General features: G+C 43.1%; 4 protein-coding genes and 1 long non-coding RNA gene across 8 annotated transcripts in view; 1 reads left to right on the top strand and 4 right to left on the bottom strand.

Moving 5' to 3' along the window:
• Positions 1-11,238: 11,238 nt before the first annotated feature.
• On the bottom strand, positions 11,239-14,556 carry lsm6 (LSM6 homolog, U6 small nuclear RNA and mRNA degradation associated). Its single transcript, XM_086156224.1, has 4 exons — positions 14,498-14,556; positions 13,389-13,494; positions 13,162-13,275; positions 11,239-11,921 (listed from the first exon to the last, which is right to left on the bottom strand). The coding sequence occupies exons 2-4, from the start codon at positions 13,480-13,482 to the stop codon at positions 11,887-11,889; spliced, it is 243 nt and encodes an 80-aa protein (XP_086012350.1). The 5' UTR covers positions 13,483-13,494; positions 14,498-14,556; the 3' UTR covers positions 11,239-11,886.
• An 11,289-nt stretch (positions 14,557-25,845) lies between these two features.
• Positions 25,846-95,070, top strand: znf827 (zinc finger protein 827). The gene is made up of 14 exons (XM_086157364.1): positions 25,846-26,215; positions 47,271-48,548; positions 53,796-53,968; positions 54,203-54,698; positions 62,795-63,067; positions 71,389-71,622; positions 75,156-75,210; positions 75,382-75,482; positions 81,660-81,797; positions 83,271-83,442; positions 84,674-84,840; positions 88,551-88,760; positions 90,028-90,205; positions 93,431-95,070. The coding sequence occupies exons 1-14, from the start codon at positions 26,173-26,175 to the stop codon at positions 94,563-94,565; spliced, it is 4,653 nt and encodes a 1,550-aa protein (XP_086013490.1). The 5' UTR covers positions 25,846-26,172; the 3' UTR covers positions 94,566-95,070.
• An 18,371-nt stretch (positions 95,071-113,441) lies between these two features.
• On the bottom strand, positions 113,442-120,615 carry mmaa (metabolism of cobalamin associated A). Of its 2 annotated transcripts, none has more exons than XM_086156219.1 (7): positions 120,515-120,615; positions 119,823-120,252; positions 118,205-118,327; positions 117,802-117,972; positions 117,296-117,381; positions 116,544-116,693; positions 113,442-114,369 (listed from the first exon to the last, which is right to left on the bottom strand). In XM_086156219.1, exons 2-7 carry the CDS (start codon positions 120,229-120,231, stop codon positions 114,079-114,081), a joined length of 1,230 nt encoding a protein of 409 aa, XP_086012345.1. In that variant the 5' UTR covers positions 120,232-120,252; positions 120,515-120,615; the 3' UTR covers positions 113,442-114,078. The 2 variants fall into 2 exon arrangements, with proteins under 2 accessions (XP_086012345.1, XP_086012346.1); XM_086156220.1 differs by having other exon boundaries at positions 119,823-120,133; positions 120,515-120,613.
• Positions 120,616-122,526: 1,911 nt separating this feature from the next.
• On the bottom strand, positions 122,527-138,305 carry smad1 (SMAD family member 1). The gene is made up of 7 exons (XM_086157363.1): positions 138,159-138,305; positions 130,585-131,105; positions 127,456-127,719; positions 127,250-127,366; positions 125,610-125,831; positions 125,108-125,364; positions 122,527-124,016 (listed from the first exon to the last, which is right to left on the bottom strand). The coding sequence occupies exons 2-7, from the start codon at positions 130,982-130,984 to the stop codon at positions 123,873-123,875; spliced, it is 1,404 nt and encodes a 467-aa protein (XP_086013489.1). The 5' UTR covers positions 130,985-131,105; positions 138,159-138,305; the 3' UTR covers positions 122,527-123,872.
• Positions 138,306-143,220: 4,915 nt separating this feature from the next.
• The window catches only part of LOC147228970 (uncharacterized), an 8,653-nt gene continuing 7,694 nt past the window's right edge, over positions 143,221-144,179 (bottom strand). For all 3 annotated transcript variants that reach the window (XR_015106971.1, XR_015106970.1, XR_015106969.1), the window contains exon 3: positions 143,221-144,179. This exon is cut by the window's right edge. This is a non-coding gene — a long non-coding RNA (uncharacterized LOC147228970).

Below are 144,179 nucleotides of genomic sequence, written 5' to 3'. Positions count from 1 at the left end.
TGATACGACATCCTCCGGAAAAAAAATAAAATTAAAATAATTCAATCGGAGTGAAAATTCTGAATTCAGGTGTGAAAAAGTTCAAATTAGAAATGAGCAAATCTGAAATCTAACAGGATTTTATCTGACCATGTGCAATCAACACGTCGCACGAGAAATGAGATCAGACCAATAGAATAACAATATTTACAAAAGGTTATGTTTAATAATGCAAATGAGAGATCCCGTGTTAGGATTAGCAAGGCTTTGAACGCGGCACCTTGTTCAGTTAAAAAATGAATAAAAATCCAATGAAACCCGTTCCTCGTTATGCCGGCTCACACCTAAACTATTTTTCTTTTGCACCGAGAGGACATTTATTTACAAAACAAGTCCGACAATATCGTGACATTCATTTCCTTCCATCTCGCCAAGTCCTATTGAACATATTGAGTGATGCAGCATTAAAAGTCTCCGCGGGGGGGAAGCGTGTATCTATAAATCACCGTATAATCCATTAATTACAAGATTTGATTCGCCATCCCCTCTTAAAGCTGATTTAATCTGGTTTTAATGTTTAATCCCGGCATGTTTTTATTCACTGACCTTGCTCAGGATGTAGGATATCGATTACCCCGTATTGATAAGATGAGCCTCTCAGCAGCGCGTTGACAAGCCAACGCAGACGGCATTAATATGTACACATATCAGACGAAATCTCTCATATTCTTTTAGCGTCGGACCCAAATGAGCACACGTCCCATTTGAACTGTTTTTTAAAAAGTGATCCGGCTCATCCTGGATGTTTAACATAGCAACAAACTCGGTAAGAAACATTTTACCCTCTCCAGACGCTGGGAAATAAGGATGCAAGACAATCGCGTGTACAAGGCCCACACAAATATATGCCAAAGTGTTTCTTCAATGAATTTACATCCAAATGTATTAAAATCCCCCTCTCCATTATCTGGAAATGCATATTTCTTAATTATTCATTGCGAGGCACCCAGGTCTTTTAAATTTTTTATTTCCGCTCAGCTTCAAACAGTGGATCTTGTAAAGGGGACCCAGTTTTTTTTGAGGTGTGGGAATTGCTTCGGGGCAAAGCTGACAGGATTTTCAGTCTCGAGGCACCTCCTAGCTTTTTCATTACAGAAAGCAAAGGAACAAATCCAGGTCAATTAAAATGAGGAACAGGAGGGCTGAGCGTCTGGGTGCGAATAAAAAATCGCCACCGACATCCACCACAAGATGGCACGAGGCTGTAAGAGTTTGTCTCTGCGGCGTTTCCCCCGACGCTCCGCGTTAAAAAATATAGCCGGCCTTCAGCTCTCAGTAAAACATCATGCATATTTAACTTGAGGTTATACAAGCTTTTCTTCACGAGACTGTCATCCTCACAAAAAAAAAAAAAAAAAAAAAAAAAAAAAATGATGTAAGAATATGTTTCAAGTTGTGTTTTCCGCGCCGTTAAAAGCGCCAGCCTTTTAGTTTAGGTGCCTCGTAAACGTCTGTCTGACATCCCTTCGCCCAGGTTGTACCTTTATAGGCATCTCCTCTGTAAAATCTGCCACCTACGCCGGCTCGTGCCGGGGGGTGTGGGGGTGGGGGTGGGGTGTCACCTGGAGCACGTTCCCTCTCCACTTTCCATGATGGCTGTTAAAAACTCTCAAAGTGACACTCCCACGTAAAAAGCATTGGTAGGTAACCTGGGGAGTGTCACATTGAATTTAATGGCCTCTTTGTTCCTGCAGAGCGTTGTACAAGAAATCATATCTTGATGTGAAAGGTGCTCTCCTTCGTCTACCTCATAATATGTTGCGACGCAGATGTTCGCATACATCCTCTCTCTGTGTTTGTTTCACGCGCACGCCAGCATGTAAACACACACACACACACACACAGAGCAGAATATTCCGGTTGAAGACAGACAAGCTTTATGAGAGTACCCTGCCTCTAACACTGGCCCACGTCCTGTGGGCAAGTGTGTGGGTGTGTTACTGCGTGTGTTTGTGATGAATAAGAGCGGTGTGTTTGGTAAATGAGTGTATGTGTGTGTGTGTGTGCGGGGGGTGTGTGTGTATGTGTGGCTGCAGCATCCTCATGACCTCCCGGATGGCCAGAGATGGGCTGAAGTCATAACTCTTCAGTCAGGCTTTATCCTTGAGCAATATCACGGGCGCTCTTGAGTGCAGGAACTCAAAACAACCGAGCCTCTCTCTTTAACTGTTGACACGCAAGCATAGAGAAACCGCGGTTGGACGCGCATCTGCGCACGTGAAGGTTTGGAGTTAATTAACCCTCGGAAGTCGGCCCGTGACGCGGGGCTGTCGAAACTGCCAAGAAACAGTCGCTGCCATTTATTGCAGCTTAATTTGTTATTATAAGGATTGCCTTGCGCTGGCGAGACGAAGAAAGTTAATCAAACAGGTTCGAGATGAATTATATAAAGCTTATATAAAGTTTTCACGGCTGAAGAAGATCTCCCTGGTGGGCTCTGAACACTTTTCAGAGGAGAATCAGCGAGAGGAGGTGAAGCATAAGAGCAGTTTGAACTTTAAGGCTGGGAAGTTCACAGAATATCCCCAGAGGAAAGATCTTGGAAGTGGAAAAAAAAAAAAAAGATTCTCCACATTTGGCTATGCAAAAAGATGGAATATAGCTGTTGATTTTTTTTTTTTTTATTTCTTATTTATTAAATTATTTGGAAATAACTTCACCCAGCTCCCTTTTTTGTGTTTTTGTTTTTCAAGCACCTTTCCTTTTAGATTATTTTATGTAGTTATTTTCAGATAACGGTTTCAATCTAATGATATAAATATATTTATTTTAATTTTTTGTTCAAAATCAATATGACCGTCTGATGAATATGATATGCAAAATAAATTGTAATGTTGTCTTAATGAACTGTCACAAAAACTGCAAAAATGTCTGGTAATCCTTCACATTATTATCATCATTATTATTAATAATAATAACAATATCCTTGACTAAATGCTGCTGTTTCCAACCTTCAAAGCTTTATAACGTGACTAAAATTACAAAAATCAATCATAATGAAGTAGTATTGTTACATAATATGATTACAAGGAGATAAACTTATACTACTAGCTTATTTACTACTAGCCTTGATGATGATAAGTATAATAGCACAAAATAAAAATCAGTATTAGACTACCAAGGGTTTGAATTTCCGCTTTAAACCAGCACAAACTGTCAAAAGTGTAGCCTTGGTATCTTTTCATCTGGGGAGAGCTTTTGTTTAAATCATTTGGAGTTTTTCCCACCTCTTGGGAAACGGAGAAACCGGTAATTGACTCACTTTGGATAGTTTTAAGTGTTCTGAGTGTCCTCAAACAATGTCAGGCAGCGCAAGTTCACAACCCAGAGATTTTTCAAACTGACATTTGAAGTGCACAAATCACATGTTCTGTGTTTTTTTCTCTCTAAATAAAATGATTAAAACTGTTTTTTTGATAATGAAAATAGTCAAGGAAGAATTTAATATCTGGTGACTGTTTGATTAATTGTTACAGCTCTAAAGTAAACCATGTGTGGAGCTTATTCCAAATATGTGTGGGGAGGGTCACTCAGTCACAGGCTTTTGAAATAAAGCATTTTGAAAGACATGCAAACATAAAATGCAAATCCTAAATAATTCCTTACTTCCCAAAAAAACACGCATTGTGGTTCATTGTGCCGAAGAGCCAGTCTTTATGCATCAGTGATGTTTACAGGGGCCGTGCTGGGTTGTTGATACTTTTTCAACTTCATTCTTTCAAATACGAGATTTTTGCTTGTCTGCTGGTCCATCAATGGAAACCTAAAAAACTGTTCCAATTGGAAGTAAACCCGTATTTCCATTTTTCTCGGTCTTAACCAATCTGTGGCTGGTTTGAAATAATTGTCCAGACATAGAGTGTGGCCAGAATGAGAAGACAACCTGAAAAACATCAGTCTAAAAGCCATTGGACTGTAGGATTTATTGGCAGAAGTTCATCTTTTGTCTCCCGACTGCCGCTGGTGCACACATTTCACTTCCTCTTAGTTTTATCCAGCAACACAACAGCCGCTTGTGGCGGTGATTTTGAGAGGAAACTACAACAAAAGACTCTCGCAATACCATTATTACAGTTTTGGGCGGCTGCCAGCAAACACTCCGGATTACCTTGCATGGCAGACAAATTGGCGATTCCAACGGCGGTGTAATGAAGGCTAATTGTCCAAGTGCGGGGTTAGTTTGCATGTCATGCAAATCTCATGTGTATCGTCGTGAGACTTGGCCAAAAATCGGTACACGTAACGCCCGCGTCGACTCAAAAAGGCCAGCGAATGTGGCTTTTTGCCTCAGACTCAATATCAGTCGGAAGCAGAGACTCTTTCTCGATTGTGATTTTACTTGTTTAGTCTCAAGAAAGTCATTGATTCTGAGACTTTCGTTCATTATTTGTACCGATGCGGTCGGGGCTGTGGATCGCACAATCTTTCACTTATTCATTCATTCACCCCTCATTTAGGGACATAAAATCATTCACGCATTCATTCATAGGTCATCTAGAGACATAGAACCATTGATTCGCACATCAAATAAAGACAAACGACATTCACTCACTCACACATCATATAGAAGCATAAACACATGCATCATTCATGCAAGGGTCATATATTCACTCACTCATTCATAGATCATTCAGACATAAAAACATTCACTCACTCATTCAAATATCATACAGCCACATTCAGTCATTCATTCACAGGTTATATAGAAACATAAAACAATTGATTCACTTATTCAAATGTCATATAAAGACAAATGACATGTGCTCATTCACAAGTCATATAGAAACATAAACCATGCATTTATTCATGCATGGGTCATATAGAGACATACAACTATTCACTCACTCATTCACATGTCGTTTAGAGACAAAAAATCATTCACTCACCCATTCAAATATCATACAGCGACATTCAGTCAGTTATTCATGTGTCATATAGAAACATAAAACCATTCACTCAGTCATTCACAGGTCATATAGAGACATAAAACCATTGATTCACTCATTCACACATCATATAGAAACATGAAAACATGCATTTATTTAGGCATGGGTCATATATTCACTCACTCATTCAAATGTAATTTAGAGACAAAAAATCATTCACTCCCTCATTCAAATATCATACAGCAACATTCAGTCAGTCGTTCATTCATGGGTCATATAGAAACATAAAACCATTCACTCATTCAAGCATGGGTTATATAGAGATATACATCTAACCACTCACTCATTCACATGTCATTTAGGGACATTCAGCCATTCACTCACATTCAGCCTTTCAATTAGTGACATAAAACTATTCAATCACCCATTCACTGGTCATAAAGAGACACATAACCATTGGTTCCCTCATTCACACTTCATTTAGTGACTTAAAACCATTCACTCATGCATGCATGAGTCAGAAAGAGACATATAAATAGTCACTCTTTCATTCAGAAGAAAGCAGAAGAACGCTTCACATGTCACATATAGACGTGCATAAGTTCACTTATTCACACATCATATAGAAACACAACCATTCACTCATTCACACGTCATTTAGACAAACAACCATTCACTCATTCATTCACATTTCATTTAGGGACATAAAACCATTCACACATTTATTCATATGTCATCTAGAAACATACAACCATTGATTCACTCATTCACACATCATATAAAGACAAAAAAATTCACACATCAGGTAAAAACATAAAACCATTAATTAATTCATGCATGGGTCATATATTCATTCACTCATTCATTCACAGTTAGATACAAACATTCACTCTTTCATTCAGAAGAATGCGGAGGAAAGTTTACATGTCACATAGACGTACGTCAGTTCACTTATTCATACATCATATAGACACACCGTCATATGAAGACCTACAACCATTCGCTGTTAGTAACCCTCTCATTTGCCTTTTTATTAATCTTGCTCGCCACAATCCACTTCAGCATTCAACAAATGATCTATCAGACACTTTGCAACATTAGCCAGCTTTGCTTTTAGCTGCTTCTTAATGACAAAATGGGGAAAACACTTAAAGTTACTCCCTCTCAACCGATTCAGGCCCTTTTTCATTTGTCGGTGAATATTTCACTGCCCGTTCTTGCCGTTTCATACGAAAAAGAAGAGAAGCGTTCTATTATAGATACATTTGACAGAACCCATCAAACGGGAATCTTGTGCAATAAATTACTACTAAAGTATAACTAATATTTCAGATCCCGTTCTGATATTTTGGAGTAAAAATTTCCTATATCCATAAATTGATATTTGAGTGGTGTTTAAACGGCGTCATGCCGGAGCTGGAGCTCAGCACGCGATGCGTTTGAAAAGTCCGTAACAACCAGCTGCAAAGGACTGGAAATATATGAGCCGATAAAATTGGCTCGCCAATATTTCAGTCAGACTCCAGTCACTACTTTAAAATATATTGTCACTGGAGCCGTTTCTCACTTTTTCACTGTACAAATTGGACAGCACAGTGATTCACTCGTGCCAAACGGACAGAAAGTTCCAGGTTTGAATCCTGCGGTCGACTCAACTCTTTCCATATGTGGGTGGGAGTTTGCACGTACCCCGGTGCCTCCGTGGGGTCTCTCCGGATGCAAACTGCTAATGTCCGTCGGAGAGAATGAGGGAGCGGGCGGTTTCGGGTCTCTGTATGTGAATCTGTGATCGGTTGGCCCGGGTGGAGCACGCCTCCGGCCCGAGTGGTGCAGAAAATGAATAAATAATTTGCGTGTAGAATTAGGCATTTTTTCCCGCGGACGCGGAACCCGAAACACGGTGTCCTTTCCTATTATTAGCTGCAAACAAACAGAATTTTAATTACATTTCGGCTAAAGCTCTTCTTTTACGGCTCAGGATGTAGAGGTTGATCACGATTTCTAGATTTTTTTTTATATTTCATCACGGGTACATGGCACAATCAATAAAAACAACTTTTTCCCCTGGTGGGGGAAAAACAGGATCGTGAAAAAGAATCAGCTCGGTGCTACACGGAATAGCAATGACGCGCTTTGTATTCACGTCTGTTTGGGTCGTAGGTGGGTCAGGCCATGGTCAGAAACGCAGGACGGGCGAGATCATGAGCGAGCGTGTTTCCAAAAAAAAAAAAAAGAGTCCTTTTGTTGTGGAAGCGCTTGCGAGTCTTTCGGGGTTACGGTTCAAAGCCTCGCACGGACCCCGTTACCGTAACGTCGGTGTTTTCCCGCCTGTGTTTTTGTACGTATCCATTCGGGCGTCGACGCGGCTCTCAGGCCTCCTACGGCGTCCCGTTTTACGCTGCCTTCGCCCGGCCGTCAGCGCCGAGCTGCCAGCTGGAGCCAAGATAATCACGGAGGGCCCTGTCCACGCTGAGAATAGCTCCTTCCAGATAAGGAGGTCAGGGGTCGCATTTCTGGCCAAGGTTGACTGTCCCCGAGGCTAAATAAAGAGCCTTGGGGTTACAGAGCAGCGCAGGCCCTCACACTCAATTAAGATCAAAATAACCATCAACGCTGGACTGAGTCCGGGTTACAGAGAGGCAGCAATTTGGAGCCAGAGACCTTTTTAAACATCAGCCCGGCTCACTCAAATTCAGTGTATCCTTATATATTTGTACCAAAATGGCAGTAAGTGCTCAGTGTGCCGAAACACAAACAGGAATATTTAGGCAGCAGCTGTTTTTTTTCTTGTTTTTCTTTAATATTTGCGTTCAGTTGACGCCAGAGACGGACTATAAACAAGAGTATTCACTCAAGCGCTGTACTTGAGGAGAAAATCTAAGAAACTAGTTCTTTCCTTGTTTCCCTTTCATGCTAACTTTTAGTTCTCAATCAACAAATTTGTCCACCGAGCTACCTCTCACTTTTCCGATGACATTGTTTATACCCTTCCGGTTCCTGTGAAAATCATTTTTTGTTGTTTTAGACAAATTGAATGTTTGGCTTACCTTCTGAATAAATAACATCTCATTCTAAAGCTAAATCCAAGATAAGAAACTTTCAATGAATGAGAAAAAACATTGTTGCAAACCTGAAAACAGAACCGGCTCCTTTCAGCGGTAGCGCGGTTGTTCCCAAGAGAGTATTCATTTTAGATTTAACTACAAAAGCATCTATAATGTTTAATATGTCCTTAACCTTGAACCTTTAAAGCAGTTAAATGCAACACATGCCCTTAATGCAGTATTAATATTGACCAAAACACATAGCTTATTGTTGACGTCTACGTCTACAAGGACTTTTACTTTTGACATGGACTTGGCTGAGAGTACTTACCTAGTATTCTTCAGTGAGGTTTAGAAAGGAGAAATTACTTTTGTAGTGGATTACCTTAAGGATACCTTAAGGATCTAAATACTTGATGCACCGCAGGTTCTGAGCTGTTTGTTTATGCCGTGCGATCCTAACAGGCTCCGCCGGGACGTGCGAGGCGACACAGTGCGGGAGGTCACCGCCATCATTTACATCCTCGACACATGACAGGCTGTCAAGGCGGAGGTTAAAGCTGGTCAAGTTCACGCAGGACGGCGCGGGTCCCCAAACACGGTGATGGAGGAGCTGCGCTCGCAAATGACAAAACTAATTGTGCCTTACAGAATAATACTTGTACTACTTTTGTGTTGCACTTGTGCAGTTATCTTTAAGCCGTAGGAAATTGTGGCACTATCTTCCCTCTAATCGCTTGGGTTCATTTGACTTTTGCATTTTTTAAAAGATTTTTTTATTATTTTACATTTTTTCCCCACATTAACCCTGTAATCTATTGCTCATTTTCAGGTAGATATTGTAAAATCTCCAGGCAAGTTTTTTTTCAAGCTTTCCTTCCTTTCCAGGTTTTTATTAACAGATTTTGGAGGTAATTTCCTGGTAATTTTCAGAGAATTTCTAATAATTCAGGGGCATTTCTTCCATTTCAAAGGAATTTCTCCCTCGATATCACTTATGACAGGTTCTGAGGAAAATTCATTTTAAGATAATCTTTTTCATTTAAATCAAAGCTTTGAATAACTTGGACTTTTGAGGAAGTCATTAGCTGTGGCTTTGTGTTGCGGTATAAAAGTCTCTCTTTGTTCACATCTGTGTATTCACCACTTCATCTAATATATGCGCACGCACACACACACACACACACACGGGGTGCAATCCATTTAGCATGTGGTGGTTCACCTTGGTACTGCTGAATATGTGCAACTAGAAAAAAAAAAGGTGGTGCGGTGGCGGGGGGGCGGGGGGAGAGGCAGACACTCCGTGAACCCTGGTAAAACCATTCCTAGGAACGGTTCGCAATGAATAGATTTGCATAGCCGAAGACAAAAACGTGTCCTTGTCCAAATAAGAACAAGGCACGGCAACACATTATGAAAACACCAATTCCAGGTTGTCCTTGTCATCCTTTGATCCCTTGTGAAAAGGCTAGACAGTCATGCTGCAGTGATCAGTCAGGGTCAAAGTCACACTCCGCTTTCCCTCTCTCCTCCCCCCGTGTGGTATTTACTGTAGTTTTATAGCTCTGGCAGCTGGTGGTGCTGTAAGACTTGACAGCCTCCTTCCTTTTCTGCTACATAACAAGGCTGTCACCTATTCCAGCCTCCTTTGTCCTCTCCCCTCCATCATTCACCTCTGAGCGTCAATGCCGAGCCTCTGCAGCATCTCCCGCCAGCCAATGAGCCCGCCTCGACGCCGCCTCGTCGAGGGGCACCGGCGCCCTAAACCGAGTGGCCTGAACCGAGGGGAGAGGCATCTTGGAAAAAAAACAAAACAGAAAAAAAAAAAAAAAACAAACGAGAACACCGTGACGCTATTTCCTAATATTTTCATGACTCAGATAGAGATGAGATTTGAGGCCAGCATGAAAAGAGCGAGCTGTTGACGTGCACATGAAATGTAAAAGCAGCAGCAGCAGCAGCAGCAGCATCAGTTTGTGATGCTTTAAGAGTGTCTACCGCCGGGGCATTTGAGTGAATAGTATTAATTGGGTTGCCTTTGAGGCCACACAGCCAGTGGCTCAGTTATGATTCCGACGATAAATATTTGCCTATCCCAACCCTCACTAGGTACCGTGATGATTCTCGGTGTATCGCGTACTGCGTTCAATGCATTTGTGTGTACACATCACTCACTGCCTATGTCATCCTGTGTCCGTGTTGCAGCCCCCCCACCCGCCTCACCGCCGCCCTCCTCCCCCACAGCATTCCCTTTCTACAGCTGCAGCTCAGCAGAGTTTGATCAATAACGCGTCCTTCATTCTCAAGTCGGGCCTGACCTTGGCAGCCTTTTGTCTCCTTCCAGGGGCCAGAGTGCGCATGTACGGGTTGAAAATAAGGTTCTCAAAAATCCACCCTTGGAAAGAAAAGAATTCCCCTCTCTGCCTCCACACTACAGCATTCTCATTAAAAGCCTAATGAATCATATTTATAGCTGCCTTATCTTAGTGTAATGAGGTGATGCCACTTTTGAACTAATTTGCAAAATTACCACAGGCCATACTAAAAAGGAATAAACTTCCGATCGCTTTCATACGCTCGTTTTCTCAGGGAATTGTCACCGGAGTCCAAAGAGACGCTCCACACCCAAATAATGAACAAAAACAACAACCTGTGTACAGTCAGGTGATTTTCAGACTCGCCCCTTTGCTCTCAGCCATTGTGAGGTATTGAATTGTGGAAGACTGCTGCAGAGGGCTGTGGGAGTTGATCTGCCAGATCTGTTTACATGTTAATGCAGCCTGACATAGCCTGCAGGTGGCACCATTTATGATTAGTCCTGCAGTCACACTCTTATTGTATTATTCTGTAATGGATGCCTGAATAGACTTGGAAGTTTTATTTTCTTACAATATATGCGATTTAAAATCGGATATACCCACGCAGCCTCATGGAAAACGGACGATAAGTACTTCTTGTATGCACGGGGGCTCTATCATGTGGATAGTCCGTGATGTATTTCAAAGATACTGCTTAAGCTAAAGATGTAACTGCATTACGGTGCGTCATAAAAAGTCGTTAAAGTGCAGTCATCTCTGTCTAATGCTTGCGACAGCCTCTTAAGACACAAACAAGCCAGAGAGAAATACATCAAGTTAGAATTAAAAGAAGTAGTATAAGGATATCAGTTTTAAATTCTTTACTCTTTTGGGACACTTTTCGCACGGTTGTGGACTTCATAAACAGCATCAGATTAATTTGTGAAACAAGGAACAAAGACGGACGCCGTGCACATTTGTACACACAAGCCATTCTGTAATGACTTTTCTGTGAGCCAGTCTGATCAAGATCAATTACAATATTAGCACATTAGCGCTGGGAAATTACAAAATGATGTATTAATCCTTTTGAAGCCTTGTGGTTACAAAGAAAAAAAAGAAAGAAAGAAGTAGAAACTGGCCTCATTCCACACTCCAGGGATAAACTTTGAGTGATTTAGGGAGAAAAAAAAAAAAGGAACCATCATTGTTTCATTATTTCAATGTGAAAATCCCACTGGCAGCAGAGAGGCCCGAAACAATTTAACCAAGAATATAATCCGAAAAATGTAAAGCGTATTAATTACAGCATCTCTCAAGAATAACATCAATCTCACAAGCGTCCCTGTTGTCATGAATTTACTTCAGACCTTCAGTTAACATTCTGACAAAATATAAAAGAGCATAATTGAAAACAAATTCTTATGCTGTGTATATTTTACATTTTCCAAGAAACATAGAACATTGCTGTTGTGCTGACTTAATTACCCAAATATCATTCACAACATTATGTATAAATCAAAACCTGGGATTTATTAGCTATTCCGCTTCTACAAAAACAAATGTTCTTTTGTATTCAGACTTTATCACACAAAACAAAATCACAAGGAATGATCATCACTAGACTTTCCTCTTCTGTGTACTGATGTACAAAACTGTGGAGAGACAAAAGAAAACAAGGTTGATGTTGATTTTAAAATCTGTACTGTTACCAAGTCATCTGTATGCTTTCTTTGTGAATGCATGAGATATCTTCAAACAATGTTCATTTTGGTAAACTTTTCAGATAAAGGAATGAGTCCTTTGTTTCCAGGGGAAAAACAAATTCTAACTCTAGTTAAAAGAAAAATAGCAGATTTTATTGTTAAAAAGAAGGTTCATCAAAAAAATGAATAAATACTGATGCCCAGGAATGGACCGGTGACCGGTCCGAGATGAACAGAGCCTCTCGGCCAACGACAGCTGGGATAGACTACAGCCACACTGCTAACCTTGACTGCGGTATAACCGATATAGAATACTCACAACTACTAATTCCTTATCAGAAAAATTGATATCCATCAAATCAGTAAAAAATTGGTGTATATGTGTTGTCTCTTGTTCGATGGATTTGTTTGTTTTTATGAACAAATGGAACTCTTATTTGCTTGGGTCATGCATTTCAAATATATCTGGGTCTTTGACAGATTAGAGATGTGTATTTCCAGCAGTTATTCCAGCCCACCTTCCATGAAAACAAGTAACCAAGCATCACATTCAGTCACATTTCAAAAGAACTATAGATCTTTTACTGAGGCTGAGCATTTTTATGGACATGAACTAATATCTGAAGCTCCACTGTAACGAGTTGATGATTTCCTGACAATGAGCCATTTGACTGCTACTTGAAACATTACTTCTAAGAATTCCAGCAGAGCTTGGCCAATCTTTGGGTTTGACTTAGGGAGCTGCAGAATACAATTCCTGGATGATATTTGGGAAAAATAACAACTCAAATGAAAACCAGAGCTATATGATGGGTTAAGAAAGAACAAGTGAAACTTTTTGGAGCAAACATGTTTTGAAGTACTCCCTGCATTTAGTCATGATTCATGTTCCATTACCTATTTATAGACTTACCTTATTTAGGAATAATGGCATGTTATTGTCCTGCAAATAAATGATGGCAACCTACAAGGTGCTGTTGAAACTGACAGTTCACAGTAGCAAAGCATTAACCAAATGATAATCATCATTATATTGGATTTTATGCTGCAAGCTTAGTGCTTTTTCAAGGACCTTGCCTGCAAAATGTATGCATTTGTTGTTGATTTTATCGGTGTGTGGTTGGATGTGTCCGTGACTGATCATTAGTCAGTGTGCAGATGTAATCAACTGTGGTCAGATGATACTCACCATTGTTTCCTCTTAGAAAAGCATCACCGTATTTGTTCTTGAGCTGCCCATTGACATACTCCTCTGTCTGTTCTATGGCAATGTTCATGTAGCCATCCAGGCAGGCAAGGACACCTGCATAAAGTGCCATGCAAGCGGTTACTTCATGCAACTGATCATTTATGAAAAAAAAAAAAATACTGTCATGAATGAACGCCAACTCGGCACCCCATCCTGACTGCCCATACCTCTGTAATCGACGCCAGAGTTGAGTTTGACGACCACGGGTCTTCCGATTATCTGCTTCAAGAAGTCACTGGGGGTCTGCTTTCTGAGACTCATCTTGAATCCTATCTAAAAGAAAGTGAAACCAAACATAGAGGGTTTTACTTGAGTTACAGGTTAACTGCATGCATTGTCAACATCACCTTTTCCTTTCAACTGCTCTCTCCATCGTTACTTCTTCCATCTAACCCTTCCATCTAACTTCATGTCCTCTTTCTCAACATCCATAAATATCCCGTCTTCCCCTGAGCACCCTGCCTGACAGATCCACCCTCAGCATCTTTCTACAAATATATTCAATATCCTTCATCTGCACAAGCCCAAACCGTCTCAGTGAAGGCTCTCTGACTCCAAAACATCTGGAATGTATGAGGATAGCTTTAAGAAATACTATTAAACTCCATGTTAGTGTTAATTGCTTCAACTAAACCTACCACTTATTGTAACAGCCACTAACAAGCTCATCTCTTTCTTCTTACAAAGTACGCCTTATGTCAGACCTGGGCATCTTACAGCCCATTTTGCTTTTTTGTTCAGTCCGCCAAACTATTTTCTTTGACTATTTTAATTCGTATTTTCAATCAATATTGAACTTAGAAACTCAATTTTTTTTCTTTTGTTTAATTTTGTATGTATGATTCGACACAGAATAATGTCGGTGCATTTATATGAAACAAAACGTAAGAAAATTTAAATTGCAATCTTCATTTTGATCAGTTTCAATGATACCTAGTTGGTCCAGGCATAAAAATTAAATAAGAAATATAGCCCACCAGCCAAAATAATTGCCCACCCCTGCCTTAAGTACATGTTTGGTTTAGTTTAGCAGCAAATGACCTGCTTAGCCAAAAAGTTAGCGGTATAAAAACAATGGGAACGGTTAGCAGTTAGCTGCTAGCATGTCCACACGCCTGACCGGCTAAATAGCAGCATTTTGTCAACCATGTTATCCGAGTACGTGTAAGAAAGTCGTTACTATTGCACTTCAACTATGGTGATAATTCCCTGTGCTACACGGGGAAAGTTACATATTTGGAATGAAATAAGCGACCGAGTAGAAGCTTTCACATACCTGTCGATGGACGTTGTCAGAACGCTAGCTGTTAGCATGGACGGCGGCTGCACCAATCAGCAGCGCTTGTAGTACCGCGGCCGGGCGGGACCAAAATATGTCGGTATTTGCGGAAACGTCCATTAAGAGACAGGCTGAGAGAAGAAGCGAAGTCAATGGTTTGTTATTGTGCGGTCATTGTGATTATTGCATGGTTTAGTCGCCACTTTGTTAACCCATAACACCATAGATCCATATCCTTCCTTTAATTACTTATTTCTCTTACTCATTGTTCTAGGTTTTGTTGTCAAATCCAGTAATCCGTTAACTACCTCTCAGCTGCAGCTGAATTTAAGGAGGTTAAAAATGAATGTTCAGTATCGCATCCTATTTTCCCCTGCCCGATTGAAAGAATGAAAAGCAAGAGGACCATTTTATTACTTAAAATAATAACTTGGTGTTTGTGTCCGTGTTTGCCAAAAGACCAGGGTTTCTCTGATATACGCATCATGTAAAGAGCTAACCCTCTTGACACAGTATCATCTTGACTAGATTTACACTTTCTAACACTAAATGTGCTAAGTGACCTTAACTAATCTTTTTTTTTATTACATAAAATTATTAATCCTTTATTTATGTTCCAAGGATATGGTTACATCACAGGACCTCTGTATTGGTGTGTAATTTTGAGATGGTTTATAGGTTTACTATAATTACTTTTTGTATCTGCAATTAAATTTAAGCACCATTGAGGGTTTTAATATCTATTCATTATTTTATTATACTTGATCATATTACGCTTGATATTTTATTATGTCTAGGCAGTGTTGGGAAAGATAAGAGAAAGTCTAACATCTGATAAAAGTGTGGTCGCCAGGGTGCACGACCCCAGCACTGCACAGCTTGGGAGGTACAAGAAAAATGATGTAGGGGGGAAATAAGGATGAAATGGTGAGGTGAAAGATAGAAGAGGATAGAAGGAGGGTGGATGTGCCAACGCATGTTAACAGAGACAGAGAGGTTGAGAGAAGGAGAGTGTGTGTGTGTGTGTGTGTGTGTGTGTGTGTGTGTGTGTGTGTGTGTGTGTGTGTGTGTGTGTGTGTGTGTGTGAGAGAGAGAGAGAGAGAGAGAGAGAGAGAGAGAGAGAGAGAGAGAGGTGGAATCATAAAGTACTTCTTGTGTGTCTAGACAGGTTGCTTGTTAGCAGGCCATGGCTAGCCCTGTGGAGGCTAGAGGTTAATTTGGTATCTGCTGCTGTGTTAAACTAAGGTCAGTACTACAAGTCCTTAAGTCATAAACAAGAGTGGTTAAGAGCCATGTATACACCTAGGCACCGGTTAATGAATATTCAATGAAGGTTGTTTTTTCCCCCTCATCCACTGTTCCCTTCATTGTTCCTTGTTTTGAGAAAAAAATTTTGGGCAAAAAAAACAAAAAAAAAACAGTTAATATCCTTGGCCTTCAAAAATGACCTCAGTGCACTTAAATGTCTCATCCTTTGTGTTCATAATATCCTGACATGGCTTTAGCCGTAATAGAAATTGTTATCTGAAATGTGTGTCTGTCCCTGAATGCAAAAAAAAAAAAAAAAAAAAAATTGAGCTAACTATCCTTAATTTGACTGCTCACCACAGCAAAAACCAATAATGCAATAATTATGTCACCTTTTTTTTTTTTGTTGTTGAAATGGAGTTTAACTTGTGACCGGGGCCTTTGTAATAAATGCTTTATGCAGCTAGGTAACAGCTGATGAGAAAATCCGCTTAGACGGTGCTCTCGCAGACAGATAGTGGTGTCCAGGGGCTCGGAGATAAGTGTGTTTTGCTTGTAACCTGCAGAAAACCCATGAACGGGAGATGATAATTCAGCGGAAATGCGGGTTAATTGTAAACACTGACACCATGGTCTAAAACGATTGTCAACATCACATGTCGTTACCACAGATTATATGTCAAAGACGGGAACATATTCCTCTGTTTTACCTTAGATTACCCTGTGACTACAAAAGAGTGCAGTTATGAAATACGCTTTTTTTTAATTTTCCTAAGAACCATCTAGTTTTATCAGCTCTATTTTCTGCTTCTATCCTGTAGTTTCCGACAAAATCTAATTGAAACATATGAAATTTACTTCTTTATAGTTACCACCAGAAATGATAACTTAGGTTTGGTATTGATGCTTCATCACTATTTACGAGTTAAGATTCATCGGGATTTTATGTCATGGAATTTTCTAGTTGAACAAAAATTAACATATCACTTATGACGTAGCTATTTCTGTGTTGTTCTTTCTTTTCCTCTTTTTTTTTGTTTGGGGCGGTCTGAATTAATGTGTTATCTTGAGGCCGTGGAGTTTCTCTTGTGAAAATCAAATACCTAATATTTCTCAAGAATGCCCCTTTATTGTGAGTAGTTTTATGGGATTTTCGGCATGTTGAACAAAAGCAGGAAAATACATTGGTATTTCGCTCGTGCTTTAAAATGACAGCTGTTGGATTTGCTTGAAGATATTTGGATTAATAATGTTTCACGAAATACTTTTCATGTTTCGTTTTTTTTGGGTGGGCATTCCAACTACCTCATATCTTAAATCATACAGTAAATGCATGTGTGAAATTAACAAGGCAAAAATTCTTATCTTGAATTTGCTTTCGACCATTCATTTTTAACTTGATCAAAAATGTTATTGACAAAACACACAATGTGCTGCTTTAAAAAAGATGATCTGACCTTGCAGTATAAGAAAGTACAACAGAGATGTCAATGGAGAGATAGATTCTGACTTTATCATCAGACCCCTTCACCCTGAGGGGTGGGTCAGTGAAATCGAAAGATTATGGTGGTTGGAGAATCTATTGTAGGTTGGAAATTGGGGACTTGTCCGCTGGAGGTGTGTGTTTGAGCTGAGCGGCAAACAGGGGGTGTTGGGGGATGGGGGGCATCCCTCTTGTATCCTAAAGCAATATGCAGGCCAAGGGCATAGGTGGGGGTTGGGGGTGCGGGATGAGCACAAAGTCTAGACCGCATTGACCCCTCCGAAGCCAGGTTTTCTCTTCGGGTCAAGCTCGATATGGAAAAAGATCACGGGAAAGCTTGGGGGAGTTTTCAAATAAAAATAGCCGCGCAGAGAGATAGGGTTCCTCTCTGCGCCTCGGTGTAATCCCTAACTGTGTGGAGGTAATAGCTTGGAAGTGATTGGAAACCTTTCTTCTATCAGAGAGAGGAGAGGAAACCTCGGAAGGCAGACGTCGCGGCCGAATTTCTGCCGCCGCAGCGCGGAGGCTTGTTTTGAATCCCTGCCTTGTTTACATCTCTGGTGACATTATTTGGCTCTTTGGAATATTTACAAACAGCAAAGGTTCTCATCACAACAGGTGGACCTCCTCATCCACTGCGCAGCTGCCGTAGGAATACTGAATCCCTGTATCATGCGGCGTAAAAATGTAAGATGCGGTGGCATACCTGCGTGCTCGACACGTATCCCTGTGCTTCGGGGTTTTGCTCCTTATTCGTACTGCGCCATGGAAACCTTGCATATTGTCTATTTAATCATTCAGCTATGAACGTTGACAGATGACAGCGGTTGGCTGGCCTGAGGCCCCCATGCAGGGGGCGGGGGGCACAAGGCAGACAAGGTGGGATGTAATCACTCCCTGTAATTTGGAGGAAATCCACTGAGCTGCTCGCAGCTGAGATGAAAGCTCTTCTTTTGTTCTGTCTTTCCACAGCCACCAATTTCCCACCGCCTGCAAAAAAAAAAAAAAAACCTGAAAAGAGGAGTTCACAGAACCAATTCTGCCTGGTTGGTGTCCCCCAGGGGTTAGTGCAGGGACCATCTCAACCCAGCTATAGCCCTGGAGCCATGCTCTTCCCTAAGGAGAAGCACAGCAGACAGTCAGACTGCCCATCCTGTGCTGTATGGCCCAGGCGCAGCCAGCCAGTACACAACTCTCTTGAGATTCTCCTCGGTGGAAAGGCAGCTCAGTGGAGCTTAAGTTGAACACTCTGCGTGTGTCTGCCTGCCTCTCTGCTCGTCTTTCTCTCCGACTCCCTTCCCATGTCACCGTGTCCTCCTCCGTTCTACTTCGGTTTCTACAGCTTCGCCGCCCGGGTTCCTCTTTGTCGCATTAGGGGACCACATTGTAAAATATTAACAAAATTCTACCGTGTCTAGATAAACTGCCGTCGCGGGAAACGAAAAGCGTGCTCGGCTAAGTGTTGCTTCCTGTCGTCAAAATAACCGCGTGCGCGGTTGCCATAATTACAATTTGTTAACAGCGGGAGAAATATATTTCTACACTTTTCAAATGAGCTGATTTCACAAGAAAATTTGGCCGCAGCCTTGAGTAGATCACCCGGTTTGAACACTTTGTCACTCGACACTATGCTACCAAGTTGTCAAAGAGACACTGTAGTGGTTTTGCTTGATAGATGGTGAATGGTGCTTATACAAGGAGCCACTCCAGTGCGCCCATAAATATGCATCGTGACATTTGGAACAAAGCCACTCGTCCTCTCTTTCCTGATGAGCTCTGCCTGCATACTATAACATATTGCCATACTGTCACACCTTGTGTTTCATAGCCAATCTCTCTGTTCATCAACTTGGCAGATAACCTCTAGACGCTGACAGATGATACGGGGGATATGGCATTACAGCTCCATTGTATGCTAAACCAGGAAGTGAATTTACAAAAGTGATGGTTATGCAAATAATTGATAATTATGATGTATGGTGCGGCGTGAATATTTAACAAAAAAAAAAAAAAAAGGTTTCGGTCGCTTTCGAGGAGATTCAAGAGCAATAGTCCGTGGCATTTTTGCATTGTTCCACACCAGGTCAGAGGTGAACTTCACACACCTCACTTTGTTAAGGCAAGAGCTGAAGAATGCTCCCCGCTCTCACTGTAGCATTAAGAACATAGCTGGCCTTTTTCTCCAAACACCTCATTGCTTTAGAAAGGAATAAATATCCAAGACAGCCAGGAGCAGTTCCTTTCAAATCCCACACACATGCATTTCTCTCCCCCCTCCACCTCTCTCTCTCTCTCTTTCTCTCTCTCTCCATCGCTCTCTCATTCTGTCATTTGACCAGCAGTGCTTCCTGCCACTGAGGAACTGTGACTCAACAGCCAGAATACAGTGATGTTCTCTTGCCCACCCTCTTGAATATTCATAAAAATAGGAGGACTGAAGCTCAGACTCATCCAACTCATATCCATCCAAATTTATTTAAAAGAAGGAAATGTGTCTGCGTGCTAGGCGCGTGTGTGTGTGTGTGTGTGTGTGTGTGTACACGTGTGTGTGTGTGTGTGTGTGTGTGTGTGTGTGTTCAGGGGGTGGTCAGCCTCGTACTACCACGTTTTGAAATGGGTGCTGTGGGAGAGGGGAGCGCGGGGGTCTGTTTTACACTAATTTCTTCATCCCTTTCACAGGAGTGCCATGTTACAAGAGAATTCCTGAAGCGAGCCAATGGCCCGATAAATCTGACGGAGCCTCTCTCTCAATTTGTCTCAGTGGAATGTTAGCTGGCAAACACCCAGACACCGAGAACCTCTTTTCACAATGCGCCAATCTAACAGACGAGATCCCATGTTGGAGCTACAGCGTGAGGACTGGCACGGATAAATTGCCACGTGCCTTATCTAGGTGTCTTTCTGTCTAACCGTCTTAGGTCTTCGCCCTCACGTGGCCCCCGAAGACCACATCCTACAAAAAACGGTGGATGCTTCTTGTCTGCAGATGACACAACGCAGGTGTCGCAAAAGAAGAACCTGTCATATGACACGACACGGATGCTGTCTCAACCCGGCTCCGACCACATTACTCAGAGTGTGAGCAGAAATCATCCTGTTTGGTGTCGCTCCTCACTGCATGGCGCGGTCTCCCACATAGCCCGGGCCAGGTGGTAGAATGGCAGAGTCGGAGAACAGACCATGTTTGTGTGAAGATGCAACAACTAGCTTTTTTTTTTTCGTCGTTCGGTCTCGATCGTCCCCTCCCTCCTGCTTCCTGTCCCTCCTCGAACAGGCGGCTGAAGCGCTCTTTGTGCTCAGTTTAAAGGTTGTAGGTTAGCGAACAAGATGCCCACGTATCCGTACCCCGAAATGAATTCATCCTTGTTTTTTTGAACTGTTTGAATATGTACATGTCTATAGAAAGTATCTTTTGCTTTTATCTATCCCGACGATTCGCCGCTTCCTTTTATTTTTATTTAATTTTTAACATTACCGTAGATATGACATCACTTTTGCGCATTTCTGGATCGAAATAATCATGAACTTTACAAAAAGATCTTCATCTAATCGGAGAATCCGGAACTGAAACTACTGAAATCAATAGCAGATCAATAACAGAAGAAAACAAGCCTTTCTCCTTCAACTAACAATCAAACGACACGGCCGAACGTACAAGCATATTCAAGGGGTTCATGTTACTGCATGACAGTTGGCATGACAGTAAAAAAAGACACGTGCCAAGTAGAGCTGCCAATGCTCAGCATGGCTGGTTTTAATATTTTAATGTGTTTCATTACAACAGTATGGGCCAGATAGCCTTTCTGACAGCCAGACAATTGTCTGCAAATGAACAAGATTACATGACAAGCCCTGAATGACAGAGCTACCCACTGCAGCCTACCCTAGCCACTTATCTGATGGTAGCCTAGCAACAGATCCCTGACCTGGCTTTGACCTCCACTGGATAAGGTCAACACCTGAAGGCTCTCCCATTGGAGGGCTGGCTGAGAGAGAGGTGGAGCTTGGGGATGTAGGGAGACAAAGGACTCACAGAGCAAGGGCAGCCTCCTCTGCATACAGTTCCCCGCTCCCTGCTGACAAAAAAATGTTCGTACAAAAGCATGCCAGACCTCTTTAGTAGGGTCTGTTATACCTGTGTGCGCGTGCGTGCGCATGTGCACGTGCGTGCGGAACCGAGAGAGACAGAGACAGAGAGGTGAGAGACAGAATAGAGAGCGAGAGTCGCGCCAATCATTAGAAATACAAATAAATGGAAGCGCTCGCTCATACAATATCTCCCTCGGCAAATTTAGAGAGATGTGCCTTATTTTACTTATTTTATACAGGGTCAAAAACGCCTGCCCTCCCGCAACACTGCAGCGGCGGCTCCACATGTTAATAAGAAAACCCATTGTGGTGACAAGTTGAAAAAAAAGGAGACACATTTTGAAGTAAGTGCTGAATTTGAAATTAATCAACCAGGAGCAGCCCTCTCCCCCTTCCTCCCCCCCGACAGACACTTCCGCCTCCACGTAGTCCTGTGCATACGCTTGTGGCTCCTTTTTACTGCGGCGGTACAGAAGTTAATCCATATTGTGATAGTGGCAATATCCTATTAGACCGTGACAATAAAATCAAGCTCAGATTGGTAACACGCTAGAGATATCAGGACGTGTCCATTTCTCCTCATTACAACATGAAGAGATATAACCTGGTTGCAGTCCACTTAAACACACGCGTGTACGCACTTCAGTCCCACATAGACATGCAGAGGTGACCGCATCGCGTAAAAGAGCATGCATATGAAGGATGGAGTATTCCTTTTGTTGACCGTAAAACGTATTTGGCTTTTACAAAATAAAAATCTCCTCTGCCAGAACGATGGAAATGCAGACCCATCAATGGCCCTTCATGAGTGTTCTTGTACTTGTTTTCGCTCTCCCGGCATCTTGAATAAAAACAATGACTTAATAGCAGATGGCATGACGCTTCTGTGCCGCGGTTTTGTGACTCGGAGGGAACAATGTACTGTAAACTTCGAATCGATATTACGGCGCACTTTATAAAGCTCCTGCACGCAGGTGTCTGCGAGTGATCGGCTCACTGAATAATTTTCAGCCTATAAAAAAAAAAAAAAAAAAACCCGCAGTAGTGACACTGCAAGGAGGATTATTCAGTTTGTCAGGTTTGGCACAGCAAGCTAAAACAACTCTTGTCCCTGAGTCGAAGGACCTTCACTTCCCACCAGGGCCTTTTGCAAGACCTCTGCCCCAGTTCACCCGGGGCAACCTAGGCTCCTCCTCTGTGTATGTGCGAGTGCAAAATGTGTTCATGCGTGTTTGTACTGTCTCCTTACTGCTGGGAAACTGTTGAAGGTCAAAGGGCAGGAAGTTGGCCACCTGCCTCTGTCACACTAAAAGTAACAGAGCAGAGAGAGGAAGTGGTAGCAGAAGTAAAACGTCACAACGAGATCATGTGAGTAAACGTATGTGCGCTGCAGACAAACACGAGCATCTCCCAAAGGAAGGTTCTCCTTCCCCAGTGCGGAACCCAGTTTGTCAGATACTTTGCGCTTGATTTAAGGAAATATCTTTTGTGCTCTTTCAGAGTCCCGCTGAATGACCCGGGACGGGCCTCTCTCTCTCTCCACACCAAAATATTTCCAAGGGGTGACAACCCTTCTCACTCCCTGCATAAATGTGCCAACCCAGGACGAGAGCATAGAAGGCCAGAGGGCAAAAAGGGAGTGAACCACCTGCTTCTGTCACACTGTCAGGATGAAGGCAGATGAGTGCAAATAGGGCGAGGTGCGTGTGTGTGGGGGCTCAGATTGGTTATATTGTGTAGGAGGGGTGGGGGGGGGGGGGACAGGTGGCACGCCGGGGAGAGCTGGCAAAAGCAACCTCAGGATTTATCACTCAGTGACAGTCACGGCTGGGCAGGGGACAGATGTTTTTGTTTACCCCAGGGAAACATCTGACTGGCCAACTGTAGCGTTAGATGAACCAGCGTCGCCGGCGCGGGATAGGCCTGGCGACAATGGAGGAAGAGGAGAAAGAGCGACAAAAATGGGAGAAGAAACGGGAGGATGCGCAGTTTGCCCCCCCCGAGGCACATGAGTAAGTTAGTTCATTTCACCGCAGCCCCTTCCTCCACCCAAACATTTGAAACTCATTTAGCCCGTGCTAACTGTTTTCATTTATATATGCAAAAAAACAACAACAGAGCTCTTACCGTGGGGTTATTGTAGGGCATTTCGGGGGTAATCATTTCCTTATCCGTATATATGTGTGTGTGTGTGTTTCAGTTGGAAATTTGAGAGCTGCCATTGGTAATATAGCCACTGCGCTCATCCCCAGAGCAATGGAAATGACCTTTAGGTTCAACCCTGAGTGAGGTCATGTCAGTGTTACCATGACTACTATCAGTGGACCGTACTGTTGCCAGCATTACCTCAGCTCCCTGGCATTGGTGGGGTCAGAAAACAGGCTGTGACCTCCACATGGTGACCAAACTCGACCGGGAACAAAAACACCACTGAGACAAACACCGCTATTGTGGTGTTGTTTATTTGCTGATAATGAAAAAACTTTAGCCGCTAAGAATAACACTCCAGGTAGATTTCTACGTTTATTTATAATCAAATTGTCGTCAGCGATTGCTACTGTGACAACGGTAGACGCGCAATAATGATTAGTTCTCAAGGCCATTTAAGTCGTGATTGAAGAATAATAAAACTGTGTTTTGCAAAGTAACCGAATTAGATATTGCAAAGCTGTCACATGCACGTTCTCTTCTTCAGTAGCGCATGCGAGTGTGTGCGCGTGTGTGCGCGTGTGTGAGAGCGGATCGAATACCTTTTGTAGTTTTTTGTAGTTCTCGTCCACCGTTCACTCGGAGCACTTGCCCATCTGCAGGTAAAAGAGAAGAAGGCAGATGTCTAGACACGGAGAATGACAAAGAAAACATGAACGGCGCCCCGTTAAAACCGCAATGTAAATCAGCGTAATACTTCAGAATCACAAGCCAGCAATACACTCTGCACAGATGAGAAACCTAATAGGGTGTCTTAATCACGTCAAGCTGAGATTCAATAATATATATCTCTTTACTATTTGTGGAATATGTTGGTCCACTCCCCTCCTGATAGGCCTCATTTAATAATGTTGTTCTGTTTCCTAATTAGCAGAAATGCAAAGTGTCTTTGTCACCTGTAGACAGCCAAGAGGGCTAATTTGGGCTTTTCACTAATTGCCACGGTAACGAGCCTCCTGCGCCTCCGCTGGGGGTGGGTGTGAGGCATGGCAGGAGGAGGACTGAAGTATGGAAGGATGGAGGGATGAAGACACAGCTCTCCTCGCCCGCGGCCGAGGTGTGAAAGAACACGGCAGGCCAACAGAACACAGCCTGGAGGAGTCCAACAGCAGGGAGTTGGGGACAGCCTGCGCTGTGAAAAAGCCCCAACACCCAGCTGAGTGGGAGGAGGATGCAGCTCTGGCCAGTTTTGGACTCTCAACTTTGATGAGGAGATGACTACATTGGACAGGATAATTACTGGACACTTTTCTGACACTGACACCTGTTATGTCCCCATCTGATTTAATGCTGGTTCACACACACACACACACAGTACACCTCAATGCTGCTCTTTCAGGGATAACACAACAGGCAATAACAGCCTGGCATGTATGAAAACTGTGTCTTAATGCATGTGTGTGTTTGTGTGTGTGTGTGTGTGTGTGCATTCAAATAACACTCAGATAACCCAAATTGAAATGTATATCATTATAATGAAGGTCTTTTATGTCACCGGGATACGGGATTACATTGGATTTCTTTTTCTTTGCCCGCTTTTGGGGATGGTATAGGCCACGTAAACTCTTCACGCGTGTGGCAATAAAAAGCTTTAATGGTGAAGAAAATGTGTATTCAAATTAATAAGCTGTCTAAATTGAATATATTGTGAGGCCTTCGGTTGTCTGTTACTACACAATATCATAGTAATTACTTCAGAGAACCCTCCCCTCCACAATGTGCCCTCAGTTGCGTGCTGAATTGGTTTACCTTGGACATTTTTGACAATCCTCAATGCACTGCATGTAAATATGTCCACGCAACCATTGGCATTTTTTCATCATGTTTAAATGATCGTCATTCAGGTGTGCTTGGTCGTCTTAAAAAAATAAACATTTCATTGTCAAAAGAGAGATGTACATTAATAACTGCATCATTTACATACGTTATTATTGTATTGTTATAAGGTTTTAAGGAGGATGGGGTTAGGTTAAAAAGAAAAAAAAATGCAAATGCATTGATAATAATTTCAAAAAGATTTTTTAATTTGCAGTATTTTTTTTATTTTTTATATTTCGCAGCAGATACAGTGTGGGAGCCGGAGGAGGAGGAGGTGAGGAGGGGGGGGGCACCTTGTCCGCACGCGGCTCTCGGGGGCGCGCTTTTTCGATGTGTACGTGCGTGAGAGAGAGAGAGAGAGAGAGAGAGAGAGAGAGAGAGAGAGAGAGAGAGAGTGTGAGCGAGTGTGTGTGTGAATGTGTGTGTGTGTGTGCGTGTGTGTGTGTGTGTGTGTGTGTGTGTGTGTGTGCCTGCTCTGCTGTTGCTGCCCTTTGATCCCTGCATTAGTGTTAGTTAGGGGCTCGGAGACACACTTGCACCGAGAGCGGCCATAGTCAAGACACGGCAACAACAACAGCGGCACCTCCTCCGCCCGGGTTCCCGTCTCTCTCTCCCCCCACCGCCGCCACCGCCACCGCCGCCACCACCACCACCACCACCACCACCACCACCACCACCAACCAACAATACACTTTAAACCGAGCGAAGCCAGGTGCACGACCGAGTCCCTGCCATCACCGGCGCCTCCGGTCTCAATGGGAAAAAACCTCTTCTACTCTTCTCCCCAAACGCGGACGAGAATGTGATTAAAAGCCGGGGGGGTAAAATGCCAAGGAGGAAGCAGGAGCAACCCAAGCGCCTGCCTTCACGTAAGTCGTCCGCTCGACGTGTGTGCGGGTTTTCACGGCTCTTCCCCCCCCCCTCCGCCCCCGGCCGCGTTTGGCGCAGTAGTTTCGGGGTTAAAGAGGTGAAAGAGACAAAAGACTCGGTGTAGGTTATTTCTCCCTTCTTCTTCTTCTTCTTCTTCTCTTCTTCTTCTTCTTCTTTTTTTTTTTTTTTTAGGTCCGACCGAGGCAGCCATGTTGTCGGCGGCGGGCAACGTTAGCGAGGCTGTGAGTGGGTAAACGATACGTGGCTTTTTATTAAGAGTACAATCGATAAAGGTCCGGTTCCGCTAACGGTCAGTTAGCGTATGTGTCGGTGGTGTGTATGTGTGTGTGAGTGTGTGTGTGTTAGCGCCATAACGTCCGACCGTTTTTCGCTAATATGTCCGCCTGCTTGGTCGCTTTTCGGGTAGAAAGGGGGAGGATCTGGGAGTCTGGCCGCAATAAAATGAAGGGTCAGTCGGATCAGACGAGCCAGAGTCTGGCTTCCCCCCCTAACCGTACACAAGTGTTCCTAGTTAGCAATAGCGCTATCTAGCAACGCTTGGTAAACTTCAATTTCCTCGGTTATGGACGTGTAAGTTTCGCCTAGGTAGTTTTTATTTATTATTTTGATTTTATTTTATTTTTTTTTATTTTCAGATGCGAATTCGTCTCTTCGTCGACTTAAAAAGAAAAAAAAAGTGCGGTGTGATTTTTTTTTTCTCCTCCTCTCCCTCTCTCTCGTTCTATGTGTCCCTCTCTCTCAAGCCCCAACGCATTCGTCCACCCCTCCCAGTCTACATGCGGGCTGTGTCAGAGCCATGGTCGGTCACCTGAAGTTCAGGGTTTTCACCCCCTTTTCGCAGTCATTCATTGCAGACGGACCGCGATCGATAACGCGGTCGGGGAGAGACGACGCGAACTTGATCGGAAATAACGTCGCGCAGAAGCACCCATCTGTGATATCTCAAAACCCTCCCACCTCAACGTGGTCGCCTTTGAGTCAAGATTCGTTGACTTAATGCATTTGACCCACCATATCTTTGGATGTGCGTTTTCTGCCTTATTCAGTCCTGATAATGAAGAGCTTGCAGTAACGCTCCTCGGCCTCCAGAGGGTTTGCTTGGATCCTTGCTGGCCAGTGACAATGATTAGTAAAGGAATTATCCAAGAGTGACATGCTGTCTTTCATGCTCTCCCTCCCCCCCAACACATGCATAGGCAAACTGCTCAATTAGTCATATTGGTATGCAGATGTACTGAATAATTGAGTGATTCATCTGTATATCAGCGATGGCTCGATGCATTTATCTTATGACACTATCCTTTTCATTTTCTTAAATGTCAGGCTGTGTCATCTGTTCAGCATAGCCAGATATGATCATAAGGCGCTCCGTGTTGTCGCTTGCTTGATTTAACGACATCTACTGTTCTCTGAAAGTCAAAGTGTTTGAGAGCTTCCTTCACCTGTCACAATGTGACATGTCAGGCTACATCATCCGGAGGCTTCATAGCTTAATACAATGGTTCTCTCGTTATTATTATTATTATTGTTATCATGATGGTGATTGTTTTTACCATTATTATTCGTTGGGATTCAGTGATCTATTCCTCTGGTGTTTGACCTAGGGTTGAACTTGGGAAATTGCAGTGGTTGTCTGGGAGGCACAGAGGTGCAGGCTAGGTGACGGTGGATGTAATGACTGAGTGCATCTGTGTGTGTGTGTGAGGGAGAGAGAGAGATTGAGAGATATTTGGACAGTGAGTTGACAGACTACATAAGAATGTCTGGGGAACCACTTTTTGATATTGTCCAGATTTAACATTTTTACACATGTGGAGCACAACAGGAACTGCCTGTGTCGGGTAGGTTCTGACTGAGGTGGTCAGAAATTTGGTCATACACAACAGTGATTGGATATGATTGCTTTAGGGTCAGATCTTATGTAAGCGGTTCCAGAATCATTTCATGGCTTCAGTTGGACAATGTGTCTGCATCCACGTAGTGGTTTGAAAAAACAAAACAATAGTTCACAATAGTTCTTGGGTTGGCATGATAAATGAACTCAATTTAGGAATTTTCAAAAAAAAAAAGGTTTGCATCAGGGTTAAATCAAAACATTTTTATACAAAGGTACCCCCATTTCAGCTAGACAGGAAAAACCCCGCTGCCTTCATTTAAGTGACCCTTCTTCTTCGCCCCCAGGTTAGTACATTCTTCCGGATACAGCCTTCACAGATTTAGTGTCAGGTCTGACTGATCCACTCTCACAGGTTTGAGCTAACAACTCCATAAGTTGTGGTTTGCCCTGCTTGTATGAGAAGTTAGACAGCAGACAGCAGATTAATGATCACACTTATGGAAGGATGCTTCTTTTATGAATTAATAAGTTGATTTTCCCCATTATTGTGCAAAATGGGTAGCTTGGAAAGAGTTGAGTGTCACATGAGATCCTTTATTGACACACCTGCAGAAAGTGGTGCATACCAGATATTTCATTTTGATACTGATTCTCTACATCTGTAACAACGCAATTTCTTAAATTTGAAGCATGGTCTGCTTATGGTTTAACAATAAAATACATTTGCTAAAAAAAATGAAAAATGCCATGTTTGCTATTTACTCACATGAACGTCAATGTGGGCTTGTTTGATGCCCGGAATGTATGTTAAGTGTTACATATATAAAATTCATACATACATACATACATATACAAAAGTAGTTACCGACATGTGGTATGCTAATATTCAAATTGTGACTTGGAGTTGAATGTTTTCTACCAGTCCTAAAATGTTTTAAGGGCTGTCTTCATGAGTTCGTAAGTGACAAAGACTGAAATACAACTTTCTTCAAACAAGACTTAAGCTGATGGAATGTAAGCGCTCAGATTTAAAGTGGGTGGTTTGCTTCTACGCTTCGGACAACTTGTGTTTCATAAAACTATCCAGTCAGGAGATAAAAGATGCATTTGGCTCAGCATCATCATTATGCTCCCTGGATCTGTCAAACAAGAACTCTCGTATTTTCCTTTTTCTGATTGTTTGGGCAAAGACACCAAAGCAAGATTGTGTCTACCTTTCATTTAATCCACTTGGTGATTGGGCGGCAGCAAAACTACACTTCATCCAAATTCTGTAATCATGCAGTCCTGTAGTGCTGAAGCACCGCTGTGCCTGTGTTCCTGGGTTTAAATGAAAGCCTTTTTTTTCTGATTTAAGAGTTGTTTCCCCCCACAGTCAACAAACTGTCACAGAAAAGTATAAATTTGTCAGAAGCTTTGCACGCTTTGTTTTGGATCTTCCCACTCTAGAGTGGAAGTGTCACCTCATGCCATTTGCTGTCAGTCTGTGTGTTTTCATTTTTCAGCCAACAACACTCTGGTGGTGTGCCAGCCAACAAGCACAATATCGAGCTTCAAATCTCTTCATGAAAAAGGGCAAACTCATACACTGGCTTTAAAGCTGGAGGTGCTTTATCTTAGCACAGACCTAGATATATGAGCTGTGGACGACGTTCGCTGTTCTATTGTTTGTGACACAGCTGGTTCGAGGAGACTATTCTCTAAGTGTGAGTGCAGGCCACCACTCACGTGTGAAAGTGAACATGCAACTAGTGTATTTGTGTGTGTGAGTTCACTAGCTGGTCATGGAGGTCACGCTACAGTATGGCGCCTTCGCTCTGACAAGTAAACATGACCTTTTGTTGCCACAATGAAAACCACCGGTCCTTATGACCTTGTGGTGTGTTTATATTTGGGTGATACAATTTATTTTTACTCCATATTAGAAATGGTGCTTCATTTGAATACTTAAAAAAAATGTAATTTCATAGATACTACATGAAAATCTGGTTTTTAAAATGTACATAAAAGTCTTTTTGTAAATGATCATCCTGAAACATTTAGCAAAACCGCCAGCACCCGTCCTGAAAATATTTCAATGTAAATGGCTGAAAATATTGAAAAAATATCGACCAAGTAAATGTCACTTTAGCCTTTATGGAGGAGCAATTTGAGTTGTGTTCCCTCTACATTTAAAAGAGTACAACTGTGAACATTTCCACTCAGAATTTAGCCATCCCGCCTCAGCCAATAGCCGACTGACTGGGTGGCTCTCTACCTAACTGTAATGGTGGGTCACTGGCTCTCTTCCACTTGCTATGATTATAATGACCTTGGTGGGTCTGGGGCTTGAAAACATTGGATTAGGGGGAAAGGAAAATGAGAGGAGGTTTCCATTTCGCTCTTGGCATAAAATTTATGGGGAACTTCTGCCAAGAATCCCCCACCCCACCACCGCTGCCACATCCCCCCCTCACGTTGATGGTCCTTGGGTGCTCTGGCTGTGTCGGCCGAGTGGAGCTCAAGCGAATAATGATACACAAGCTTTAACTTAGAAATGAATTAAAGGGCACGGAAAAGGTGCTGAATGCCGCACTCACCACACACTGTCACAGAGAGCATGGAAACCTGCTTTTAGTGAACATTCATATTCATTGGCAGAGCTGCGCTCGGCCCTTTGTGTTTTAATTTACAGTAACTAAAGACACGGAGTCTGATGTGAATTAGCAATGAAAAGTTAGTTGGGGACGGTTTAATGGGCCCTGTTTCAAATAAATATAGCCAGGCCTCTCGATGTGGATCAATACTTTAACATAAATGTTAACCTTATTTGCTAAATGGGAACGCACGCAGAGAGCAAGGTGGTTCATCATTTTAGCAGAATGTTTCTGTTTATATCGCTTTAATGACATCCCGCTAATGAATCTGTGCTCTGTGTTTAAATCTAAGTCTACAAAAACATGTGATAAAAAGATCTTCTCAAAGTTACTGGAATTGCTTACCACATTTCACACAGCATTTTTGTGACAAATGAGAACTTGGTGTAGAATTGTTAATTATGTTAAGTGATTGAAAACTAATGCAGTGTTTATAATTAAATTCCAGTCTCCCTTTGTTTTCCACAGTACTCCATTTTTATTCCTTTTGTTCTGTTTTTTTTCATGTTGATAAGGTGAAATTTTGGAACCAGCTGACTACAGGCACAGTAATGGAAAAGTACTTTCACGAAGACAACATTGGTGGCAGTCGAAGCACGCGAAAGTATTTTGCCTCAGATTTCTCTTGTCAGCAAAGTCATTTTTTTTAATGCCCCTTCACGAGCCATTAATGCTTCTAATAGATATGTAGCTCTTAATAACAAGCAATTTTCTTAATAGAAAGCTGATTTTTAATACAGTGCTATAAAGGTAAATAAATACAGCTGTAAGTGTTTAATTTTGTAGGTTTTTAAGGGGATTTTCATGGCAAGCAAATAGTTTGGTGGTATGAAAATGCATATGCTGTCCAGCCTGAGAGCTCACGAGTTTTTTGTTTAATGCAATGGTAGCACAGCGCGCCGTAGGTCATTGAATATTATGTCACAAATAATTATACAAAAATAAACAAATAATTTTTTGTTGTTTTTGAAAGGAATGCAAAAGAAACGAAAGATTAAGCTTGTAGTGGCTCTTTTGAAACAAAAACTAAAGGTAGGGGGAAAAAATAAAATCCAAGTAATTGCCATATGCTACTTTCTGCAGAAAAACGGCATTTGCAAACCAAAGTAGATTCTGTGGTTGAGATGGTAGTTACCTCCCAATTTGATACTATTAAAATTCTTGGGTGATTACTTGAAATACAAGAGATTTATTAGTGCAATTCATTGTGATTTCTGTCTTGCTTTTATAAAACTGAACCGTGGAAAAAGTTTGAAACATGAGCTGAAGGAGATTTTATTTGGCAAAAATGAATTGAAGAAAATTAAAGTTCTGATTTTTCTAGAGCCTTTTCACATAGGAATATGGAAACTGCCCTTGCAAAATTCAGGACTATGTGGAAAAGTGGTAAATTTGACCTAAAAAAAATTAAAGGGTACATGCTTTCCTATTTACGTCCCCGCAAGCGATAAGAAAAATTGCTGTTCATACAATAAACAAAATGCTCCAGTCAATAGTAGTTTTAAAGCAGTGTATTCATTTTTAATATGCGGCAGAATACTAACGATGTTAAATCGTAAATTTCAAATGTTTATAGTTTACCCAGTGTTTAAACTATAATTTCAGACAAAGCATTTTGTGCATTTATCTGAGAATTAGAAGAAATGAATGCGGTGCATCAATCCTTACGTGACTATTGCCAAGTTTAAAAAGTATCGGGAAAGCCCACACATGTAACGTTGTAAATAAGTGTTTACATTTCACCTCAAAATAAGTTCACTTTAATAAGCGGGGAGGGAGAAACTAACAGTTTTTTTCTCAGAAATGAAACGTATGTATTGGAAAGTAATAACGAATCATTGTCCTGAGGGCTAGTTCTTCCAGTCTGTGTTTCCCCCTGTTGTATGTGTCAGCTTTGTAAAACACATTTTAGTTCTTCACACCTTAATTTTGTTCCATGTGTACCAAAAATACTATGTAAATTAAATGGGGCAATATTACAAAGGTTGAATAATCCAGGTGAAAGGGTTAGAATTTAGCCATGCTTGATAATTTTAGTAGTTGCACGCTGTGGAAATGTAAAATTTCCTCATATGTCTGTGATCCAATTATTTCAAGGCGCCTTAGCCGATGATCGTCTGCAGCACGAAATCGGGCAACGGACGTTATCCCAATGTCCTCAGCACACTACCTGTCTGTCTGCCTGGTCTCAATCAGAACCCCTCTATGTGGAATGGAAGTGCCTCAGCCTTGGTAACGATTTTTTCCCGTGTTGACAAGTCACAACATGGAGATCTACAGCTCGGAGAGCAGCCCTTTGGCTACGCAAAGCCCTGCTTGCACTGAGTAATAGCAATCTCACAGGAGTAGCAGGCTTTCAGCTGGCAGCAGTTCATACGGAACGGCTTGCCGGTGCAGCTGGGAAAGACCGAGCAGAGTGGAGAGGGAGAGAAGAGCTGGTGGTGGTAGCAGTGGAGATGGAGGGAGGGAGGAAGTGGAGAGGAAGAGCTGTTAAGAGCTTTGGGCGGTTTCTCTGTTGTTGTACCACACAAGTGCATCCAGGCCCTGCAGGACAAGCCTTTAACAGGCATGAGGGATGGAGAGCATGAGAGAAGAGGAGGAGGCAGCAGCAGCAACAGCAGCAGCAGTGGAGGAGGTGGTCTAGGGAGATGAAACTGGCCAGTCGTGCCAGACGACTGCTCTAAACAAGAATGTGATTTAATATTTCAGTCTTGTCTCGCATTTTTTTTTACCCATAGAAAGAGATTGAAATGTCAATTTTGGAGAAATTAAACAAACTTTGCCGATCACATTGTGTTCGGTGCATGTGTAACTAGTGCATGTAAGTGCGCTGGAAAGCTTTTGGCTTTTGGATTGCACCTGATGTTACTCGTTTGCATCTGGATCCCGCTTTCATTAACTGTCCCCTGACCTACTGATTAAGCATATTGTACATATACTATCTACGGAAGTGTGTTTGAAATGAGATTATATATTGTAAGCAATCAGTACATGCATACATTTCTAGGGGGACTTAAAATGGCTGCTGGCCAATACGTTGATCTTTGTCACCCTCACTGAAAGCACTCTATTCCATGCAGTGCTATGAGATGACCTCACTTCCTGTGTGGGTAGAAGAGGGCAGAAGGCATCTTACACACACACACACACACACACACACACACACACACACACACAAACACACACACAGGGACTTTCTTTCCAATCCAGTCTGGCTCTAGTTAGACCTTAATGCACTAGTCAGGGTAACCTCTTTCTCCTCTTGGTGAGAAACAGTTTCCACATTTAGGCAGTCAAGGGCAAGGCAAAGGCTAATATCTTTAACTAGCCAGACTCACATCTGTGAGTCTGCAGCTTTTTGGTACGTAAGGTCAGTTTTACAGAGAGATTAGCAGTACAGCAGTATCGGTGGGATGGAGGGGGGAGCGGGCTTGTTACAGACACAGGGTTGTAGGACCATAAGGCTATGGCAGCTCTCTAGGGAAACGATATATCGCCTCCTAAAAAGAGGGAAAGTGTTTGGCTGCAAGACAAAAACCTAGCGATGTTAAGAACAGTGATGTGATGTCATCTGAGAGAAAGCCATCGGTTATTTATGACACTGAAAAGACATGGTGTGTGTCTTGACTCTTTCAGGGGTAAAGGCAAGGTGTTTTCATACATGCAATATTATTCCAAGCATCTCGCTCTGCATTAAAGGAACAATGCGATGCAGACCTCATCCTTTCATTGTTTACCAAGGGCACTTGGTCATTTGATTTGCCCTTGTGATGCTAATGAGATCAGATAATCACTGGATATTTAATTCTGAGCGAGAAACCCTATAGCCAAGGTAGAAACAAATGAAATCTGACGGATTAGCCAAGTCACATAATAGATGAATGAAGGTAGTGAGCCATTGTCAAAAGACCAGAATTGGATGGTTCAGCTCATGTTTTCCTGAATGTCCTTACTCCCCAGGAGTGTTTTGAATGGGGGCCATGTTGGTTCAGATTGTCATGTCATTAATTCCCTGTACCCTACAGGGGAGTGGTCAGTAGCAGATGTATTTGCGCTTCCTCCAGAAGGTTTTCTAGATTAGCACAAATCCTCCCTAGAAAAAAAATGTTTAAAAACCTCATTTGGCACGCACAACCGGACTTTGTGCAATAGCTGGCCAAAGACAGTCATCCCTCCCTCTACATCTCATTTTGTCTGACGCCCCTGATCCCCCCCCACCCCCCTCCCCACCCCCTCAGAGCTTAGCCCAGGCCCTATGTTGATTCGGACAGTGCAGTGTAATTGTTTGGAAACACGGTTCTTCCATTTGCATGTAGCACTAGCCACTTTTCCAGTTTCAGTGGTTTGACCTTGCTGTACCTGCCAGCCAGAAATGAGATCACCAGAAGAGTAGACGAGAAGCTGACATCGCTCCTCCACCTACCCGTGGCTTTAAGTGATGGTTGTCATAGCAATCATTATGCCATAGAACAAACTCAGTGGGTGAAGGATGGCTTTGAATGCAGCAGCCTCGGGTCACAACCTGGTTATGACAGAAAAGATAGACTGATGAGTGTTGGTTGCTATACATAACCTGCACAAAGTAAACAGCCACATATATCACATGTCAGGTTCATATAGATTCCAGGGCGAGATTGAAATTATCGAGGCAATGTCTCTTTATTCCTCAAAGAAAGCGCAGCCAATATTGGTGTAACGGAAAGGGAATGAGCAGCATGGGGTGAACAATGCTTCTCATTCCCATCAGCTGCCCTGGCCAGCATTTAACATGGAGATTGGAAACGGAATAAGCTTTCCCCCCCATTCTCTGGACCTGCATGTAAATGAGGTTAGCAGTTAGCATTTCCTGCTGTGCCACAGCAATTCTTCTCTCCCTCTTTCTCCTTCTTTTTCCTTTTTTTTTTTTCTATAATGGGCTGAAAGTGCTTCCCTTTCCTGAGGTAGGAACCGGGACCAATCCTGATTAGTGTCCCTTTCCTAAGTGACAGGCTAAAATCCAACCAGGCACTGCCTTTGGCGCGGCAGCCAAACAGACGTCAAACCAATACCACCACGAAAAAATGTCCTCCCAGTTGCCGAGACCCGCAGCCCCCCTGTATTCTTTGCTCCTCTGCTCGTGCTGTCCTCTCCGAGTGTTTAACAGATACCACCTGCATTGCGCTGGCACCGCGTTACCGCACGTACACATCCATCCATCCATCCATCCATCCATAGATACATGCACATTAAAAACTACCCCTACTACTGAGCAGACCGGCTGCTATAGTGCAGACTGGCCCTTTTGCCAGTCGGGTGATCTACCAACAATATAGAGACGCTATACACACTCCCACCTTCCACCCTCCTACTCTCTCACACTTCCCTCCCACAAAAACACAAGCACCTCTGTGAGGAGCCTCAGTATGCCAGAAAGCTGCTCAGCAGGGCGATAGCCTGTTCTTTTTTACACTTGTTCCAAAGAGTTGTGCCCTGTCTCCTTGAGAATATTGTGGAGACAGCCACGAATAAGGTCAATTTTTGAACTGCTAGAAATTATTGGACTATATGATTATTGTACCATTCTGGTCATAGTTAGCTGTATTCAAATCGATGTGCAACCGTCATCTGTGATTTATAGGGGAAGATTTAGTGCTATATAGAGTAAATATTTACTTATACTGTCGAGGGCATTTGGGTATTGAATAATGTGGAAAAAAAAATCGCAAACAAGGTTCTATGAGAGCACAAGGCCTTCCCCCGTTCTATTCCATATGTCTTGAAACACTTATTTCTACTACTGAGAAAATTGTCTGTGCATGTTTACTGTTCTTGAGGGAAAAAAACAACTCATCCGCTCTTGCTGTTGGACATATTTATGTATTTTTGTTGAGTATGTCTCGATTGAAAGTAGCATGGCATACTTGTACTACTAAGGAGATGGTTTAACGACGATCTGATTTAGAATGCAGTTTAAATTAATAGGTAAGAGTTTAAAAGGCAACAGTCCAGCCTGATCAGAAGCAACATGTAGGGTTCGAATTAAGTTTTATTTTACATCTTGCAGTTTGTTTGTTTGTGTTTTTGATTGTCTCCAACCACCGGAATGGGGACAAAGACTCTGACAAGAGACAGCTGTTTCATAAAAAGGCTTCCACATAAACCCTACTTCGGGCTGATCCAGAAAGGTGGCCAAGATGAAGACTCTATTTAGTTTATGAACTCGTGAAAGCCAGCAATTTAAATAGTCGTCCTGCACAGCTTGTTTAGCTTCTGGAGATGTATTCCTTTGCTTCGCTGTTCACAAGGAAAGGCTCTGTGCATGACCTCGCAATGAGGGGAGAGAAAATTGCTTGTCATGTGAAGCAACTGTTCTCTCCTCATTTCCTATACAGTAAGATAAAGCATGTTCTGCTGAATGGAGTCAATAGAGATGCACTCATTGCGGATTGAGGCCAATTTTTAAGCACAATAATCAATAGTGGAAATTGCCAAGTTATGCTTTTGTTTCTAAATCCTGCATTTTTGCCTGGGAAAACTGACATCTTTATCATGAGAATTTTTTTTTTTAGCTTTTCATCACTGTTTCTTTGAAATATTGCAAATTCAGTCACACTAAAATTTAATTTAATGTAGTTGGCAAAAATCAACTTCCATACAGAGTCGCTCATTGCAGAACATGGCAAATGTTATATGTTGTATCTTTATTGTTGATTCTCTAGTGCCATAAAACAAATCTCTCTGATGTCAAATCTGTTGGAAATGGAGTAAGCTAATAACCCCTTTTAAATATTTCCGTTCAAATTCGGGTGTAACTTAACATGTGAGTCTTTTGGATCAGAGTTTATTTCTGTGATGTTTGAAAAAACATGCGTGTAGACATTTGGCCTTGAGGATGAGTTGAAGAGAAATTAAAGCAATGGTTCGTCCTGTTCATCCACACCTGCCCTGTGGTACTGAAAGTCCTGAAAGTACCACAGAAAACATGTCAAACCGAGTTGAAAGCACCCTGTGTAAAGAAAACTCGCCAAATCCCATAAGATTATCAACATCATATCTCATATTTTAACTCCCTAGCTAGATTTAGAGTAAACAAATTTTGATAAATAAAAAGTTGTCCTGAATGAATCACACCTGGTTCCTGGCCACCGACCATCTCTTAATTCACATGTGCGCGCTCACACACACACACACACACACACACACACACACACACACACAAATGCGTCACAATTCACCAACTAATTGTCAAATAGTGTCCAGTGAGAGTCACTGGCACTGTAGTTGACTTTTTGGTATTTAAAGAAGAGTTATAATGTCATGTTTCATGTACTTTTATTCAAAATGTCAGATGTCCATATTAACAAAGATTAGATAATGATGTTAAAACACATCCAAGTACGCAAGGTAAAAGCTTCGGCCTCAGCAATATCTGTGCCGTTTTTTGTTTTCTCTCTGAATATTGAATGCTTAAATTAGCCTCAAAACCAATGTTTTCTCATGCATTTAATAAATACACACTTCACAGAAACCGCAAGTGAAAAGTGCAAGGATAAATCTGGCTGTGACCTGCACAAACCTCAAAACCTACCCATCTGCAATGGCTCAGACCTTTTTGATAGTCTGGTTGATTTCTAATGTTTGGAATTTCACAGGGAGCTATCTTACTGAAAAGGAACATAATGAAATTCTTTGCATACTTTTGGTACTAACATCTCTTCCGTACCTTATTTTAATGGTATTGGATCCATAGACATATTCTGTATTTTTTTTCTTTTTTTTTAATTTTGAAATTCAATGTGTGAGAGTCCTCCAAAATCCCTTTCAAAGAAAAAAAGGTGAACACCACATTGTATTCCATTCAATCTGCTCTTCTGTCGGTTGCTTAGAATGTTTACTGGTATTTGTAAAAGTGTAACTCATCATTATCCGAAACACTGCTAACTGCAAACAAGTCATTCATAAAAAGTTTGAATTCTATCTCAGTGTTTGAAAGAAAAACATATGTAGAATGACTGGTGATTGGTAACTAATCTTCCTAATGAAAATCAAGTTTATCTGTATATTTGCACACGTTGTCAGGTTATCTCATAAAGCATGACAGTTTTGTGAAAATAAATAAATAAAATAAGTAATAATTTAAAAAAAAAATCATATTACTGTGGAGAATAACTGAGAGGCTTACTCGGTTGGCTAATATGTCACCCACACAGGCACTTTGTCAGCGTTGGGCACTAGGTAAACCTGATGATGTGTATTTGCAAATGGACTTAGCCATCTTTCTAGCAGGAAAAAAAAAATATCTGAAAGAATATCCATCCATCCATCTTCTGCATCCTGCAGTCAGGGTCGCAGGGGATGCTGGAGCCTATCCTAGCTGTCATCGGGCGAGAGACGGGGTTATCGACTGGTTGCCAGTCAATCGCAGGACAACATATAAAGAAAGACAACATTCACTCACTCATTGGGAACAATTTTCTCCAATCAATCTGCTGCATGTTTTTGAAATTGGAGAACCCGGAGGAAACCCATGCAGACCCTCTCGCCGGAGTCCAACCAAGGTGCTGTTAAGCGCTAACCGCTGAGCCACGGTGTCGCCCTGAAAGAATATGAGCATGTTTAATGTAAAGACCTCTGACCCAAATGAAGAATGCCGCTACACTCAGTGTAACTCCTGAGTGTGATCAAGGAAGCATGAAAATCATAGGCCATCTTTGCCTTACAGTAGACCGCAGCTAACCGGCTACCTGAATGCTAGGCCCTGTCCATAAAGTCCCCGCTAACGGTACCATCATATTGTTTCTTTAATCAAATTTCTTTTCTGCATAGTATGACTCCGGGACAGAAGTAATTGGTGATTTAGCAGTTAGCTAATATCCTACAACTCAGCTCCTCCAAAAACCCCACTTTGTGTGTCCATGACAGGAAGGCTTGACAAGGAATCAAAGCTCATCATTATCAGACGAACATCACAACACGCAAAGGACTTTTGTCGATGAAGAGAACAGCATGCAGAAGTAGACAACTGTAATTTGAATTTTTGATACGAATATATAGTTAATTATTCTATTCAGTGGTGATCTTAATTACCAGTGCTGTTCCGTATCACTATTGATGTTATGACAAACTTTCTGTACTGTTTCATCTTTGCTTATTCCAGTTGTGTGTGGAAAAGTAATTCTAATACACACAGTGTATAGATTCTTCAGGAAGAGTCAATGGACTCAATGTTTTCCACAGGATTAGAATCGGCAGTTTTGGAGCTGTAACTACTCCACCAGTGTTTAGCCTGGCAGGATTTCTCAGTTACAGCTGGCAGCACAAAAATCTTTGCTGCAAGAATAGAAGAAAAAGGAAAAAAAAAAATCCAACATCAATTGACCAATGATTTACGGGCTAATAGTGTCCACAGTGTGGAAAATGTTGGAAGGAAACGGATATTAGACGACAAAAATGGGAAATCATGATCTGGAAAATGTTGGAATTTGCCAAAATTTAGACTCCATTTCAAGACGTTTGTGTTTCACTGTCTCACCTAGGGTATTAAAAAAATGTTGATCCAAGCCAAATTTTAAAATGTGGTCAATTTCCTTTAATTTTTTATTTTTTCTTTTTTTTTTGGTATCTTAACTTCTAATAACTTACAACATGTGCTCTGTGATTATGTACTGTAAAATCATAGACCAAATCAGACCAAAAGTAGATTATAGGACTTTTAAAGCTGTTACTGTAATACAGTAGAGTCGTACATGTATAATTTAGATAATGACTTTGCTTGTCTAGAGCATACTCAGAGATATCTAAATGGCACATTAACTCAAATTCATAGCTGAATCATTTCAGAGCAAGACATTAAGGTGGCTAATAATATTTAGTCGTTATCTCCTTTGTCATTTTCTTCTGCTGCAAAGTTTGAATAGACATTCCACATCTCTTTTCAAGTTTAGGTCTATATCTTTGATGACACATCTGAGGTTACATTTTTTTGTGACATGAGACGCTAAAAATGGAAGAAAAAATAAACCTGGGGGTAAAGTGCACTTCATCGGCAATGAGGAATTTCAGAGGTCTGGGGCTTTCAGTCGTCTCATTCTCCTCCAAGAACACTTCTCCTTCCTGTTTCACCTCTGGCATGCCGCCCAAAGTACCCGCAAACCACGGAGGCCAAGGCTGAAAATACACAGATGGTAATTTGCACTACATTTCAATACGACTCAACGACCATTATATATAGCCCTGCTGCCTGAACCCTGATCCACTGTGAGAGTATCGTCTCACCTCAGATTACAACTAAAAGATGGGCTCTTTATGTCTTTGTCTCAAACTGCCAGTTGGTGAGATTGACATAAATTGTGCAAAAGGGACAATTTGCTCTATAACTCAACACTTAACTAGTAGAGATGTGGTTTGCAGTTTAGCAAACCTCTGTGCTGGTGAGATCCAGACCTGCCTATTGCGTATTTTACCCTGTCACTGAAAGCGATTAACAGCATTTACATACTGCCTCCATATTTAATGATGATGAAATATAAGTATGCTCAAGCAGTGCACAGGTTTTTCCCATACTGTATAAAACATACACTGCGATTCAGTGTATGCTTTCTGCATTTCATTAAAATGTAAATTTGTAACATTATCATATTGTGTTTCATAAATTCAAAAATGAAGTATTATCCCTGAAGTTGAAAATATTCACCATCACTTCAATGAGGCTGGAGTTTTTTGGCATTTCAGTCAATATTCAGGTTTTTCTGCCCAATTGGGCGCTATGCCCTGCTTTTACTACAGGATGTTATAAAATTGTCCTACTAATGGCTGCTCATACCGAGTAGACCGATGCTGTCATTAAGGTGAACACCAGAAACTGGACTACAAGTCACTTTATCGTGAAATTACGTGTTTTCGGTATACAAGCTTGAATGACAGAATGGTCAATGAAGTAATAAACAAAACACATCAAGGATGTCAGTCGGTCAACTAAAGGTTACTATGGCGATGCTAAATATTTAGATTTCAGAGGGAAAAATATTAGGTCTGACACTGTTCAATTTCCGTCTGTTTTCTGGCTTGATAGCTGTTAAAAATCCTCCTTGACTTTTGAAGGGTCACACTGCAAAATGTGTAAGAATGTAAGACTCAAATGCTTATCTCCTGTAACATCTCTATTTTTTGATATTGTGTTATATTTATCATTGTATATTTAAGTGTTTAGGTTTCTGTTCTATACCGTGTAGGTTTATTTCACTCACATAGTGCAAAATTATGTAAAAAATTTGTCAGATGAATTTTTCATTTCAATAACTGACATAAAAAAACATGAAATTTCCTCAGGTGGAAAAATAAGAAGGGTGTTTATCACAGGAACACTTGAATTAAAGTAAGAGAAGATTTTTTTATTACCCAGAGCACAGATTTAGGAATTTTTTCATGTTACTTTGCCTCTGTGATCATCTCATTCCCCGGTTGATAGTCCTTTTTTATCAGCTTTGTAATGGAAATAATATGGATGAATTTTGATCATCACCTATATTGTTGCTGTAAAAGAACAGCAGACTGATGCCCCGTTTCTGCCCGCTCACACGGAGCTCGAAAAACATGCATGTTATGTGTATTATTTGTTAAGTGTTTATTTGCAGAACCTATTACTGTGAATGGAGGGGGGAGAGGAAAGGGTGACTTGAACAAGAAAAAGCACGCGTGGGTGTGGGAGGGATCAAATAACCGAGAGATTACCAGAGCTATCCTGATCCTGTGCATCCCAATTAATGGAATTACCTTCTTGCTTGGGAGGACTTTTAGTCATTTGCGCAGACATGAGTCCGTCAGTAGAGTGCCTCTCCCACCATATTGTCCAGTGAGCACTAATAAGGCAGCCCTGACCGCTGGGCATGCTCATTAGCATAGCCTGCGGCCGTGGCAACCCCTGCCAAGGCCCAGCCGGACACTTAATTACTGCCATGGCTCCTTCTTCCCTACAACCGTAGACACTGGCTTTTTTGCCGTGTTCTCACCCCCTGCCCCACCTTCTTAACCCACCCCCCTCAAAGAAACACTCACACACTGCCAACCGTCTCCCGGTCATACAGCGGCAACGCAAGGCTGACCGTTTCTCACGTTTTTGAGTGTGATAGCATTAGTCTTGGTATGTTGTGGTATATATATATTTTTTATGTTACCTTTACCTTTGTATGGCTTGGCTGTCTGCAGTCTTTGCATTTTCTGCGATTCCCTGACCTGCAGCACCTTTTTCTCTATCTCCTGCTTCCTCTCTCTGCCTCACTCTCTCTTTACTGTATTAGCTCATGGGCATGGCTCTCCTTTTGACATCGCCACAGTATTGATGCACCCCCACCCCTCGCCAGTCTTAATCGGCTAATGGCCTCCCTCTCTTTCCTGTGCAGCCAAATCAACCCCTCCCTTTCTCATCCTTCTATCTGTCCCTTCTTTCCTTCGCCTTCCCGTCTCCTCCCTCTCTACTATTCAGGCCTGGGGTCAGTGAGGCCAATTTTCATGCCTGGCTAAGTGACAGAATAGCTTTGTGTGTGTGTGTGTGTGTGTGTGTGTGTGTGTGTGTGTGTGTGTGTGTGTGTGCATGGGAGAAAGAAAGCGGGAATATGTTAGTCAGCAGCCTCACACAAGTCATGTGGCTGGTGACCCCCTGACCTACCTTTACTTCAGTTCCTTGCTCTTTTCCCCCTTTCCCTATTGCCAGGTTTGCACTACAAGAATTTAGCACTGATTTTACCCTTGCCGACAGTTTTTGGACCTTACCAACAAAAGCCCAAGATCACAGGGGAAATCGGCATTTGCAAGGTGCTCGAGCGTTAGTTCTCAAATGTTATGTGTGAGAGGCTAGAAGAAAAGGGTGCCAGTGTCTCAGTGATGCTTCCCAGACATCTTGCTGTTTAAATAACTTGTTCTGTTGGCAACATCATTGTCTGCAATCATGGGAACTGCTGCTTCATCATTTTGTGTATAATCAGTCTATTTGTTCCTCCCAAAAGTCGTTATGTGACAAGTTCCGTTGAATTCTGACTGCTGGGCATACCTGTGTGCGCAACAGCCTTACAAACACGTGACGCAAAAAAAAGAAAAAACCTGGCCTTGATAATCTTGCCAATTTCACAAATGGAGGTTGTTGACGGCGCTGCGTGGTGAAACAATGAACAAGTGCACTACCTGTAATGTCCAACTGCTTAAGCTGTATTAACAGGCCGTGGACTGGAGGTAAATTCAGTAAACAGTTGGCAGGTATTTTTGGCATCATAGTGCACATCTCTGGTCAGCCTCAAGACAGTTTATTCCAACCAGTCTAAAAGCTTCTCGGGGGCTTTTATTTGTGTAACTTTAGCTTGAACTTTGACTTGTTATGGTTCCCTATTTGTCTATAATGTGGTGGCGCTATACATCTATGTGACCTAGAGAGAAAATCCCCGGCTGCTGCACCACTGAATCACCCGTGTGTGTGTGTGTGCGATAGCAGATCCAGACTGCTGAGCACCCTGCAGCTGTTTGTCTCAACATGCATTACACCGCTAAATGGTTCCCTTTCAGTGGCAGACGCTTGCCGCCTCAGCCCGTATCGCCATGCCTCCATCACTGAGGGGGTTTGCAGTTACTGTCACTGAGCCAGCCACCGTACCAGAGGCTAAGCAGTTATGTGTCAAAAATATGCAGCGGGGGGAAGAGCATGTGCAGCGAAGCACAATGTAGACTGTGTATTTGTGCTTAAAACATGGGAACGAACGACGTGCGTTTGTCTCTTAGCATGTGGCCGACGTACAGCAGCGGTAACATGTTCAGAGCTCAGGTGAAGACCCCTTTGAGCTTGGTTTGCTGACCGTGACCTTGGAAAATGTCATTCCACCCGCAGGGTAGCCCGTTTGTGATAGACATGGTGTTGGGGGGGCATCACTGTATTAAAGTTGCACTTGTGGCTCAAATGTAGTGGTGTAGATTTCAACTACATCTAACCCTCTGGTTCCTAAGTGAGCCTAGGAAGCAGGGGAGTTCATCCTCAAAGCTGAGACCTTGGGTCAGCAATCTAGTGATTTCCCAATAACCACATTACAGCCATTAGTGGTTCTTGCTGCTTTTCACATGTCACATGGAAATGGGTCAAGCCCTGCCCTGCATGACTCACTGGCTCTTTTTCCCTGTCGCTTTTCTTGTATTCCTATTAACCCTACTCAGGTTGCAAAATAGTTTCAACAAGTCTGTCTGTAGCCCTATAAAGTAGTCCGAGGCAACTTGGGCGGCTGATTCCATTTGTTCGCTTATAATTTTCCTGCAATGTTTGTCTGTGCACTTTCAATGAGACAGAGGATCTCAGGCGGTTTTGGGAGTGCCCCGAGGCCAGTATAGTATAGCCTGTGCTGTAACACAATCTATAGCCAGAGTTTTTGGCATTTGACCCCGTCTCTGTGTATGAATGTGTGCAAGCTCTGAAAGGCGGATCTTTGTACGTGCGAGATGTACACGAGAAGTGGGAAGAATGTGGGCATTGCTTCATATCTGTTGCAGAAGGAGAGTAGCAGTCACAGTGTTTTGTGATCGTGGTCACCTTTGTGGACCACGGTGAGCCGCGCCGGCCAGATGTCAGCCAACTCTAATGATCCCAACAGGTTGCTGGGGTGGGTTGCCTAGCAACCGCTTGCCTTTGCCTGTAAACAGAGTGCAGACCCACCAGGCCTCAGTCAGGGTCGTGAAGGTGATGACCACTTTTTTTGAGGGTAGATACATGTGTGTTGCTGCGTGAGATTTTTTCGGTATAATTCTTTCATTGCCTCGCGTGTTCACGATTGTACAACCACCTTAATTTATGACAAATCACAACCAGTTTCCGATTTATCAGGTGTTTTGTGAGACCGTGCAGAGTTACCAAAAGAGGCAGAAAAATCTGTTTTGACACTTTGTTTTGCTCAGACTTAGTGCTTTTGACTTATTCCTACGGAGGTCTGTTAATATGTATCAGGAATATTCACTTTTCTTTGTTCGCCCTTGTCTGGCAAGCTGTAATGTTTTGCTTATGAATATTGATACATGAAGTGTATATTAATGACCCTTGGTGACCTTAACCCTATCCTTATTGGCTCCCCGTTGGTATCTGCAGGCTCATGAATATTAATCTAGTTCTATAACCTCCATTACCCTAATCTTTGCTGTCTAGCCTCCCAGAAGGACCCGTTGTCATGGTAACTCCTTTACTAGACTCTTCGAGACCAAGGGTGGGAAAAATATGGTTAAAAAAGGACATACAAATCGAAAATTACTCAAACATCTTTGATGCACATTGTGGAAACATGCCATTATATATTAAAAATTATTTTTTTTTCCCTTTGGGTCCATTTTCAGTGCTCTCCTGTCAGAGAACTGAAGTGTGGAACTGCAGGTTTAGCTGCCCATTGAATTTTGCTTTTGAGATAATTATATCGTGAATTGTAGTCCTCCTCAAGCTTTTATATTTTGAATATGAATAATTTGTCTTCAGCAGCAAAGATTGAGTGTTAATGCTAAAAATGCTGGCAAAATCTGTCTGGACTAAGAATATGCCTTTTGCTTAATGGAAGGCTTTCTCCTGATGTTCAAACGCCTTTGTTAAATTACAATATGGTGAGTCTGCAAATTGAAAGCTTGTCATGTTGCCTCCATCCCCCTCATTTGCCATTAGAAGTTTTGTTATCTGGCAGTCGGTTGTTGGGTCCTACATATCATGTTTGTTATTCCCTATTTAATTTTAAAAAATGTTTTTCTCTTAAAAGCGGACAACAACAACTCACACGATAGATAAATAATCATAACAATAATAATAATGATAAAAAATAAGTAGTTTCTTTTGTTTTAAATTACTTAATGTGTTTTTAATTTAACACGTTATTTAAATATTTTAAATTATAAATTATATTAAAATGCTTGACTTAGTGATGACGTCAAAAGTAGAACACTTGAGTACAAAAAAAAGGCAATCGCTGATGTCTTATGATGTCAAGGATAACTTAACACCAAGGCTTGAATATATGTATTTCTGATTAATATTAGGGTTAGATGTATTCAAGCCAGACAGTTAGCAAATATGTTGTTCATTACAGCTTAAAAAAATGTCCAACAGAAAAGAGTGAGTCTAGTTTTGCCCACTTTTTTTCACAAGTTATTGCATCGACATCATAAAAGTGCATTTGCCACTTCAGTCATATCAGTAATATCAAACAAAAATGTGAACATCGCTGGCATTAGCAACAATGTCTTCGAATAACATCTCAATATTATCACGACTTCCACCTGACCTTGGAAAGCAATGAGACCACGACATAGCTATCGTTGTAGGTATTCTACTTTTTGATCATGCATGGTTACCATAGACCTGGTGTCTGTTTTTTTTTTTTTTTTTATCTTCTTACCTGCTGATTAGTTTTTGAAAATATCCATACTGGAGATTTCTAAAAGCAAAATCTCCTCCGTGTTGTGGATGTATGAGTGATCAAGTCGAACACCGGCTACTCAAGTGTTAGGCAGATGATCCGTGTCACGGTGCTTTTCTAAGAGTTTTCTTTTGGGGCTTATTGAATGTCTTCTCTCCTCTTCTAGATGTGGACAGCAATGAGGAAGGAGGGCCTGACGGGGATGTTGTGGAGGAGGAAAGCTGGTTTGGGAACGCCTCTGACACACGCTCAGAGTCTTCATCCTATGGCGACACCCAGGATGAGCTTCTCCTTCCCAGGGGCTCTTCCCCCGATGAACAGCCTGGAGCGGGCGCTGGGTCCGGGGAACCAGACACGTGTGGAGGCGAAGGCTCGATGGGTTGCCCCACTCCTGTCCATCGTGCCTCTTTGGAACTTCTTGGTCTGGATGGAGGAGCATTCTCAGCACAGGACACGGTCTCCTCTGTGGTATCATCACTGTATGGTGAGGCGGCGTCTCGAGCACTAGGGAAACCCCTTAGCAGCAACCTGAGGCGTCTCCTAGAGGCCGGATCTCTGAAACTTGACACAGGGGATCTCCTGGGTCGGTCGTCCAGGGTAGGCGCCGGGGGCGAGTCGCCTCCGATTGGTCTAGCGCCTCCCTTGACCCTGTCCCCATCTTCCCACCATGCCCAGCAGTTAAGTGCTCTTGCTCGTAAACTCGCCAACACCAACAACAACAGTGGTTCAGCCTCACCAGCCTCTTTGGCTCCCTCAGTCACCAACATTAAGCAAGAGCCCCTTGACCCCTTTAACTCTGTTACCCCAAGCAATGGCAGCGGCTTTGTATGGGCAGGTGTTGCAGATAAGTGGCCGCCGGCCAGCTGCTCCACGCCATGCAGCTCCAGTTTGTCTCCAGACTCTGCAATCCAAAAGTTAAAAGCAGCAGCGAACGCGGTACTTCAAGACAAGAATGCTGTGGCCTCCTCCTCAACAACTTCCTCATCCTCCTCCACCTCTGCCTCATCTGCAATGCCCGCCCTCGGAGGGGGTGGTCGAGGAGACGATGTAGTGCGCTTTGATGCCTTCAGCTCTCCTTTTAGCCCACAGTCAGCCAGCTCAACCCTTGCTGCACTTTCCAAGAAAGTCAGCGAGCGGAGCCAAGCCTCATCAACAGTGAGCGCCCCTACAGACCACCAAACCTCAGCGAGTTCCTTTCTCTCACTTGTGTCAATGACCTCCTCTGCTGCCTTGCTCAAAGAGGTGGCAGCCAGGGCAGCAGGAAACCTGCTTGCAGAGAAGAAGGACGGGTCGCCATTGGCAGCTGCTGGGGTCCTCCAAGAGGATGTGAAGCCTTTGCTGGACAAGAACCAGAAGGCCCCCACACCGTCGACACCAACCCAGAGCCTGGAGCTGTTGTTGCCGTCTACTCCGAAGGGTCGAGGCAAGCCCGCCAGTCAAGCAGGTAATTAAAAAGAAGAACGACATAATGCGTTATAGTTTTTAGTCTACATTAATCGCATCATAAAAGAAATAACCGTAATGACGCCAGCAACAAAGATAGGTATAACTTTCAACTCGGAACAGGTTTCGAAATGTTGTCCGGTGAAGTAGGTTTTTGTTTTGCTAGACATTCGCAACAACAAGAATAATGTTCCTGTGCTTGGCTACGAAGGCCAGGATACAAAAGCATGTACGAGCTTATTAGAGTCAAAATTAATTAGTTTATCTTTTTAAAAATGAGAGGGCTCTCAACAAACTAGGATTGCTTCTAAACTATGCCTGTATGGGAATTTGTGGAAATATATTAATCACGCAGTTTTAGCTCGAACAACATAAAATAAAATACAATTACCAAGTTCATTAGGGATGTTCATTATTCCTTTTTTCATTTTGTTTTTGCAAAAACAGCCTCATATTATAACATGGATTATTGATTATGCCAGCATACACAAATTAAAAATTAAATTGCAGCAAAAGCAATCCGAAGAGACCTAGAGACCAGATCCAACTCACTGTGTACGTAACACAGTAGAGCAAAATTTTGAGCCGACGCAACATATTTTCTATATTCCCTAATAGTTTTGTTCTCACCTCACTGGGATTGAAGTGGGAAGTAGTGTAGCCTCAGCTTAACTGTCAGCTGAGCAGAAAGCATAGCTGAGAGAAAACAGCCCTGGCTGGCCTTCTAGTCTGGGAAATGGTTTGTGGGCTCAACGGGGGGTTCTGACTGAGACCTCACCGCCTTCCCAGACCAGCTCGTTTGTGCTCGGGTGTGCGTGCTGCCAAAAGGGGGCCGTCAGTGTGTGCTCTACGCAGTGGGGAGCCCTGGAGTCCGTATCCATCTCGGCAGCCTCCTCCTGGCTTCGGCCCCCACTAACCAGAGCCCTCTGCACTGATCGGCGCAGCAGACTTAAGGCCAAACACATCATACTTTCCAGTGACTGGATACAGATACATGCGCGCTCCTTATCCTTTTCTCCCTCTCATTCGCACTCTGTTACTTACAAATGGCCGTGCAGTATATTCTGCGAGTGTGCACTCGGTTGTCGACATGTAACCCAAACAAGGGTGCGAACAAAGATGTCACTCTTGCACAGAGAGGAAGAAAGCTTCAAAGTGCAGGCTCTTACTAAGTAGCCTTTGGGGAGAACAGAATGTGTTCCCAGAGATGGATGGGCACTTTTGAAGGATTGTGTCACAACCCCACCAAATTTAAAATGGCTGGATGAAATTGACTTCAGACAGATGAGGCAGTCGATGTAATATTCTGTGATCTGCATGCTAAAAAGGGGTTCTGCTTTAACCTGCAAGCCGTCAAGGTCGGGCTGCACTGTAAAAATGCAGGTAGTTGTTTGGTTGCCAGACTGAAAAATGTGACCTTGATTATTGACTTCTATGTCTTATTTTATTGTTTTCTATTGCCAGCTCCACTGATTTGCAATTGTGACAGTTGTTGTACATTTGTAGATTCGTTGGTGCTTCTGCCTTTTAAAGTACATGTTGTGCGCAGTCATATTTATTTTCTGTCACTCATGCCTCACGTCAGACTCTCTCAACATTTAGTTGTGCTTACCCATGTCTAGTCTTATTTTACACAATAAAAGCCCAAATTTGCTGGAGCCTAGATTTCATAAAAATGCTTTGCGATTACATTCGTTTGAAATGGAATTAAGATCGAAAAAGAATTCAGCACATAATTACATATTGTATGATTTGAAAAACAGTCTTTCTTAGTTTTATGGCCTGAATACAAAACACGATTTGCACCACAATAAATCTCAGAATTGCCACCTCTGAGTCATGGAATCAGATGAAATTACCACTAATAACCCCGTGCAGCAGCGCTGCAATAATCACAAAATATGACATTTTTATGGTTTCAGTTTTTTTCAATTTTTGTTACCATGATTTGGTAACAATGTTGCACCTCATTTGAATTCTACTTTAGCCCATGATGTTGCATCCCCCTGCCAATTTTAAGTAAAGTTGATGAGTGACAAAAACATTCACTTCCTCAGAAAGGCGTGAAACTTTGGTGCACTTGTACTGTTTTCGGTACCGAGTGTTTTCTTTAATGGAGTCATGACAAAAAATACCACAGGCGGTGCTCATAACCAAATTCCTTTTTTTTTTTTTTTTTTTTTATTGTAATACATGAGCTACACAAACACAGAAAAAGGTGATGTTTCTCCCTATGGCTTTATTAGAAGGGAAGGAATTACAACCATGCAAAATCTTATACCATAGAAATAATCACAGGCTATTTGTTACAATTTCAGTTTCGTTGCTTGTTGGATGCTATGATATGTAAACACTTAATATGAGATGAGATGAGATGAGAACAACTTTATTTATCCCGAAGGAAATTGTTGTGCCAGAGTTTCAAGCAAAAACATAACAATGATAGATAATAGTAGGAAGGAGGGAGAGTAAGAAATACAATAAATAAATTATAAATATAAATATAAATTGTCAAGGTTAAGGCTATCAAGTGTTTTAAGGTCTTAAGTACAAAGATTTGATTTGATATTTTCCTTTTCTCAAACAAAAAGACCGTGAAGATTAAAAAAGTATAACTTCTACAACTTTAACTGGAGGATCTATATGAAAACGCTTTTGTTTTGATCCGGCTGGAGACAACATAAAACGGCTGCTCACAAACATTAAGAGGAGGAAATAATAGAACATACAATTACTATGTGGTGAGTTATTTGTTATGTTGTGCTGGAAGCTTGTTAAATCAAGATGGCTGCATCTGAATCTAGCACTCTGAAATACATACACCTATCCTCTCTTCCAGTGTTCATTCTCTCTACGACCTGTCTTGTGCACATTCTGCTGCACGGAGTCTCCTTACCTTTGCATCTCACACTCATGGACATACACATCCTTTACTCTGACTTGACTGATGGTTAAACCCCATCTTAACTTGAAATTATTTATTGTGTTCCTTTTTTGCCTTTTTTTCCATCCATATAAAATGGTAATGATTTGCCTTTTGCTTATCTCTCTAGGTTTTATTATAGTTTCAGAGTGAGGCCATGGCACCATGTCATCGGCATTCCATGATATCTTTTTTCTGCCTCGTTGAAAATATAGATACTCCAGGGAATTATTTAAAAAGATCACTCAGTGGCTGTCTTGACACAGATGTTGTTGTACTGGCTTCAGCTCATGCGTCACAACTAGATGGGCCATTGGTGGCATGTGGAATTGGGACAAACACACACCTGCCAATGGATTGCCAGCTCTCCAGGTCCTGAAAAGTCCAAGTCAATTCCTGCAATCCATGCCTCAACCAGCTCTAACATAGCGTTTCCATTTGCACTGAGGGGCAAGGAGGCAGAATTAGACGGAGCACTTCACAATCCCCCCCCCCCTTTTTTTTTGACAAGAACATATCACAAGTGAAATAGCAGTTGAGCTAATCTCATGTTGTCCCCAGAGAAAAGAGGAATAAATGATGAATCATGAAGAGGTGAAGCGCCTCAAAAAGTGGTGTGACAATGTAGGACAACCCATGGGGACCAGGACTTGATGTGGTATCACATATGCCATCTCAAAAAGAACGGTGTTGGACGGTTGCAGCTGTTTGGAGACTAAGGTCTTTTCACAGGCAAGCCACCCCACCATGAACTCTTGGTCCCTGTCGTCAAGAAAATATTCGGGGGATAATTACAAAACCACAATCGTAATCATATCGTGTACAGCTGTGAGTGTGTGTTTGACCCCATGCCTTTTAAGCTAACCTGCAAAGATACCAAATGCTTTATTCTTTGCAGTCACTGCTTTGTTAGGGTTAATTCATAAATAGACAAAAAGCACCATTCATATTCAGTATGCATGCATGCATGCATGTTGTATAGTCTAATGAAAAACATCCACGGTTGACTATTTGTCATGTCACTGAATTTAATATTAATTCACCAGAATAGTTAGGATGTTTATATGATGAAGATGGAATCCTTGATCATGAAAATATAGGCATCCCATCTTCGTGTAATATGTGGTTAACATGTGATAAAATACTCGCCACAAAGCACCTTCGTAATGGTTTTCTTATCTTTTCCTTGTTCAAAGCCCCAGACACTACAAGTGTGTCATTTTTCATGCTTTTCACTTCAAATTGGGCACCTATACTTGGACTATCGGTGAATGCAACAAACGGGCGCACAATTTTTTCTCATTGACTCATGCAGTATTGCCATGACTTTATCAAATGCTTACGTCATGGTTGTACATGAATCAGAATGGACAGGACTCATAATTCAGACTGATTAAAAAAAAAACGAACTAATAATGTGCTCCGGTATTTTAGTTAGGAAAGAAATTTTCTTTTCAAAGTTAATATGAATATCGATTCATCATTTTTATCTGACTCGTTTTATCTTTACTCATTAACAGTTATTGTTAAATATGCAAGTTGTGTCTTTTTATTCTTAAAAAGCAAAAAGTGGATGCTGGGACAATTTTGCTTTGGCCATTTTTTACCCCATTTTCAGCACTCTGTATACCTGTATTTAAATCTTGCTGCTCCTGTTCAAAATGATTGAATTACTGATTACATAAGGGACTCGGGGAAAAAAAAAGGAGATAAAGGTACTAAACATATGCAGATTTCCACTTCTATTTTTATTTCTGCTTCATTTGCTTCCACTCGGAGTAAGTAGAAGTCATTTTTGCATTGTAATCTCTACTGTGCTTGGAGAGGTTGGGCTGCAGATGGCAGTTTATTGTTGCAAATAGGCAGTCTCGAGGTTTTACACCTCAGGTCAATGAATGGCTGAGCACAGTAATTTCACCAAACACTGATTACCAGATGTTTTTCAAGGAACAGCACTGGAATACTTATGAAGCCATCCTGACAGGCCCTTGTAGAATTTGTAATGCAATCATGCCTCTTTCTAATAAGACCAATTAAACAGTAATAGATGCCGGATATAAAGCCAACAACAATAATCGAGATGCTAAAAGATGCTAGTTTTTTTTTTCTCTACCGCCAGTGTTCTGTTGCTTGAAGCCAGCATTTCCCATGATTGTTCCATCATTCGGTGTGGAGATTTTTTTTGTGCAGATCACAATGTACTACGGTCTGTATTTTAACGGGCCTCAATTCTATCCCTTTAGAGGTGTGTTTCGGGAACGTTGTACGTTAGCTTTTGAAATGCCTTGCGTGAACATGGCAATAATGACACAGTGTTCTGTCAAGGCTCTCCTGAGGATGGTGGCAAACCATTCCAGTGTCCTGTGTGTGGACTGGTCATCAAACGCAAGAGCTACTGGAAGAGACATATGGTCATCCATACGGGCTTAAAAAGCCACCAGTGCCCACTGTGTCCATTCCGCTGTGCTCGCAAAGACAATCTCAAGTCCCACATGAAGGTGAGACTGTAGGTAATCTTCTGATTCTGGAATTATTGTCATGCCTTTCTAGTCTATGGTTTTTATCAGTATTATAACCATAGTCTTATGGTTTTTATCACTTTTGTAACCAAACTGAAACATAAGGAAATTGACTGTTCAAACTTCTTATGTGCCGTCTTTCTTGCGTAATTGTGTTTTTGTCGCACCTCGCCAAAATTTGTCAAATAACACTTGCCTTTCCTCCTTTTGCAGGTACATCAGCACCAGGACAGGGGTGAGACGTTCCAGTGTGAACTTTGCCCCTTCACCTCCTCCCGTCACTTCAGTTTGAAGCTTCATATGCGCTGCCACCAGCACTTTCCCCGCACAGACGTCAAGGTGAAAGAGGAGCTCACCACTGACACGGAGGGCGAGGGCTCATTGATCGGTGACATCGGCTCTGCAGACCTGAGAGGAACTGAAGCGTCCCCACTCAACTCAGACATGCAGCAGAAGACATCCCCTCCAGTGGAGGCCTCCTCCAATCATGTTCACATTAAGGAGGAGCCGCAGGAGAGAGACCTGTCTGTGCTCTCCCCTTTTAGTATCTGCAGGGAACGTCCCAGCAGCAGTGCCAACTCCTTGGACCTACCTGGAGTTGTGGCGGGTGTTGGGATCCGGTCCAGTCCCAGTGGTCCAACCACAGCCTCCCTCTTCAGCCCTGACATCACTACCAAGACAGCCACTGACCTGCTTATGAAGCTATCAGGTTAGCCCTAAAAATGGAGTGAAGGAAAATGCGACGCATACTGCATTAAAAATATATATATTTGCGATCGTTTCAACGGTTGGGCACTTTTGGAGCACAAACAGATTACAGCTTTAATAATTCTATGTGCTTTTTATTCTAATGTAAAATCATATAACTGAAAAATAGGTAACCTCTACCTCCCTGAAAGTGCAAACAAATTGCTGGCTTCTGGCCGTGGACACAAATTTGAAAGCTTTGGCATTCCTTTCCCGACTCGACTCGTCATTGTGCAATTCTGAGTTTATCAAATTTGTTCAGTTTTCCCCGACTGGAACCTGCAGTCTCCTGTGCTAATCTTCAGCTGGATGCTGCATCCCCTTTCCTTAAGTTTTGTTGTGATTTTCTCTGACACCGAAAATAACATTTCTAAGGAGTGTAAACTGTTTTATGTAAATCGTTTTAGGTCAGGCGTGCAGCGTGTGATGGTGAGCTGTTTTTATTTCAGTAGATTTTAAAGCAACAACAGCCTAAATCATCTCGGAGTCAGAGCAAACCTTTGGTGAAAAGGTGGTGTTATCTTTCTACACTGACAAATACATTCAAGTGCTTTATACTTTCATGGCATTTATAGGGAGGGGAGCTCCAAATCTCTCAGTTTTGATCCTCTCAACAGTGAATATGGTTCAGCATGCAGGCACTTATTTATAGCCCTACTCCTGTGTTTTCGCGTGAAGGTCCTGGATTTAATTTTTTTTTTTTTTTTTTTTTTTTCCAGAACTTCAGACATTGATCTTTGGCAAAATCATGTGCATCATTTTCTTTTCCGTCGCTCCCCTTTAAGGGTCGCAACAGCAAATCTTCTTCCTCTCCTCTGCATCATCTTCTCTCACAGCAGCTAACGCCATGGTTCTTGCTTCGCTACATCCATGTATGTTTCCGTGTATGTTTTATCTCAAATTCTACCCGTAGTATCCCAAACAGTGCTGGTGGAATGCTTTTTTTTTTTTTTTTTAAATATAAGAGCTTTTTAGCTACTAGCTGGCTCGTAGCAAGTAGTGAAACTGTCACATGAATGATTTGATAGACTGCGATAGATATTAAAGCTTCAAACCATCCCAGCTGTTATAAACTTACATTTGAAAACAGAAATCCTGTAGATTTCACTTTGAAAATCTCTCATTTCTAAAGTGTTACTTCACATTTGAAGATCTGTTCAGAACGGAGAGGATGCTACCCACGGTATCTGATGCAACTTTGTTATGTCTTCCATTCTGGTCACAGGGCTGGTGTGCTAGATTAGGCAAATTAGTGGTGACATCTTTGGCTGAAAAGCACTTTTCGACAACGTTTGACGAAATAGTTAAGAGATTGAGAAGGATCTATTGCTGAGCTTTACTGTGCATATTAAAATTAACTGAGGTTCCTCTATCCGAGTGCTAAAAGTATATATTATAAAATGAAGTGTAAGCGTAAATCTATTTTGAGCTGTATTCCTTTGCCAAGTTTCCTCACACTACCTAAATTCTATATATTTTCAAATCTCTCAAATCATTATTGACTGTTAAGTACCCTTTTTTTATTGTTTATACTTTAACTGTGCTACAGAAATACATGCGAACCAGGCTTGTACTAGTTGTCACTGATTAGTCAGCAATTTGTTCATATGTAATTTTCACCTATATTTTGACGCTGCCAAGGGAAAACACTTAGCAACGTCTGTGTGTTAGATTAGTGTGTGTGTGTGTGTGTGTGTGTGTGTGTGTGTGTGTGTGTGTGTGTGTGTGTGTGTGTGTGTGTGTGTGTGTGTGTGTGTGTGTGTGTGTGTGTGTTGTTTTTTTTCTTGTTCAAGAACAATAATTCAGAGCTTTCATGTCACCCACTGAGACCGGTAATATGTATGCACACAAAAATATGTCATGCATCTATGATTAAGTTTAAAAAGGTATCAATTTGGTATGTTCCTGTATGTTATAATGCAGTGCAGCTTTTAACTTTAAAAAAATATTTATGATACATCAATTATGTTTATATTTTTTTCTAACCGAATGTACCGTGTTTGGTTGAAAAAAACAAAATGTTTGGACCTACTACGAAAAGTAGGTATCATGGTCTGTGCTCGTGAGTTTGATCTGGATGAAAATATTTTCAAAATTGATGATATCTTAACAAACCTGACAACCGTGCCGCTCCGATGAATACTAAGTGACGGCCATGTTTAGATGCATTCCACCATGTTGCAAAATATCAAACAGTGAGCTCAGAGACGATGGTAAGATTGATGGAAAAAGGTTGACCAGGGTTCAGCGCTGGGGTCGAGGCTACGGCTGCCATTCTTTCACTTAATGCTGTGTAATTAGATTGAGATCTTGAGCGAGGATGGGAGGAAAAAACCCCGGGAACATTAGATTAATTAAAAATTTATGCATAATTCATAATTAAAAAGGAATTCATAATTTGAAATGATTAGCGCCCTCGGCACCGTTCTGTGACCCCGGCAGGATGCACAGGGACTGGGCCTGCTTAGTTAACTCCCCCTCGATCTTGCATGCCCGGGCTCCACATGGATGCCCCTGGGTGCCAGTTGCACTTCACTCCCTGACTGCACAATCAAGCCTCGGCAACTCCCAGAGGAGCCAGGATAGCTCCTTGCAATGTCAGTCCAGTGTCAAGTGGCGGACATCTTAGTCAGACCATCATTCAAGGAGAACGTAGAGGATATAAAAAAGGTAGGGTGAGAGGATATTGAACTTGAATGCATGATTATGGGTTTTAATGAATACTGGTCTTTTGATCAATAAGTCCTTCCTTTGTGGGGAGGTGGGGTTAAAGATGGAGGGTTAGGCGATGGAGAAGATTTGGATTCAGATCTTTAAGGCTCACCCATGCAACGGAGCTACCGGGGCAGAAAAGTTGAGAAGTTCCTCCCGGGACCTCTAGACTCTATATCTGTTGGCCTCTCTGCCAACCCAAATTGAGTGTGTACACGGGGCGGCTCATTCCTCTGCTTTCACATCGCTGTTTCAGTTCTTCGGTCCCACAAGGCCAGTGGAGGGGGTTGTGGGAGACATATAAAAAGCTGGAGAGGAAAAGATGAAAAAAAAAAAAAGCAGATAAAGTGACATCTGAGTTAGGGAGAGGGAGGAAAAGACAACGAGGGAGTTGCATTGAGTTCCCGGGGCATAAAAAGCCAGTGAACCCTTCTTGACCTCTGACATAATAAGCATATAATTTTTTTGGACTGCCCTGTTTTCCATTGAGTGTTATACTGATACTCTTTGATTTTTATCCTTGCACGCTGACACAACCGTTAGCTATCCAGTGTGATCCACATTTTGATGCAGAGATGAAAGCTGCAGAGGCACTTTGAAATGCAGAGCCCCTACTCTGTGCCCACAGGACCCAGAGTTAATAATGACAGTGGGCACTGCGCACCCTCCAAACACCACCCCCATCCCCCACTGCATTGACATAGGCACAAAAAGATTGACCTTGGCTGGGTGTGAATAATTGGCATGCGGGGGGTTGTGGGAGGTGTTGCATCTCCGGTAATGCTTTCCTTCTTGTCTTATTTATCCTTTTCCTGAGAGAATATGATACACTGACTACTTTTCCTTTTTCTTTCCCTTTTTTTTGTAAGATTATCAAAGCTAAATTAATGATTTCGCTTCATTTTTTCATGGCATTTGGGTCGCAGCACTGGCCTGTACTACGCCGCCGGTTTCGCATTACATTCGCGATAAGACAATGCCAAGCGAGCAGCGTTTTCCCTGGGATCCAACATACATAGATAGTAAAAAAATATCTTGCTCAGAGAACACAGATCGGTTTGAGGCACCGTCGTGACGTTAAACTTGGCAACCGCTTCTTTGATACCGTGATAAGTAAACCTCAGCGTAACATCAGTGAAAAACAACTCTACATTTCGGAACCCTAGGACGTCAAAGTAACAATTAAAATTTGAACAGGACTTTGCAGAGGCGGTTATGTAAGAGCACAGCTATCAACAATTACATGGTTTTCTCGATTCTTAAATTCAAGATGGAATTTTCAATATTCTCTTTGCATGCTTCAAGCAGACCGGATATAAGCTCCAGCTGTCTGTGTACATTATTGATATATTGATTTAAAAATCAACCTTTTAATTTCATATTCTTAGAGATCAATAATACATGACGATCTCTTTTTTTTATTCAAAAAAATAATAGGGGTTACATTTGAAATTGGAAATCCGTTTAATTTATGCAGACTATTAAATTGAATCAATTTGATTTATGCAGAGAATTTTTCCCTAAGTGGGTCCGGAGTATTTTGAGCGAGAAATATCTTTTAGTTTCTCTTGTTTCTATTTGGACAACTAGGTTTAATCGTAATGTCCCTTGCTTTACAGCCAGCGCTGCGTGAGCTGATAGAGGCAGGCCTTTTGTGTGTGACCTGTTGTCCATACATCTCCAATGTAGCCATCAGTATCACTGTCCAGTGTCTAGCACACTGTCAGCTTGTGTTGGGTTCTCAACCTGCCCCATGCAGCCCTGTGCTTTTTTTTTTTTTTTTTTTTTTTTTTTTCTCCGGGAGAAAACAGCAGCCAATTGTCAGAGGGAGATCAGGCTGGCGTGACAGAGGTGGAAAGCTAATGAAGTTATTTGACGGCAGTCCTGGCCACAGAGCGAGAGGTGAGGCGCAGTGGACAAGCGCCTGGCAGCGAGACGGATGAGGCGTGAGAGCGAGGCGGGTGGGGGCGCAGCAGCGGGGTGCAGGCAAAAGAACAGCAATGTAAGTAGCGTTGGTGGCAGGTGTCAGAAGGCTGTGATAACATGGAGACAAACTGATAGCATTGTCAACCGTGAGCTCGAACCAGACTCGCCGCGTACGCGCAAAGGAGATGACACGGGCTCGGGTCTGCGCTCACACAGGCAGGGGGACTCAGAAGAGATGCCCAGTCACCCAGAGACACCCGTCTCCTCCTCAGATCTTTGCTCACTTCACAAGACGACGTGTCAGAGACTGAACACTCATCATGATATTGTGATGGTGATATTGCGACAGACAAAAGGCTGAAGTGTAAGCTTGGCACTGTATGCTCAATTGTGCCTGTTGGGACTGTGCTATTAGAATTTTCTATTGAGCCTTTAGCTTGGAGGTATGAAAAACTTGCCTATTGGATTCGCCTGCTAAATAATTCATTGGGCAATGTAACATAGATTCTAAGTGGAAATACACTCTATTTTTAGCGACAATGCAAAAGGTCACTGGAGTGTTGTGACTTTGTGTGGGTGCCTGTCCAAGGGTTTTTATTCCCATGAAGCCATCGGGGGGATTTGAGTATCAAAGCTTGTACTAAATCAGTATTCGCCGGTGTGTTGTAGGCATCGCACCCTTTGCATATTTCGTCGGAAAGCAGGACGACATAGAACGCTCGATGTTATGACAACGTAAACCAAAGATTCGTCCGAAGAGCCGAAGAAGAATGTGTCTGTGCGAGTAATCTGATAGTGTATTTTCGTGTGTATCTGTAAAGCTGTGACCAAGTGTCCTGTCCCTGTCTGATCCGACATGGCCCAACACGCTTCTAATTAGAGGACGTCCTTCCAGGTGCTGACCAGGTTATACTTAGCCTGCCCGCTGACATCTGACGGTGTGACATTTCCAGCTGGTGCCGTGTGCGACCCTGCACCGCTGCCCCTGAACTTGAAGGTCACCGTCCGCCCCTCCTCCCACCCTTCCGCTTCTTTCTCTGCCTCTTGAACCGAAGACACGGGCCGCCATGGTGTGGCACTGTGGCATCGTGGTACCACACGGGCGGTCCGAACGCCAACGCCCGTCCCCTTTCGTCGCCCCGTACCCTGCCTCGCTGAACCCTCTATCCCTCCGACATAGATCATCATTAATCAGAAGGGCCAGAGTTGGCACAGATTGATGGCACGGACAGCGGGGGGGGGATGGGCCTACGGCGGCTAGAGATGTTAGGTGAGACGGTAGGGTGAGGAGTGGAGCAGATCTCTGTTGGGGCCAGAGGAGACTGGACAGCGGTTTGCCCAAGAGTGATAGCCTCTCTTAGATCCATGTCCTCTGTGTGAGTGTGCGTGGATCAGTGGCCGTTTGTGTGTGTATGTGTGTGTGTGTGTGTGTGTGTGTGTTTCTGCAGGTTACAAATTCAGGAAAAAAAAAAAAAAACTACAGTGTCAGATGTGAGGACTTCAGTTGTGGTTCCTTAACAGTAAGTCGTGACAAATCTGAGGACCGTATAAGAATTTAAAGTCATTTAGAGGTCAACTGATCATCGGTTCTAGTACTTTTGATTGGTTATTAGATATTTCCAGGGTTAGCGACCTACAGTAGTTATGATTTTTAGGAATGCACTCATCCCAAAAAGAGAAAGTTCGAAGATTGTCACTTGTTTTTACTCATCCAGAAATGTAATGTTATGCCTTGAACATAATTTAGTCTAGTTGTTGAAATTATTATTTTTTTTTGAGTTCTACTGAAGACAGCCTTTCAATCGCTTCGTATTTGGCAATAAATATGAACAATTTCCAAAATGAATTATTGAAAATGTCGGTCACGGGTCAATAATCAAGGTGCACCAACACACTGTTGCTTCCTAAGAACCCCTCCATTGTGGTTTCAGGCGCAGTTTCAACATTTCAGTATTTTCCCAATTTCAATTTTTTTTACAAATTCTTCTCATTGAAAGCTCACTTGGAAAAGCAGATAATTTGAACAATGACCAAAACACTGTCCGAATGTCAACGAGAACAGCTTTTACATATGGTCTTTCAGAAGTTTTGGAAAAACCAAAATTGGAGTTAGTTTTTAATGTATTGTGGTGGAGCGTGTGCTTTTGGACCCAGAGATAAATTTCCATTGATGCTGATAATAGTCAGCCAGTTAACAAGGACACACATTCATGAAATAATGTGAAGTTACTGAAAGTTAGTGAAATTATTCCCAGCTCAAGTAATTGTACCTACAACATGCACTAAATGAGTTACTTGGCACCCATAACTGTTGAAAATGTCATTGTACTTCAATGACAACTGTCAGTTTTGCACTTAGAACGCTGTATTCCACTGCTAACGGCAGTTTCCCGAGTGCACTTAATGAAGTCATGTTTTCAGATGTCCAAGCTAAACCACGCCGTCGATTTGGTTCTTAGCAACTTTACACAACATACTGATCATAATCACTTTCAATTTTAAATATGTTATAAGGTATCGTCCAAAGTAAACTGTTATTTTGGCACAGTGTATCTTATAACACAAAGGGAGAAACTAAAGTAAGGTGTCTGCCTCACTGTTCCTTTCTTTGTGACAATCTGAAGTTGCTCCATGTCTAATTATTAATTATTCATCTAAGGCGGATTAGATGTGGCCCAGTTTCTCTCGGAGATGACTTTAGTGCAGTGGGATCCGTGTGACAGTTCGCTCTCGAACCCAGGCTGCATTGTGCAGAGATGGCAGATAAGGCTTCATCTGATTAACGGTACACTGTACAGGAGTACAGGAATCATTTTGTCTTTACATTCGAATGATGTTTGGGGCAAAGATGGTATAAGTAGCCCAGACGTGCATTTGAGACCAGCAGAGTCGGAAAAATTAAGTGGGGAAAGGGAAAAAATTGAGGAAGGAGAGAAGAACAGCAGCCGTGGCGTTGCACCCTCTGTTTGGCGCCAGCGTTCTCCAACTGTCTGTCTGGTAGTCACACCAGTCAATATAGAATTCTCAAAAGTTGTAAGTGTACGTCCCTCTGTTCAGCTGGGAGTCATTTTTTCCCTAATGCATAACACAAGGTAATGGATACCTGGATTATAGTTCACTTTAGATATTTTGTGTCTTTTTTTGTTATGGAAGAAATTTCACTCATCAATAATATTTGAATTCAGCAATCCTCTTTTGATTGCAATACATATTTCCCATTTTCTTTTTTGAATTCCATCCCTGTACGTTCTGCATTCTCAATTTTCGTTATTATTTTTTTGTTTTGGCTTGCAGCTGCTAACCAGAGGGAGGCATTGAAGTCTCCATCGCAATAGATATATCCCATTTTCTTTTTTGAATCTCATCTCAGTATGTTCTGCATTCTCAATTATTATTATTTTTTGTTGTTTTGGCTTGCAGCTGCTAACCAGAGGGAAGCGTTGAAGTCTCCATTCCACCTGAAGGAAGAGCCCAAAGTGGAGGAGGCGCAGAGCCCCAGACCTGCCTCCCAGTGCCAGATCCAGCCCAGTTTCCCTACGACATTCTGCCAGGATGGGACAACAGGTGCCGCTGCATCCTCAGAATGCCCAGGATCACTGAAACCGCGGGAAGGAAGCCCCACAGCTAAGAACAGCTTGCTGAGCCAGGATATCAACGTGAAAGTGGCCTCTGAGCTGCTGATAAAGCTTTCAGGTAAGACACGTAAACACCTATGGATCTCCACATGCTTGAAGTCAGACGGAGCAAACAAGGATTATGAATTCCCCTTTTAGCTGAAGCTCTGTTTTAATTTCACAGACTATTCTAAAGCACGGTAACAGCACTCTATAAACTACATACCTCAGTTGCAAAACAATGGACAAGAAAATGCGACTGATTCTCCTGAAAAACCGTCACCAACTAAATGCCTTATTGTTATTATTTGTAGAAACACTTTGTGTTTTGAGCTTTAAATCAGCCAAAAGCAGCGGAGGAATTTAGCCAAAGGTCAAATTGGCCACTTGATATAAACTGGAATTATGTTGTTTGTGTTTGGTACACATAACCAGGCTAAAACAAGGGGCTTCTCAAAGGTCAAGGCATCACATACGTGTCGGTCTCTGTGGGCTCTTGCTTTTGCTTATGGCTGCACAACCTTAAAACTTCAGTATTTACCGAGATAATATTAAGGTCACTTTCCTTTCTTTGGACTCCTCTATCTCTTTTTCTCGACTCAAAGGGAAACAATAGGTAGCGGAGGTCCCCAAGAAATGGTCAATTGTTTGCAGACGATCCACTCATTTTATAGAAACGTTCTCCTTGCATTGTAACCAATCCGAACAAATCATACCGACATCAACTCCACATAACCGGTTCTAGCTATGCAAGATGTACGCTTGGTTCTTGTGTTTCAAAACAGTGTGTCGCGATATGTAAATAATGGCTTTTGTTTTCCATTATTTTATACATGTGTCACCGCTAAAGCGATGGCTTCAGGAGATCGTTTCAACTAATCGCGAATGACATTTCCCCAAATATGTACGAATACCTGCCAACATTTGCAACTCATCCAATCTGTATAGCATATATCTTGAAATTATGTTTGATAACAAGGTAACGTTTTTTTTTTTTTTTGCTTGCGTGGATCGGCACGATCGGCGTCCTGAAATTGGCCGTCATCGTATGGCAGAAATAGCCAGTCATAGAGTTGTGATACATCCTGTTACAACCCCTTAGAGTAAAAGGTAGCCTGATGGTGGCGCAGTGGGGCGTTGCTCCATTTGCCACCCTTTATCCTGTGCCAGTGTGTGCGTGCTTGTCAGACACCTCACATACCGCTTGCCATTGTTCTCTCTGGGTCGACTGGTGTTCAGAGTGACTCATGCTGGCTGGGAGCTTTGTGGCACTACACGTGTGCTGCTTCACTGCCTGCCCCCAGGTCACGTTTGCCAGCGTGTGTACATGTGCTTTTCTGTGTGGGTTTGAGGAAGACAAAGATGGGATGATTATACTTAAAAACAACAGTAAAACACTAAATTAAGATGCGGCTCTTTGTGTGTAAATTGGAGAAAGTGAATAGTGTAGGCAGCATAAAATTGCTGTGCTGTTTTGCTTTGTTTTAATACCACTACCCTTTTCTCTATTGTCATTTCGCCCGTTTCAAATCCGTGCACTGATGTTACCCTGCCAGTTTATTTAGACCTCGAGCAGCATGGCCAGCGTTTTATCCCCTCCCATCACTTACACTAGCTCTGCAAGGTTGACCTAGGTTAGGGAAAGATGCTGCAGCGTTGATCCGTCTGCTAGCTCCCTCTGCCCTCTCACACAGTCCTCAGAGCTCAGTGCCGTCCATTACCATGGCAACAGCGGGGGCGGTAGATGGAGAGGGCTGTCTAGAGTGACAGCCCTGACAAGAGTCTGGACCCTCAAATGACTCTGGGAGAAGGGGGAGGGGGTACGGTGAGGAGGACCGGAAAGAGCCAGTGAAAGGTCAATGCCGTTACAGTCACATGTTATTAGAGTCATGAGGTTCAAGGGCATCTACACTATCGCCTCTCTCTGTCCCCTGCTAAAGGTCAGCCCCAAAACACAATAACCCAGTAAGGATACATAATAGGCAAATCACATCGGGGAGTTTAACTTAAGCACTTTATTTTTTTTCAAGACATCACTCGTGTGTTCTGAAGCACTTACTTCCTCATTCTTACAACAAACGGCGACAGCCTAATTACATTTTTGTTGCTCGTCTTTTCCCGACCGCAGCATCTGACAGTCAAAGCATGTGGGGTCGTCATCATTATTGCCCATTGTGCGGTAACACGAGTTGCATCATCCCTTTAACTAGGTCACTTCTTCTCTCCACCCCCACCCCACTTTCTTATCAAACATTGGTCGGCGATGTTGAGTTGTCTTGCAAGCGCTACCTCCCCCACATCTGTTAAAAAGCAGGCTGCTGGTGTCTGGGGGCTAATTATACCAGGCTAAATAGTCCCTCGTGCCAGCGGCTAACGTGTATTAGCAGATGGGCAGTGGTGTTGCGGGGCAAGGGGATCATGGAGTCGCATTAAGAAAGGGGGTGGGGTTTCGGGGCCCTAGGTGGTGCCCCAGCAGACTGGCATCATGCGGGTAACAGCCGCGCCACCCACTCACCATCTAGCCACAATATAGGTGTGAAAATCACACTTTGTGCTTGCTTAACTCATTCCTTATTCCTTAGGAACAGGGCCTATATGTCTAAGGATATCTTGCCAACCATCTCCCCGCTGCACCGAGTGGTCGTTCCACCTCGCCTTTTAACAATTGAGGAATTTCGATCGCTTCGGTGCCGAGAGACTATAGCAACGCCAACGTCATTTTAGATTACAGGGTCCCGTTTGTTAATTTGATCGAAATTCTCAACCTCGCCACACTTGTAGCAAAAACAACTGGTTGCTCTTCAGCTCTGCATTACAACGGTAAAGGAATTCATTGAATGCAGCAAGGACCTAAGAGACACCGGTAGTTGCATCCGCACTGGCCAAATGTGATTGATAATTCACATTTTTCACATTTTTTTTTTCCAGACAAAGGTAATTTCCTGTGGAATTTCCATCTATAAGCTTGAATTATTGTCAGGAGGCAATCCCTTGACCACTCATCCTGACCTACCACAGTCATTGGGATTGCATTAGGGATCAACTAGGTGTTGCAACTTTTACCAGGAAGAAGTGACCCTACAGTTTTATAAATTGAAGGGCTCTCAGTACAATTTTAATGCAAACTCTTGCTTTCCACCTCATATTTGAATTCAAAAGGCAGATGCATTCTAATGTGACCCACATTGCATCAGTCCAGCTGTTTTGAGGTACTTAACAGAAGATGAACATTTTTATACAAAGTCAGTTGTGCATCACCTCAGGCTGTATGCCACAGTTCACCACAAGACAGGTCTTTTGGCACTAAGTTGTGTATTTTTCTTATAGCAGCTTGCGGAGTGTTTCATTAACTTGTTTTCTGTAATTATTGCACGTTTACAATGCACACTTACACTTCACACATTAATAGAGCACGGTCAACTCGCTGATGTGCCAACAGACCGGGCTCTGTGACAGCTATTTTCTGTGAAATGTTAAGAGACAATTTTCACTTAAACCACCAACACGCTACTTAATTTCTATTGAGCTCGCATGACTGCTAGGTTGGACAATAAAACACTGATGAAGGTTACGAAAGCAAAGACTCGCCCGAGCAGTAGTAGTACATTAATGTACATGAGCTGCGACAGTGTTCAATCGTTCTATTTAGACGGCTAGCTTTGTTTCCTTTTTTTTCCCCCCAAACTGAGTGTATGTCATTATACTCTCTTGATAGGACCTCACCAATAATGCATTAAGTCCTGCAAGTCTTTGCCCCTTTGAATATACAACCTCAGCTTTACTTTATGACTTTTCGTAAAGCACAACTCTGCTTTTAGTGTCCTCACCATACCCCCTCAGTGTGCCCGCTCACTGACCTCTCATACTCCCACCCTCCCAACCTCAATATCTTTATTTCTGTCACACTTATTCCTCATCGCTGCCGACAATTATGTGCACAGAAAAATAGAGTTACTTGTTTTACCCCTTTTAATAAAGTGTTTCCTCAGTAGCTAGTTGCGGAAGTAATTGACACTGTCGCCGAGACAATCGACCATCTTATTGTATCTTGAAGTCATTTGGTAAACCTTACAGGCATTGCATGAGCTCCGGCTGCCATTTGTGGCTAATGTTTTGTGCAGTGCCACTTTGTTAGGGCCATATTTAGCTCTTTAAGGGTCGTTCATCAACCACAATGTTCACCAGTCAGATGTTGCAGCAGTTTGCAACCGGCAAAAGCCTGAACTAACAGCTAGCTGGTTGAGGATCAATTGTAGCAGCAGCTGTCTGTGAAGTCTGCAGGCAAGGCTGCTGTGGCTCCCACATGACATGCAGTCTCCACACTGCAGCCTTTGAAGCGCCTGAACTCTTCACCCCTGTCTGAGCAGGTCGACTAGAGAGCAGGAGAATAGAGAGAGAGAGAGAAAAAGATGGGGGCAGGGATTGAGAAATGTAGAATAACAGGACAGGGGTAGACTTGGTTAACGGAAGGGGGAGAGGTGGAGATGTTGTCATTTAGGATCTAGCCATTCCTCATCTGTCCCTCCCCCAGCTCCCCTCTCTCTCTTGTCCTGCTTTCTTCTCTCCTCGCTAACCCTCAGGTGTTCTTTTTCTGGCACCGTTTGACAATGTTTTCCCTCTCTTTACCCTTCCCTCTTCTCTCCCTCTGCCTGTCTCCCGCACTGCCTGTCCTCCCGGGTCTTTGTTCTTACATGCACGATGCATCAAAGTGGAGCAGCGATTTTTTTTTAATAACTTTATATAGATAAAGTCAATAATCTTATGTGGCTGTTATTGCGGGGCTACACACCCATCCTGGATCTGTGCATTGTATAGCGTACTGTCAGTGAAGTGTTAAGACTGTGTCACGGCCACGCAGATTCAAGTAGACACCAAAGGTCAGAGTTGATCACTAAAAAGAGAACATAGCACAAACCCCAGTCACTTTGATTCTAGCTCAAAACCGGAATAGTGATGTGTCAGAGGGGAAAAAAAAAAAAAGACACATACAGTATCTTTGTTTGGCAATCACTCGACATTCATATACATCTTTTAGATTATGGAACATGCTTGCCAGCTTGTACCCAAAGGAGCTGATTTGAGCTTTTTCTTTTTTCTGTCAGATCCGCTCAATTTAACGCAGACCGTCCCATAGTTTGTATCATTAAAGATCCCTGTCTTTATGCACATATGTTTAAATTGATTTCAAAACCATTTTTTTTCCGCAACTAGAAATCGGAGGTTCATCCTCTGTGGGCAACGGCGGCTATCAAGAGAGCAAAAGTGCAGCGATGATTGCAAGTAGTTTTGAGTCTTGTTTAAAATTGTGTGGAGTTTGAACTAATGACGCATGCTCTGTAAAAGTCACCCCTGCTCTTGATTGAGTGAAAAGTTACACTCTTTTTTACGGTTAAAGCATAACGAAAGAACAAGAAGTGGGTTCACGTAGACCGATACGCCCTCATTTTGTATGTCTTGGTACACAGTCCCTCTGTAGATGGTTTCATTCACCCCTTTCCACCTCCTCATCTACCATCCCCTCATCCCCTCTAACCATTGCAGTCAAAAATACTGTTGCTGCACCAATCACATTCTTTCACACTTGACTTGTCCACTTTCAGCCAAAGTTCAGACAAGGCTGTCATTTTTGTTTCACCTAACACCACAGTGACATTTCAGTGTAACCGGTGATTTTTCAAGTATCAAATTATCACGTAATGTTTTTTTAAATACTGTATGCAATCTGCAGAAAATCAGTGCAAAAGAAGGGGTTCTGCTTGAAATCATTTTATGATCATATCTTGCAATGGGAAGACGATACATAAAATAAAGATTTAGGAGAACGGGCGCTGCACAGCGTTATGACTCCAACCAAAAAGCCATATCTGTTATCAGTGCGGGGCTGTGGGGCCATATTGTTTTGTTGTTATTGTTGTTGTTGTTGTCATTGTTTGTTTTGGCGAGGTAGACTTTCAGTGTGTCCCGCTCGGATGCGATGCCTGTCGTGCGGTGTGTTTGCCTTGGAACGTTTCCTGTTTTCACCATGTGATCCCACAGTAATGGTTGTAAGCATGTTTGTCCCAGAAGTGGGAATTAAAGTACACTTGGTATCACTTAGGATGTGTTTTTGTAAATGGCCCACTCAGCCTGTGTTGTGAAGGGTGACGATCCAATGATGGAACCTTGTGTGTCCCTTGGTTGACCCTTTCAGAGCAGTGCCCCTTTACTCCACCCTCCCCTCGCTCCTCCTCAGCTTTGCCCCTCCATCCGCCTCGCCTAGGTTACTCTTGGCCAACTCTGACCACAAGATTAAGGGATTAGTGGGGCTGATGGTTGTCAGTGTCCCCCCTCATGCTGGCTTCTACCAATAAACCAGACACCTGGATCTTGGGGGGGGGGAACCAAGCGCCTGATGGGACCTTACACTTAAATCCATCACACACACGCTGTTTAAGCGGCCGGCGTTCACATGTGTACACATTGCTCCGAAGGTCCAGTCCTTGTGTCGTTACACCGTTCTCCTAAAAATGAGGGTTATGTACGGAGGGGTGGCGGGGTTAGCGCAGGGTCTCGTATTCCACCCTCCGCTTTCTCCTCCGGCTCTTTTTTTTTCCACACGCCCCGCCCCGTGCCCTGATTCCCTGCCCAATTTATACGTCCCATAATCGTGCTGAGTTGCCATTATAGCTACGCTGTATAAACCCTACTGCTTTGACTTGCGCCTGCCACATCACAAATACCAAACAAGGTCTCCTGCCATTACCCAAATCAGAGACTAACCACCTCGTAAATGAAAAGATGGTAAGGGATACCGATTTTTTTTCCTCCCACATAATGCAGCTGCGCGGTGCTCAACAGCTGTATGTAAAACGGTTTCTGTTTATCACATCATTCTGCGACGCCAACCTGCATCTGCTCTCTTTGAATCGGTTTATTGGTCCATAGATGTGCGTACAACATCACTCGAGGGAAGAGAGAGTCCGTGTTTGAACAGCCCGGGACATTCCTCACAGATGCCATCTTTCCCTCGGTCTTTTCAGCTTGCACTCTTCATCTCACCTTTTGAACACGTGTGCAAAAATTGGGTCAACGGTGGCTTCACAACAATGCGGTGGCCAGATTTTTGATTCCGGTTGTGTATGTATGTGCTTTTGTGTATACGTGTTGGGGGAGTGTGAGGGGCGTCATCTACTTGTCACAAGCAATGATTCATGGCCTCTAGCTGTACATTTAAAACGTTTTATCGTCTTTGCTTTTTGCCTTTGTGAACTTGCATGAGCTGCTGCAGCCCTCCCCAACCCAGAGCATGACCTCCCGGTGCCCTCTTGGCGTAATAACCACTTGAGATGCAAACCGGCTCGGCTTGGGCTCAGAGGCAACAGTCATATTTGTCCGTTATTTGGATATTGTTGAGTGTTTTTGGCTTTTATTCATCCCTTCAGCATCACTTAAATTTGTATCTCGTGTTCTTGTTAGTTGTGCATGTTTTGTTGTAAATATATGATCATTTTAGGATGATTACAGTTCTGACATAAGAAAATACTCTGGATATTGACATTAGGTTGCCCTTGTGGTTTTGCTGAGCAAATTTTGAAGACAGTTTTTCTTTGTCTTTTCATAATGTATTATGAACAGCGTGTTTGGTCAGTAACAAAGATCCGCTTGCTTGAAGCTGTCATAAGGAAGTAAAATGAACCTGAGGAGATACTTGCATCAGTTTTTTTACTAGTAGACATCAGATTAAGATTAAATTTATTGCACATTCACAGTGTAATAATTGTAGAGCTGCATTGATTAGCTGCCGTCTATTAATCATCATAATTAACCTCAGCTAATCACAAAAAAATCCCATTCCAGCTCTTCGCATGTGAATATTTTATACTTTGATTCTTTGAAAGACAGCTATGTCTCTTCGGGCTGATGAGTCCTTTTTGAATCAATAGTCAACGTTTTACCCGATTTTCCGACTTGACCAGGAAACTTATCAATGAACGGACACGGATAAGACCCGAAATCAAAATAATTATTTGTGGCCTGTATTAAACGCATTCAGAGGGTAATTTGAGATAAAGAAGATGTATCGACAGTATCATGTCATGGTATATCATCGACAGTATAAAGCGAGTGCCACACTTCTGACCCGTCATCCTTTGGCTCCATATCCACACTCAATTCAAGTCCAATAAAGCACAAATGCAAAGTGTTGTACATATCAGTCGTGCTTTCTTTCATTTTGTCACTTTACTTACTGCAAGGCCATTACGCTGCACCAAATTTTGTACATTTCTGTTCAAGACTCACAGTGAAACTATGTCCTGTGGATAAAAAAGAAAAAAATTCGAGCGGTAAAACTACGCTAGTCGAATCCCTTTGTTCAAAGTCCGAGTAATAATTGCCCTCCGGGTCAAATATCTCCTGCAGAGAACAACAAAGATGCCCAGTTCCAGAAGGTGAAAGTGAAGACGGAGCCCATGGAGGTGGATCCAGCCCCCGCAGAACTCACCCCACCTGCTTCTCACCTGCTGGCCTTCAGCACTTTAGGGGCGAGCGAGAAGAGTGAGCCAATGCCCGAGACGCTGGCCCGCCCCCAGAAAGACCTCTTTTCCCAGGACATATCGGTCAAAATGGCCTCTGAACTACTGTTCAAATTGTCAGGTATGTGCTTTCAAGACATAAATGTGCTGTCAGGCACACAGCGCTCTCTGAGCGCTCGTAGATCCACAACTCACATGCACATGGGTAGCGGCGTAGCTTTCTGTTTCCTTTTTTTTTTTTTTCTGCCATTGCTCCACTGCACTGTAAACCTTGGGCATTTTGATACCTGACTATAAAACCCACATTTTTCTATCGCCATCCACTGGTGGCTCAGCTGTAAAGTCAAGGATATAACATGTAATAACATCCTGCTGTTTACCTGCATGACCATGAAAGTTACATCGAAGCAGCAGACCGCTGTTTGTATTTCTAGATTAAGACAGAGCTTTGATGTGTATCCATGGCCTCCAGAGGAAAGACACAGGTGTGCGTGAGCGCACGTGTGCGTGCACGCGGTCGTGCATGCATGTATGCATGTACGCGTGTGTGGTCAAGCTGTCAGGCTCGGGCTCTGACATCCACTCTATTCAGACGCTGATTGCTTCACTTATGTGTAAAAATCTTTTCTTTCCTTGCTTTCTCACATATTCACAAATTCACACATTGACAGCCCCCCTCCCCCCACCCACCCCACCCACCCACAGTGTTGCATGCACACCTTTACACACTCACACAAGGCCCCATGGGTAGTGGTGTCTGTACAAATGCCCCCCTCTTCCCTCCTCCTCTTTCCTCCTTTCTCTCATTCTCTCTCTCTCCCTTGACTCGTTTTCAGACATGCCGGCTCAAGCACACTTGGCTGCGCACGTCCCCCCCCCCCCCCCTCCCGCCGCCCTCCCGTCCCCCCACCTCCCGCACTTCCCCTCCCTCTTCCTCCCTTTACATTTCTCCCGTACGACATCTCCATGGCAACATGGAAAGAGACCTCTGTCCTTGGCGAGCGGTGTGAAGAAGTGGGGTGTTTAGGGTAGCGGCGGAGGAGCGGGGTTATTGCGAGGGGGGTCAGCGGGGGTATACGGTATGCCCACCCATGGAGCCCAGGGCATCACCAGCCTGGCAACTGAGACAGCGGCGCTCTTGGAGGCAGGTTTGAATGTTAGGGGTACTAAAACACAGCACACCGCTGTCACACAATGAGCAATCAATATGAATTACCCAGAGCTGCAAGACCTCAGAGACACATCAGTACCAAGGTCGCTCTGAACACTGAGATGGTTGCAGCTTTGAAATTCACTTCTGTTCATCTCTTTGAAACTCACATACGCGACTCAATTCTCAGGCATTTTATAGCGTGCTTGACCGTTGCACACTGAAAACCCGTAGTCTGTGCTTGTGTTTTCTTTCACTTAACACTTAAAAACCTCTTAATTCATTTAGGTTAAAGCCGCAGCCACACTGTGTGAAACCGGAAAAAAACAACCATTTGTTATCGATAAATCATTCAATTATTTTAGCGCCATCTATCGTGGTGCTATACAGACTTCTTTTTGGATCACCACGTGCTATTTATTTCACACAAATCAAATGCCATTTGTCATTTTGAGCTTCTTAAATGGGAGTCCCTATAGACCAGGTAGGTATGTCTCATTAGGAGGCCGGCGATATCTAAACGTAGATATTTTGAATCTTCATACTGGTATACACTTAATTTGATGAGCTAAGGATGGCTTTGCGTGAGCACTTTCCAGATTGCCACGTTAGCTAGCCTCATGTTTAAAAAAAAAAAAAAAAAAAGGAAGGAAGGAAGGAAAAAAAAAGAAGAAGCTGCAGAAGCTCAGTGTGACCATGTTTTCTGGCAGTAGTGCTATCAGTAGTATCAGTTGTAGTACCAGTAGAAGTACCAGATTAAAAACAAGCTGCGTCCGTGGACAGCTTATAGCACAAGATTACATCACTGCTAGACTGCTGGGCTGCCTATCAGCGTGTTTGAGGGTCAGAAATTCAAAGAGCCAGTTTGATAACTTGTGCCAAAGTGAATTGTGCCATCGAGAAGTAAAAGAACATGTCGTCATGGCATCGCTATTTAGTTAAAAAGTATATGTAATAACGGACACGGAGCAGCAATTGTTTCTCAAGCACGGCTTACACTCATATGCTAATGCACCGACACACTAATCAAAATTACTTTGTTTTTTCGATGGAACTCGTCCATTTACGGATCAAGCGGTAGGTCATCAGCAGCGCCACATGTATTCACCATATTGTTCGGAGGAAGAAAACCCCAGGTTATTTTGACCATCACTTGTGAACGCACATTTTGTATTTCTTCCTCTCCCATAAGTGCAGTGCATATGTACACACTTTGATGGTTTTTTAAGAGGAAAAAAAGTCCTCTTTTTATATCCATGTCCAAATGCTTTTAGCACTGAACAACAGGCTTATTATGAGAGAGTAATACAATCATCCGATGCTGTATCTCATGGTGGTATGGGTGGGTGCTGAACTCGGTGACCTGAGAAAGGCGTTTCCCTTCAACATATGAAAATGCAAACCAAGTTGAATGAGGAAAACTTGAATAAACCAGAGATATGATGGTTCCTATGATCACATCCTTTTTTTTTTTTGCTTGTCACTGTAGTTTGTACGTAATTATGCTTTTTCACATTTCGGGAAACTTACTTGATTGCGTTCAAAATACCGTGGGGAAACAAACCATGATTAAACATCACCTAAAAATCAGCAAGCTATTCCCCTGAAAGACAAATAAGAATTCACTTAAAATAATCAGTGATAAATAACTCAAAAAGGAGGAATCGTTTGAAATGTTCAGATAATTAGAAATCAATTTCAAGTGTTAAATAGAAAGCGAAACATCCGCAGGAAGTGAAAATACATCATCAGCTGGGAAAAAATGTGGCGCAACAGACACATGATTTCCATATCTAATCAGAAGGAACTATGTAGTGAATATTGCCATTTCACCCAATGCAAAAATTGCAATCTGCAAAAAAAAAAAAAAAAAAAGAAGGAAACTTTACACTGGTGTTAGCATAGTTGCCAGGGTCCCGTGTCTGTTTGCAGTCATAATAATGCCCAGTAGTGGCTAAACTGTCCAACTGTTGCATTGCTCATAATAACAAACAGTTAAAGGTGTCTTTTCAACTTAAAGATTTATGGAATGCAACTCGGGTGCACGATCCAGATTTTTCAAAAAACTTTTTCATATTTGTGTTGCTCACTGGGCTAACTTTCAGCCCACGGGTCAGCAGGCTCACGAGGGAGACTCCCACTCTTCCAGATGGCCGGTGCACTCCTGCTGCCATGGCAAACCTGTGCCTTATCAGATGAGCTAAACTTAAAGTCATGCACCAGTCTGGCTCATATAGTGTTTGAATTTGTATTCTACAATGGCCTATGTGAAGGAAAGGGAATTTTTATTTGCTTCACTGGCAGCTGGCCAAACATGAGAATCTGCTTTGACCACAAATTTAAATATGAATGAATAGTCGTAGAGGTGAATGTATTCTTTCACATGGAAATGTTGTTTATAAGGCTGCTTTCATACACAAAGTCCAACTCAAATTAGGAGGAAAAAAATAGATTGCACTAAGTTGCGTGTGTGATCAATTAACTGTATTGATTCTCCTCCTCAGAAAAAGTCAGCAAAGCCAACAACCACAAGGACAGTAGTATGGTGGGATTAAATAGGTAAGTGAATAATATACCACAAGGGGGGGGGGGGGATTCTCACTAGCATGTTTTTTTTTTTTTTCAACTCACAGCCACACAGGATTTTTTTTTTTTTTTCCCCAGAAATATTGATCACTCCACTGTTAACATTGTAAGTGTAATTGAGGATATTGTCTATCTGTGTTTTAGTCCATTCTTGGACGAGTGCTTCAGACAATCACCCTTCAATTCGCGCTCCAAAAGCTCTTCCCCTGCAGAGGCCTGCTCTTCTACCAGGGCAGCATTTCATGGTAAGACCTATAAAGAATTCATACAAGCAGGAACACACACACACACACACACACACACACACACAGACAAGCAGACAGACAGACAGACAGAGAAGGCAATGGATTCCTTTATTGGGTTTTTATGGTCTTTTATGTTCGCCATGTGTTTAAATTTAAGATAAACTGACAGAAAAATAAAAGCAGAAAGCCAGTAGTGGGAATTCGTTCTTGATATTCTCAATGTGTCGTGCACACAAACAGACACGGGTCCGCTCTCACCCGCTCAAACAGGGGCTTTGTAGCCGTGAGTGCTACTCGACTTCAAGCTCTGCATTAAGACACCTCTGCGAGTGTGTACATGGCCTGAAGGACACATCACAATTAAACCCCCCAACTTTACACCATCTCAACCTGCATTCCGGTTCATCTCATCCCCGCCCGTTTCATAGTCTGAGCACCAACAGGCCTTTCTGCTCTCTCACACATCTCCCACACCTGAAGGCCTCTGCCCAGGGCAGCCCCCGTCTTCCTCTCCTGGCATCTAAGAACTTCCCTCCACAATCCTTTGGCAGTGTGAGATTCAGAGGTTAATTAGCTTGTGCCAGCTTTGCCTGTCCCCCTGCCAGTTAATGGAAATCTGATTGGCTTCTGGGTGTCAAAGAGTGTCCTGAAAGTTAATTCGCCCATTCCACCTCCCCTTTCCCTTGTGTGTTTAAGCTTCAGATCCTCCTCTGCTTTTTTTTTTTTTTTTTATACTGGATTTCTCTTTATCGCACCTTCATATGTGTGTATCTGCACCGGTTTCTCATCCTCGTCGCGTCTCCGTTCCTCTTTCTTCCCGTTTCTAATCAACACCGCACTCCAAATATCTGCGAGCATTTCTGTCAATCCGTGAACTCGCAGTTCACCGGTTCACAACACAATTGTTACACCGGCCAACACGCTTTCTAGAAGCCCGCTCCGAGAATTTAGCTCTGTTTATTTTTATTTCACATACATGATTCATTGAGTGTAAAATTATTTTTGACTCGTGGATCATATTCCCCCTTGAAAGTCGCTTTGGAAGTCTTACAACTGAGACAAAATTGCTCACGGTCATGGTGGCGAATGGAGTGTGACCCCAATAATTATTTAGAGGGGAAGTTGAAAAGTCTGAACCTTGCCGTTTAAGCTACGGCGAGAGAATAAATGAGTGGGAATTTGCGATACACTGTGACTTCGAGTGCTCGCCGTCTTCCCCCTCAATCCGGGGTTTAACACGGGCCTTTTTTTTTTCTTGTTTGCGTCCCTCGCTCACCAGCTTTAATAGGGCTAATTAAACCATCACCCACTTCAAGCCCCACGCCACACCCTAATTGGCTTAATCACCAGTGTGTGTGCCGGGTCATGGCCTGGAGCTGACCGTCTTCTCCTCACCTCGCCTCGTGTGTCCGAGCCGTCCCCTGTTCTCACTCCCGAGACAAGTTAATGCTTTTATGCGCTTAGTCCCGTACGGCGGCCCGCCATTCTCAGAAGAAGACGTACGAAGACTGTGGGCTCGGAGAAAAGCCACGCGGACGGTTTGTCGTCACATTTTTAGAACCGACGCCCGGTCGGGAGACGCAGCCCACCTCGGGCAGGAGGTCGGGAGTTCATATTCTCAAACCTACACGAATCTCTCACCACGTCGCTATGAAATTAATGAAGCTAATAGCAAAGTGGCATTATTCCAAAATAATACTCTACCTTGAAGATTAATCTTTGTCCAATATGTTCATTTCAGATGGGTCAAATGCCTGTTTGACATACTTAATCAAATGTATTCCTCTTCTCCACATCTACATGTGCGACATAAATTTTGATATTCGAGGCATCCATCCCTGCCTTTACGGGACTGTCTCAGAAAATTTGAATATTGTGATAAAGTTCTTTATCTTCTGTAATGCAATTAAAAAAAATAAAAATAACTTTTTCATGATATTCTAATATTTTGAGATAGGATTTTTGAGTTTTCTTAAGACGTAAGCCATAATCAGCAATATTAAATTGGGAAAGGCTTACAATATTTCAGTTGATTTGTAATGAATCCAGAATGTATGACATTTTTGTTTTTGTAATTGCATTACAGAAGATAAAGAACTTTAACACAATATTCTAATTTTCAGAGACACTCCTGAATATTGATTTGTTCAGTTTGCGCGGATAAGGAACGTGAAAAGCACAAAAAAGATCTATCCAAAATAATCATTTTCAACCCGTACGTGCTGTGATTTGTTTTTCGGAGTCTCAAAATTGTTTGCGAAAAAGTTTTAGTTTAAATATTTGAGTGACAGTCAGAAAAACAACATCTATGTGGGATTGCGAGTCAATCGCACACCGGTGAATTTTTCTGCCAAAGCTAATGCATCCATTCAACATTTGGTACACATAAAAGCAGCCCTCAAATGCCAAAAATCTTGGCTGTCCCCCATTTTGAAATTTTGACTTGGACAAATATCATATCATTAGGGTTTTCCTTTGAAGACTAGTACAAATATGCCTTATTATGGGAAGAGGTGACACTCAATATGCCTGCAAAGTTTCTCGGTCATCCTGGTCACGGGTCTTTGTACCAACTGGAATTGTTCAGTTTTTGAAGATGTTTTGTCACTCGTCCAAGCTGCTCGTCAGTTCTACTGGACCGTAGAGAGTTTCCGGCGCTTCTGAAATGCTCAGTGCACATACCACGTAACAGAAGCTTGGATAGAACGATGTACAGGAAACCAACACACACTGACTTGTTTTTACCGGTTGACTCACACCTGGAATCGTCAGAAAACTCCAACATTGGTCTAAGAGCGTCCCCATCACTGCCGAATGAAGGATGACAGAGCTACTGCACGCTAGGAAGGCATTAAAATCCTGCGGCTACCCCAATTAGGCCCCTTGGAAACAAACCGCAGAAATGGCACCCAACGAGACAAAGGCAACTATAAATGCAAGGACATTGTAAATATCATATGTTGCCGGCATTCGGGAAAACTTTAAACGAAAAGCAAAGTCCACATGCTCGAAAGAGTGTTATATGTTCTAAGGTCAATGAAGGACGTGATGGCCCAACGCAGGAGAGGTCAGGTCTTCATCATGAGGACAAGGGTCAATCCTTTCAGAGATAGCGAAGTTCACATTCAAACCGAATGCGGACAATTTGAGAGATTAATCAAAGAAATCATCGTTGTTAATCTGAAGAAACCATCACTACGCAGAGGAGCTTGCCTCAGACATAATCCTACTGCAAAGTAGGACTTGTTGCTTGATCCGCCCCAAGACCAGACCCCCAACAACCCCAATTCAAACCCCAACGCAGGTCAACCAACGATCTTTTCCTCTGTTTCCCTACGACCCACGCATTAGTCCACGGGCCGCTTATTCAATCACCAACTCAGGTGAGCCACCCAAATTATTTTCTTTGTTTCCCAACAATGCCTGCATTAGCATAATGAACCCCACTCGAACCTCGAATCAGGCGACATTTCAAGTTCTTTTGTTTCCCAACAATTCAAACATTAGAATAATGAACTCCATTCAATCCGGATCAGAGCCCACCCCCATGTTTAGCAGTTATGTACAGGAAAGTTACAACAGCCCGTAAGGACCGAAGAAGCCTCTCACACGAGGAACAAAACATTTTCGAAAAACTGAAGGAGTGAAATTGCAATGAGATTCTTCAAGGAGCAGCATTCAGCAAGATCTCAGAATTTGAACCTGTACTTCACATTACATAATTAGATGATTATTTGTTGTTGTTTTGTTCCCATGTTTTTTCATCTAAATGCTCGGATTGGCGTGCGTGATTTTTTCCATCTGCAAAAAAAAAAAAAATTGATATTGAACAGCGGAGTTTTTCCACTCTTCACAGGAACATTGGAAATTAACCTCAGAGTAACCAAATAATTTTTTTTTTCCCTTTGAAAAGCTTTGTAAGTAAAAGATCGGGCCAAGGTCAGCCAGCATCGCATGCTCTTTAGACCAATATAGACAATGAATAAAAATCCTGTCTGCATCTGTGGAAATTTTACAACACAATGAGACAAGCACCACACAGTTTATTCCCTCCAATTGATATATTCATGCGCTCTGTAAAAGCAGAAATGTAAGATTCCATTAAAGCGCCTGAGAATGAAGTTGTAATTTGCTGCTCACATGCAAGTAAGGTGCCTTTCAGTTTTGCGCTTCAGGCTCTAGAGCAAAGGACCGGTGTATGCTGTTGATGTTAAGAATGCATTTGCACAGAATGCCACCCCTCGGGCTAAACAAGGAGCATCTGTCAAACACCGGTAGACAGGTTTCATCTATGTGTGTTTGCAAATGATCACACGCCGCATCAGATCCCCTGTCTTTCACCCAAACGGAGGTAAATGAGGCTTCATAGATGACATATGTCAGACAATGTAACTTAAGCGGTTGAAATTCAGGGCACGTGGCAGCCAAGCTCGCACCGCTCGTTTTCAAGCGTTCGAAAAAGCTATATGATTGAAAGGGGAAAAAAAGAGATTGAAAGAAAAAAGTAGAGTCTCTTGTTTTGTTCGCCTTCAGAGAATGGAAATTAGGCAATATACACATATGTAAATGCATTCTGTCTATCACATCTTCTTTTGTGATGCCTGTCATTTGTTCTGTTGTCAGTCTTGCCGCAGCCTCTCCTGCCGTTCGATGCGGTGGGATGGAGGCGTGAAGCGCGGCATCGCTTGTACGGCTGATTGTCACCGTTAACTCAAGCAGTGTCCGGGATTTGGGACAAATAGGTGGAGGGAGCGTTTGTGCATTCGTAGACTATTTGCAACGTTCAGTGTTTTTATATATGGACAAATGATATAAGAATGGGAAATATCTCCTCTATGATTTTATCCCTGCTGTTTCTGTTGAAGTCTCATAAAAGACAGACAAAAAAAAATTGGGTTCTTTTTGTTGCCTTCTGGTGAAAGCAGCAGATCACCCCAAAATGAAGGAAAAAAAAAAAACATACTTTCCCTCTTGCCTGCAGATGCTATTTATCCTCCTAGATGAGTTTTGATGTGCGTGCAGAAATTTGGAAAAATCTCGTCTTCTCTTAAACACAATTAAACTGCAACTGGAAACAGAAAACTGGCATTTGTCCTGCTAGGGCACCATGCACCCACACACACACACACACACACACACACACATGCACGCACACAAAATAAATAAATAAATAAATACCGCTTCAACATCCTTTTTCCAAAACGTATGACCCTGTTTCTCAAGATAATCCACAGATGTTATTATGAGCAATTTCATTTAGGGACTAGTTTCTTTCAATTGAATTACATCCCAAACCATCTGACCTTTGCAGCTGCTGATGATAATGTTGAATATAAATTATTCCAATCACTGACATTGAAATAAACATTTAAATCACGTTTTAGGATCCGTGTGACTGTGAGTGAGCTGAGGTACACCGCTTATTATTGCCTATCCTGTAAAACCCACAATCTTGAAAATTTGTGGAAATCTAATTTTATACTTGCAATTATTAATTCATTTACTTTTTACGGATTTTTAAAGGCTTATCGGCTATGTACAACTTCATTTTATCTTCAAGGTCCCTCCACTGTGAGATTGCAACAAATGAAACATATCGATCCCTTCGCCTGTTTTTAAAACACACCCTCATCTAAAATGATAATTTGCCATTTATTTCAGTAATGACTGACTACAAACTGGAGGGATTTAATCTGCACTTGTCTTAGATACACAGCATCTAAATATGTTAATGTGCTGCACCTCATGAATAATAGAAAAGGAGATTGGAGGAAGGAAGCTTTTTTCTAATTTATGTTCATTTTCGGCACGTTGCATTATTGCATCCATTTTATTCAGCATTTCTCCCTCTCTTCTTTTTACCTCTCAACCGTCCACAATAAAATTAGACAAAGTTACATAAAGATTGATCAGGAGTGAGTGCTGTCCAAATCAGTTTTTGATTGTTCCATCCCATCAGTAATACATGTTGGATTTATTTTGTTAGACTTTACCGCCCTCATGTCCACTTGCACAATACGGCTGATTGTCAGCAAAGATTGATAGTTGTCCGCCTCTCGTGTGCGTGTGTGTGTGCGTGTGTGTTTGTGTGTGTGTGTGTGTGTGTGTGTGTGTGTGTGTGTGTGTGTGTGTGTGTGTGTGTGTGTGTGTGTGTGTGTGTGTGTGTGTGCATTTCAGACTTGGAAAAAGATGATGCAGAGCCAGGAAATGGGATCGCCCAGTGGAGACTGAACGAACAGCTCTACCCCTGTCCCGTCTGTGGCAAAGTCTTCGGTAGACAACAGACCCTTTCTCGACATCTGTCCCTACACACAGGTACACAAACAGATTTATTCACCACGGCATCGTTCGTGCAAAACCACTTGTGCATATACGTGATGTACACATGTTAGCTGTTTGTGCGTGTTTGTGCACGGTAAGTAAATAAGGTTGAATAGACTAGATTACTCTTCCTTTAAAGAGATTACAACCCTGATTAGTCTCACTGGGAAAATTGCCCGTCTAATTATCCAGTTTGAGGGATGACCTGCTGAATATACACACGCACCGGACACACACACACACACACACACACACACACAAGCACGCACGAATTTCTGATGCATCTTTTTTTTCCTCTCTCCCACAGTCAGACACAGCAAACTTCCTCAGGATGAAACTGCACAATCCCTTGTGTCCTGATTAGACCGTGCCTTCACACTACATCGCTCCAAATTTGTTCCAAATTGATCTATTCAGCTCATCACCATCTTCCCTCCTTTTTAAACCATAAATGAAAACCCGGTACTTGGAATTTTGCTTAGAGCAACTTCATACTGCTTTGGAAATTACTGCATCTTACTCGGGATAGCCGACCAAATCTCTGTGCTCACAAATGGAGACTCGTGTAGAAAATGCCCCAACAAAATTGGACATGCTCTCACATTTTTACACACACACACACGCACACACACATACACACACACCATCTGAGCGTGCTGGCTGCGAACAGCTTGGCCACACCACAGAGAGCAGAAGCAGGGGCATATGTCAGTGTGATGGTCTTTTTGGTTTCCCCGGCGACATAAAGGTTGCCTGGCTTCATGTCCTTGGGGCAAATGGAGTGTGTATGAGCGTTTGTGTGGGTGTGTTTAAGGGGGTGTGACAGAAAGGATGCGTTTTGGTTTGATGATCTCTATGCTTTTGACATAAAGCTCACAAATAAGATTAGATTGTAAGCTCAAGTATTATCTAAAGCAGGGGTGGGCAATTATTTTGGCTGGCGGGCCACATTTCTTATTTAATTTTTATGCACGGGCCAACTTGGTATCATCTACATTGAGCAAAATGAAAATTGCAATTTAAATATTTCAATTTTTTGGTATTTTATCTCAACTTTAAAATCATCAATGATCATATAAGTGTACCGGCATTATTTTACATGTCATCATCCATACAAAGGGGAAAAAAGGCGTTTCTTAATTCAATATTGATTGAAAATACTTATTAAAATATTCAAAGAAAATACTTCGGCGGGCCGGATGAATGTCCAGATCTGATCTAGAGGAATCCCTTTCGGTTACACCGCTTTTAAAAAAAAAAAATAAAGCTAATTTGATCACATATTTAGAAGACCTTTTCTCCCGTCAGACCCCACGTTCCATGCTTTGGTCCTGCTGCCAGTTCGATTAATCAGGTGTTAAGTAAGAAGGTTTCAAGGCATAGAGAACGTGTCGCTTCATAAAACGTTCACGGACAACATTTGCTGTGACCTGACGTGCTTTGGAATCTCGATGTGCTTTATTGCAGAGGAGAGGAAGTACAAGTGTCACCTGTGTCCTTACGCAGCCAAGTGCAGGGCCAACCTCAATCAGCACCTGACCATCCACTCTGTCAAGCTGGTCAATACGGACGCCGACCAGATCGTCAACGCCGTTACCGCTGACGCCGCCGAGCGCAAGAACTGTCCGTACTACTACAGGTACGAGTGACGGCACGCGAACGGAATTTCCGTTCGACGTGTCGTGAGCAAAACAGAAATCTTTGATTCCCTTTTGATCGATCACTAATGACATACGCACGGTTAAAACCGTCATGCTGTTTTAATGATTTTTTTTCCATTCCTCCCTCAATTTACTTCTTGAGAGTGTTTCGGACTTTAGACAAATTAAAGAAATGAAAAAGCAAAATTTAAAGGGCTCGCCATTAATCTTTTTTTACAGAACACTTTAGCAAGAGCAGACTCTCGGAGTTGGAGTTCCATATTAGACAAAAAAAAAAAAAAAAAGAAACAGGTTGTTTCCAGAAGTGAGGAAATGTGTTCAGAGAGGAAAATGGAAGGCATTTGACCAAGTGAGAAAAAAAAAAAGAAGGTAAAGAATAAAAAAGGTTGTGAGGTTGGAAGAGGATAAGAGACTGAAAAACATGGATAACAGACTCAATATATAGAATTCAAATACAGACTGTTACCCGAATAACAAATAGCATCGCTTGTGAGATTTATGTAGCTCGAAAAACGGCACGGCAAGATAAACACAGAAATACTTATTTAAAAACTTAACAGCCTACATTCGCCCCTCATTTCCATCTCCTATTTTGCCTTCTGTCCTGCTTCAAAGAAACTGTCTGATATTTTGGGAAGTGTGTTCTTTTTGTGGCGTGGATACGCTGCACGCTCAATATTCTGCCACTAGGAGACATTCCATTAGATTAGCATAATGACTGGAAGCAACAGCGTGGCCGTGTTCAAAGCGGGGGGAAAAAAAAAAAAATCAGAGTACCAGCCCCTCTAAAGCTCACTAATTAACACGTTATATCTTGTTAGTTTAATCTGCACAAAGTGTGAAAGTGTTGTCTTTACTGGAGGTCATTTTTCTGAACTCTCTCCGGATCAGGTTTAGTGAGTTCCCGATTACTCGGCATTCCCGCAGTAACGGTGTCACCTTAGGACACCTTAGGATTCTTATTTTTTTCTATCAAGCGGCGAACATTTTTTCTCACGTTCCTGCTACGTGTTCGATTTGTGACCGCGCCTAACTCAAAATAATCGGCATCAAAATGACTTCTTTTTTTTTTTTTTTTTTTTTTTTGAATCGATGAACGGTAACCAAGCTGTGCCACTCACTGGTTTATGCATGCATAATATCACACTGAAGCTGACTGTCTCACATACTTGCCATCTTCGTTCCTTTTCCTCGCTGTTCCCCGTCCAGCTGCCATGTGTGTGGCTTCCAGACGGAGCTGAATGCCCAGTTTGTCGGCCACATGTCGCTCCATGTGGACAAGGAGCAGTGGATGTTCTCGCTCTGTTGCAGCGTCTGTGACTATGCCTGCATGGAGGAGAGCGATATGAAGAACCATATTAGCACTGGACATGCAGGTACAGAAACCCCTCACGAGGCGACGCATGACAATTACCGCAAAGCCAGAGACTGAATTTAAGGAGGTGGATTCTAATTCGGGACGGTGTAGTCGAGGATTTATTCGTTACCTCGCTTTCTGATTAATTAGTGATTAAGTTCGGAGAAAACGGGGAAACCGGTGAAAGTGCTGAAATCTAACACTTAATGCACTGAACTGTTCCAGGAAAAATTATATCCAGAATTATTTTCAAAATAACTCCTGGTTGTGAGTGTGTGGGTGGTAGCTGGTGTATTGTGGCTGCTATTCACCGCTCAGAATAGAAATACAGTGCTTGTAGTTGGACGGTGGCACGTATCCTCTTTGTTTTGGTTCCAAAGCCCAGCAGAGTGGGCTTAAATTGAATTAACCAAAATTAAAAAGAAGACCTAAAAAAGCCGGTCAGTTTCACAAATCTTGTTTTGGTTAAAAAAAAAAAAAAAAAAAAAAAAGTCGTGGCTCCGGAGTGAATTGTGCTGAATTCAATAGTTTCCGTCAAATCAGTGAAAAGCAGCAGTTTGGATTTGTGGCGTTGGAAGGAAGTGGGTTTTACCAGACAGGACCTATTCCCCTCACGCTTGAGGCTGACTCAGCTGCTACCTGCAGTGCCAGCAGTGTCCAGAACCAGAAGTTATTTATGCAGCGCTCCACGGCCTTTTCAACTGAAGTAATTGTCTTTGTTTGAAGTTAAAAACCAAATGCTTCATTTCCACGCAGTAGAGCAGGGGGTTCCCCTGGATTCCAAGGACTAGTTGGACTTCTCCTGGTTAAATTTATGTGACTGGCCTCTCACTAGCACGGTCCTTATTGTCCGGTTATATTTTGTAAAGTATACCGACCGCAAATGTAGTCGTCGAACCTTCCTAGTGAATTGGGAAAACTATAAATGAAAGATAAGTGATTGTGGCTGAGACAACGCAGCTTTTCCAAATGGCAAAAATGATCGGGATCTATTTAAAGTTTCGACACGCGGCTCGGCATCAATTCGGCGGACAGCAGGAAACATAAACAGCAGAATTAGGTTTTGCAAACAAGTCAGACAGGCTCCTCCAGTTGACCCTCTCTATACTTTAAAAGCCGCTCATCTGAACTCCCCGTAATCGATTCGAGTGTTTTTGTCCAAAACTGCTTTGTCCAGTATATTGCTGATGTTTTGGTCCTCCGCTGTTCCTAAAAAGTGTTTGTGAACACACTCCTATTGCGCGTCTATGTGTGGGTGGGTGGGATTGTCCGGCCGAGACAGCTGAGGGGTCTTTCGGAGGCCACGCTGGCCTTGTTTATCTGAGAAGGTTGGCCCTTATCGTGCTTGAGGGAGAAAAAATCAATAGGCCTTGGGTCCTTTGGAGACAAGCTGGGTTTACGATGCTTCTGTGGCTATCTTTTAAGTGTCTTAGCCCGGCTCGGCATTTATCTTAGTCCCGCACAGAATGCCCCCCCCCCCCCTCCCCCAAACACAAAAATGTACAGACGTGTCTTGGGGTTTAAGTAAAGCATTCATTTCACCCTTATTTCTTCTTTTGCAATTTGGATAAATTGTCACGGTCCAGTGTTGTTTGTCCGAGTACCTAAACTTCAGAGAGCCGAGTGGAAAGAGGAATGGTAACCGTCCACAGTGGAGTTTTGAGCAAAAAACAACAACGCATGGCAGAGTGGCAAATCGGAGTTCCTACTAGTTTCGTTACGACTTTCGTGAGGCCGTCTGACGTGAGGCTCCGAGTGGAGTTAAGGAGATAACCTTATGTTCATGATTATTTCAAATTCTGCTCCAGCAGAATTCACCGCAGAGCTGTCATCATTAACCTGGATTAATGTTGAATTTGTCAACAGCCGCATAATTGTCCAACGTGCGGCGGTCTTGGAATGAAGTCTGGCCGAGTATATTTCATATTTTCTCTGTTTGCTGATGAAAGAAACACATGTAAATGGGGAAACTATATTGCGAATTCCACTGCACTGAAAGACATCAGGGGAGCGAACAGAGAGCAGGTGGGGCCGGTGGGGCAGCTCGAACACACACATCCTGCTGCAGTGACGCCGCAAGCATAAAATAGTGCCTCGGTCAACCGGAGACGATGCGATGTGCAGTTAATGTGGTCAAATATGTGAACGTGTCCAAGTCAGCTAAACCACAACAGGCTTCAACGGCACGGAGTTGTATGTTATCTAATCTCGAGTGGAGAACAATAAATTGATATATTTACCCGTGTTTTTTTTAAAGACAGCTGAACACAGAGGTGGACCGCTAAGCTAAAAGTGTTGTAAATTTTGTTTTTTTTTGTTAGTTAGTCGATCAGCACCTTGGACTTGCATCAACTCGGTGGGGCTATAAAAGGGAGTGCTTGGGGTCGGTTACAAGGGGGAAAAAAAAAAGCCATATGGAAATATCAAATCAAGGTTTACAAATGCTTGCGCACATTTTATAAACTGTGCTCTTTCAATCGTAATCCATGCCAGCGTAATGCAAACCGGGCTGGTGTGTCTCACTTCCTTTATTCTCTCCAGATGGAGACGGCACTCCTTCTGGTTTTCAGTAGACTTTGCAGCTCAAGGGAAAGATGGCGATGTAAACAGCCATCATCAGTCAGCTCCTCCATTCCAAATCCGCTGGCACGCAAAAGAGGATGGTCGTTTATCAGGTGGTCCTTCGGTGTGGCCCGGGTCACTTCTGAGACCGCCTCGGACCGGGCCGAGCGACGGGATTATGTTTAATATGTTCTGCGTGTGACCGGATCACCCACGAAGCATCTGGACGCAGGTCTGAACTGGTTTAAAGAGCCGCCCTCCTCGGACGGAGAATCCGTTCGACTTTCTTTAGGACTAAATTTAGTTTTAGTCTTAAAGAATGCTTTGAAAAGACTGATTTTCTCGCAGCACGACTGTTGGTTGCGGCTGCAGACAATGAGGTTAGATGATGGAGGAAAATAAATATATTTCAGTTGCGTCTCAAGGTCAAGGCCCATCGCAGCCTTTATCTCATCCTTTTTTTCTGCTGCGATAACAGACGTTATAATATTGAAAGAGATGTAAAATAGTGCCGCGGTGGAGATTAAAACTCCCCGGCTAGGTCAATACTTGATTCAAAGCCCAGGCCGGACTTCGCCGTGGACGACCCCGGTATATTAAGGGTTGATTGAACTCTATTAATCACTTCTTCCGTTACGGGGAAAAAACACCCTGCGCGTGCAAAGCTCAAGCATACGTTCTCGCCACATCGCCGACACCTGCCAAATTTCCAAAAAAGAAAATGCGCCGACTATTTCGGGAACAGCCTTTTCTTCCCGGTTTCCCTCCCTCCTGAATGCCCTTTGTTGAGCCGTGCCCTGAGATGCTCTCGCCATCTTAGTTCCTTCAGCCATGACCTGCGCTCTTCACCCCTCCCCGCCACCCCCTCCCTTTCTAATTCCCTTTCCCTTCCAGTTGAATAGCAGACTTAGACAAGGGGATCAATAAAAGCACACTGCCTCTTGATTGGACTGCCAGCAGGGCCTCGGGCAGATCACAGACCGGGCTCCCTGCTTTTATTGAATATGTGTGTATGCGCGTGTGTGTAATATAAAGCAGAGTATTTAGAAACGCTTACCCCACCTGTTTGCGGTAACTTAACGTCTCCACGTCGGGAGTTTGCGGCACCGGCGTTGCCGGAGGTCACTACGACGGCGAGCTACCCGTCTTCTCGTCTCTTACGTTTAGGCGTGAACTCAAGGAGCCCCCTCAGCGAGACCAAGAGCACCTCCTCCTCCCTCTCGGCCCTCAGCGATTCCCTCAACAGCTCGGAGGGCGGCGACCTCACCCACGGTAACGAAGAACTCAAGAGCCTGCTCGCCCCGCCCTCCTCCGCAGGCAGCCAGTCCAGCTCCGGGAGCCACTCGGGATCAGGAACCGAGGAGAAATCTGATAAAGGCAAGGAATTATGGGAGATGCTGCGTGCGAGCGGTTCCAATTGTATTAATGCTCCGTGTCCTTACAGTTTTCCCGAATGATGGATGACAAGGGATCACGCTGTACTTCACTTATGCATCCCCCATAAAATACACTGCTCAAAAAAATAAAGGGAACACTTAAAAAAACACATCCTAGATCTAAATGAATGAAATATTCTTATGAAATACTTTGCTCTTTACACAGTTGAATGTGCTGACAACAAAATCACACAAAAATGATCAATGGAAATCAATTGTATCAACCCATGGAGGTCTGGATTAGGAATCACACTCAAAACTAAAGTGTAAAAACAAACTCCAGGCTGATCTAACTTTGATGTAATGTCCTTAGAACAAATCAAAATGAATCTGTGTTGCTTCCTGAGTGGACACTATGATTTCACAGAAGTGTGATTGACTTAGAGTTACATTGTGTTGTTCAAGTGTTCCCTTTATTTTTTTGAGCAGTATATATGTGAAAAAAATATTTGTCTCCTTCATTCAAAATGAATGTATATTTAGTGTTAAATCCATCAAATAAGCAAGCTTGTTCGGAGTCACCAGATCCTCTTAGTTAACCCTAAATGGAGGTTGAGATTTGCTAATATTTTTCTTAAAAGAAAAAAACAGAACTTTTCTAATATTTTAGCTTCCCGGAAAACAATCAATTTATATATTTAAAAAAAAAAAATCACGATGGCGTAGTGCCATAGATTTACAGGGCGTGATATAACATGAGCACCAAGTCAGCTAAAAAAATAAAAATCCTTTTGTAACAATTGGAACAAAGGGTAAAACTCTGCGGGTAAAAGTGGTTATATTTAAAAATTGAAAAAGGCCAGGGTACGGGTTGGACGCTCGTCTACTTAGCGGGGTCAATGCCTGTTTGGGGAGGTATTTGTAACCGTTCTTTAGCAGCATTCTGGTCGGCACCGTTTAAGCCGGAGTTGTTTGAAGAACACAAAGAGATTCAACGCAGCGTCATAAAAACCTTTTCGGTGTTGTAATTATGGTGGGTCACAGCCAGACCATCACCTCGGTGTAAATGCTTGGCCGCCACATCAGGTCTGCGTTGAACTAATGCACGACTATGAATCCACCTTAATTAACACAAAACATAGTATAAACTGCTTATGCAAGTTTTTTTTTTGGTAAACTGCCACCTGAACCTAAAGTGACTCATCCACTCCTAAATTACCTCTCCTCGTTTTTGTCCCCCCCTCCCCTCCACATCATCCTCTCCACAGGTTTTGAGTGTGTCTTCTGCAATTTTGTGTGCAAGACGCGTAGCATGTACGAGCGGCACCTCCAAATCCACCTCATCACGCGAATGTTTGAGTGCGACGTCTGCCACAAGTTCCTCAAGACGCCCGAGCAGCTGCTGGAGCACAAGAAGTGCCACACCGTCCCCTCCGGAGGGCTCAAGTAAGGAAAGCAAGTACAGACAGAGGTTCCTAACTCCGCCCGTCCTTCCCCTCCCTCAGCCCCCACAACACACACACAAGCACTCACACACACACATGTACACTCACACAACCAAATACACACACACACAGACTCATTGAACAACAGAAGTGAGCCATATTTGGATTTGGCTTCATGTCCACAAGGGAGAGCAGAAGCTAACGGACCAGATTTTAGCATTTCAGTCTCAGTCGTTCGTTCAGATGGATCCTTTCACTTTATAATTTTATGATAAATTCCACGCGTAAGGTTCTGAAACGACGGCTCTGTTTATTTCACAAGCAACCGGTGACACAATCGTTCGCCGTTTTGAACTTTCAAAGGTCATTTTGATCTTTTTTTTTTTAGCCATATGTCCTCGGTCTTTTGAAAGATTTTAAATTTGAAGGATCCGCAAAAGCTTTAGTCGAGCGCGTTGCGGTATCTGGGTCCACAGTGGCCGCGATGAACAGAAGGAAGAGTGGAAAGGAGATGGAAAAAGACATCCCCTCAGGGTCTGTTGTTCCCCTGCCCACAGCTAAGAGTCATGCCAAAGAGAAGCCGTCAGATCCAGAACGTTGCAGGCTGCTTGAGTTATTATACGCTACGCTTTAGATTTCATGGCACAGCTCGAAGAGATGAACCGTAACCGTCGGATCGACTCAAAACCACCGACGAGAATCACTGTCGTCTCCGGGCTCCATGATTCCCGCCATGTGGAAAATGTACGATTGTCGGAGAATTAAATGGAACCGGCGATGGTGATCTTTGTATAAATGAAGCTGGATCGTAAGTCTTTTTACAATATCACCATTGCTCCGTCTTGCACCTAGAATTAAATAAATGGACAGAAGTGTACTGGGCCAAAGCGGGTATATCCCATGATCTTGGTTTTCCAAACCGAAATGCATAAAAATGCACAAATAAAAATATGTGAAAAGTTCCTGAAGGCTGCTTTCAATGGCTTTCACAACTTTTTTCAACAAGAGCGGGAGGGACTGACCTCACCAAAAGACATGCGGTTCCAAGTTTTCCGGTTCTTGGTAACTTCTTTTCACGCCCTTGCTATTTGCTTTTTATGATTTCAGCCATTTTTATTTTCCTCTTATCTATTTCACGTTATTTTTTGCCATTATCAGTATTCGATTTGAAGGGGATTTTTCTTCAGATTTGTTAGGTGAATACTGTTTTAATCCCCCAAAACATTTAAAATCTATTTTTTTTTTTTTAAATAATGCTCTAATTGTGTCAAGAGGAAAGGGGTTATTTTGAAATATCCAAAATATTTACAAATATTGGCCTACATATTGTCAGTGGAATTGGGTTTCTGAATTTTTGGAAAAATCCCCAGCGATGCTAACAACCATGTCGAGGGAGAAGTTATTCTAATTGGTTTTTAGCACAATAAATAAACAACAACGATAATAATAATCGGACACTCCCTAATGATCGAAGAGGCCTTAAATCACTGGAAACATTATCCAGAAGCTTTCGAATGGATCTTATTGATCACAAACATCACACACCTGACACTGAAAACACACCAGACTTGCACACCTCACATCCACAAACTGACCCGCCTGCAGTCGTCATCGTACGAGGTCCACATCTGATTCATCCACCGGCATCCATCTTGACCAGGCGTAGCTCCGGCCTCCCTCCATGCTTCCCCCCTCCACCTCCATACTCCGTTCCCTCAGGAGCCTTTGTCGTACTGCGTCACATCTCAAGTGCCACCTCAGGCCCGTCAGGCTAACATGACATCCATCTGCGACTCGCACAAAAACACATTTATGAGGCCTGCGTTTGATTTCAGGCTACAATAAGCTCTTACACTCAGACACATTTCACGGATCTGGCTCCGGGCTAGCAGTTTACAGTATGCCAGATAAAAACAAATCCTCACATGACGGCGTTTGTCTAAATATTTAGAAAGGATTGATGTTAAATCATGGTAAACAATTTGCGAAGACTCACATTCAAATTACCCCAAAGCATCGTTGTTTTGTTTTGTTTTTTTTTCCTCCCCCCCCCCCCCCCCCTTCCAACATGTTCTCATCACTCCAGTGTGTGCACGAGCAGACCCATCGCAAATCATGATTATCGCCTCATCTCGTATTTAATAAAAGACATTTGTTCCGCATCGTATTCGTGCGCAGGCATCAGCGGGGCTCGGGCTGCGATCGACTTTGCCAAACGTCTAGAATTAGACGGGTCTCAGTGAATGTAAAGCGGCAGTGACCTGCGTTCGGAGGGAGCGCAAAACACACAAGACAGCCCTTTATAGAGCCGAAATGGTCTCATACAGCATCTGTGTAAATGTAGGATCCATTGTTAGTGTGCGAGGGAACCAGCTTTGTAAGTTGAAAATGTTTGGTGTGACTTGTTTTTTGAAGGTGGAGAGAGAGGTATTTATGTTTTAGATTATTTTTTTTTTTGTTTACTTTTTTTTTTTTTTTTTTATTCAAGGCAGGACGAGACAGAAGCAACTTCTGTCAGACAATAATTAGGAATTAAGTTGGTCTAAATGCAAATTATACTCTACATCCTGCCAGGGTTGTACAGGCAAATTACTTTGTGTAAACTGCATTTAAACTTGGAATAGGACTAGGTGGTGGGATTGATTTTTTTTTTTTTTTCCCCCTTTTTTTTTTTTTCTTAAATATTTTTTTAGACCAGCGTGTACACGTGTTTACAGCCGAGCAATGTGAAGTGTTTCTATATATGTAGAGCGTGTGAGTGTATAGAAAGGGAGGGAGAGGGCCTTCACCATTTTTGAGGTTTTTCTGAGGTGATTCTGTTCTGCAGGGTTTGTGAAGCGCTTTGGGGCCCAGAGCAGATGAAAGGTGCTATTTAAATGTAAGTGCCACTCCATTCCTTCATTTCCCTTCATGTCCTATTGCTCCAGCCTGACACCACCACCAACCCCCCCCCACCCTCACTTACACACGCACTCACACACACACACACACACACACACACACACACACACACATACTAAAATATATCTGTTCACCTCAAACTCCCGTTAAACTACCACACATACAACCACCAACTCAGAACTGCACATGATACACGTTTCCTGTCCTTCTGCTCCTCATCATTTTTGTGCTATTCAATTTCACATCGTGATAGTTTCCCCTTCAACCGTCTCTTGCGTTTGTGTGGCCTCCCTTCCCCGCTCCCCCCTTTTGCTCGACCACCCAGGTGCCCTTTCTGCATCTATTCCACCAATCGTCCAGCGGCCATGGAGTGCCACCTCAAGACGCACCGCAAGATGGAGTACCGCTGCCGCATCTGTCAGGGACTGTGGCCCGACCAGACCTCTCTGGAGGCCCACATGCGAGGGCACCGCCTGGGCAACCACTACAAGTGTGAGCAGTGTGGCTACCTGTCCAAGACGGCCAACAAGCTGATCGAGCACGTGCGCGTGCACACGGGCGAGCGGCCCTTCCAATGCGATCGCTGCTCTTATAGCTGCAAGCGCAAGGACAACCTTAACCTGCACAAGAAGCTGAAGCACGCACCGCGCCAGACTTTTGGCTGCCAAGAGTGCCCTTTCGCCACCACTCACCCCTTCGTCTTCAGCCGCCACCTCAAAAAACACCAGAGCGGAGGAGCGGGGGGGCCGGAAGGAGGCGCCGACAAAGCAGGGAGAGGACAGGAGGAGGTGAAGGGGGCGGGAGAGGAGGAGCCACCCGAGGGCTCGTCGGCACGGAAGAGCGGTCGGAAGTTACTCTCGAACGGAGCGGGGGGGAGCGGCGGCGGCGGCGGCGGGAGCGGGAGCGGCGGCAGCAGCCCCCTGACGAGTCTGACAGCATCGCAAGCGCTGCAGTCCGTCGCTCTTTCGTTCACGCTGGGCAAGCCCCGCCCGAAGGACGCCACCAGCCCATTGCAGCGCGCGGTCAGCACCAACGGCAGCGACACCAACAGAAACGGCAGCGGTTCGAGCGGCGGCGGCGGCGGCGGCGGTGGCGGCCCTCACCTCTTCCTCCCCTCCTCCCGCAACATCTTGGAGCAGTATCGGAACTGTGACCGGGCGCACCTGATCCCCCTCACCACCCTGTTCACCCACAATAATCGCTTCACATTCCACTCGCACCTCCACTCCAAATGGCAGCCTGCCACGTCTCCTCCCCTCCTCTCCCCCACCTCCGCGTCCCCCTCTCGCTCTCCCCCCTCCGCCGCCTCCCACAAACACTCCTTCCTGGCCTACCTGGGACTGACGGAGAGGGCCGACGCCTCTCCCCTCCCCGCAACCCCCGCCGCTCGGACGGCGGCGCCAGTGACTCCCGACCACTGCAGCGGGAGCTACGTCTTTTCCAATCAGCCAGCAGAATAAGCTGGGCCAGACAAACATTAAGAAAAAGAGAAAAAAACAAAAAAAAAAAAACGTTTATAAGAGAAAATGGCTGTACATGCTAAAAATACATTTATATCAAAAAGCTGCTTTTCTTATCAGTTCTATCGATCGAAATATTACTACTTCAACCGCTACTCGACTTTTTTTTTTTTTCTTTCCCGGTTTTACAAACGTCTGAATGACTTGGACCCAGTCGCATTATCCGAGGAAAACTAACGTATCTCCGTTTTTATAGATATTTTCTTTAGTCGTTTTGACAAGATAAAAAGACGAAAAACAAAAACTGCAAGTGCTATATTTTAGTGCATTTTTGTCTCTTGCTATTATGCATCAAAATAGCATGCCTGTTTCTGTGTTTCAACTAGCTTTGGCGTCATTAGGAAGCTAAACTCGAGATATCCTGAAGTGTTAGCGGTGCAACGTGGACAGAACCAATGAAACGGAATGCTTTTCATTGAAAAAGGCTCGTTTCCAAAGCAACGCCTCAAACCACGCACTTATTTATCAATCTTGTACATAGTTTTGTAGCCCTCCCCCATCCGTTGGATTTATTTTTATTTTTTTATTTTATTTTTTTTTCCTTTGTATAATGGTGAAACCATATTATGCATAGCTGCTGCCTGATATCACTTCTGTCTCAGAGTATTGTACATTCTGTCTATTTAAAGGATTCACCGACTTTTTAAGTTCACAAACAGACACCAACGAGGCTGCGATCGTGTAAATATGCGAAAAGAAAAATCCGGAAAAAAAAAATCCGACCTATCGAGACATACGCTCCACGTTTAATCTTGATTATATAGAGTTCGAGTATAAAGTCTTTTTTTGCACTTGCAGGGGAAGAAGCAGTAAAAACCCCGCGCGGACAGCGAGACGAGAGCGCGCTCACGTCTGAGACCAGGTGGATATCAGCGCAGCTTTTCATGCAGAACTATGTATCACGCACCTGTACTTAGAGGAGATATATGAGATAACTGTTTTGTGGAGGTGACCGGCTCTGGGTGCGGGCGGAGGAGCCCCCCCGGTCAGGGTCGCCACAGGCCGATTCAATGGTGCTTTTTGGAGCTTTTTGTAATTTTTTGTGTACAAAAAAAAAGAAAAAAAAATTTTGTTCCAAAATGACTTGAATGAATGTATTTTTGTTTATGTACATGAAAAAGAAGTGATAAAGTGTGAACAGGGACGTCTTCTGTGCTGGTAAGAACGGGGAAAGTTAGTGTCTGGTGGCCTTCTATGTCTTGATTTGTTTTTTTCTTTCATTTTGTTTGTTTTTTATTTGCCTTTTTTTTATTTTTTTTATTGAGCCTTTTACTTTTTTTTTTTTTTTTTTTTTATACCAACATGATTTGAGCGTCACATATAGAGGAAAAAGCTCCTGCAGGTGCAATGTTGAAGCAAAGCCATTCACTTGTACAGTGTTGCGTTCAATGGCTTCGGTTCAACCGGCAGACATGGTAACCCCCCCCACCCCCCCACCCCCCCACCCCTCACCCCCTCCCCTTCCCAAACTTCTTGTCAACTTTTTTTTTGTTTTAATTGCACTTAATGTAGTTTCACTTCATGCCAAAAGCACTTAAAACACCCCCCTTTTTTTTTTTTTGCATTTGTTAAGTGCAAACTTAGATCCGTGAGTTACTATAATGTGAATTAGACTGTAGCTTTGCAGGAAACGACTCAATCATCGCCCTGTAGTTTTGACGGCGGAGGCATTTCATCCGGTGCAAAGGTTCCGCCTCGGTGAAATCGGAGAAAGTTAAATGAATTCAAATTTCGTAAATTAGACAGTAGAGGTCGAGCTCTTCCTGGGAATTAAAAGGTACCAGGCTAAATTGTGATAGCCAATTTTGCACAGCGCTGCACTTTTTTTCATTATGAGAATATGTATTTATCCATTTGATGCTCAAACGTATGTTTTTTTGTTTTTTTTTTTATTTCTGCAAAATAAGGCAGCATAGGACAAGCATTTTATTTTGAAAAGCTTTACCCATTGTTGATGGCGCTTGAGTTCCTAAGTGGCCTTCAAGCCAAAATCCCTTATTTGTAAAGGGATTGTTTTGTTTTTAAACAATTATTTTCCTTTATTCTCCTTTGGTTCATGATACTCGTGCATTTTCGTGTGATAAATCATTGTTTTCTTTTTTTTTTTTTGTTTGTTTGTTCTGCTTTTTTTAATTATGTCAAAAAATGTTGATTAGACAGAAAATGAATTGTGAAGACCAAATGTAGCTCGCAACAGGATATGATTTTAGGATTTAATCCGTCATCTCCTGGAGCGACGCCTCGATTGTCTCCCCCATTTCCACTGCTGTTTGTTTGTTCCTTTTTCCTGCTCTGTCAATGTTTGTCATGCTGTCTCCGGAGTGAAAGCAGCGTCCTGACGACACACACGCACACACGCCGACTCTCCTCACACTTATCTATGTGATCTTTTATACTCTAGTGCCACTTGGTGGAAGGAAACCACCTGAGACTTCTGAAAATGAGTCAAACTAATTGTCAGGGTCCAAAAAGAACAAAAAGAACAAATAAAGAAAAGAGAACGTGTCCGCTGTCGACACCCTTTTAACTGTCTGCCTTTTAATCCAGTCTGATCACGAATGGCTGCACTTGTTTATGTCCCTTCGTCCCACTGTAATGTTTAATAAGGCAATAGGGCTCTTTGTTTTCGATATTCTTCGGCGCCACATTTTTTGATTATATATATATATATATATATATACACATATATATATACACATATATATATATATGTCCCCTTTTTTTTTATTTTGGCCAAGTGTAAGCAGCACAGTGATTTTTTTTTTTTCTTTTTTTTCTTTTTTTTTTTTTCTTTCTAAGCTTGACTACCTTTTCAAGAGTATGCATGACATTGCCCTCTCTAGCAATTAGCACTTATGAACTAACTCCCTGGGTCGCATTTAGTTTGCATCACACTGCACTGTCTACAATCGGTTAGCTTTAAGTTTGGCTGTATTTTATGATTAGAAAAGGCTCGACTATATTATCTTCTGGCACTTGATAAAGATTGGTATATGCTGTACAAAGCTTTTTTTTATTACTCCGTTGTTGAGGCTGTACAGGGTTGTGATGATAACTGGTAAATAGATCATTTGTACCTTTTTCTTTTTTTTTTTTTGTTTGTTTTTTGTTTTGTATTTGTTTCCTTTGTTTGGCATTATTTTATGTTCTACTTGCCAGATTTAAATGTAACAGGATTTGAAAGTAAAGCTTACAACAATTACGTCGCTCGTTTTTTTCTCTGTTTACCTCTCCTCGTTTCCTTGGACGTCAACATCAGCACATCGGTGTTACACTTTCACATTTTCCAGCACTGGGAGACCGAAACATTTATATCTTCTTAAACTTGTATAATTCATGTATCATCTTTTAGAGCACAAAACTGAGATGAACACCGACCAGCAGTGGGTGTAAACAGAGAGCCCGGTTTCCGGCCGCTGAGCTCGTGTGTCAGATGTACAGTAACTAGGCCAGTGGGTCAAGTGGGACCGGGGATCTCCGGAGGGGGGCGGGCGGACATTGCAAGGTGATTAAGATTATACTGCTGGAAAATTGGAAATATTCCGTTTCCTTTATTTCAACCGGCACTATGGAGATTTTGTTTAAATCACCTCTGTTTTTTAAATAATCCTAAATCTAATAGCTAATGTTTCTCTGGCGATCCGCACGAGCCAAACCGGCTGATTTGGAAATAACGCTTCACGCTAGATAGCATTCTTCCATTCACATACGCGCACCGATGCCGTTCAAAACGCTAACCGGGCCATCGGGAGTAAATTGGAATTCGCCGTCTTGCCCAAGGGCACTTCGGCAGACAGACAGGAAGAATCGCGAATCGAAACCACCGACCTTCCGATTGGAGGGATGCCTGCTCTGCTCTACCAGCTGAGCCGCAGCCGCCCCGGCTGACCTACTTCTTGATGGCAGCTGATTCTGAAAGATGGAAAAAAAAAAGATCGACACAAAAATATGGGATAAGCTTTGTTTTCTGTCTGGCGATAGCGAGGACCACGGAGGGGGAAGCCCTTGAGCAAGGCCTGAAAGTTTTTTTTTTTTTTTTAAAAAAAAACAACCTGCAATCTGTAGTTGCATCATGCCATAATAGAAATCCTTCCATCCTTGCGGTCGTCTCCATCCCATTTCTCGGGGTCAGCGTCTCACTGTCGTTCTGGCACCGGCTCCCGTTCGGTGAAAGGACCTCTGACAACATCGATCTGTTTGTTAAACAGCGATCACAGAGACAAATATGAAGCTAACGCTAATGTGTATTCAGTTTTCGTTCAGCTCAGTCAAAGCCTGCAGGAAATGGCGGGATCAATAAACCATGTATATTCATACTCTGGTCAAAGTTTGCAGCCCGCAGTCCAATCACTTTAATTCTTGTGTTTGGGAATTTTATATTAAAATGTTTAAAAAATAAACAATGAGGCATTGGAAGCCCTCTACATTATTTCTTCAAAAATTTGTAGCACGATAAAATCACAAGTCAGAATTGCTTTTTGGATTTGAGTTTGATGTGTGTATTTCAAAGATACATTATGAATACAATTTGGTCCCCTCAATGTCTTAAGTCAAGTTAAGTCAAGTCAGACTTTATTTATATGGTGCCAAATCACAACGCGATTGTCCGCTGACAGTTTCCCTGCAGAGCAGATGTGGGCCGCACTCCGAAATGATATAAAGAAAATTAACATTCACCGATGAGCAAGAGGGAATAACCGTCTTTTCTCCGAGCAGAAGCCTTGGACAGATCCCAGCTCAATGCGGACGGCCTTCTGCCTCGACCGGTCGGGAAGAAAAAGTGAAAGACGGAAGCCGGAGCGCGTGAACAGGATGCAGCTTCTATTCTAAAAGAATTCAATACATCCTCTAAATCAAGCCATGCGAATCGAGAAGTTCGATATTCAATCTGATATATTTAAAAAAAAAAAATGAACGGTTCAATCGAGCAGATGTGGCGGAAGCCGCGTCGGGTCGCGCCCGAGGATGAAGTCCGAACACTTTTATGATTATTCCAGGAATTCGAGGCACGACGGCGAATATCCAAATAATCCTCCGCTGCAGCTGGAATGCCACTGCAACTCCTTCATATTTCTCTAATGTCCACCACACGGGTGATTCGCTCGTACGCCTCGTATGTCGGCGGCGTGGGGAAAAGAAGGGGACCGGCTGGTTTGAATGATCAAGATGTTTGAAAATCGGTTGAAATTGGAAGCAGTTCGCAGCTGAAGCCTTGTTTCATTAGGACTCCGTTTGGTTCTCGGCATTCCGGTCTGGAATTAGTTCCAAGAAGAGGAAGAAAAACAAAAATTTGTGCCGTGATATCAAAATATAAAGTATACAAATGAATCAAATGTGACCGCCTGCTGGTCTTAATAATATAACTATTGTCAGCGAACATCATCTCCCTGTCTTTTTTCTAATATGGATTTTTGTAATTACCATTTTCAGTGTCAAGAAAAGAATTTTAATCTTGGTTTCTAATCCAACATGGATGAGAAGTGTTTGGAGGGCGAAAAAAAAAAAAAAAAAAAAAAAAAAATCAAACATTTACAAATCCATGAAAACTGGGCGAACCCCATCCGGCGAAGATCACGTGACGTGATCGAAAGCCTCGAAACAGCTACTAAGTAGGCCTCCGGGGGCGGATCGATGTTTACTTCTCAACAACAACAATAAAAAAAAAATAGATAAAGTAATCAAGTAGTCAAATTCCCGCCATTATTGCCGTCGGAGGGGGCGGCGAGAGAACGCCGAGGAGACGAGAGCGAAAAACCGAAAGCGAGGTTTTAGAGCAACGGGGAAAGCGGAGGAGATATCGCTCACTGGGGAGAGACGGTGCGACTCGAGCGAGGAAAAGCACTGATCATCTCTGAGGGACACGCCATTCTCTAATTTATAACGGTGGCGTGCCTTCATAATAATCTGTCATGGTGTCGAGCTGGTGTTTTTATTAGACCGATGGGAGGTTTCTCTCCTTCTCCTTCCCGTGTCGTCGTAATGAAAGTTACAGCACGTTCTCGCCCAGCCAAAGGTTGGCCCTGCCTAATGAAAACAGATGAAGCAGAGATAAAGTGTTTGCCGACATTAAGGGACTCATTTATCACCGTTAGCCCGCGAGCTATAGAACACCTTGGTCTGGAGCTCTGCTTTAACAGGCCCTGCCTCACAGCACCCCGGTGGCACGGCTGCAGCCTTCCAGGCGCATCAAAGCGCCGCCTTCGCCGTCCGGATCCTTCTCCCGTTCGTCATATTTGTGCGGGCGGGGGCTCCGTCGAGGGCTCGCGCCGGTTAAGAGGAGGGTTTTTTTTTGAGCGGCGTTTTCACTCGAGCCTTTATCAAATGGGAAAAAAAAAAAAAAAAAAAAAGGCTCCGGCGGTCCTCGCGGGAGCTCCATCGCCGCGTTGACCCGCGCCGGTTCAACAGCCGTACGAATCCTCCTGTCGAGGAGCCATGTTCTCATCTCGCCGCTCATCTCGCCCGTGTATTAATGAATCTTTTTGGGCTGTGTTTAAAGCTGCTTAATTAAGTTCAAAGCGGCGCTCGGGGCACGCCGCGCCGGCTCGGCTGACCTCCCCATGAGTGGAAGTGTTGATTAGGAAGTGGAGAGACACGCGGGCACTGCAGGGGATGCCTATTGATTGAAAGGATAGAAAAACCTCATTTGGATTTGGTGATTGGACCATCACGCCGGACCGGGGTTGTATTTTCTCCATCTGCCCAATAACAATATCTCAATCTCGCCGCTGACAGTCGGGCGAAATTGTCGACTAAGTTCTGTGATAAGACCAAACGCCGGATTTTTCCCTCTCGCCAATCATAGCCCTTCACCCGGGCTGAGCTGTCTGCACAGCGCCGACCTTTCGACACCACCTCGTGAAAGTTGGCCGCTGTCGATCGATAGCATGTTAGCTTTTTGTTTGTAGGTTCAGGCTGCCTTGGCTTTATTACAGCTGCCGAGAGTCACGGGGGAGTCGTGCACGGCTTTGTGAGAGAGGAGCTCCCTCTTGTTTGCCAAAAGTGTAATCCCGCTGTGACCCGCCGTGACCCCGCCCTGAGAGGAAAGCTGCTTAGACAGGAGTGCGTGTCTGTGGGAGCTCCCAGCTGCCTGTCTGTCTCTCCGGCTCGCTCACCGCATCCACCTCCCGCCTATTCTTCATCCCTTTTTATTCCTCCGTTCGTCTCCCCGTAATGCATAATATCTCCCTTTGACACTGTCAATTCTGCCTCCCACTTCTTTCATTTTTTTTTTTTTTCTTTCTCTTCTTTTCCCATTTTTCTGCAAACTCAACGCAATCTGCATCGAGACTCCCCCCCCCCCCCCCCCCCCCCGCGCCCCCCTTTCCAACCGTGGGGTTTTCCGCCGGCGAAGGAGCCGAGGCGCTGCTAAGTGGAGACAGATCTCCTTTTTTTTTTTTTTTTTTTTTTTGCTCCAACATAGAAAAATAAACACAAAGTCCTAACAAAAAAAAAAAAAAAGTCGTGCCATAGACAGCCTTCAGCGCAGGACCACTGGTGCACGGGAAATAGAAAATGAAGAAAGAAAATGACCTCTGGAATCGATTTGGTATGGGCGGGAGCCAGCGCTAGAACTGCACGGAACCAGGCTCCGGCAAGGCTGCTTGTTGATTCGCGAGTCCATTCATCTCGGAAAACGTTTGACTCCGAAATGAATCGGTTAATATAAAATTCCGACGTCGACGCCGGCCCCCCGGAGCGTCCTGCCGGGCCCGCGCGTCCCGCCGTCGTGTTCGCGGAAACAAGACAATTCGCACCTGAGCTGCACCTGGGGGGGGGAGGAGGGGGGGAGCAGATAATCTGCAGGCTGGTGCACGGTCTTGTCGCCAGGGCCGGACACGCATGGCGGGATGTGTATTTGCATGCATGTTGGGTGCCCGGAGGGGAGGCGGGCATAGCATCACTGCCTTCTCCCCCCCACAACCCATCCCCACCACCCCTGCCGCGCCTCCTCCCCGCTCTCCGGGGTGAGACGTCACTCGGTGGGGGTCAGCGGCAATTTGATTCAGGAAGCGCTGCGGGTTTTTTGTTTTTGGTTAAGGGGAGGAGAGATTACCCGAAAACGTCTCCGGGCCCGGCCTATCCAAACAGCCTGGATCAGCCGAGGGGGGGGGGGATCTGGGGGAGGAGGCGGATCGTATCCCCCTGCTGGCTGCCGCAAAAATAGAGCCGCTGCTCAGCCACTCCATCTGGATGACAAATACAGAAGTAGAGGAGGAGGAGGACGGCGGCGGAGCAGCTCGACTTAACTATCGTCACATCTTTTAAACGCATAGGACGGACCCGCGGGGGGGGGGAGGGGGCGGTCGGTTACCGTGGCATTTTAAAAACTGTCAACCGCCACAGGTGTCTTGTTTCTACGGGTAACGCCGGCGGGGTTACGCTCCCATCGGCGTCTCGGAGCGTCCGTCCCCCCGTGGAGGAGCGCAAAGATCCGCGGCCGATCGCGTTGTTTTTCCTCGCCCGCGAGACACGATTTCAATGACTCAGGTCTGCTGAGATTTGAAGTGGAGAGATTTAGTTAGAGAGCTTAAGAGAATCGCCGAAGGTCAAGCCCAAACTAATCAGGCTCCTCATTTCCCCGGACGAAGTAATGAAGTAGAACGCTGACCCTCGACTGACCCCCGGGAAGCCGTAGCGAAGGGAAAAAAAAAAAAACTGGCCCGGAAACCAATTAGCTGAAAGCAAACGGAAATATTAAAACAGCCGTTTATTAATACATATGATCCAAGTCACCCCGGAAAAAAAAAAAAAAAAAAAAAAAAAACAGAAGTGGCGGTTTGAATGTTCCTTCCCGCCGCTCCGAAAGCCAAGGATTCGGAGGCGACGAGAGCCGATTTGCACCGAGGCTCGATTTCAAGCCGCTTCGCTCTTATAATTATCTCCTGCACTTGAGCTTTTTTTTTTTTTTAATGATTCCCTTGATTTAATTACCTCTAACTGAATTCGCATCCTCCATCAATTAACGCCGCGGCGTCGTCCTCATCCATCTTCCAATCACACAGTTGGGAATCTCTCCATCCATTTTCGTTTGAGAGGAGAACGGGTCAAACAAATTAACAGAGATCGCATCCATCCACGTCTGTTTTTTTTGGTTTTTTTTTTGCCTCCTGCCCCATTTTCTAACCTTTCCTCAAATTCTTATTTATTTTTTTTCCCCCTTCCAGTCACGGGAGTGACGGCCTGCATCCGGAAAGGAGGCCGTTTTCAAGTCGCACTTGAATATTTAAACTTTACTGTAAAAAAAGATCAATGCGGGACGACTAGAAAGTCGACCCCGACGACCCGGTCTGAACAAATGACTCCTGTGATTAAAGTGTATCGAGTTGAAACCTGGATTAAATGCAGAACAATGTTATCTGAAACCCCCTTTTTTCTGTCCCGCTGTTCTTCCATGGCTATTGTGATACTTATGCTGATGCTGAATGACGGCGTCAGTCTTCATCCCGACACACACACACACACACACACACACACACACACACATTTGATATCTGAACTGTTTTAAAATGTTATCATAGAGGTCATCATAAGGTAGATTTCCATGGCAGATGAGGGTCCGGCTGCACCAGACCTCCAATTTATAGGCCAATAGACGCCCAGAATTTTTATGGCCCGAGTAAAACTGCAAAGGTGTTAAATGTGAAAAGCAGATTCAAATGCAATTTCTGAATGATTAACTGCAAAACACAAACGGGAAAGGATAAAGTTGTGCTGAGGGTTTTGTTGACAAACACAAATGACTCGGCGCCCGACGTCACAACCCGCATATAAAGAAATTATCCAAAAAAATTAACAAATTAAGGTTTATGTCCATCTGTGAAGTAACAAACTCATCTTACCTCTAAGTTATTGATCGGCAGGGTTTGCGCTGGGAGCCGTTATGGACGTGCTGCAGCTGCTAAAGGATGAAAACGTCCAAAGACGGGAAACATGTCGGGTCGTGTTGCGAAAATGTCCTTCCATCCACCCATCCATCCATCGTCTGCCGCTTATCCTGCACTCACACACACTCATTTGGGCCAATTTCCCCAATTTTGTTTTTGGGCAGTGGGAGGAAACCCACGCAGACACCATGAGAACATACTAACTCCTCACAGAAAGGTCCCCTTGTCGGAATCGAATCGGGGTCCTTGGGTCTGTGAGGTCGAAGCGCTCACCACTGCAACCACGAAAACATCCTGTTATCCCGAAAAAGATTCCATGTTATGGACAAATTTGTCATATTCACTGCAGTTATTCACACCTGTTTCAAACAATATCGAGCAGAATTCATTCATTCGCCGCTTACCCTGCACGGTGGGGCCGCTGGAGTCTATCCAAGCTGTCATCGCGCGAAAGTCGGGGTTCGCCCTGGATCGATCGCCAGTCGACAACAAGGCCTCAGAGAGAGAAAAACTACCATTCATCCTTTCATCCACACATTATATAGACACAAAAAACATTCACTCCCTCATTTACAGGCCATATAGGCATACAACCATTCACCTTTGTAAAAGTAAAAACATATAGCACCCGTACATTAGCCCTCACATTCTCCAATCACATACTGTGGAGATAAACAAACATTCACCCTCATTCAGTGACATCACCGCATGTTTTTCGGACTGTGGGAGGAAACCGAGGAACCCGGAGGAACCTTCCGCAGACACGTGGACAAAGACAAAGCCTCCCTGTTGGAATCCAACCCGGGACCTTCTCACCGTGAGGTGGAATTATTTGTAAAATGCAAATGCTGAAATGCACAATGGAAACCGTTAATTACGGCATGGGAACCTCATGGCATGTGACTTGTAAGACGTTATACCCATTTTATTAGGTACGCCGGGATAAGATGAAGGCAGTATAAAGTTAAAGCCCCAAATAAATCCTCAGCGCAGTAAGATCATAATGATCGAGTTTTAACGGCATCTGTTTGATGGTGTTTTGGGTATCGGGAGACTTTTCCCTAATATACCCGCGCTCATCTATGTCAGACTTATTCAAATGTGCATTAGACACTACTAACAGAAGAAGAAATGATTGGGACTATTAAGCAGGGAGGGAGGCTTTGTTGCATTACTATATCAGTTTTATGTAGGAATTCTCGATAGATAAGCAGCCAGAGCGCGCACACACACACATACACACACACACCAAAATGCAGCACCATCTGCTGGATCCTTGAGAAAAGGAGGCACGCTGAGCTGAGGACGGCTATTTGGACAAAAACATAACACGACAAAACGGGAAGAATACAAGGTTCCGGTGCGATCCGACCCAGATGAGGGCTCCTTAAAAACGCAGACGGCAGAAAAAAAACCAAAGGCGCGTTCGTCAGATGACTGCAGCCGGGTCACGGGTGAATTAAATGATGAACAAGAAGAAGGAGAAGAAGAAGAAGAGGCACAGAATGGTTGCCAAGGTGCCCACATAGTCATTTAACCCTCATTGGTGGAGAGGGAAAGCGAGGGCAGAGCAGCCTTTCACATGGCTGCTCTCTCCATCCCCATTATCTCACTGCCTCATCCCCGCGACGGCCAATACGGTTCTCTCTTCGGAGCGGGTCGACGCTCTTTTAGATGTAAATGCTAAAGGCTGCTCCGGCTGCACAGATGCAGAGGAAGTCGGCGAAGACCGGGTTTGTTTTTTTTTTTTTTTGTTAGTCGTCCGAGTGTCTTTCCAGACGTACGAGGCTGTTATAAAAAGACACCGCCAACTGCAGCGTTAATGGCGTTACGGGAGAGATCAAACACAAAGACAGGCCTGCTGGACGCCGCCGCCGCCGCCCTTGTCCGAGCGTCCAACAAAGAAGGACCCGGCGGTAAATACGCAACTGCGAGTCTCATCGCGTTACCGAGCGGCTCCGAATGGCTCCATTCAGGGGTCGGCCCGCGTTGCATCGTCTCTCAGAGCCCCCTTTGCATTTTTTTGGACGGCGGCGTGTATGCGTTCCCTGGCATGGCTTTCAATAGCGCTCCCCCCGGAGTAGCAGGCTAATGGCTATCACAACAATTACACTGACAGCTCTTTTCTAAAGTGCACTTGATTTATTTGATTTAGCTAAGATTAATGGCCCTCCCTCCTAGCGGGCCCAGCTAGGATGTGCAGCACATCACACACTTGGCTCTTGCAGAAGCGCAGGTGTACTCAAACACAGATAATTGAATTGTATGAGGCGAGACACACACACACATATGTTTATACATATAGGCATGCGAAAATAGTATTTTCTCATCATATATCTCAGTCGCACTTAACTTTAAGGAAGTTACGAGTGGACATGCTTAAAAAAAAAAAAAAAACAACCCTTGCCTTCACCAACAGAAAACCATGTCCCGCCATTGGTGCGTGGGTTTGAAAATCTGTTTTCACTTTTGGAAAATATTATGATGACTGGAGACTTAATAATCCCACTGAAGACCTCCTCTTTCATTTAAACTAAGACATCAGTGATAGAGTGTGATGAAATGAAAAGGAAACATCCGATCTCCATCTCCATCCGCCTGGAGCCACTATATTTCCTCCGTTGTCCTTTGTGAAGTGTCAAAGCCAAATGTAATAATATCCGAAATACTTCCAAATCTTAAAAATCAGGCCACGGTTCCATTGCCTTTGGCTTCCGGGCCGCGGCCGCCACATTTTCATGCTTCAGTCACACGTACGTCCGCTTTTCCAGGGCGTCTCTTAGTTGAAATAGTAACATACCGCATACGACGTCACTCGGCCATTCGATTACGGTTTCTACCGCTTCGACCTCTTTGACATTGCGGTAGCGTGAAGACACATAAAGAAGTCGCGCCGTTTTGTGGTCGCTGTTGCGTACGGGAAGAACCGCCGCTCGCCCGCGAAACTGACGGGGAAGGAAGGAAGGAAGGAAGGAAGGAAGGAAGGAACAAAACAAAACACCGGCAAGAAACCGCACGCCGGGCAACAAAAGCTGTGCACTCTCTGGACACACCTGCAGTTACTCTTCGCCCAAAGTGGTAAATTCTTTCTTAGCATTAAAACCAAATAGATTAGGTTTTAATAACTGATCTGCTCTCTCGCGCAGAAGCCGTTACAGTAACACACACAAGGGGCGGCACATACAATCAGCATCATGCATGCACAATGAACCCGCTGCTAGAGGGGGGACACCTGCCCCTCAGCAACGTGCCAGGAAGCGCCATGTCTGTCAGGCCGGCCGACAGTTGCCAGGCCAGCGGTCCGGTGCGGTCCAGTGCGGTTGGCACCGACGCCTGCCCATCTGCCCGAGTTGACACGTTCGCTCCCGCGCCACTTGTCCGCGAGGACAAAATGTTCTGTGGTGTTCTGGCAAAGCTCCCCTAAATGTCAACCTGCCGTGACAAACCCATGCTGGCCCGCTGGACCTCGCAGGCCTGGTGGTGTGGGGTGCTGCCCCGGATCAGACCGGGAGCCAGGAACATGCCACGGTAACAACAACCGCTGATCGACTACCGGGGCGCTACCATCTTGTCCGGGGCGGGTGGCGCCCGCGGAGCGGAGCGGAGGATGACCGGGTGACCGTACAGGCCATGTATGTTCAAAAGCCCAAAGACTCGGTGGGTTCGGGGAGCGGCTGCGTCCAAATGAGACGTTGCAAAACAGGAAGTGCAAAGTGGAACGAGCCCTCCAAATCAATATCGTCGATTAGAATAAAGTTTATCGAAAAGGATGTGAATGTAGTTGGTTTGAGAGAGGAGGATACAGAGAATAGGGTCAGATAGAGAAGGTTGATTTGCTGCGGCGACCCCTGAAGGGAAAAGCCGAAAGAAGAAGAATTAAAGTGTACCGCAAAAAAAAGACATCTAGTCTAAGCAGGTTTAAATAAAATATTCACCTTTTAAAGGACTTTATCCTTATCCCAAAATCCAATTGAGAGTAATAATAATAATTAAAAAAAAAGGCAAATTAGACATTACTGACCCATAACAATCTTGAAATTTTAAGTGAAACTTATCATTATGTTTAATAAATATCATGAAATTATCTTAATTAAAAATGAACAAGAAATCATTACCAAAAAATAAAAATAAATCTGATGAAAAACCGATGAAAAAATACCTAAAACGAATCAAAAGATCACCTTAGAGTATTTGAATGCTTACCTTTAACGATGCCGGATCATCTATGATAACTGACTATTTTCCAAACCATTTATAGGGTTAAAATTGAACACATAAAATGAAACGTGGATCGTCGAGCCCAGATGTACCTGCAAATCACGCAACATGTTTTCCTTCATTGGAGCAGATGGTCTTGGAGGCGGTCTCATCGGGGTCTGATGCTGGCCGACTGTCCGATAAGCCCCCGAAGGCGGTGACTGAGTGGTCATTAACACGGAGAGCGGGCCATGCCAGAAGAGAGGGGAGTCTAACGGTAGTTAACGGCCACTATACAGTTAATTCCCACTCTGCGCTTAACGGGAGCGGCCAGAGCATTTTTTTCCGGTTGCCACAGCCGGTAATACATCTTGCGAGACCTGTTTTGCGAGGACCAGAATGCAGCAGGGGTGTATTTCTACTCTGAGCTGCACTCCTGCTGAATGTGAATCGGTGAATCACGCCATGAGCGCATATGAGCAAATGTGCACGTGTGAACACAGTAGAGTTGTGGACAGGTGTGACAGGCTGACCTCCACATGTTACCAGGAAGTGTGTGTGTGGCCCGGCGTTACCTGTCATAACAAGGGTTGCCCGACGCCCCCGAGCACCGGGCTGACCAGGCCACTGGGCAGCCAGAAATAATAGAGACTGGCAAGAGGGCAATGAGAGGTCACGCAGAGGGAGAGGAGGAGGAGGAAGCGGGGGACGCATGACAGGAGAAGTGATGGGAAGATGAAGGTGAGCGCATGAGAGAGAGTCGAGAGAGAAGAGAAATTTACTGAAGTGAGGAGAGAAGTGAGGATAATGATATGGGAGCAAGTGGGTCAATGAAGGAGCAAAGAGAGGAAGATAAAAGAGAGGAAGGTGGCTTCGGTTCTCCCGGCTTCTTTTTTCTCCTCCAGCCTCTGAAGAGAGCCGAAAGTGACGCTACAGGCTCTGAGAGGGAAACAAAAACTTCAACATCTCCCGGACAGACCGACGCGCATCCTCGCCACGCGCGGCTTGAAGTCCGGTTTCCGTTGTCCGAGGAGGGAAGCCGCGTCGCCCCCGGGGTCGCGACCCGCCCCCCCCTCCTCCTCCTCCGCCCCGCGGAGACGCGGCAGCTGAATTCACTTAGACGGGCCCAGCCGGCAATTAAAGCGGCGGATTAACAGTGATTGCGTTTTGTGTCCTGAGGAGGCGCTGCCTGCCATCTTGAGAGGTCTCATTAACATGGCCGCCGTGGGCTGCGCCGAGCACTGCCACAGGCAGTTAAAAAATAATGGAGACATTATCAACCTTAATGTCTTGTACCTGGAGTGGAGAAGATTTTATAATAACTATTGTGATGGGCGACGAGCCGCCGGTTGTGCAAAAGGGAAAGGTTGGATGAAGATAACCCTTTTCCCTGACCAGACCCCTGTGTGTGTTTTTTTGATCAGTCTCCGCACGTGGGGAGCCCGAGCAGCTGGATTTCATTAATTGAGTGCTGGCAGCGTTCTGCTCTGGCGGCAGGGGTGAGTCACACTGGTGGGATTGGTCTCTCTCTCTCTCCCTGATATCATCTTCCAAGCATAACTACAAATAATTATTCACTCAAATCCATTACCGGGGGTCAATCAAGTTCCCCAATCAGTTCTAAAGTCCAATTACTGGCGCCAAGGCTCCATTCGCGCCTTCCTGCAGATGAAGGCCTGGCCCAAAGGCTGCCCAGTAAATTACACATAGCAAACAGAGGAGCGTGCACATGTGGGAGCGCGAGCCTCCTCAGGTGGGTAATAAAGCAGAGGTACATACTGGTCTCCCCGGAGCATTCTGACCGTACCGTCGAGCAGACTTCACCAGGTTAAATAGAATTAGCCCGCGCGATGAGACGCGCATCGAATACGAATGACGTCTCATCGCTCCACGGGCTAGAGAGCACGCAGCGTACACACTTCAGCCCGGTATTAACATCCATCTCGGCAGTTGATATAATAAGAAATGTCGCCATAAGGGTCTTCTTGTAAAGAGGCTGCACGGTGACCCATCAGAGCAGCATAATGAGTGGGGTGTTACATCGGCGAGCGCGCACACACACACACACACACACACACTCTTTGCTGCAGCTTTCCAACCCCATTAGCGTGTCGCTCCTTGCATCGTTTTGTAGCCGTCTTGAAAGTGAGTATTGAGCCTGGAGGAAATGCTATTCATACACTCATCTGTCACTACAGAGAGACAGCAGTGTAGCCGGCAGTCGGAGCGGGTGGGCAACATAGCAGGCAATGTGTGCGTGTGTGTGTGTGTGTGTGTGTGTGTAAGACGGGGAATGGATGGCGTCTAAGTATGTACAAGATGTGTAGGTGGTGAGCAAGACGGGTGTCCATGTGTGTGTGTAAAAAAAAAAAAAAAAAAGAAGAGGGCGGGAGAGGGAGAGGGAGCGAGTGTGGTGGTATGTGGATGTGTGTATGAGGAGCAGAGCAAACATAGCAGGGACAGGGTGAGGCTCTGTGGATCAGCAGCCCATGACCGGCTGTCACACTCGTGCGCGCACACACACACACACACATGCACTCACACACAGTTCCCAAATCAGCCGCTGTAGGAGGGCCAGTTTGACATTACCCTCAGTGTGGGGCTTCCAACCCTCATTTCTGCACCAGAAAACAACTGAAAATCGTGAGGCTAATGAAACCAAGAAAACAGGGGAAAAGCTAGCATTTGTGTGTGTGTGTGTGTGTGTGTGTGTGTGTGTGCGCGCGCCTAGTACAATATACTTGCTCTTGTTGCTCGCATTGTTCAGGGCTCCTTTCAGACATTTGAGGTTTCGAGGGGGGAATAAGCTCAGTGAAATTGCAACAGTATGGCTGCAACCATTTGTTTTGTCCCGCGCCAGGAAAGCATTTTGACTTCAGACTGCTGACACAAAGAAAGGCTGTCAATGTAAGCCCCTCCATTAAACATGAAAAAAAACCTCATCAAAGGGCCTGTCTCTGTCCTCTGCTTATATTCAAGAGATCCAGCAAAATGCTAAACACATGTGGATGGGCCCTGTGTTTAGGCTATAATAGCTGAACACGATCCAGCAGCATGTGAGTTAATCTTCCTTAGTAAAACCGCATGGTGTTGTTTACACCGGAGACAACATTATGTGTGTGTGTGTGTGTGTCCCCGGAGCAGCGAGACTCACAACTTTAGCAAAGCCCGAACCGTTACAATCTGTATGTGTTTGTGTCAGCATGATGGAAGAGATGGGTGTTACTCAGACCTAATGAATCCATCTGCATTCAAGGGGCATTCTTTCCCTCGTATGCAGGCGGGAGCAAATGAGCAGCGACCTGGGAGCCCGTCCAGTGTTTGAGGGGAGGCTCGGAATCAGGATTCTCAAAGCAAACAAGCCAAGGCACGCACACAAACACACACACACACGCACATTTTTAAGACCGCTCTGACTAATTTTTTTTTTTTTTTTTTTTTTTTGCAAAAAAAAGGTTGAGGTTGAAAGTCACAGTCAACCCTCTTGTCCTACACTCGGATTTGCATCACCTTAGTTAATTTTTTTTGAAGGTAAACAGCCAAGGTTGGTCGGGACTGAGGTACAGCTTGTGCTCCAGGAGTGGCAGCTGCTGATGTCCTCACCTCCCTGTGACCTGGCACCCTAGGCAACCTTGGTGAAGAGAATGGAAGGAGGGCAGGAGGCGGGGCGTGATGGAGGAAAGGGTAGGCGGCTGGCACCGAGGGCCCCGTCATTAGGATAATGAAATCCGGGCTGAGTGGGATTGGGGAGACCTCTAGTGGCGGTGGAAAAAAACAAAACAAAAAAAAAAACGGCTGGCATCTACCAAGCTCCGGAGGCAACACATGCCAGAGTGTGATCTAACTTCCAACTGATGCAGTCTCCCCGGTCGTACCACACAACAGATTAGTGTCAAAAGGAAACTGGACTTTTGACATCCCAGCCCCCCAGTCTGCAGCTGGGGCTTAAATCCGTCTGATCTTCTGAAAAAAACATATTTTGATTAAGAGGCTTCTGACACACTATATTGGCTCTGACAGAACTGCTGTCTGGTTATGTTTAACTATATTCCCGCCTCGGCATCACCTCTACATTCTTCGGCGTAAAACGAAGAGTAAATGCGATGAGAAACTTCTCAATCCGGAGGAAAAAGCGAAGACATTCATCTATGCGTCGAGCACAAACGCCAGATTGTCTCTAAAACCCGGCCTGTTTAATCATTTAAATGGAACTTTGCTTTTCCGGTTACTTGGATCATTTTTTAAAGTGTTTCCATAATAAGCTGAGACATCCATTATCCTTCCTGTCCAATTAACGATACAAATGATTATAACCCGAGCATGCAATCATTTAAAACAGAATATTCCGGTAGATTATAGCGGTGCATATCAATGAGATTAGGGACTAATGCTTTTGCAATGGAAGATATAGAATACATGTTTAAATTAATGAATTATGATCGGCCCTGGCATTGCCATCTCTGGAGTATAAAGAAATGTGCATCGCTTCATGAGAGAATTGCTCATGCGATGAAAGCGCGCCTTCGCCCTGAAACCTGAGCCCGACAAAGTCCGCGGGAAACGCAGTTCAGCATTTCTGGCTCCGGAACGAGACTGTCAAAAAAAAAAAAAAAAAAAAAAATCATTAAATCTCTGACAAATGTCTGGACTAATATTCACAGAGGTTATATAATCACTTTCTCTTCTGCTGGTGCGAGTGAGACGGGGTGAAACACGGCCAAGATCTCAGGATCTGTTTTATTCACTTGTCTTTTTGGCAATTACAGTTTCTTTATTGTTTTAGTAATCTCGAAAAAAAATAGATTGTTTATAAGCGACCGTGCGAACGTGCCCGTTTAATCTGGATTCTCTTTTGTTTTTGTGGCTCAAGATTAGCAATCGGTGTATAGAAAGGGTTACAACACCAGATCTTTGCAGGAAGTGACACGTCAGTATGTGAAAATGTTACAGTCTTCACCCTCTAACACTATGAGAAGTGATGGATTTCATTAAATTATTTTCCAAACATGTGGTCTTTATTTCATAAACTTCTTTAAAATGAGTGTTCTTGCCCGGGGGAACGGTCCCGGATCCAGCTTTGCAAAATCAGCTCGTTGGCGGCGAATCACGTTTAAAGAGTCGGTTTTTGCAGTCTCGTGTCCAGACACCGGATGATCTTGCGCTTGAGATTTAGGTGAGAAGTCACTACTGCTCTCCCTCGATTTGGATTAAAGCAGGTTTGACCGCCTGTGGGAGAGGGTGCTGTTTTTCCCAGGTTTTTTCATATTTCAACCTGCTCCCCCCTTTTTTTTTTTTTGCATCAAAACCTCCCGGTGGCCAAGTAGCTCCTAAAAACAACAGGAGCATCCCTCTTGCTAGAGCCCTGGTGAAAGCTATGAAGATGACGCCAGGAAAGCTTTGAGGAGCAGATCCGAGGCCAGGCCCGGGGAGATGGCTCCTCTCGTGACTCTCTCCTCCAGCTGCGGCAAGGCTTCCCTCACGCTGGGGTGATTCTGGAAATGGCCGAGGACGTTGTCCCGGATCAGACTCCACATCCAGACCTTCTGTTGGGCCGTCCTCCGGCCCTGCAGTGCCCCGCTTGCCAGCGTGGCCTCCCGGTAGGACTCCATCTTTGTCCAGACCTCTGGGATGCCCTCGCCGCTGTGAGAGGAAGCACGCACCACCTGAAGGGGGTGGGTTGGCAAGGAGGTCGGGGGTGGGGGGGAAGGGGTGCACATATGAATACAAATGGTCTCCTTCTGTCCGGGAACCCGCACTCCAGTCCCTTCATTCAGCCCATGAGTGTTTGTCTCTCTTGTGTGTTCACGGAGGCTTTAAAAGCTGTTATGTAATTCTATACATTTGGGAACTCATCATCTGGTGGCTCCCCGCCACTCAATCCCTTCCACTTTGTTGCTTTTCACTGGTTTCCTATCTCTTTACTCGCTGCTGCTGCTGCTTCAATGTTACAGTCGCCTGGTCGTGATTTAAACTTGTTTTTATTTTTACTCCACTGCATACTTGTTAGAGCTGGAGGTCAACATTTTGTACATGGAAGTACAGCACAGCAGGAGGATAGAGGGTACTTAAGATGTGTGTTTGTGTGCTGCTGGAGGGTGGCTTGGTGACAGCACTTGCAAACTTCAAGATTCTGTTTTTTTTTTAATATTACCCCAATTTGAATGACTAATTTTACCTCTTAAAAAGCAAAAGAACAAAAGACAAGAGGATTCAGCCCCTGAAACAATTGTAACTTCTTTTAACCAGATTCGATAAATCAGAAAACAATGCATTAAAATGTTTGTTTTTTTACCTTATTTCAGATCAGCTACATTTCCTTTATGGGGAGTTTGCTCACTTTATTTTTCTTTTTTTTTTAACAAACTTTCTTGATTCTTCCAACAAGTGCCTTTTCCCGTGTATTTCTGAACTTGCCGTCAGCAGGACATGATGAAATTCGGGGCAACATTCAAAACCAAAAGTGGCATTACGTGACAATAAATTGAATTGAACAAAAACGGACAGGGCAGTCAGATGTGCGAGGTACAAAATGGAATTCATAAGAAAAAAAAAAAAAAAACGACCTCAACTTTGTTAATTCTCACTTGGGCATAAAGAGAAGTCGGACGAGGCAAGACTATATTGTTAACGAAAAATCTCACGGATCCCTTTCCCTCGCCGGTCTGGCGAAGTGTTATGAAATTACACGTATCGCTGGCTACTAGATCTGACATCAAATAGCCAGGCGGGGAGTAGAGTTTGACTGACGGGGGAAATACAAGAGGTCCACATCGACAACATTTAACAAAATCATCAAGGAGGTAATTGTTTTACGGGGACTGGAGTCCGATGCAAAACGGGAACTCAAACACAGGGAGACTAACTGAGCTGCACCGACGCTAATTCACATCTTGTAAAATCTAGTTAAAGAACCCTCATCGAGCCGCTCCCTCCTGGTACCTCGTGAGGACAAAGCCGGTGAATGCCAGGTTAACTCTGATCAATTTGCTACTTTACTGTATTATTGTATTACATAAAAATACTGGATTATCATTATTAATTCTTTTGTTGTTATCATGAACAGTTTGGGTTGAAGATCACACTTAAAGAGCCACACATCTTCGAACTATTAGTATATATGTACATTAAACTAGGTAAATACAGAGAAAATTAGATTAGTGGATAGATATACATATCTCTGTGTGTGTGCGTGTGTGTGTGTGTGTGTGTGTGTGCGTGTGTGTGTAAACGGAGCATATATTTTCATCTATACATACATGCAAAAAGTCCTCATGACAAACTATTAGCATGCGGTGTATTGCTGTTAGTAATTTCTCTAATTGCTTCAGGGAAGTCAAAGTAGCGCTGGAATTATTTTGGTTATTTTCATGTTACAATGCAAAGTGAGAAAGTTAAGAAAAAACAGAGATGGATGAGATGATAGATAAAGGGGAACCGGACTCGAAGTGAAGAAAGTAAGGGTTAATACAGAAAGAAACTCCGGGCTCACGCTGGAGGGTTTAATGTGTGCATGCAGGGCTCTAGAGAGATGCATGACACAGCATGCACACAAGGGGAGGGGCTGGGGTGACCGGGGGGGTGGACGGGGTTGTGAGCAAATGCTGCATTGGGGTGGGAAGACAAAGGCCATGCAGGCGGGTGAGACTAATATGTTGGAAGGGGTAAGACACTGCAGTATTGAAGCTACAGTGCTTTGACATCACCATCACACCCCCCTCCCTCCCACCCAAGGTTATGCGACCTCTGCAGTGTCCTGTTGAGCTCACGATTTATATCCCAAGTCCGGATCACTCTGTTCACGCACACACATACACTTTGCCCCTCTGCACACACACACCTTCGGGTTCCAGGACTTGGTATTTCTCCTGAGCAGCTTGAGTGCGCTGGTGTATTCCGCCTGGATCTTCCTGGCCGGCACCAGAAGGTCGCCATCTGACTTAGTCACCACCACCAGGTCAGCTCTCTCGATGATGCCTCTCTTGATACCCTGGGGGGAGATTTGGCATTAAATCCTGTGAGGGGGCTTGAAAAATAACTGCTGAGGGATTTGTTTACAGAGTGATGAAGCTGCGAAGTCTCCCAGAAGCTCCCTGTTGCAGAGCTGACGTAACAGTTTAAAAACAACTACAACTATAAGCTTCTTTCTAGCATGTAGCTGAGAGTGTTGACTCATGCTTCCTGATGTCCAGTTAACTGGACAGCAGCATCACCTAACAAAAGCACATCTGCTGTAAAGCTGATTTCCTAATCAATTCTTTACAGCCGCAAATACAAGAGCCTGTCCTTGGAAGATTAGCTGAGAGTCGACACTAATTTGGGTGGGAGATGCGCATCCCCGGTTAGATGGACCACAAACATTGTCCCTGTATGAGCTATTCCTTCCTGCCACTTATTGTTTCTACCGCAGTGACTTTCTCTATTGCTCTTAGGTGGAGTAACATTGTCTTTAATAAATGTGGTAATCTATCTGTAGCTTAAAAGTAGAGAATGAAGACTTTCCCTTGAATTGCAGTTATAGAGTGAACACTTGGTTGCCCAGGAGTGGACCCTGGAGCTTCAGGGCTACTGGAGCAAATTGTTTTCACTTACCTGCAATTCATCTCCCCCTGCTGGTGGGATCAGCAGCACAAACATGTCCACCATGTCGGCCACGGCAAACTCGGATTGGCCGACCCCTGAAAACAGAGAGCGATTCGGCATCACAGCTCATGGCAGTGTTGTGTGGAGTCTCTCACGATATCATGCTACAATCAGTGAACAATCTTGTAAAAGAAAAAAAAAAAAAACCAGACAGCTGTCCCGTCGGGTTAAAATAACTTCATTTTTCATCTTGAAAGCTTATATTGGCTCGTTTTGCTCATCGTCTGCTCAGACGGTCTTTTGACCTTTAAGATATTTGTTTGTTACGCAACTTGGACAGAAAAGCACGACACTGTAACCTGAGACCCGTAACGAATCAATCATCATAAAACATTCATCATGTTGCTCTGTGTCACAGATCGGAGAGCTTAGAGGGCCTTAGATTTGCATCATTATTCTCCTTTTAGTGAATTTTACTTTGAAATGCACGTGGACATCAGTCGAGCATGTCTTACCAACGGTCTCTACAAGGACAATATCATATCCTGCACCCTCACAGAGAACGATGGCCTCATTGGTTGTCCTGGTGACTCCACCGAGCGTCCCGGAGGTCGGCGACGGCCTGATGAAAGCATTCAGGTCCCTGGAGAGTTCCGTCATACGAGTCTTATCCCCCATCAGAGAGCCTGCAGAAAGGGGAAGCTTCGCATTTGTGGTCTGACAGAAAAATACGACGTTCATTAGCGGCGAAGGTGCTGCTGGTGATTGTAAACGGAGTTCTGCCTCATCACAATATAAACAGGATAGGACTATAAACATAAATTCTAAAAACCTTATTACGATGTACTGCATGAATCCAAACAAAAAGCACCATCATCCAAATAACAGCCACTTATCACTCTCAAATGTTGGCGTTACCTCCTGTCGTGCAGGAGGATGGGTCAACAGCCAGAACAGACACTTTATGTCCTCGTCCTGTCAACATCTTCCCAAAAACCTCAATGAAAGATGACTTCCCGGCTCCCGGAGGGCCAGACAGACCTGGGAATCAGCAAGCATGAACAGAACACTTTTCGGTTAGCTACGGTTGAAGACTGCGGTAGGCAAAACAACACAGTGCTTGCTTCAAATCCAGCGGGCATTAATGACCTTGTGCACTCCATAGCGTGACTACTTAGAAACCAGCAGTATTATCATCAATACATATACAATATCCCACGTGAGGTGATGTAGTGGTCGACTAACATGAGGCTTTTAGCGGCTGCTGCAGATTTAATGGAAAATATCAGCATGATTGAAAGATGTGATTAGCGGTTTTAGAAACAAACAACAACAAAAGTTTTATACATACATGAAACCAATTTTATTCTACATTTTTGTTATTGTTGTTGTTTTTGCTTATTGCTATATGTCCATGAAATCAGCTGACGGAGATTAGGCCTCATATACTGTTCATATGGTGCCCTGCTTGAAACTGGGGTCTCTGGCCACTAGATCAGGATTAAGACAAACAGTCAGATGACCTGCAGCCATGAGGCACGAAGATGATGTTAAACAAGACGTTGAACGCACTCTTTACTTTTCCTCCTTTCAGAAATATACTGCAACTAGACTCCCTACGTTGTTTGTGTGCAGTTTCTGCACAATGGAACAGACATTTTCTGCAGACAGAAAAACAAACACATAGTTTCTTCAAAGTAATGCTGCCAGTGGTTTTGTTGTGTTTCTTTTCTGAATTGTGTAAAGTAAGACCTGGAGATGACATATATGATTGAGCAAAACTAGCACCTGAATAGTTTCCTCTGTGGAGCTTAACAAAAAGAGACGGACGGATGGACGGACGGACAGGCAGATCTCAAAAGATCTACAGGCTATTCTCAGCAGGTATATTAGGAACTATTTTCTCTTGATCAAATTACTCCCATGATTGTCTTCTTCAAACTGCTCACAACACCATCAGTTGGTAAACTTTTAGTCATTGTGACTATTTATAGAAATAAAAGGCTCTGCTCATTTTTCAATTTTGCATCTCTTAGTCCAGCTCAGGACAAGAGAAATGCCATGGGTTTTTACTAGATAAGAGAGAAAGCAGACATTTCTACAGCTTATTCATCAGAGCATAAAGATGTAGATGGATTAAAAAGTATAAAAGTCAAGAGGGATAAATATGTTTGTTAAATTTGGGGAGGTGGTATGGAGGGTGCCTCTTCATAAACTGCTGATATATGGATCAATCAATAAAGGCGCAGGTCAATATGGCAGCCACGTCTGTTGGTATGGCTAAAGTAACTCACGATTTGCATTATCATTGTAAAACCATAAGCACGGGGTGTCGGTGTCTCGTGGTTGATCTTTACACCTCAGTCTTCAGGAGGGAAATGTATTATTCAAGCACGAGGCGAGTTAAGGGAATTAAATACAACCCCTTCAGCTCGGTGTACAGACACAATCCCAGCTTGCACATAATAAAATACAGTTCCTTTGACCTTGTCTTGCCTCACACCCCAACTGAATACAGAAACCTAAAACCACGCACCCACTCTGAAGGCCATTGGCTTCCCTTCATTACGGCTTTCCTGCTCCCTTCTGTAGGCCAAAACCCTCTGCAGCAGAACCTGGGCCAGTTCCTTCTTTCTGGGATGCTGGGTCTCAACCAGGGTAATGGACTCAGCCAGAGACGCCCGCTGTCCCCCGATTAGTCCTTCATACAGTCTGTTCAGAAGCCTCTCTTCAGGCCAACTCAGGTCCTGGATGTGGTGGCTGAGGGCTGTGCTGATGCCTCTCCTGTGCTGACGGCTGTGGCGGTGCACAGTTTCCTGGGAGCCCCCTGGATGGAAGCAGCACGTTCTGGTGGTGGAAGGCAGCGGGAGAGAGCAGGGGAGGGAGGTTATGCAGCGGAGGAAAGAGGAGCGTAACCGTCCCATCTTATGGTAGATTTGGGGCATCTGGGGGTGGGGTGGGGGGCACTGGAAGACATTAAGTTGGGGTGTTAATTGCTTTGTATTAATTAAGGCTTACAATAAATACAGATGCTAAGGTTTTGTACAAATGGGATTATAGAAGTCTTTCAGGCCAAAGAGCTGACATGATGTGTTAAATTAGCTAAGTTAATAGGCAATGACAGTATCTACCACCAATTTCCAAACCATTATTATACGGTCATGGCAGCTAGCACCGCAGTTATAGAAAGCACTAGGTGAAACTTAAAAGAATAAATTTATTACTTACACTTGTCAACCAAAGAAAAAGTTAAAAATCTGGCCACAGTGTCAATGTAATGTGAAAGACAAACAGACGCTGACCTCCTAGCAGCTCCATGAATGAGTTACATGTCTATTTTCATACGCTGCTTCCTGCTTCCGGTGACACGCGGTACCTCCCACAACCAGACTTCCGCTCTCTCGTCGCTGTGAGAAAAACATATATTATCAGTCTTCCTACAATAAAAATTAATATATATAAATTAAAAGAACAATCGATTTGAGAAAGTAATGTGAATATATTATACAATATTTACTCAAGGGTCTCTCCTTACACACTAATAGTGATTGCAGTGAAAAACCAGTGGGTGGCAGCAGAGAATAATTTTCTGATTACATTTGATTTATCATAAAACAATCATTGCTCGTTTATTATAATGCACATTTTCAAATTGTGAAATTGTTGCTAATAGCACGTTTCCAATGTTTGTGTATAGGCTACAAAAAACTTTTTTTTCTGTCCTTATTATGATAAACAGCTTGTGACAGAGAAAATACCATTATTGCCCCTCCATATTTTCACAGCATTGTAATAATACATATAGTGATTTGCTGTGAGAATTTATTTAAGACCAACTCATTTAGAGGCAAGTAGTTTATCCCGTAAAGTGAATTCAACATAAATTATTAAGTGCCTAATGCCTTGTTGGATTTAAAAGGGCACAAGACTGTATGCAAAGTAGTTGCAGGTCATTACTGTGCTTGTTCACATTAAATTATGCATTTATATTCCCATATATTAACACATGTACTAACATTACCTCAACTCATACAGCAAAAACCAATGTTCCTCCTTCCTTTTATTATAAATGACTGAATGAATTTACTCATAATGGAATTATTTTAACCTGTTTTTTCACTGTCAGCACCTGCACACACACAGTGCAAAACTGGGGAAATATCCATTACAAAAAAAACAGCATTAAAAACATAATTAAAAGAAATGAGAAGGCCTGTATAAACCTTATTTCTTTGAACACGAAGGTTCATTGTTGAACCATGAGCAATACAAGTATTTAAGCACAGGGTGGCTTCAGGCCTTACGAGATACTGTTGAAATGAAGAATTTCAAATAATTGTTAAAAAGCCATCATTTATAAAAGTAAGCTTTTGTCTACAGACCATCTATAACGTTTATACATATGTTTTGAGGGTTAAGGTAACTGCTGATGGTGTTTAAGCATTGGAGAGTTCCATGCTGGATTGAACATTACACTAACATAAATTCTTTATTCAGCTGTTGTCCTTTAGTTACATAGATGTGGAGAAATTGATCAAGGCGATGTCGGAAAAGTGTGGGCAGGTCATCAGGGACACTCAGATCGGCCGACAGTTGAAGTCAGACATTCTTTAGTCTACTGTCCACCTGACACGCACGACTGAAATTTGGAAGAAACATGCAAAGTCTGAGGAGGCTGCGGTGCTAATCTCCACATAACCGTGCCACCCACGTCATGTTGTGAAGTGAAACTCCTACACACACACACACACACACACACACACACACACACACACACACACACACACACACACACACACACACACACACACACACACACACACACACACACACACACACACACACACACACACACACACACACACACACACACACACACACACACACACACACACACACACACTCCAGTCAATGGTCTGCAAGGGAGCTTCTTAAAAAGTGGTTCTAAATGTTACAGGAATTTCACAATATGTCCCACAAAACAAAGGGGAAGACATTGCAACTTGACAGAAAATGCCATTATCCTTAACACTGGTGAAGTTGGCTCACACACACACATTTGTAATTGTTGCTCCTCTGTAATTGAAGGCCTACCTCCAGACAGATAAATACACACATGCAGAATTTGGTGGATGTTTTTAAATGTCTCTGACAATACCATTATCCATAATTGGTTATTGGGTGACCTATAATTAAACACTAACATGTCCCGACTGTTGGTAAAAAGGAGACAGACAAAGTGCAAGTACTGAAACAAATTTATTTGAATCCTCCAGTAGAGACTTGATATTCATGGAATAAAACTGCTTTTCTGGGAGTTTTACTGAGCAAAAACTGAAAAGGAGAACTAGGAAAAAGAAGAGGCAACTTGTGAAAGTGCAGACAACCAAGAAAAACAAAAACAAACAAAAAAAAAAAAACATGTTCCAAAATACAAAAAGAATGTTAAGAGTATGACAGTTTAGAAGCAAGGAAGTTTGCTAAAAGCATAAGAGAAATGAAAGAAATATTGGATTAAAAACATACCATTTGGACTTCAGAAACAGATACCCTTTTTCAGTGGGTACACAATCAAAATTTGAAAGCTCAATGTTTTCCCATGACAGTCGTTTAACAAGATTTGCTCAGTCATTGTAATAGAAATGATGAAACAGTACGGTACAGTACTGAAAACATTATGGGGGAAATGAAGCTGCACTTGTATTTGCCTGCATGGTGTTCAGCTACCAGTCATAAATGTGTAGCACTACACTAACCAAACTATGCTTCGTAAAACCAGACGGCACAGCACTTACTCTAACAGTGAATATATCCAAACACGATTCCTTTTTCTTTCAAAATCAAAATTAATTGAAAACACGAGTGTAACACAAGATGAGCAACATTTAAACATTAGTGTTTTTATTTAATCTGAAATGCCCTTTTCGTGCCTTGTCCCACACTAACCCCCCGCCCCCATCCTAAACTCTAAAACTCCCCCCTAAATTTTGCCCGGACGCTCTTTTTCACGAGAGATGATTACAATTTTGTCAGTCATACTGGTCATCCTCCAAGTCGCTGCTAACTTTGTACATTTCACGCCAACTTCATCGCAGACAGCCTGTAGAGAGCGGCCAGCTGCAATTTTGGTGACTTGGAATGTCCCATAATTATGTTAACCACACATGTATATCTGGATTTCAGAGGGAATATTTAGATGCAAACATGAGTCAGAATAATAGAACAATGAAAAGGAGAAGTGGGAGCAAGATCAGGGAGGATACTTGCGTCATGATGAGTGTGATGGTTAGATTATTACAGTTGGTCACAAAGATCAAGTATCTTCCAGTTGCATCATGCTCACTTTGCTTACTCCTTTCCCAGTCTGTGAATGTGCCCAATTCATATGTCCTTCAAGTAGAAAACAAGCCAACCTATAAAACAACCCCTCCCAGCTCAGCTTGTGTTTTAGTCAAAACTTCATTAGTTCACCGAATGAGCGGATTTGACGAAACACGAACTGATCTAGGGCCAGCTCTCCTCTATTCTTGCTACTTAGACTGAAATTCTGGGGTACAGATGGCCACAGGGCCAGAGACGGCAAAGCCTAGGACACTGAGGATATAGGGTTGTGGGGAGACCCCATTTGAGTCAGGACCTTATCCAGCCACTGCAGGGGGCCGTGCAGGTGAATCTCAATCCAACAGGGGGTGCTGGTCACATCCTGGCGGTGGTATTCGGCTCCCCAGCCCTGGAACATTGGAAAACACTGCCATTACAATTTGGGGGAGGGTTCCGTCCACCACGTTTCATTTGAACGGCTTATTGTTGATCCCGACTTTTTCAACACCTAATGTTTGGTATTTAGACTCGGTATTGTGACGTGTATTAGCCAAAAGTGCTTTATAAGGAGGAGAAACATTTGAAAGCATTTTAGAAATGCCTTGGGAAAAAGTTTTTTTTATTCTCTTTCTTTACACTTTTTGTTTGTTTTTAATTTCAGGCTGAAAATGAGGCAGCAGATTCATTACGCTGGTTCTCGAAGGATTTTGACAAAATATCCTAGTGACGGCTCATTTGTGTGATAATAATCACGCAAATAATTCAATCATCTCTAGTTACCACTGTTTGATTTATGGATCAAACCGGTATAGTTTGTATGACCTGTGGGATATAACGTGAGGAGAACCTTTGCGTGCTATTCCAAGACTTCATTCAGTAAAGGTATCGGGACACACGTTATATCTTCAACAAATGTTAGACATCATTGTGCTTTGAAAATTGCAGCTTTTAATTCAGTTTCAATCAGCTGACCTGCTCTTGTGCTTCAAAGGATTTCCTCCGATATAAGCAGCCTTAATTTACAGCCAGAGTAAAAACCTGAGACTAAAATTTACATAACAGCAGTAGACAGTGTTGATAAAACATGCAAAGTGTGCAATGAAGCATTTCAGCAATCTCAGAAACAGATAGCTTCCTGGGAGATTTGCAATTCAAACATTTTGAAAACATAATATTAATAATCCATGTGATATGAATTTAAGGAGAGATGACAGAAGAGAAGCACGGCGATTACAAAACCATCGAAACAAACTGTGGCTTATAGAAAATCAACGATCCCGTCTTTTGAATTTTACCAGGCAAGAAAGGATGAATAGGATTGATAATATTTGGTTAAAAATGCCAGCATCTCTTTATTTAAAACTACAGTACACCCACAAAGAGACAGAATTAATGATACCTAAAAAGAATTTGTCCCTTAAGAAAAGATGGCAACATTCTGAGCCAAATACAGAAAAGTCTTTTCAGGTAGATAAAAACCAATCGTCCGACCAAGCTTACCTTGACGAAGCTCATGCGGATGGTGCACATCTTTGTGAGCTCATAAACAGCCTCAAAGCCGTGGTTGACGGACTGGGCCAGCAGCTCAGCAAACTCCTGGTTGTTGAAGATCTTCAGGCTGCAGCCGCTAGGAATCTTGCAGACGGTCGTTGGGTGGAAACCATGATGGTAGTTACAGTTACGACTCTGGACGAAGATACTGCTGTCGCTCAGGCATTCCGCGTACACCTCTCCACCGACGTAATACAAATGGACACCTGGGATGAAGCGCAACGCAGATAAGTGTTTGTCGGCCGAAAAACAGTGACAACGACTTAATCATCCGAAACAATGATCCCAAAACACCAGTGTGATCAATCTGCAATCACTACACCGAAATGATGATTCAATTTGTTGTTATTGTTTCCTCTAATCCCGAACACTTAGCGTCAATATTAATTGATTTTGTCTCGACTGCTGACAGCCGGTGTGCTACGGGCATTGACAGCTTTGGACACTGCACCTTTGCCAATGTGCCGCCTGGTGTTCTCAATGGTGGAATTGCGGTTGACATTGGAGAGCAGGCCGAGGCAGAACCGGTTACGATTGTTGGAGGGATCCGTGAAGCCGTCGACAAGCACGCTGGTGGAAGAAGCCTGGAATGCCTCTCCGACGCGATTGTTGAGCTCGTAGTAAACAATTGAACACCAGTGCTTGGGTTCCTCGTAGGCCACCGGCTGCACATCTGCACGGGGAACACAACAAGCCACAAGAGTGAACTGAGGATTGCACTTTCAGAGTCAGACAAAAACAAATAACTAAATGAATCCACATTTAAGACCCCTCTGAGCAACCGAGGGCAATAACAAGCAATATAATCGGAGACCAAGTTATAAATCTTAGTCAGTCGAAGATCTGTCTCCTCAAACTTGTCCCCGGTAGCCCATAACAGTGACTTGAATAAGCCTACAGGACCCAGTGGCTACATTTGTGTACATTTGCGCTGACCAAAATCAATGCAGACACATCCTAAAGCGTGCACACTGTCTGTGGTTTGTTTGCAATCCTTTATTGAGCAGTCAGACAGTCAATAGAAGAGGCTGGTCATTCCCAATGTGTCTGGTATCTCGGGCAAGTCACTGCCAACTGGCCTCACCCTATGTGAGAGAGGAATAAATTTTGTTTATCTAAGCAAATACTTCTCCGAAACTTCCTCTGTATTGTGGCACCAGTGAGCAGGTGTGTTCTGTTTTTGCTTTTCCCAGAGCTGGTCGACAAAAGAAATACACTTCTCTGTACAGGATGCACCTTGTGGAAAAAAAAAAAAACTTAAATACTCCCCAAATTCCAGCTTCCAGCCAAACATTTCATTAGTTTTTTCCTGTTGGTGCCTTCATCACAAGTGAGCAAGGTCCCAAGTCTCACAGAACTGTGTACAGAACTGCACAATATTATTCCTGCTCTATGAGAATGTTTGGAGAATATCGGCAACAATTCTTTTTTTTTTTGTCCCTTGAGTAATTTTGAAAAATTTGGCGTTTTCTTTGAAACATTACTTTTCAAAATCCAATTCAATGACAATGGCAAAAAAAAAAAAATCATGTTGGCCTGACTTGTCTTTGTCAGAAATGACGGCTGGCATAAAAACTAGGCCTTTTTTGTGTACAAATCATATGCCACTTGTCTGTAAGGTGTTCATGACAAGCAGGGTTCAGATCGAGAGCGTGTCGAACACTATAAATGTAAAACCACAATAGCAGCAATTATTTCACCACATTTAGATCTGGAAGTTGGATGTAATTAGGGAATGTTATCGTTAAGGAGTTTCAAGTCATTACCACAAGCAGAGATGACATAAGGCTCGGCTTTTATAGGCCTCATAAAGCTGCTCTGAGGTCTGGCTTAATTTGCTGAGGCTCTGAGCTTCCTCTGGGCTCGCACCCACAAACAGAGCATCACTGAAAGCTTGTGGGCCATTTCCAGGTACTGTTTAGGTTTAATCTCAATTATTTTTGCATCAACAGTTTCACCATGACCAACCTGGATATACAAGTTTCCTGGACATTTCTGCGCGTGCACATAACAAAAGCCGCAGCACCAAGCTTTACTGTATGTGGATGGTATTGTTGAATATGTATTTGACATACTATCTACCATGACTACCTGCACGGTTTGTACTCTCTAGTGGCAAGGGCGGGGCCATTAGGTTGGTGTCCATTGGTTGGGGGCAATCTTGAGTCATCTGCTCCTCTGGGGGCATGTAGGCAGGAGGAGGAGTCTCTGTATCAGAAAGCAGACAAAGCCAAAATCAGAGTTGGTTAATATTGGGCTAAGCATGGAGAGAAGAAGGGGCTACTTCCTGTACCCACCTGGCATCTGGAATGGACTGCCGGGGTCAGAGCTGGAGGGCGAATGAGGGAAGGTGGCATTGCTGCCGCTTCCGGGCGAGTTTGGGTAGCTGTTTCCCGGTGAATGGGGAAAAGGCATCGTGTTGGCCTGAGCAAAGGATTCTGGGAAGGTGGCATTCTGAGGCATGTGAGGCTCGTTCTGTTGTAGAGGGTTGCGGAATCGAGGCAACATCGTATGCTTGGCATTGAACTCACTATTCCGTGGTACCAATACAGGTGGCAGTACTGAGGATCAAAAAAAAAGGAAGTTCTTTACTACATTAGCAATTGTCAGCAATAAAAACACAGGAGCTGAAACAATAAAATCCAACATATTTTTTCAGCCTCTTAAGTACAAGGGTTTCATATCCTTAAAAATTACTACCTAGTTTTATCTCACCAGACAGAAATACTGAGGAAAAAAAAATAATGTTGAAATCTCTCTCAGTCTTTTAGGGTATAATCAAAACATGAAGAGTTAAATGCATTTATGTTTTAAAGTTATTAAAATGTCTCTGCTTCCATGATGTCAGACTGTAATGAAAAACTATTTCCTGCATACATTGTGACAGCATCAAATGATAGATTTTTTTGTCTTTTAAAAAGTCATAGTACGCTTTTTAAGATTTGGATCCGTGTATTGCTGCAGCAATAAGTCATAGCTTTTACAGTAATTTGTTTCTGAAACTGTCCAAAAACCACAATCTGATGCCCGTTTCATGCAAATATGTAGATAACTCAATAAGGGCTGGGTTCTTTGCCTGAAGTGCAAGGCAAAACTTTTATTTAGAAAGTACTTACTGAAATATTTCCCCTAAGTAAGGCTTTGGTCTGCTAGTCTGGCAGTATATGGTCAAGATTCTTAAATATGTTCATTGAAAGGCAGAGGTGTAAACATTCTGGCTGATTTAAGGGCTATTCAGGGTCTGTGCATGCACACCACAGCGTATGTATCTGTATCTGTATCTCTAAAAGTTGTGCAGGTGAAGAAAGGTTTTTGAAATTGTCTATGTCCAAGGTGTAATCTGTGTGCTTGCAGGTGGTCCATGGGTGCTATGATCGCTAATGAACCACTGTTTATTTCACATGGTAAGTACGCAGCAGGCGTGCTACTGAAATGCTCGAGAGAACAATGAAGGAAGATGTGTGTGTATTCCTGTGATATAAGGGGAGAAATTGGGGCAGTGAAAACCCACAGGTGTTACTGGTTTGAATCACCTCGGCTCTCATGCTTCCCCGTGCTGCTAAAACAAAAAGTGTGCGAGGCAGGCAGCAACTCCTTCCTTCCATTGTATTTGGGTGACTGGCTTCCTGTTCAAGCAGCCTCACAAAAACTGTGTTAAGGCATGGATGTGTATCCTGATGCTTGTAACATGCCCAGTAGTGTTAGAGTGCGCGTGCGCGCGTGTGTGTGCGCCTGAGTGTGCTATATGTGTATGTAAATGCAAAAAACAGCAGTACGTAGCATGGCCAAAACAAAGATCTCTTTCTCCCCTAGATGGAATTTCCTCTTCTGCAAACATGAATGAAAGAGTACATACGCACACACACACACAAATGTACACACACACACACACACACACACACACACACGCACCCTCACTCTTAGCCCTATCACCCGGCACACAGCTGTTTCTATCATGTGTCAGCTGACCCTCGTTTTTTTGCTTTGAAATAGATCAAATACTGTTTAATTTGCCCTGCATTGAAAAAGATTCAATAAAATCTCTCGGCTCTGGATTCAACGTCTGCTCCTGATATATTTATTTTCTCAAGTCAGTCTTGGTTATTATATTTTAAATGATAAAAAACTGGAGCAAAACAGGAAGATAAGGGACAGATGGGTTAAATAAAACAAGTGAACATCTGCAGAAGTCATAATGCATTGGGGAAAGATGGGGATTTCTCTGAACAATATTGTGCAGGCTCGTTTTGCACAGAAAAGTGTTCAAAAAGGCGGCTTATTTTTAAATGTAAAACCATGTTAAAGGCTGCCTGGCATGTTTATCAACTCGACATGCCTGGAATAAAATTTTGATTCACCATTTAAAATTAGATCAGTTTCAGGATCTGTCACATCTTCCCAGGCAAAACCAATCCAACTCTGCCCCGTAAAACTCTGAAACTCAAGTGTTTACTGTGGAATCCAACATTATTGCTGTTGCAGAATTTATATTATGTTGATTTTGTTCAGAGACTGGCACACCAGTATGGGGAACAGGGTCAACGCTTGTGCGTCACACCCTTATTAACAGTGGAATGCACGTGTGAGTTACTGGATCAGCATCTCGCGACTCAAATCACATGCTACATTCAAGTGCTTCCTCTTCTTTGAAACTTAGCAGAAGAGCAGCATGATGGGCCTGGAGACACATAGGCTTACAAGTTCACGGCTAAGATTCAAAGTTAATAACGGTGAGCTCATAATACAGTTGAGGTTTGCTGTGCCCTGTTCCTAGCATTTTTGGCAAAGCTCATGTTTACTTCTAAATGTTAGTAAAATAAGTGCAAATGCTGTTTATCGTAAATGATCTCGACACCACCGCGAGTGATTTACTGGATACTTATCAGGCTTGCATTTGCTAATGGACCAGATATGTAGTGATAATGTTGCAGCAGTGTGTGTGTGTGTGTGTGTGTGTGTGTGTGTGTTTGTGCTTCGATCCATTAAGCTGAGGATGTGGTTAGATACAGCAAATGAGAATCTTACCACCTTTTCTTTTAAATGTTGGTCAAGATTTTATAGTGAAAATTCCTAACATGGGCTCAAACAGTGGCAGAGAGGTTCTCTCTCCGCTGCGTAAACCTCAAGAAGCGTACCGAAATTTAATCTTCACACATGTAATACGGACTCTTTTCCCACGTTTAAAATGGCTTTTCCTTACAGCGTGAGCAATAAATAGAGGAAGGCGCTATACATTGTGAGTGTTGCGCCAATATTTTATAGTTTTGTTCCTGGTCAATTATCAATTCAAAATTTCTGTGACAGATTATTTTTTTGGGGTTGTGCGATTTGGGAAATATGAGGAAATCACCTTTGCCTTTGAGAAAACTGATGAACTATATTTTAAAAATAAATACGTTCAAATTCATCTCAGAGGGCAATCTTACCTGGACTGTCTACACGTTTATAGTGATAAGGGTTGATACAGACGTCCTTCTGTTTGGAGCCGAAGGGATACTCGCAGCATTCCAGGGCCTTCAATTCATGGTGGGACTGCAGGTCCGGCCAGCGCCACACACGACAATAGATGACATGTGGCAGACCTTTCCTGTGGGACACCTGCAGCCGTCCGTCCAGGGAGCGGGGGATTGTCACACAGTTACTGGGCTGACCTGGACAGCTGAGAGCTCTTTCCAGTTCCTCCATGGCCCCCTTCTTCTTTTTCAGTTTCTTAACCAGGGCATCCACCGCCTTTTCGGCCCATTTCTCTTCCTCATCTCCCTGCTTCCAGCCCAGTAGCCGTTTGACAGCTGGGCTGGTGAAGGAGAAGAGCGAGGTCACGTTCATGATTTGACAAGCTGGCCTCCTCCCCCTCTCCCTTCGGTTCAAAAGAAGTGAAAGAAAGTCTATTGCGTATTATCTATGTTTATGCAGTCTCAGGTATTCCTCGGATTCCGACACGAGTTGCCTGTGAGAGGAAAAACAAGAGGCAAATTAGAATCTGAAAAGTCAAAAAGCTCTTTACAAGAAATCCAGTATCCCAGTCTTTTTTGAGGTGGCCTATCCTTTGAAAAGTTGCAGCAACTATGGCAAGTCTGAAGTTCTACATTTACCTTTTTATCTGAAAGCAATGATGACTCACTGGAAGGCTGTCAAAGAACCCAATGAGGGCCTGATGATGTCAGCACCTATCATGCCTATGTGTGTCATGACCTCTGGGAAATTGACACAATGGATACTCTCCGATGAACGTCAGCCCCAAGCGGACATTCTCAGGATAGCTTCCCGTCCATATGGCTTGTCACATTACTGCCACTCACAAATATAATTTACAGAAAACAACTTTGCATGCAGTATGCAGTATGTACTCATACGAAGGAACGGCGAGAACATTTTGAAAATGGATTCACTCTTGTTTATTTATTTACCATTTATTTATTTATTTCTTTTGGGAAATGACTGTTTTTTAAATACTCTTTCTTGCTTCATTGAATCCATCAAAAATGCAAAAGGGCTTCTGAATGACATTTTTGGAAACAATTTTAATAAAACCTTGAACTTTAAGAATCCCGAATTAACAGGTTGATTCATATAGACTACAGACTTGTACATTGATGAAACACATTATTTGAACAACAGTGCGAGCAGAAGTCTCTACTTTGGAAGATGTTAGAAGTTCAGTCTCCTGCTTGCATTACACTTCAAGGATGTATGCTGCCAGATTGCAAGGCTGATGGTAAAAAAAAATATACAACTATCTCACACTGTACAACAAGATATATTTCTTCTTATCTATGTATCTAACCAATTCAAATGAATATTGTGATTTGTAGTATAAGGGTTTTGGCATACATACATACATACATACATACTGTGGGTGTTCACCGTTAAATCAATACCCTGTAATGAACGGACATCCAGCAATGCATTGGAAGCTTCAGCCAACAAACAAGGGATAGTGCAATAGATTCTGATCCATTCTTACTATCTGTTTCATATGTAGATTTAACATTTGGCAATTCTTTAATTAATACTCATCAGTAGGGCCCTTATCTGACGACCAGTTTAAAATGCCTGCCTCGGTTTCCAGAGGATGGAGTGTTTTGCTGAGTAACTCTGAGAAAATGTTCTACAAAGCTTTCGTACTGACCAACAAACACTGGTTCTGGTCAGGAATCTGGCAATGAGTAGGACAATAAAAAGGAAGTGCACTGGGACCCTAGGACAAATGAGTCCATTCACTTAGATCCCACAGGAGCAATTCAGTGGCTCAGAGGTACACACATTGAAGCTTTAAAAAGGGAAAACAAGACGAAATTGAGCTCTCCTTGTTCCATCTTCTTTTCAAGTTGTTCTGAATGCAATTAGGGACATAAATGTGCAGAGGCAAGGCCGGAATCAAATAAACAGCATGTCAGAAATCCACTGCCTTTTGTCCCCACTGGGTGAGGATGCATCACTCTCTGACAGTAAAGCCTGCAGTATATTGGATTTCCTACGAGCAGGAACAAATACATCATTAAGGCTGCTCTGCAGTTATTCTTGGCCCTTCAGATTATGGGATGAATAGTGATTTCTATCTTTGTCAGCAACTGCATGTGTAAGCAGCATCATACTGACACATAGGAAGAGAAATTCACTGAGAACAGGTGCTGTTTACAGCGGGTTTATGTATATGTATGAGTCTGCGCATATCACAGAACATCTGATTACTACTTTTGCCAACTACACTGACAGGAATATTGCAAATCACGCCTATATTTAGCTGGACCATCCAAATCACAATGGCTCATCAAAAGATGATGCTGAACAACTGAAACAGGCAAGACAACAATCAGGTTGAGACTAGTGTTTGCCAGTTTGTGGCATCTCAAAGTAAACCATATCTCCAGTAAGATTATTTACAAGTCCCCTAATAATACATCTGCTCCTTCGAACACCACTACTACTCCACAGGCAAAGCTACACAAAACAGGCTGCATAGTAATGCCTTCATATCTGTCATCGCCTGCACAAAAGCGACATCACTTCCCTTCTGCTGAGGCCTGCAGGATTTTCCACAGGTGCAGGGTGGCGGAGAATAAAGGGAGTTTCCTAAACTGACCATCCTAATCTTTTTTTATCTTCCTTTCTTGCTCACTTCACTTTTATAGGCAAACGGAGTTAAGAGTAGAGAAGGCAGGTCACATTGGAACGGTTAATGCAGAAGACTCTTCCAGGGAGCTTCAAAATATTTGGGGCCTTGGGATTACTGATTGAACAACTTGCTATTAAATGTGTATTTTAATGCATATCAAAATCAAAAAGAACATTCGTCTATCATAGCCTATCTTTGCAAGATATCCAGGCTATGTTGATAAGCTATTTGATGTGTTGTTGGACAATTAGTGTTGGCTTATAACAGTTTTTTATTTTGAAATGGTTCATATCTCATTCTTCATTAATCGAATACTAACGTGTGGTGCTTCTAAATACATTAACATATGCTGAGGTTGGTTAATTTTGCTGCGTTTTAACTTCTCAATGTCTAATATATAGATGACTGATACTGAAAGCTGCGTTTTAAAATGGAGCGCAAGACAAATTTCAAAAGACGAAAAAAAAACGCAAGATCATCTTGGTAGCGAAGTCAGCACGCAGACATAGGAGGTTTTTGATTCTTCAGTTGAGTCTTCAGTTGGCTCTCTTGGTGACAGCCAGTCTTATCTGCCGTCAAGTTATGCGGTGACTGTAGAGATGAGCCTTAAAACAGTTTCAGATGGAAGACACCAATGCTGCATTTCAACATCTGGAGCAGCCTTCAAAATACTCATCACGGTTATTGCAGCTGGTGACCATTGCTTTGTGATATTTCCACCTTTTGGATCAGTAATTCATGAGGGGCAGACTCACAGATTGCTGACATAAGAGCCCAATGTCGCTCAGTGCTGCTTCTATGTTGGCATAAAACTGTCAGGGAGGCCGACCCACATACAACCGTGCCATTGTGCCTCTGTTTTGCTTTGCATAAGTTTATTGAACAAAATAATCAAAGTGCTTTTCAAAATGTAATGAAACGGATTAGCAATTTGGGCACATTGAGCTAGATTACTGTGCAAATTGTTGATTTTATCTTCACAAATGTTTATGACATTCAATTTGATAAACTGACCTTAAAATGAAACAGTGGTTTCTGCTTAGAAGTTCATTAAAGTGCACAACTAAGATGCTGAAACCCTAGATTATATGCAATTTAAATTGGTGAACAACTAACAAATTGATTAATTAGTATCTTAAACCTCAAAATTAAGCCTTGCCGTCCATAAATGCAGGTCAACTTGATGACTTTTAAAGCCCACCAGATTGATGGCTGAATATTATTTAGACTTTTTGTTTTGCTCTTTTTATTTGTATTTATTTACCAGTATTTAAGCCTCACGCCATCAATGAAGAGCCACATAAATGCCTTCAGTGGCCCTGGCCGCCATTCTCCTTGCTATAAAAGCTGAAACACACACACCATCATTTACACAACAGCCTCATAAAAACACTCTGACATTCACTACAGCCAAGTCCATGCACCGCTCGCTGGCTATTGCGTTAGTGGAAGCTTGTTATGGCCATTAGTTTGCCTGCTGGACAAAGACTGAGGCTAATGGGAGCACAGAGTGGAATCATGCGACACTGACAGGCGGTGGGTTTGACCCACCTGGTGCGAGCTGTTAGCCACTACACTAGCCCCATGGATCATTTTGCACTGCTCCAGTGTCTGTTAATCAATTTAAACCTGGGCTTCGGAGGATGAGGAGGCAGTAATGATGCTCTGGGCCCTCCCGAGGGACCGAACATTATAAAGAAGCTACATTATTTATCAGCAGGGTCCTGGATGGGGCCTCCATTAGCTTCCACTCAAAGGAGTCACAGGCTATAAACAGAGGAGTGCAGGAAGAGAGTCAGAGAGATAGACAGAGAGAGAGGGTGGGAGGGAGAAAGAGAGGGATGGTGTGGAAGGAGAAAGACGCGGGGAAAGTGAGAGTGACAGCCAAGTCAGAGATCCAAGACACAGAGTGTTTCTAAGAGAGAGATGGAGAACACTCAAATATCTGGTCCTTTCACTTTCACCATTAAGTGCTTTCAAGGGTCATCACTGAGTGGATAGTGACAATATGGGATGTTTTATATGCCTCATACAGAAAATTCGTATCGCTGCTGCTCTGACACTTGCTGAATGAAGGTGCACTTTCCAGGGATGCGCTGACAAACAACATGGTTCATCAAGGCGCACAGTAACGCTTGTTTGGTTGGTTTTTTTCCCCGGGTGTCTGTAGTTTCTCAAACTGCTGAATGTACACTAGTAACGGTTCTCAGCTTCCAAAGTCAAGATTCATCCTGTTTCCTACAAGATTCTCTGCTGAATTTTCCCATGTTTCTGCAAGAAGTAAAAACAATGATTGTGATGGGTCTAATTTAGATGGAGAACTCTATATTGACTATAACAGGGCATTTGTTGTTATTGTTTATTTATTTTATTTTATTTTTTTTTGCCAACGATAAGCTTTGACAGAAAATAAGTAAAAATTTTAAATGATAAAAAGAGTGAGCAAAATCGTGGTTCAAACCTTGTGAGCAAGCTGTTGGTTTTTTTTTTCCTTCAATGGATTTTCCACTGAACTATCTGTAATTGTGCTACACTTGCCTTGAAAATATGACTCCAGCATAGCATCTGGCATAATATCTCTGAATAATCTAAATTAATTAGCTTTATTAAACTGATGATCAGAACTGCTTGATTTTTGGGGGGAGGCAATAGCGTCAAAGCAAAAGACAGTCCGTTTACATGTAATGAACTTAAAGCAATTTGACAGCAACGGTGCACTATGTGTTGAATGGGGTGCAATGAAAACAGAATCTCGACCTGCTCTTGAACACATCTTTGTAGGTTAAAAAACACTCATAATTTCAAGAAAAACAGAGAGTGCGTCCTAACCATACACTTTGAAAACAATTTGGTCGTTGAACTGTTTTTAAATTAAAATACTGCAGCCTCTTTTCTCCACTGCCTTCCTTCATTGAGTTAAAGATTTACTTTTCAACACCATAAAGAGATCCCTCATACAAGGATCACTATATCAGTTGTACGCCTTCGACAAAACTATTATTAGCCCACAATAAAAAAATAAAAATAAAAATAAAAAAAACAAATGTATTCATCTGACTCATTGACATATCGAGGGCAATCTAAAAATACACTTAAAAAAAAATGGAAATAAAAAGAAATAAAAACCCGCTATTTGATTGCGCATTGATCTGAGACACACCTTCAACTTGCAAGGGTCACATATGGCTGCAGGACACATGTTTCTTTCTGTCACAAATGAAAGGACCAGAAATTCAAAGTGTGGTATGCAGTCAAATTAATGACTTTAAAGAAACGCCCGGGACACACGCTCCAATACAGCTGCAGACATAACTAGCAAACACATGGGGTTTCAAGCAGCTATGTCAGCCATGCCTGGAACTCGGCGTTGAGGTTTGTGTTGTGTTAGGATGGACACCTCACCCCAACACATGGTGGGATATGATGTCTGGGCCATGCAGACAAACAGGAGGGTTTTGATGCTCTTCGCGACTGTTGTGACTGACTTTCCGCATGCAGGAATGCAGCTAACCTATATTTACACCTGTGCGTTCATTTTTCCTGCCTTTGTCACAGTATATTCATCGCAACTTGAAGATTCCTTAGTTTTCTGTCTATAGGTTGCTGGAAAGAGAGAAACAACATGACAAAAGCGACCGACCGTCAAATCGGCGCAACTTGGTGAAGATGTCTCTTCCTGAAGCAAAACCAATGCTGACATTTCAATCCTGTAAAAACACAATTTCTCCAAATCTCACGAGATAATGTAAAGCCGCGCTCTCTCTCAGAACACAGGAATATAAAACAATTGAAGTAAATCACAGACAAGGACAAATTCCTGTCCTTTGGGTAATCTGATATGTCATCTTCAATAATGTCAGGAGATCTCGCTTAAGCTGCTGTAGGTCTCTCTCTCTCTCTCTCTCTCTCTCCCTCTTTCTCCCTGTCTCACATACTCAAACACACACAAATTCATAAACACCGCAAAAACCACGCACAAGACACACGGCGCATTGGTGTGGTTTCGGCCGCTTTAGCAAGTGTCTGCAGGAAGACGACACAATGCAATGAGGGAAAAGTGAAAAATCTCGTTTTAGTGAAAGGAAGACGTGTGACACGTGTGGTACAGTAAACACAACATAGGCATGCATTACCCACAGGTTTAGTGACGCCCGTAGCAAATCATTGCATAAGAGGCCTGCTGGATGAATACAAATTTAACAATTATTTTCAATTTTTCTTTAAAGAGGATCAGCTCCTCAAAAAAAAAACACATGTAAATGAACTGTTGCTGTTTTCCCCCTTGTTGGCACAGGTAACATTTATCATACTACTAACAACGTGTATGATATCAAAGCATCACCTATCACACTTCCATATGAAAGTTTTGGTGAAAATAAGCAGTATGAAAGTCACTTGAAAAGCTTTTTTTTAATTCGTGTATGTGTGTGTGTGTGTGTGTGTGTGTGTGTGTGTTGCCCGACTGAAGGTATGTTTTTGATAAACATCTGCAACACTTGAGCAATTTCACAACGGGAATTGATTTTCCTGTAGTGATATACACATTGAGGGACACAACACATTACATCCAAATTAGGTTTGCCTTTTTCCTGGGGATATCTTCCTATTTAAAGGCTCGACTAGCTCCAGATCTCCCAAAGGAAGAGCGACAAGTTACAGTAAGTAAAAAAGGGGGGAATTTGAAACTGCAAGCTGACATACTACCGAGGTGAGAACCGTTAGGATGTAACATTTACTTCCAGACGCTACAAAACACACGACAAAGACAGAACACACGGACATTTAAAAAAATGAAACTTTGTTTGAAACACGTTTTAAAGCCTTGGAAGGGGGAAAAATGAGGAAAGATATTTAAAAAAAAAAAAAAAAAAAAGTTTACAGTACCTTCTGTTGGAGCGGAGCTCGGAGAGTGTGTGTCCCGTCTTGTGTGCTCTCTCTCCCCGCCTGCTTGGGCTTCGCTCGGCCTGGCGTCAGGGAGTCGCGGGGCCGCATCACCCTCCGCTGAGCGCCAGTATCACTCCGCGGGTTGCAGCCCCCGACAATAACAAGACCTACTTTTTACACTCCCCAAAAACCTCCACGCCGAATCGGATTATGTAACCTGCAAACAACGCGGGGTTTTCTCTTTAAATCCCCACCGCCATGCTGCATATTCAATTTAATAAGTTATTTGTTTGTTTGTTTGTTTTCACTCCCGCCCCCCCCAGTTTAGTGATCGAAGACGGTAACTATCAGTACATGTAGACAGTTGTCACTCCTGTTGAACTTTTCAATCATCCCGATCTTATTAAAATCTACTCAGAAGCCTTCATTCATTCTCAAAACAGAAGTTTTAACAGATACGGAACTTTTTTTGTTTTCTCTGATAACAGTCTACACGCCCACTGACCTCCCAGTTTCACTCTTTGCTTTGATTGTGAAACGATAAGCGCTATTTATGTTGTCAGGGGGGGGAACAATAGTGTGCAAGTGTTTACAGGAGCATGCTTATACACGCCGCGATCACACATTTTCATTTTTTTAACGTGGAGGTTGCATTTGGAGACTGATTTTTCTTTTCTTTTTTACAGTTCTGCGCCGTCAACAATGCGATTAAATGCATGAAAATAGCCTTCAGGGCGACCAGGAGACGCAGGTTGTCATTTCCTCAGGAGTGAGCTATTTCATATGTGCATGAGAAAGAGCTCCTTTTTTCAAATGGGCTGTTGAAGAAGAATGAAAAATAGGCTACTTTGTGATGCGATTACAATCTCCTAATCAAAACAACAGACGCAAGTTGCACTATATCGAGATGGTCCAAAAAAAAAAGTCATGTAAGTTAAATACATGCACGGGGATGGGGGTAGAGGGGGGCAGTCAGTGTGCGTTTAAACTAAGACTTCTACGCAGTCCAGATTGTATTCAATCAAAACTTCCTGTTCCTGATTTTGACAGATATCACGATATTTGTGCAAAAAAAAAAAAAAAAAGCGTGGAAGTTTTTCTTAAAAGTCTCCATTCATGTGAGGTGAACCGCAACAAAGCTCCTTCTCTGCAAGTTCATTAACCAAGGTCAGGGTTGCGTTGCGGCGGTGAAAGAGGGACTAGATTATGTTGAATGCGGGCGGAGGTGAACCGTCGGCGGCGGAGGCTCCTGGTGCAGGTGACGTCACGGCGCTGGCGACAGAATGTCTGAGTGAGGCGGGTGAAGAAAAAAAAAACTGCGAGGAAGAGGAGAAGATGATGATCAGGAGGTATAGAGACAGAAAACCCTCGATTTACATCTTTTTTTTTTTTTTTTATTTAACACATATTTATCCCAATAGGAAGAGGGTTTGTTTGCATTATACAGGATTGTCTCAGAAAATTATAATATTGTGATAAAGTTCTTTATCTTCTGTGATGCTATTAAAAAAAAAAAAAATCATGATATTCTAATATTTTGAGTTAGGATTTTTGAGTTTTCTTAAGATGTAAGCCATAATCAGCAATATTAAAATAATAATAGGCTTGCAATATTTAAGTTGAATCAAGAATGTATGACTTTTTTGTTTTTGTAATTGCATTACACAAGATAAAGAAGTCCTGTATATGAATAAAGCCAAGATCTGACTGGTTTACTATAATATTTATTCAGTATTATATTGTATTATGATATTAAGTATTTATCCAAAAGAATACTAGAATTCTATACTTTTGCACTACACAAAGCGTTTTATTTGAGTTTTTATCTCCTATTTTAAATTGGTGTAATACTAGGTGGAAGTTCATCCCACAGCAGCGATGTGATGATATTCTTACTTTTAGTGTCTGGGTTGTAAAAGCTTTCTTAAAAAAATGTAATTTATGAGATTAATATCACAACTGATGAGTCACAATATTTTGTAAAACACTTACACTTGCATGCAATCAATTTACCTGTTTTTGAGTGTAAAGAAAGAATTAAAGCTATAATAAATAATCCAAAGGTGACATTTTGTGGTATTTTTTATAGACTAGATAAACCTCAATAATGACCTTTATTTTGAAACCATTTTAAATGGTGGTTGTTGTAGACTACAAGTCTCCCAATTAACGCTGTCAGCAAACAATTAATTTGCAAAAAATTTAAAAAATGAGGGATCTGTAAAATAAACATGGAAACTTTACCACTTCAAGGTCTGAATGCTTTGAATTTTGTACCTCCGCTTTGTGAAGAATAAAAAAAATCTCCATTTTGAGATTTGGTGTAAATCATTATTTGTAATTAGATTCATACAGTCATACATTTTGTCTAACAAAATCGAAACAGAAAACCTCATAAATGTAACTATTGTTTTGCTTCTTCAGTACACACAAGTGGCTCATCTTTAATTTCTGCACCAGAGCATTATTGTCTTTTTGTCATGAATGTTAGGATTGGTTATCCTGCGCTTGTCCTTTTCCATATGTATACAAATACAGCTGCTTTAAATGCATTTTTTTTTTTTTCATTTGTCTTTCATTTCCTTTTTTTAATTTGTACGTTTATTACATTTATGTGCAAGGGGACGATTAGAAGCTTAAGAGTTAATATTCATTCTATTTGTATATTTTCCATGAGCAAAATAGGCATAATGCTAATATATGCGCTTTTATAAACAGAGACCGGGGTCAGTTAAATTTTAAAACAAACAAATGAGTGGACTCCATTGCCGGGACTGAGCAAAAATCAAATTCTATGCGATGACTAAGTTCCACATTTGTTTATATCCATGACACTCTACCTCAGACCTTTCTGGCTCAAATATGATTTCGTGTTTACTATATAATGACATTATTTAAAGATATTTCATCGCAATGCACAATTTTCCCTTGTTCTGGGCATATGGCGGGGGCCTCTTTACCAAACTATCCAAAGTTCAGCCAAGTCTGAGCAATTTCAAGAGTAATTGAAGCAACGGTTTCTTAATGGCAAGCAGATTACCATTCAGGATGGCTCAGCATGTGTCTCCTCATGACTCCGAGGTGTTAATTTATCTGACGGAGCAGATAGGCGGCTGAAAATAGAGTGCTGTTGTTGTCGTAGTTTTTAAGGCTTTTTCTATTTTTACACATCAACAACTGTCCAGATCAACAATTTTATTGCGCCGCATGAATGTGGAGCCTGTCTTGCCACGACTCCTACGTAGTCTCTTCTCTGTTATCTTTTCTCCCCCTTTTCCAGTGTTTTCCACCAAAAAAAACCCACAATGGAAAGTAGATCTACTTTTATCCACGTCTATTTTAATTCTATTCTTTGTTGTTGAGTCCTCGTGGAGCTAATGACTTCATTTAAAACCACTGACATGCAGATTCGAAACGCTTTTAGCTCGGAATTTTTTATACCCACACAAAACAAGTACACTTCATAAAATGATGTGGACACAGCGTGATGCGTTCCCCTGATGTTGAGCCATCACGAAGCGGGGAAACCGACCGCCGGTGGAGGAAACGCCGCAGCGGTCATCTCCTTTGTCTGTTGTCGGAGAACGCTTGGCTTATCGTACGTTTAGGATCAAAAGTCTCTGAAACCCAAGAAAGATCGGGGCTCGGTTTGCGCGTAAAAGAGGTGAGTCAGTCCCGTCAAATGGGGTTTTAGGACATTAAATGCCACTCTAAAAAGTATTTCTTATAGTTATTCGACCCTGTAATAGAGCTCCCGTGTACAGGTCAGCAGCATCCTTCAATCAATAACCATGCAACCGACTGATGTATCTTTTTATATACATTTACATAAAGCTTTAAACATGTACTTCCTTTCAAGAAACTTGTCATTTAATGCGCTGTAATTTTGCTGCGGTTATCCTGTAGAGAGTCCACTTTATGCAAGACACCTAGGGTAAGATGCACATTTTAAATGCCAATTTGTGTTTGAGTGTGGATATTTTCATTACCTGAGTTTGATATCTTAAATGATAATGAATACGTGACGGTTTTAGGATTCTGACTTTTTCTTTTTAAAGTGACACACATACAGCACATACAGGTGGGAGTTGGTAATTGCATAAATAGAAAAACAGAACGACAACATCAGATGCCTTGGATATGAATACGAAGTCCAGAATCAGGAGGAAGTGATGATTTGATATTTGAATTTCTTCAAAACAAACTACATTTACCATCTCTGATGAAAAGGCTGAAAAGAGAGCCTTGATATTTTCTGCGCTCGAGTGTTTCTTTCAGGCTATGGAAATGGAATGTCACCTAAAGGAAGAGGGGGAAGACTTCTGTGTTCCTTGAAACCAAAACAGGGCAAGACCTACAAGGCCAAAATGTTGCACGTAACATGCGTAGACATGACATTAACATTTGAGCCACGTAGTGGGCTCTATTCGGTCAGGGTTCACGAGGATCGGGAGCCATTTAGAAACGTTGGAGCGCTGCCTGTCTCTAGCCAGACAGAGGAAGAGCAGAATCATGGGTCGGGATTGATTACAACATTAACTCCATAGACTGCTATGAATTAGCACGGGGTTGAAATGCTTAACGATGAGTGACACACATGTTTAGATGACACTCCCTCACACATGCGATTCATTTTGCCATCCGAGGGCTCTTGGCAGGCCCATCAAAATTTTTTGCAGCAATGTGAGGTATGGCAGCAGCGCATCGGGCCAGCTCACATTTCAAACGGGTGGCTCACTTATCGCGGCTTTTTGCAAGTCCTTCTAGAAATAATGTCTGGGGTGGTAATATTTGAACGCTGTCTCCAGGGGCTCTCGGTTTACCTCCTCTACCTTTATTGCACAGAGACAGAGGATGCACCAATCAGAGGGGGACGCTGCCTCCCCTTCTGCTTGCTCAACATATTGTCAATTTAAGATGTGCTCTTTAAATGAAGTGAGGCTCATTGTATTTGTGCAGTATGTGGTTCATCGTAAATCATTATTATTTATCTATTTAGGTATTGCCACGTTTGTTTTCCTCCAAGGTATTTTCATGGTTTAGATACTTGTCTTGTCGTATACGTTCAAGCACCTGGTCCGACTTGTATGTAAAACTGAAGTGTCCCCTCTTAAAAATCATGTTTAATTGACATTACCCAAAGGTTGTGTAAAAGGCTGGATATAGCGTCAGTGTTTTGACCCTCAAATATGGGATTTTCATAAGAAGCTGCACTCACCTGAAGTTGTTTAAGGATACTTCAGGCACAGATGCAGAGTCAAGTCCTTCGTCCACGCCGGTCTAAGTCTGCAACCGGATTTCAAGCCCTCATTAAGTTCCATTTGCTCTCCAAAAACATCAACGGCATTTCAAATGCATGTGATCTACTCAACAGAAATCATCAGTTGTACACAAAGGTTATATATTTATACTTTTCTCCTTTTTTCAAATCATGGCTTTGGTTACAAGATACACAATTGCAATTATGAATAAAGGAGTGCAAAATTAAAAGTTGCATTACGCTTATTTTGGCTTTGTTTCTCTGTCCCGTTTAAGCCCTCGAGAGTAGTTAATGTTTTCAATCACAAGGCTGAAGCATCATCGGTTTTAACATCCGCCGAGTGCCGCTTGTCGCATCTGATGTCATCGAGAATCTGTGTGAGCCCGACGCAGGGGCCAAGTCATGTGACTTGAGTCAACACTTCTGCCTTGCTGTTTTTCTCATCTAATCCCACCGCGTAAAATGAGACTGGAGCTATTGTCTCATCAAAGATTCCCCTGCCATGGAGGCTGCTCCGCCTCGCTCCCCCGGTTTATTGCAAAAGAGTGTTTTGAGTGTGGAGCGGAAGATCCCGCCAGCAGCTGTTAGTCACTTGTTAGGTGGGACTGCTAACCCTTGGTTGCACAGCTGTCAGTCAAAGCAGGCCGTGGGGCGGTGAAATGTTGAACTTCGGCCAACTGCTGCGTGGCGGCGGTACACCTGCACCCGGACCAGCTGTACCCGTGCGTTCTCACGGGGCCTTGTCACTTGCGCGAAAAAGA

The sequence above is a fragment of the Fistularia commersonii genome, chromosome 12 (genome assembly GCF_037954325.1).
Source record: "Fistularia commersonii isolate RoL2024-O1a breed Wild chromosome 12, RoL_Fcom_v1.0, whole genome shotgun sequence".
Lineage (NCBI taxonomy): Eukaryota > Metazoa > Chordata > Actinopteri > Syngnathiformes > Fistulariidae > Fistularia > Fistularia commersonii.
This window is presented reverse-complemented; position numbering and strand designations above follow the sequence as displayed.

Excerpts from the sequence above, each read along its gene's own strand:
- znf827 (XM_086157364.1), top strand. The coding sequence starts at position 26,173 with ATGCCAAGGAGGAAGCAGGAGCAACCCAAGCGCCTGCCTTCAC. Across the intron at positions 48,549-53,795 it reads CAAGCCCGCCAGTCAAGCAG|GCTCTCCTGAGGATGGTGGC; the intron begins GTAATTAAAAAG and ends TGTTCTGTCAAG. Across the intron at positions 81,798-83,270 it reads ACATCTGTCCCTACACACAG|AGGAGAGGAAGTACAAGTGT; the intron begins GTACACAAACAG and ends GCTTTATTGCAG.
- smad1 (XM_086157363.1), bottom strand. The coding sequence starts at position 130,984 with ATGAACGTGACCTCGCTCTTCTCCTTCACCAGCCCAGCTGTCAAACGG. Across the intron at positions 127,367-127,455 it reads CAGTCCATTCCAGATGCCAG|AGACTCCTCCTCCTGCCTAC; the intron begins GTGGGTACAGGA and ends TTTCTGATACAG. Across the intron at positions 124,017-125,107 it reads TCCGCATGAGCTTCGTCAAG|GGCTGGGGAGCCGAATACCA; the intron begins GTAAGCTTGGTC and ends CCAATGTTCCAG.
- lsm6 (XM_086156224.1), bottom strand. The coding sequence starts at position 13,482 with ATGAGTCTCAGAAAGCAGACCCCCAGTGACTTCTTGAAGCAGATAATC. Across the intron at positions 13,276-13,388 it reads CTCTGGCGTCGATTACAGAG|GTGTCCTTGCCTGCCTGGAT; the intron begins GTATGGGCAGTC and ends CACTTTATGCAG. Across the intron at positions 11,922-13,161 it reads TTTTCTAAGAGGAAACAATG|TTTTGTACATCAGTACACAG; the intron begins GTGAGTATCATC and ends GTCTCTCCACAG.
- mmaa (XM_086156219.1), bottom strand. The coding sequence starts at position 120,231 with ATGCCCCAAATCTACCATAAGATGGGACGGTTACGCTCCTCTTTCCTC. Across the intron at positions 117,973-118,204 it reads ATCCTCCTGCACGACAGGAG|GCTCTCTGATGGGGGATAAG; the intron begins GTAACGCCAACA and ends CCCTTTCTGCAG. Across the intron at positions 116,694-117,295 it reads CAGGGGGAGATGAATTGCAG|GGTATCAAGAGAGGCATCAT; the intron begins GTAAGTGAAAAC and ends ATCTCCCCCCAG.